At 45.8% G+C, this 140925-nt stretch overlaps 6 protein-coding genes, 1 non-coding gene and 2 pseudogenes across 10 annotated transcripts in view; 5 read left to right on the top strand and 4 right to left on the bottom strand.

Annotated features, from left to right (window-relative positions):
• BRMS1 (BRMS1 transcriptional repressor and anoikis regulator) overlaps positions 1 to 7005 on the bottom strand; it is a 7485-nt gene extending 480 nt beyond the window's left edge. The window contains exons 1-10 of one of the 3 annotated variants that reach the window (XM_077115639.1): positions 6856 to 7004; positions 3751 to 3896; positions 3578 to 3668; positions 3243 to 3370; positions 3047 to 3126; positions 2862 to 2958; positions 2193 to 2285; positions 979 to 1043; positions 498 to 537; positions 1 to 85 (exon numbers count right to left, since the gene is read on the bottom strand). The exon at positions 1 to 85 is cut by the window's left edge and continues 234 nt beyond it. In XM_077115639.1, the coding sequence (XP_076971754.1) occupies positions 78 to 85; positions 498 to 537; positions 979 to 1043; positions 2193 to 2285; positions 2862 to 2958; positions 3047 to 3126; positions 3243 to 3370; positions 3578 to 3668; positions 3751 to 3889 (741 nt within the window). In that variant the 5' untranslated portion in view covers positions 3890 to 3896; positions 6856 to 7004 and the 3' untranslated portion in view covers positions 1 to 77. Of the gene's footprint in view, positions 86 to 497; positions 538 to 978; positions 1044 to 2192; positions 2286 to 2861; positions 2959 to 3046; positions 3127 to 3242; positions 3371 to 3577; positions 3669 to 3750; positions 3897 to 6855 lie in introns of all 3 variants that reach the window. The other 2 variants (XM_077115637.1, XM_077115638.1) reach the window with 2 other exon arrangements.
• On the top strand, positions 5064 to 32265 carry LOC143645511 (uncharacterized). The gene is made up of 4 exons (XM_077114829.1): positions 5064 to 5174; positions 6587 to 7309; positions 31778 to 31811; positions 31949 to 32265. Exons 1-4 carry the CDS (start codon positions 5064 to 5066, stop codon positions 32263 to 32265), a joined length of 1185 nt encoding a protein of 394 aa, XP_076970944.1.
• Positions 7240 to 9538, bottom strand: B4GAT1 (beta-1,4-glucuronyltransferase 1). Its single transcript, XM_077115636.1, has 2 exons — positions 8368 to 9538; positions 7240 to 8125 (listed from the first exon to the last, which is right to left on the bottom strand). The coding sequence occupies exons 1-2, from the start codon at positions 9421 to 9423 to the stop codon at positions 7934 to 7936; spliced, it is 1248 nt and encodes a 415-aa protein (XP_076971751.1). The 5' UTR covers positions 9424 to 9538; the 3' UTR covers positions 7240 to 7933.
• Positions 10016 to 10097, top strand: TRNAS-GCU (transfer RNA serine (anticodon GCU)). Its single transcript has one exon. It is a non-coding gene; the product is annotated as a tRNA-Ser (tRNA).
• Positions 32252 to 40187, bottom strand: SLC29A2 (solute carrier family 29 member 2). 2 transcript variants are annotated; one of them, XM_077115634.1, is made up of 12 exons: positions 40038 to 40187; positions 39698 to 39779; positions 38143 to 38309; positions 37768 to 37910; positions 37227 to 37361; positions 36530 to 36627; positions 36241 to 36325; positions 35576 to 35718; positions 35237 to 35342; positions 35044 to 35129; positions 33986 to 34185; positions 32252 to 33309 (listed from the first exon to the last, which is right to left on the bottom strand). In XM_077115634.1, exons 1-12 carry the CDS (start codon positions 40064 to 40066, stop codon positions 33198 to 33200), a joined length of 1386 nt encoding a protein of 461 aa, XP_076971749.1. In that variant the 5' UTR covers positions 40067 to 40187; the 3' UTR covers positions 32252 to 33197. The 2 variants fall into 2 exon arrangements, with proteins under 2 accessions (XP_076971749.1, XP_076971750.1); XM_077115635.1 differs by having other exon boundaries at positions 37768 to 37907; positions 40038 to 40185.
• A 51092-nt stretch (positions 40188 to 91279) lies between these two features.
• NPAS4 (neuronal PAS domain protein 4) lies at positions 91280 to 96087 on the top strand. Its single transcript, XM_077114954.1, has 8 exons — positions 91280 to 91487; positions 92226 to 92377; positions 92538 to 92640; positions 92740 to 93013; positions 93197 to 93306; positions 93653 to 93788; positions 93913 to 95348; positions 96059 to 96087. The coding sequence occupies exons 1-8, from the start codon at positions 91313 to 91315 to the stop codon at positions 96085 to 96087; spliced, it is 2415 nt and encodes an 804-aa protein (XP_076971069.1). The 5' UTR covers positions 91280 to 91312.
• Positions 96088 to 115621: 19534 nt separating this feature from the next.
• On the top strand, positions 115622 to 117533 carry LOC143645510 (histone-binding protein RBBP4 pseudogene; annotated as a pseudogene).
• A 1720-nt stretch (positions 117534 to 119253) lies between these two features.
• Positions 119254 to 122381, bottom strand: MRPL11 (mitochondrial ribosomal protein L11). The gene is made up of 6 exons (XM_077114953.1): positions 122336 to 122381; positions 121965 to 122242; positions 121494 to 121589; positions 120991 to 121084; positions 120750 to 120909; positions 119254 to 119559 (listed from the first exon to the last, which is right to left on the bottom strand). Exons 2-6 carry the CDS (start codon positions 122085 to 122087, stop codon positions 119454 to 119456), a joined length of 579 nt encoding a protein of 192 aa, XP_076971068.1. The 5' UTR covers positions 122088 to 122242; positions 122336 to 122381; the 3' UTR covers positions 119254 to 119453.
• Positions 122382 to 128416: 6035 nt separating this feature from the next.
• On the top strand, positions 128417 to 133757 carry LOC143645509 (suppressor of cytokine signaling 5-like; annotated as a pseudogene).
• The last annotated feature ends 7168 nt before the right edge of the window (positions 133758 to 140925 follow it).

Here is a 140925-nt window from a genome sequence, read left to right as displayed (position 1 = left end):
TCAGCCCACCCTTCCGCAGGGGAATCTTGGGTTTGGTGCTGGCCACGCCGAGGGACCCCGTGGTGGTGAACAGAGGGTCACGGTCCTGGGGGCATATGGGAAGGGGACAGTCACTGTGGGGAGCCACCAGGGAGGGCCACCTCACATGCGGGCTCGGGGTATGGCTTTGGCTCTGGGGCTGCTCCCCAGCCTGAGCTGCACCGGGGCTCTGGATTCAGCCCTCTGCCCAGGAACTCCCCCCAGCCTTCAGGCCCACACTGACCCAACCTCGCTGGTCAGCCTCCCCCGCCCCAGCAACCCAAAGCTCCCACCCCAGGTTCCTGCAGCCCAAATGCTCACTCCACCCCCAGGTCTAGATCATTCTTTCTGTCTTGGGCCATGATGATTCTGACAGGTCCACTGCTTCTCTCAGGACTCCCTTCTGGAGGTGGGGCTAGAAGAGGTGACAGTAAGGGGACAAGGGGGACGGGAGGAAGTGTAGCCTCCATGGTTCTTACCATCCGATTTTCTCTTCTGAGGGGACACAGCTGCCCTAGCCTGGATGAGCAAGAAGAAAAGCCCCTCTGAGAGCCTGCCTCCAGCTTGGCAAGGACCGTCCCCCCATATCAACCTCCATGGAAGTGGGGGGCTGCTGGATCAGCTGTGCTTTGAGAGGGGTGGGGAGCTTAAGACCCTTTCCAAGCAAAGCCCTGATGTCTGTTTTCAGATACCCAGCCAGCCCAGACGCCCTCCAGGAGCCTGCCACCCTTCCCTCCCTGTCCCCCCACCCCATCGGAACCTGCCCTGCAACCAGAAGGGGCTGGCAGGCTAAAAAGACCGTCTCAGGCAAAGGGAGAACGTCTGTCTGCCAAGGATGATAAGAAACCTGGGTGGCAGAGAACCCTGTCTCTACAGAGACAAGCCCAACTTTGGTATCTGAGAGAGGTCTCACACTGCCCTGTGATGGGGCTGGGGTGGGGGACAGTAGGGACCCCCTACCTTTTTGATAGCAGTCCAGTCCTCTAGAATGTCGATTTCCTGCAGCATATACACGATGTAAGGGCCTGCGACAGGAGTCAAGGAAGCAGGAGCCGAGCGGGGTTGCAGGGGATGGGTGGGGGGGTGGGGCGGGGGGACTGGGGCACCAACCCAGTGCTTGAGAGAGGGCAGCGTGAGACCGGACAGTTGTGAACCTGGGTTTGTGGTCAGGTCTCACCTCCCACCATGAGACCCCACCCCTGGCCCTCACAAGGACCTCACTGCCTACCTCCCCTCGGCTCACCCTCACCTTCATCCAGTCTCAAGGCCTGAGTCCAAGGTGCACCCCACCCCCCTTGCTCCTTCTATTCCCTCCCTTCCTGTGGCATAAACTGTTCCCTCTCCTGGCCCTTTCTCTACCAAGAACAGATGTGGAGGTCTCCCAACCCTGGGCATCACATTTCCCTCTGGGGACTGTCCACTACCCACACCTTACCCCCCGCCCCGTGACCACCTGTGCTCTGCATTTGACATCCCCATGCCCTCACAGTCCATTCATGCCTTAGTGTGCTCCCAGCTGCCTGCATCTGCTCTCCATCACCAAAGTGACCAGGACCCAAGAATCTAGTTCCTTCAGAAATGCCCTCAGAGGTGGCAAAGATAATTCAACATAATTCTGCTGGGATATACCAGGAGGGTCCCGGGGGTGGAGACAGGGCAGGCCTTGGATTGGAGGGGCTCAGGCCCAAGGCAGGGAAGGCAGAGACAACTCCTCCCATGTGGGAGGTGGGCAGCCCAGTTGGCTCACGGAAGAGGTGACACTTGAGATAAGCACCGAACAGGTAGGGACAGCTGTGAAGGCACAGTCGGAGGGTGGAGCACAAGCAAAGGCACAGACGCGGGAGAGCCTGGAACATGCTCTGGGGCAACTGAGTGGCTTGGGAGAAATCATGGAAAGCACAGATGGGCCCAGAGGCCAAACCTCACCCAGAAGTCATGGGGCGTCATTAAACTGATGTTTCTATCTATGGTCCACAGAGCCTAGGAGAGACCCACGGCCCCACAATAAATTTCTGACAGCTGGATCTGCTGGGATATGGTCACATGACACCCAACGACCGCGAATGTCTCTAGTCCAACCCTGCCCTTCGTGTCACCTCCATCCCCCCACCCCTGGGGTCTGGTGCTGACACTGATCCCCCACCCAGTCTCAGGCCACCTTGGGGGAAGGATACCAGAGACGAGAGGTGCCTTCTTCCTCTTGCTGGGTGGCAGGGAGTCCCAGGTCCTTGAGCTGCCCCTGGCGTGCAGCTTGTCATCCCACCACTCTGAGCCCCCAGACCCAGGATCAGTCACAGGTGTTGGCCCTCACAGGCCGTCCCCACGCTTGTAGAGCCAGCCCAGCCTCTCCTCCCTTCCCCACCCACCATCACCCAGGGCCATGCGTGGAAGCCTGGGCTTGGGGTCGGAAGCCTGAGTTCAGGCCCCAACTGCACAGCTGTGCAGCCCTGGGAGAGGTCACTGCACTTTCGTGAGCTTTGGTTTCTTCACTTGCTCCGTGGACAGTGGGGCAATGACAATTCCTGCCTCCTCAGGAGTCCCCCACCCCCAAGAAGCCTACTGGCAGAGCAATGGACATGAAGTGCGAATGTGGAAGTGGGGGAACTGTGGTTACCATACATGTGGGCATGTCCAACCAACACCTCGTTCCTGCAGGAGAACAGGGCGCAGGAGGGCAAAGGAACCCTGTTCCTGGGCCCTGCTGCGTGGCAGGCACAGAATCAAGCCCTCTGCATGCCAGGTCTCAGTCAGTCAGTCCTCACTATGACTCCAAGCAGCAGCTCTGTCCTCATCCCCACAAGCAGTCAGGAAAGCTGAGGTCCAGAGCTGGGTGAGACACTCACCGGAGCTGATGTCCAGACTCTGGCGGTCCTCCTCCAGCCTCTGGATCCGCTCCTGCAGCTCCCCCTGAAGGGTGTCATAGAGCAGAAGCTTCTCACTCTGGGAGAGGCAAGGGCAGCTCAGTCGGGGGGTGGGGGTGGGGGGCAATCCCTGGCCTCACCTACCACCCTGCACCCAGTGCCCTCACCTCCAGGTGCTGTTTGGCTCCCTGCAGCTCACACTCATACTTATTCCTGATCACGTCCAAACAGAAGCCCTTATAGATCCCTGCACAGGGAAGGAGAAAGGGGGTCCTGCTTGATCAGGACCCTGGGTGCCCGAGGAGAAGGGCTGGGAGCACAGAGCTGGGAGGAGGGAGGAGGGGCACAGGATGGCCCACGGACCTGCCACCTGAATGCGAATCTTGAGGCTCCGCTGCAGCCCCCCAAGAGGCTCTGTGTACTCGGGGGCTCTCTCGGCCCCCACTTCTTCCAGCCGCAACCGTAGCTGGCTCAGTCGTTCCCTGAACAACCTGGGAGGTAAAAAGAAAAAAGAAAGGCAGCCATGTAGCTATCTGTCTACCACTCTTGGGCAAACACGTGCCAAGCACCCGCTCCCGGAGGGCCTGGTGTTAGGAGCTCACGCACTCTGGACCCCGGACACCCTGCCCAGCACCAGGCCCACTGCCTCCTCAGCCCAGGGGCCCCCAAGACCCAGCCCCAGGTGTTTCCGGACTCACTTCTCCTTTAGCTCTGAGAACTGCTTCTCCAGGTCTAGCATCTCGTTCACACACTCGCTCCGGCGGCGTTCGCAGTCCTCGTCGTCCATCTCTGAGGACAAGAGGCTGGGCAGGGTTGGCTCTGAAGAGCAGCAAGGAGGGGTGCGCATGTGGTGGGGGAAAGTGGGACTCACCGGAGCTCTCCTCCTCTGACTCCGTCTGGCTGCCGCTCCTTTCCTCCTCACTCTCTTCCTCCTCCCCGTTCATCTCGGCGGCCGAGTCGCCCTCTGCTTCCATCTCCTCTGTGTCTTTGCTCGGAGGCTGGACGGGCATCTGGACTCTGGGGGAAGGAGCGGAGCCATCACTTACTACTGCCCGCAGCTTGGAGTGGTAGAGTGGCCTGACACTTAATCAGAAGGGACAGCCAGGGAGTCCCAGCAGGCAGGAAGGGTACCGCCTGGCCCTATGTCCCAAAAGCCCGGAAGCCATGGATACACTTATGCCCTTGGGCATTGTTGGTGATCCCAATCCTGGGAATACCATCCAAGGAAATGATCTGTGAGATGGGAAAGGCCAAGGGCATGACAGTGCTCAGGGCAGCCTTATTGGTATTTGCAGCCATTGGGGGAAAGCTGGGTAGGCTGGGAGGTAGCCTGAAAAAAAGCAGACATGACAACACAGAAAAACACCTCCGTTACAATGTTAAGGGTGACCCTGGGATACTAAGTTGTCCTTCCTGGGATCCTTATGAGGATGTAGATACATAGTACCCAGCAGGATGTCAGACAAGTTGCCTTTTCCTTTCAAAAAAGTTTGAGGGCTCCCCACTGCCTATGGGACTGGGACCAAACTTCTGATTGGGGCTTTCTTGAAAGCCCTTCAGGCTGGATTTGAGCCAACCATCCAGCTCTCTCGCCCCAAATGTCTACTGACCAGTCCTCAAACTTCCCATGTACTTCTTCCCTGCCTGAGCTGTTCCTTCTGCCCCTAATGCCCTCCTTTTCCTGATAACCTTCTACAGTTTTCTTGTCTTTTCACTGTGCTCTGGGTCAACTCCCACCTCCTTTGCTTCCTCCAGGACCTCATGTCATCGCTGTCCCTTTCTCTCCTGTATCTTCCACTGTTCCCTGGTGGCCGGCTCCTTCCCATAAAACTTTAGCTATGCTCGGTATTTTCCACCATTGGAAAAAAGCAAAAACATAAAAACTTTCCTCATCCCATTTAACCGGTCTTTGTCTTCCACTACCCTACAGCTATGTTTTTCAGGGCCTTAAGTGCACTTGCTATTCCTACTCTCTCATGCTCCATTTATTCCCATCAGTCTCTGTACCTCCTGCTCTCTGCTGAAACGGAGTTAACCAACGACCTACCTTGTGGCTAATGCCAACATTTTTCAGTGCTTATCTTGATTGTCTTCTAGGCAACGTTGCACATTGACAAGCATTTCATCTTTTAGTCACTCATCTAATATTTACTTAGCACCTATACCTAATATACGCCAGGTACCATGAGACACTATGGCAGGTGCGAGGGCCCAACTGTGAAAGATACAATCTTTGACCCTGAGGCACTTATGAGTTCCTGGGAGACAGAGGCAAAGAAGCACCCAAGTACTATGGTGTGAGAAGACCAAAGGCAAATGGAGGAGCATCTAATGGGGATCTGGAGCTTGGCACAGCAGTACAGGCTTCCTGGGGAAGACTGACTTGGATGAGCTGAGCTGGTGGAAGGAGGGAACATTCCAGATAGACTGAGGATTATGTGCAGAGACCCAGCAATGAGAGGAGGGGCAGGGATGGGGGTACATGGTCAAAACCCTAGAGAGAAAACTGAGCTGCAAAGAGATCTGGCCACCAGCGTATTAGTGTATTCTTCAGGCCATGGGAGATAGTGCCAGAGAAGATTCTGTGGAGTGAGAAGGGACCTATGTGGAACTCCCAGGATTGCCAAAGGGGAAGATGAGAAGATCCCTGCAAAGAAGAAGGCAATTAGACAGAGACAGTGGAGAAAAACCCAAAGTCAAAGAGAGAGAGAGAATTTCAGGAGTGGTTGACAAAGTAACAAATCCAGCCTGAAGATTACTGAAGAGGACTTAGTCCTCTGAGCAGATAATCTCATTGCCTCCTGGAGGTTTCTATTTCACTATGATGTTTTTCTAACTTCTCTCCATACTGCTTGTAATCGTTTAGATCAGCATAGATGCCACTCCCTCCAGGAAGACTTCTTTGCTTGCATGTCCTCTGTTTGCCCATTCTCATGTCTGCCTCCCCAGTCTGTGAGCCTCACCAGGGCTGGGGCTGCACGTGCAGCTTACTCACCTAGCATAATACTAGTTCACCTGATGAATGGAGGATTAACAAAAAAAGAATTAAACAAACCAACTTTTGCGGGGCAAAGATTGGTTTCACATCTCAGTAGATCCGGGCCCTTGCAGTGTCAACAAATCTAAAGTGTTCTGTTACCTTCTGTTGACACTGATTCAAGTAGTGTAAAATGCCTGGCCTAAGGAAGAGTTTAGTCACTCTCTTCAGTGATTTCACCAATGATCTGAACAGGACCTGAAAACCACCTTAGCAGAAAGGGAATCTTCGTTTTTTGTCTACCTCGACCAGCCTCACCTTTCCCATTCCCGAGCTTCAGTTCCTGCAGTCTTGTCCATCTACAATTCATTTTAATTGTATATATCAAATTAATGTCAAAAATATGTCAAATATATTTACTCTCAGTGTAAATCTACCTCTTGCACACCGGTGGGGACGGGAATGAGGTGTGTAGGGTAGGGTGGGGTGAAGTAGGGTGGGGTAGGGTGGTGTGGGTTGGGCAGGGCGTCTCTCCTTCAGCTGTCTCTGACCGTGAATGGACTAAATTATGACCTCCCCTCCTTGCCCCTTTGGCAAAAAGGGGATTCCTACTGAGTGTATGCAGATACTAAGAGGGTAAGGGATGAAGACAAAGTGATGGCAAAGCAAACTGTAACACTCCTGTGCACAAGCAATTTATCTTTGCAGACCATGAGCTCCCCGAGAGCAGACAGCCCTGGAAGGCAAGCCCCTCCCCACCCTCGCAGAAGCCAACCCAGCACCTCCGCAGAGGCCCGGGAGCCTCGGGCCCCGGCCCTCCGCAGAAAGCGCGGGTGCGAGCCGGAGAAGCGCGAGCTGCCCAGCAGCCGGCCTCGTCCCCGCGGCCCCTCACGCGTCCGGCCGGTTAAGTCTCTGCTTCGGGCGGGAGGAGGAGATTGGGTCGGTTCCACCCGACGGGCCGGAGAGGCCGAACCAGGCGCCGAGGGCAGCGATACGCACCGCAGTGGCTGCGGCCTTCGGCCTCAAGTCCGACACTCCCCGAGAGGCGCCGGAGGCCGTTGGTACCGACCGCCGCCGCGAGGCCCCCGGAAGCACTGCGCCGGTCTCTCTCCTCCGGGAGGCGGGGTCTGTCGGCGCTTCCGTGTGCGTCATCGGGAGGCGCCCACCAAGGGAGCTCACAATTGGACAGCTGCGGGGCAAGGCACGCTGGGATACTGCGGGCCGGTCACCAAGGCAACCGGCGGAGGTTCACAGGGTCCCTGTGCTGGTGAACAAGGCCTTTTGTGGTTTCCCTGGCTTTGCAGCCGGCGCCCCTCAATCCGCGGCCTCCGCCCCGGCGAACCCGGGACCCCTTCCAGCTCAGGAGAGTAACGGAGCCAGCTGTGGGTGTGAACACTCATTTATTTACAAATTGTCATCGGTAGGCAAATACCCAGCACCAGCTTATTCGAAGGTACAGCTCTCCCCAGAATATCGCCCCCAAACCGCCAGACTGTTCCCTCCTCTAAAGTCCCGAGGGCGCAGGCCTAGGACAACCAGGGAGTTTGGGCTTCGATCCAAAAGCTTGAAACCAGATTCAGTGCCTTCATCTGATTTCTTTCCCCAAAGCCCATTTCGTTAAGTACTGTTCTCCTCATGTCAGCTCTGTCCCATTCCTACTTTTTGCTCTCCTCCCACCCACATCCGCCCCCCAGATTGTTAATAATAACAATAGCGATAACAATAATAATACTGTAATATTAATAATACTTCACATTTGTACGAAGCTTACAGAATGTTTTCACATGTAGCGTCTCATCTGAGCCTCCCAACAGTTCTGTGAGGTAGGTATTCTCACCTCCCTTTTTACAGACGGGGTAACTGAGGCTCAGAGAGAGATAATGGGATCTGCTCAAGGCCACACAGCTAGTTAGTGGTAAAGCTAGGACTCGATCCCAGCACCCCATATTCAAGTCCAGTGTTCCAATACCACAGCTACCTCTGTAAGGTTGAGTGCCATTTCTTACCCCAGTCAGGCCTAAGGGGTGGCCTGAGGAGCCAGGAGGCTAAGACTTCTCAGACTAGGGGAGGGAAGGGCTCAGCAGCGACGGGGGGAGCTGGGGTACTTGGCCTTCAACTCCTGTTTGAACTGGCGGTAAAGGATCTTATTGTGCTGATTTTCGACCTCCTTCTGGGGATGGAATTTCAAAGCTTGTTTGAAGCCCTTATGAACCAGGAAACCTTCGTTCAGCACCTCGAAATCGAACCCTGCCACGTGCAGCTCGCAGGCCTGTGGGAGTGGGGGAAGAGACAGGTCAGCAAGGTTTGGAGACATTCCTGGGGCCACGACTGACGTCCCTACAGCCACACTCAGGCCTTCGGGGACATCCTAATCTTTCACATCATCAACCACTTTCTGACCTGTGACCCTTTTACTTCGTTGCCGCCTTTCCACCCAGAGCTACACCTCCCACCTCTCCTACTCCACCACTCCTGCTGCCCCATCTCCACCACCCTCTCCCTCTTGAGCACCTGGCTGATCCGATTGAAGCCGTACTGCCGAAAACGCTCGTCGAATGTGGGCACCTTGCCTCCGGCCACATAGAATGGCTCCCAGGGGTCCTGCCAGGGCACCACGTAGGCAGGCCTCAGCAGACTCTCCTCGGGCAGGTTGACCCAGCGGGAGTAGTTGGTGGGCGCCTGGCAGGGTGTGCACAGCCCATAATAGAAGGGCCGCACCTCGCCCACCTGGTAGAGCTGCAGCAGTTCGTTTTTGCTAGTGGGCATGCGGCGGGCTCGGCGGATCTCAAAGGCAGGCACCACCAGTGCCGTGCCTGCCCACTGCTTGCTCTGATCCAGCAGTTCCCGCAGGCCTCTCCACAGCCCCTCGCTGGGCACCATGTCCACGTCGATCACCAGGGCATAGTTGGCTCCCTCGCGGGCCAGATTTCTCAGCAGGTTATTGGGGTATGAGACGTTCGTGCCCAGCGCATAATTGATCCCGGGCTGAGCCACCCTAGCTAGCTTGTCAAAGACCTCCTGGCAGGATCGCAGCAGAGCAAACTCCCCGGGCTCCCGGGGGTCGGGCACGGCGGCCTCGTAGCGCGAGGGGCATACGAGGTGCATGGCCACCCTGGCACGCATGTCGGGACAGTGGCTGCTCAGCGCGTAGGCCAGCACCGTGGCCAGCTGCGCCTCCTCCTTGGTGGCCGCGAACACCGACACGGACAGCGGGCCCTCCCAGCGCTCCAGCAGGCCCGACAAGTGCAGCAGGTTGTCCACACTGGCGTGCGTGGCCAGGATCACATCGTTGGGGTCCATGGTGGTCTTCAGCAAGCCCCTGTAGACGCGGTAGTCGCCGCTAGCGTCCAGGACGCCTCCAGAGGCCAGGGCGACGCGAAGCTGCGCCTTGACCTGATCCACAGACCGTGGGGATGGGGGAAAGAACTCGAAATATTGGTCTTGCTCCTCCTGCCCGTGTAGCCCGGACAGCAGCGACAGGTAGAGCAGCTGCAGCATCGCCACCAGCATGAGCGCGGCCAGCAGCAGCTGGTAGAAGGCACACCGGATGGCGTAGGACATCTGCATGGCTCTCGGGGCTCTGGGCGCGCAGCAGGGACCACCCGGCCGCAGCCTCAGCCAGCCGCCGCAAGCCCGGATTTACCGCAGCCTGCCGAGCGCAGCCGAGGCGAGCCGAGGCGAGCCGAGCCCTTTCGCAGCCCCGCCCGCCCACCCGCCCGCGCCGGCCTCGGGGCGCGCCAGCTCGCCCTCTGCGAGAGAGGAGGAGCTACTGCAGGGCCGCCCGAGCCGCGCGCTTTGCAAATGCCGTCCCGGCCCCACAGCGCCCGCCGCGCCGGCCACCGGGTTCTCGGGAGCTCGCGCTCCTCCCCGCGGTCAGCGCGAGACCCCCCTGGACCAAGCGCGTCCTGAAACCCAGGCGCGCTCTCCTGGGGAGTCCCGGAGAGCAAACCGTGACAGAGCTCGGCTGCGGCTTGGTGAAAACTGCCCGGCTTCCCGGCTGCGGCAGGTGGACAGGAAAACCAAAAAGCCCAGTCTTTCCGCCGTTTACCTCCCCTGGGGGGCTGTGAACACGTCCTTGGGAGTGTGGTGGGTAAGGTCGGAAGTTGTGGGAGCAGATGAAAGATAGATAAGGAAATGTGGAGAGAGGTACCCTGTGTGGGACGAGGTGGCCGAGTGGTTAAGGCGATGGACTGCTAATCCATTGTGCTTTGCACGCGTGGGTTCGAATCCCATCCTCGTCGGTCCCGTTTTACACGGTAAATGCCTGTTAATTTTCTATGGCCCGCGGGTGTGGGGCCGGAAATTACAGAGAACTGGGAGCGGGGGGCGCCATCCAGCTCAGCCCTGGGCGCCCTCTCCCCGTTGTCCGCAGTACCTCTTCCACCTCATCAGACTTAAGGTCTCTGAACATCCTGGCCGAGAAGCCAGTGTGTTTTCCTTTTTCCCTAGAAAGAGGGCCGCGGAGGTCGGTGGCTCCTAAAAGAACAGAACCAGGATTCTAGCCAGTGCCAAGCAGGGACCACTATATTTTCTGCAAGAAAATTAGAGAAGCCGCCCTCTCCAACTGAAGTTGTGGAACTTGGGTCGGGGTATTCAGCCATTTAAGTTATTATTCAGTTCAATCCATTTCTCCCAACATACACACACTTAGGGAGGAGGCCTCGAACATTCCAACATACCAGCGACTGCACTCAGAAGGTGCTTAATGTGTGTGGATTAACTGATCCATGAAATCTTTAGAGGGTTGCTGTGGGGAGGACAGGCTCTTCCACTGCCCAATCAAGTTAGATGACAAATGCATGGCCTGTTAGGCCTGAGCCAGTGGAACCCCTAGAGGGCAGAGCACCGCGACTCTTGGGAAAGTGCTTTGGGACTGGATGGGGGACGGCCTTGAATACCAGGATAAGATGCTTGCCTGGTATTCCACAGGCAGTAGGGAGCCAGTGAAGGTTGTTGAGCTGAGGAGTGACCAAGAGACCTTTATTCTGCAGCCTGGTGGATTACTTGATGCAGGTACTTTTTTTTTTTTCTCAAATTTTCTCTTAACTTTTTATTGTGGATAACAGACAACATAAATCTTCGCATTTTAATCACTTTCAAGGATGTAATTCAGTAATGTTACTGCATTCACAGTGTTGTGGTACCAACACCACCCTCCGTTACCAGAACTTTCCCATCACCCCACACAGAAACCTTATGCCCATTACGCATTAATGCCCCTTCCCCACTTGCATTCTATACTCTGCCTCTCTGAAGTTACGTCTTTTTTTGATATTTTGGATAAGTGGAATCATATAATAACTATTTGTATCTGGCTTATTCCACTGTATGTCCATGAAGCAGCACGTATCAGGACTCTCCTCCTTTTTAAGGTTAACATCCCATTGCATGTATCTATCACATTTCATTCATCCATTTGTATGTTAACAGACACTTGGGCTGTTTCACCTTTTGGCTATTGTGGATAATGGACATCCATGTACAGGCATCTGTGTGAGTCCTTTCTTCCAGTTCTTTTGGATATATATCTCGAAAAGGGATTGCCGGCTCATATGATAATCTGTATTTTCCTTTCTGGGTAACTGCCTGAGACAATGTCGTTCTCACCATCAATCCTGGAGGGTTCAGATTACTCCAGATCCTCCCAACACTTGTTATTTTCTGTCTTTGTTTGCTTGACTAGCTATTCTGCAGGGTGCAAAGCGGTATCTCATGTTTTCTTTGTTTTTTAATTTTTATTAGAGAAATTGTGGGTTTACAGAAAAATCATGCCTAAAATACAGGATTCCCATATAGCACCCTATTATTACCACCTTGCATTGGTGTGGTACATTTGTTACAATTGGTGAAAGCTCATTTTTATAATTGTACTATTAACTATATTAGGGTTCAGTGTTTGTATAGTGCAGTTTCATGAATTTTTAAAAATTAAAAAAATTATTTATTTTTTATTAATTTTTAAATTAAAAAAGATGACAAGAAAAACACAAACATTCTTAACATACAAGCATTCTGTTCTGCATATATAATCAGTAATTCACAATGTCATCACATGGTTACATAGTTACATAGTTACATATTCATCATCATGATCATTTCTTAGAACATTTGTATCAATTCAGAAAAAAAAAAAGACAACAGAAAAAGAAAACAAAAACAAAAAAAATTATACATACCATACCCCTTACCCCTCCCTTTCATTGATCACTAGCATTTCAAACCAAATTTATTTTAACATTTGTTTCTCCTATTATTTTTATTCCATATGTTCTACTCATCTGTTGACAAAGTAGATAAAAGGAGCATCAGACACAAGGTTTTCACAATCACACAGTCACGTTGAGAAAGCTATATCATTATACAATCATCTTCAAGAAACATGGCTACTGGAACACAGCTCTACATTTTCAGGCAGTTCCCTCCAGCCTCTCCATTACATCTTGAATAACCAGGTGATATCTACTTAATGTGTAAGAATAACCTCCAGGGTAACCTCTTCACTCTGTTTTGAATTTCTCAGCCATTGACACTTTGTCTTATTTCACTCTTTCCCCTTTCAGTCGAGAAGGTTTTCTCAATCCCTTGATGCTGAGTCTCAGCTCATTCCAGGATTTCTGTCCCACGTTGCCAGGAAGGTCCACACCCCTGGGAGTCGTGTCCCACGCAGACAGAGGGAGAGTGGTGAGTTTGCTTGTTGTGTTGGCTGGAGAGAGAGGCCACATCTGAGCAACAAAAGAGGCTCTCCTGGGGGTGACTCTTAGGCCTAATTTTTTTTTTTTATTAATTAAAAAAAATTAACAACAAAAATATTAACAAATCATTCCATTCTACATATACAATCAGCAATTCTCAATATCATCACATAGTTGCATATTTATCATTTCTTAGAACATTTGCATCAATTTAGAAAAAGAAATAAAAAGACAACAGAAAAAGAAATAAAACGATAACAGAAAAAAAAAGGATTATACATACCATACCCCTTACCTCTCGCTTTCATTGATCACTAGCATTTCAAACTAAATTTAACATTTGTTCCCCCTATTATTTATTTTTATTCCATATGTTCTACTCGTCTGTTGATATGGTAGATAAAAGGAGCATCAGACACAAGGTTTTCACAATCACAGAGTCACATTGTGAAAGCTATATCATTGTTCAATCATCATCAACAAACATGGCTACTGGAACACAGCTCTATGTTTTCAGGCAGTTCCCTCCAGCCTCTCCATGTCCTCTTAGATAACAAGGTGATATCTACTTAATGCATAAGAATAACCTCCAGGATAACCTCTGGACTCTGGTTGGAATCTCTCAGCCATTGACACTTTGTCTCATTTCCCTCTTCCCCCTTTTGGTCAAGAAGGTTTTCTCAATCCCTTGATGTTAATTCTCAACTCATTCTAGGGTTTTTCTCAATCCCTTGATACTGAGTCTCAGCTCATTCCAGGATCTCTGTCCCATGTTGCCAGGAAGGTCCACACCCCTGGGAGTCATGTCCCACACAGAGAGGGGGAGGATGGTGAGACTGCTCTTCGTGTTGGCTGGAGAGGGAGGCCACATCTGAGCAACAAAAGAGGCTCTCTTGGGGGTGACTCTTAGGTCTTAGGCCTAATTTTAAGTAGACTTGACCTATCCTTTGTTTTAAAATTTTTTTATCCTATGACCATATATACAACATAACATCTCCCCTTTTAACAACATTCAGATATTCAGATATATATTCCCGTGCTGCTAAATATGTGCACAGTGTTGTGCTGTTATCACCCCATCCATTACCAAAACATTTACATCATTCCAAATAGGAGCTCTGCACTTTTTTTATTTATTTTTTATTTTTATTTTACATGGGCAGGTACCAGGAATCGAACCCGGGTCCTCGGGCATGGCAGGCAAGCATTCTTACCTGCTGAGCCACCGTGGCCTGCCCTCTGCATTTTTTTTAAAAGGAAATAAAAATAAAAGTAAAAAAGATGCTCAAAACACCCCAACCCCCCATCCCCCATTGTGCATTTCGTTTTTGTCTTTTTTTTTTGTTACTCATCTGTCCTTACACTGGATAAAGGAAGTGTCAGTCAGAGGGTTTCCGTAATCACACGGACAGACCTTAAAAGTTCTATAGTTATTCAATTGTCCTCAAGAATCAAGGCTATTGGATTATAGTTCAATAGTTTCAGATATTTCCCTCTAGCTACTTCAAAACACCAAAAACTGAGAAAGGATATCTGTATATTACATAGGAATAACCTCCAGAATGAGCTCTTGAATCTATTTTAAATCTCTCAGCCACTGAAACCTTATTTTGTTTCATTTATCTTCGTCCTTTTGGCCAACAAGGCTTTCTCCCACGTTGCCAGGGCCAGACTCATCCCCACCCCCCGGGAGTCCTGTCCCACGATTTACACCCCTGGGAGTCATGTCCCATCTGTGTGTGGGGGGGCGGGAGGCAGGCAGTGAGTTCACCTGCCGAGCTGGCTTAGAGAGAGAGAGAGACCACAGCTAAGCAACAAAAGAGGTTCTCTGGGGGGTGACTTTTAGGCCTAATCATAAATAGCCTTAGCTTCTCTTCTGCTGGAATAATTTCATGAAGGCCAGCCCTAAAATCAAGGGCCCTGGCCCATCACCTCAGCATTCCCCAATGCTTACAAGAAAATCAGGTCTTCCCCAGGTGGGGAAGCTTCGTATTTCCACCTTTTGCCCCAGTCCCTCAACGGGACTTTGTAAATACTTTTTAATCTTCTGCTCAGATTACTCTGGGATGTATCGGGACATCACACTATCCTGTACAAACCAACAAGATCTCACTCGCTATTCATGGTTCCATGTTATTATGGTGTTCGGATAAGCTAACCGTATGCATTAAATTAGATAATGCGCTACCAAAAATATAAATTTTGCACCAAATAAGCATCTCTCCCTTTGGTCTCCCTCAGAAGATGAACTTTTAAAATACAGTCAATATCGTCACCTTTTAGTCTGATTTACCTTAGTCCTACCCATATCAGCTTCATTCATGTCTCTAATTGAAATGCGATCACTTTTTCAGTGTTTGTAACAGTTACTGTATGGGGTAATGCTGATTTTCATAGCTGCAGAGTTCTAGGTTTGAGTCTCAGCTGTCACACAAATACCCAAAGTTCTGTAATCGGACAAAGGCGATGGATCCTTTTGCCCAATGCATTCAATGACCAATTCCTGAGATACTGGGCTTTCAATGAGAGAAAGAGTTTATTACTAGGTGTGTAATAGGAGAACAGATGGTCTTGCGGCCCAAAATCTGTCTCCTCTAGTTTAGGGGATCCAAGGTTTTTATGGATTTTAGCAAGGCAAGATGAGGTCATTACAATTTCAAACAGCAAGTTGTAAACAGAAAAGGAGACAGTATTATCATTTCAGTAGGAAAACATAAGTGGAAAGGAGGAGAGGCAGAGTTATTTCAGTACTAAAGGTGTAAGCGGAAAGGAAGGGAGACAGTTATCTTTTCAATAGCAGGGTCTAAAGCTGATACAATTTACAAATGGAAGAGGCTGAAACTAATTAATAGCTGATTTCAAATTCTTCATTAGCATTAGAGCCTTTGCCCTAAAAGTTACTTTAAGAAAACTTTAAGAAAGTTTAAGAAAAGTTACTTTAAGAAAATTGGATAAAGGGAGTAACGGGTCTTATCATCACAAAGGCACAAGAAAAAGGCTTTTACAATCATTTCAGATATCAGGGCAGCTGAATTATTGTTACGGGATTTCAGGCATTCCCCTCTGTCTACTCCAATATACCAGAAAGCAAAACGAAATATCTGTATAATAATGCAGCAATCAAAATCATCCCTTAAATCCTAATGTTTTGGTTACTGTTCCAGGGAACGACCAGATTATATACAAGGAAGTCAGTATCTCAAAATTTAGTAATCACAGTAACAACTCTGGAATAGATGGGACTGCTGTAAGAGCTTACGAACTAGGAAACTTTACAACCATCCCCAACCTGATAACGCAAGCTCTCGACTTCAGTTCTCAGAGTTTGTTACATTATGGTTAGTCCATATTAGTGCAGTGTTATAATAGTTATCTTTTCATATCTGGTTTATTTCACTCAACATTCTGTCCTCAGGGTTCATTCACCTAGTTGCATGCCTCACGCCTTCATTCCTCGTTGCAGCTGCTCAGTAGTCCTTGTATGCAAACACCACAGTTCCCCCTTCCATTCCTCAATGGATGTACCCATAGGCCACCTCCATCCATTGCAAATCACGAACACTGCCACCATAAACACCAGAGTGCAAATGTCCATTCCTATTCACTCTCAGTGTCCCCGCTCTCAGTTCCTCCAGATATATCCCTAGCAACGGGGTTGCAGGATCATATGGCAACCCCACCCCTTGCCTCCTGTGGAACCATCAAGCTGCACCCCAGAGGGACTGCATCTGTCAGCTTCCGTACCAACAGTGCTTCTCTTTCTCCACATTTTCTGCAGCACTTTTATCTCTCTGTTAATATTTAAACAGTTTTACTCACACATCGTATAATCCAGCCTAAGCCAAAAATCAATGGTTCCCAGTACAATCATATAGCCGTGCCTTCGCCACCACAGTTGATACGAGCCCATTTCCTTTTCTTCCACAAAGCGCCCCATACACCCCTCCAAATCCCCGGCTTTTTGACATTTAGGTTTGACATAATGCCTTTGTTACATTCAGTGGAAGCATATTACAATGTTACTGTTGACTAGAGACCCTAGCTTGCATTGATTGTATTTTCCCTCTTTATATCATCCCATTTTCAACACCTGGCAGTGTTGACATTCATTTGTTCTCCCTCATGCAAAAACAATGTTATATTTGTACCTTTAATCACCACCCTTGTCCACGCTAGGCATTCCTAAGTTATACCGTCTCAGGCTTTCTCCTTTATCTTTTCTTCTGGTGTCATATGGGCCCCCAGCCCCTCAGCTGCGCTCACGCTCAGCGTCATTCAGTGTGGTGCTGACGCAGGTTAGGTACCGAAGGAGGGAGGGGGAAGTGACCCTAAAACCATAACAGAAGTTCCTGTGGGTGTGCACACACCTAGCGCCATCCCCCCACCCCCACCCGGACCTAGTCCTTACTCACTGGTGCCTAAAAAGAACCAATGAAAAAATGCATTTCATCAATCCCTTATTAGCATAGCTAATGGGTGGGCCGGTAGGGGAGGACCCTCCAAGTCCTTATAACGCAAGGATCCTGGCCTCAGAGCGCTTCTCCTCCTTAGGAGAATGCCCGCACACAGCCCTTTTCGAGCGTGCGCTTGCACTAGGCATTAAAGTTTTGAGCTGTACACAGTACACAATCGGTTCGTCTTTGGATTCTTTGGCTGCACGCATTGACTGGTCCCTGAGTCCTTTCCTGCCACTGAGTCAAGCACCTTCACAGCCCCTGATCAAGGTCTGAATTTCTCCAAGATCTGGGGCTCTCCATCATCGAGCTTATTCCACTACTTGGCTGTACGCACTGACTAGTCCTTGGATTCTTTCCTGAGACCGAGTCAAGAACTCTCACGGCACCAGCCCTTGGTTGAGGTCGCGATTTCTCCGAGACTTTCCGGGGATGTGCAGCTTCCATACTATTCTGGAAGGTTCTCACTGGTGACCTGGGCCAAGAAGCATGGACCCTGTCACACGGCCTTGCCAACTGGAGGCACAGAGGCTGTAACAAAATACATCAGGCTGCGTAAAAGAAAAGAAATTTGGGTTTTAGGAAATGGAGAAAAAGACATGCACGTGGGATCTGCGGCATCATAAGGGCATGCTTTTCGGGATTGGAACAAGTTCCCTCCGAGTCCAAGGCATTGCTCAATTGTAGCACCGCCAACTGCGTGGTCTACTTGGAGAAGCCCAGATACCACTGTCCGTCCTATCCCATGCCCTTCTGCTCGCTGATCTGCTTCCGGAAGCACAAAGAACAGTGCGACCCCAAAACTTGTCCTGGGAAAAAAATCAGTTCATCTGTTTGTGCAAGAAGTATAATGTCTATGGAGAACAGAGATGATGACGCATCTATTGCTGAGTTTCTCAATAGAGATGAAGAAGAGTGTTCTAGTTTGCTAGCTGCCGGAATGCAACATACCAGAGACGGATTGGCTTTTAATAAAAGGGGATTTATTTCATTAGTTCTTCAGAGGAAAGGCAGCTAACTTTCAACTGAAGTTCTTTCTTATGTGGGAAGGCACAGGGTGATCTCTGCTGGCCTTCTCTCCAGGCCTCTGGGTTCCAACAGCTTTCCCCAGGGTGATTCCTTTCTGCATCTCCAAAGGCCTGGGCTGAGCTGTGAGTGCTGAGATGAGGTATGCTGAGCTGCTTGGGCTGTGCTACGTTGCGCTCTCTCATTTAAGCACCAGCCAATTAAGTCAAACATCACTCATTGCAGCAGGTGTGCCTCCTAGCCAACTGCAGAGGTAGTGAACAACAGATGAGGTTCATTGGCTCATGTCCACAGCAGCAGAACAAGGTGCCTTCACCTGGCCAAGTTGACAACCGAATCTTACTACCACAAGGAGGATCGAGTTTCCCTTCAAAATTTGAAGACTCTAGGGGGACCTGCAACATTCAGCTTATTGCTCAATCCACACCTTAGGCAGTTGATAATCAGCTTAGATCAGGAGGACAACTAAAGCAAAGCTCATGAGACCTTCCGTGCAAGAGCTCTTGTTTGTGGAGATTGCGGACTGCTATTTAAGTATTGTGGACCTGGCCCCAGAGTGAGTCTTCCTAAGATCGATGATTGAGCTACTTGCTGGAGCATGTGCTTGACTCCCAAAGCCTGTCCCCTCCTTCTCTCAAGAGACCAGCTAGTGTGGAAAGAGGCCCTGCTGGACTTCCTGGAAGATGGCGGCTTAGTAAGACGCGCGGATCTTAGTTTCTTCTCCAGGACACCTACTAGGGGAGTAGAAACGATACAGAAAGCGCCCAAAGCCACAACAGAGATAAAAAAGACAGCGTACCCCATCCTGGAATGGCTGGCTGGCTGAGAGAAGCAGCTCGGGTGAGATCGCCGAGGCGCGCGGGCCTTACCGGGCGGGGTGGCAAGCGGCCGGGCTGGAGTTACTCCCTTCCCCCTTCCCGGGCCGGCTGGGAGAATTGGAGAGGCGGTCCCCTGAAACCAAGGCGGCTGGCGCCCACACCACGCGCAGCCCCCGGACCAACTGAGAGAATTGGATCGGAAACCCCCAGGCCGCGGAGAACGGTGACGGGTGCGGGAGGCCCCTTCCAAACCCGTGACTCCCGGGGAACGTGCACTCTCTCGGGCAGGCCGCTGCCGCTGGCGCCCTCCCGCCACGCTCGTTGCCCAGGGCCGATTGGAAATTCGGACGGGCTCTTTCCCTGGCTGCAGCGACCAGCAACCCTCCCTGCGTTCGGACCGCGGGCCGGCTCAAGCTGCTTCGGCTAGCGAACCCCCAGGACGGCGAGAGTTTTCCAAAGTTTAAGGTCCCACAGCACCTTTTCCTGGTGGGACCCGCAGACAAATGTGTGCCACGAGCGCCACCTACTGGGCAGGATAAGAAAAACAGAACCCAGAGATTTCACAGAAAAATCTTCCAAACTTTTGGATCCAATACCCAGGGAAATCTGTCTAAATGCGCAGACGCCAACAGAAGATAACGGATCACGCTCAAATAATTGAAAATATGGCCCAGTCAAAGGAACAAACCAATAGTTCAAATGAGATACAGGAGCTGAGACAACTAATGCTAAATATACGAACAGAAATGGAAAACCTCTTCAAAAAAGAAATCGATAAATTGAGGGAGGACATGAAGAAGACATGGGCTGAACATAAAGAAGAAATAGAAAAACTGAAAAAGCAAATCACAGAACTTATGGAAGTGAAGGACAAAGTAGAAAAGATAGAAAAAACAATGGATACCTACAATGATAGATTCAAAGAGACAGAAGATAGAATTAGTGATTTGGAGGATGGAACATCTGAATTCCAAAAAGAAACAGAAACTATCGGGAAAAGAATGGAAAAATTTGAACAGGGTATCAGGGAACTCAAGGACAATATGAACCGCACAAATATACGTGTTGTGGGTGTCCCAGAAGGAGAAGAGAAGGGAAAAGGAGGAGAAAAACTAATGGAAGAAATTTTCACTGAAAATTTCCCAACTCTTATGAAAGACCTAAAATTACAGATCCAAGAAGTGCAGCGCACCCCAAAGAGATTAGACCCAAATAGGCGTTCTCCAAGACACTTACTAGTTAGAATGTCAGAGGTCAAAGAGAAAGAGAGGATCTTGAAAGCAGCAAGAGAAAAACAATCCATCACATACAAGGGAAACCCAATAAGACTATGTGTAGATTTCTCAGCAGAAACCATGGAGGCTAGAAGACAGTGGGATGATATATTTAAATTACTAAAAGAGAAAAACTGCCAACCAAGACTCCTATATCCAGCAAAATTGTCCTTCAAAAATGAGGGAGAAATTAAAACATTCTCAGACAAAAAGTCACTGAGAGAATTTGTGACCAAGAGACCAGCTCTGCAAGAAATACTAAAGGGAGCACTAGAGTCAGAACCAAAAAGACAGAAGAGAGAGGTATGGAGAAGAGTGTAGAAAGAAGGAAAGTCAGATATGATATATATATAATATAAAAGGCAAAATGGCAGAGGAAAATATTATCCAAACAGTAATAACACTAAATGTTAATGGACTGAATTCCCCAATCAAAAGACATAGATTGGCAGAATGGATTAAAAAACAGGATCCTTCTATATGCTGTCTACAGGAAACACATCTTAGACCCAAAGATAAACATAGGTTGAAAGTGAAAGGTTGGGAAAAGATATTTCATGCAAATAACAACCAGAAAATAGCAGGAGTGGCTATACTAATATCCAACAAGTTAGACTTCAAATGTAAAACAGTTAAAAGAGACAAAGAAGGACACTATATACTAATAAAAGGAACAATTAAACAAGAAGACATAACAATCATAAATATTTATGCACCGAACCAGAATGCCCCAAAATACGTGAGGAATACACTGCAAACACTGAAAAGGGAAATAGACACAAATACCATAATAGTTGGAGACTTCAATTCCCCACTCTCATCAATGGACAGAACATCTAGACAGAGGATCAATAAAGAAATAGAGAATCTGAATATTACTATAAATGAGCTAGACTTAACAGACATTTATAGGACATTACATCCCACAACAGCAGGATACACCTTTTTCTCAAGTGCTCATGGATCATTCTCAAAGATAGACCATATGCTGGGTCACAAAGCAAGTCTTAACAAATTTAAAAAGATTGAAATCATACACAACACTTTCTCGGATCATAAAGGAATGAAGTTGGAAATCAACAATAGGCAGAATGCCAGAAAATTCACAAATACCTGGAGGCTCAACAACACACTCTTAAACAACGAGTGGGTCAAGGAAGAAATTGCAAGAGAAATTAGTAAATACCTCGAGGCAAATGAAAATGAAAACACAACATATCAAAACTTATGGGATGCAGCAAAGGCAGTGCTAAGAGGGAAATTTATTGCCCTAAATGCCTATATCAGAAAAGAAGAAAAGGCAAAAATGCAGGAATTAATTGTTCAATTGGAAGAACTGGAGAAAGAACAGCAAACTAATCCCAAAGCAAGCAAAAGGAAAGAAATAACAAAGATCAGAGCAGAAATAAATGAAATTGAAAATATGAAAACAGTAGAGAAAATCAATAAGACCAGAAGTTGGTTCTATGAGAAAATCAATAAGATTGATGGGCCCTTAGCAAGATTGACAAAAAGAAGAAGAGAGAGGATGCAAATAAATAAGATCAGAAATGGAAGAGGAGACATAACTACTGACCTCACAGAAATAAAGGAGGTAATAACAGGATACTATGAACAACTTTACGCTAATAAATACAACAATTTAGAGGAAATGGACGGGTTCCTGGAAAGACATGAACAACCAACTTTGACTCAAGAAGACATAGATGACCTCAACAAACCAATCACAAGTAAAGAAATTGAATTAGTCATTCAAAAGCTTCCTAAAAAGAAAAGTCCAGGACCAGATGGCTTCACATGTGAATTCTACCAAACGTTCCAGAAAGAATTAGTACCAATTCTCTTCAAACTCTTCAAAATAATCGAAGTGGAGGGAAAACTACCTAATTCATTCTATGAAGCCAACATCACCCTCATACCAAAACCAGGCAAAGATATTACAAAAAAAGAAAGCTACAGACCAATCTCTCTAATGAATACAGATGCAAAAATCCTCAATAAAATTCTAGCAAATCGTATCCAACAACACATTAAAAGAATTATACATCATGACCAAGTAGGATTCATCCCAGGTATGCAAGGATGGTTCAACATAAGAAAATCAATTAATGTAATACACCATATCAACAAATCAAAGCAGAAAAATCACATGATCATCTCAATTGATGCAGAGAAGGCATTCGACAAGATTCAACATCCTTTCCTGTTGAAAACACTTCAAAAGGTAGGAATACAAGGGAACTTCCTTAAAATGATAGAGGGAATATATGAAAAACCCACAGCTAATATCATCCTCAATGGGGAAAAATTGAAAACTTTCCCCCTAAGATCAGGAACAAGACAAGGATGTCCACTATCACCACTATTATTCAACATTGTGTTGGAGGTTCTAGCCAGAGCAATTAGACAAGAAAAAGAAATACAAGGCATCAAAATTGGAAAGGAAGAAGTAAAACTATCACTGTTTGCAGACGATATGATACTATACGTCGAAAACCCGGAAAAATCCACAACAAAACTACTAGAGCTAATAAATGAGTACAGCAAAGTAGCAGGTTACAAGATCAACATTCAAAAATCTGTAGCATTTCTATACACTAGTAATGAACAAGCTGAGGGGGAAATCAAGAAACGAATCCCATTTACAATTGCAACTAAAAGAATAAAATACCTAGGAATAAATTTAACTAAAGAGACAAAAAACCTATATAAAGAAAACTACAAAAAACTGCTAAAAGAAATCACAGAAGACCTAAATAGATGGAAGGGCATACCGTGTTCATGGATTGGAAGACTAAATATAGTTAAGATGTCAATCCTACCTAAATTGATTTACAGATTCAATGCAATACCAATCAAAATCCCAACAACTTATTTTTCAGAAATAGAAAAACCAATAAGCAAATTTATCTGGAAGGGCAGGGTGCCCCGAATTGCTAAAAACATCTTGAGGAAAAAAAACGAAGCTGGAGGTCTCGCGCTGCCTGACTTTAAGGCATATTATGAAGCCACAGTGGTCAAAACAGCATGGTATTGGCATAAAGATAGATATATCGACCAATGGAATCGAATAGAGTGCTCAGATATAGACCCTCTCATCTATGGACATTTGATCTTTGATAAGGCAGTCAAGCCAACTCACCTGGGACAGAGCAGTCTCTTCAATAAATGGTGCCTAGAGAACTGGATATCCATATGCAAAAGAATGAAAGAAGACCCATCTCTCACACCCCATACAAAAGTTAACTCAAAATGGATCAAAGATCTAAACATTAGGTCTAAGACCATAAAACAGTTAGAGGAAAATGTTGGGAGATATCTTATGGATCTTACAACTGGAGGCGGTTTTATGGACCTTAAACCTAAAGCAAGAGCACTGAAGAAGGAAATAAATAAATGGGAACTCCTCAAAATTAAACACTTTTGTGCATCAAAGAACTTCATCAAGAAAGTAGAAAGACAGCCTTCACAATGGGAGACAATATTTGGAAATGATATATCAGATAAAGGTCTAGTATCCAGAATTTATAAAGAGATTGTTCATCTCAACAACAAAAAGACAGCCAACCCAATTACAAAATGGGAAAAAGACTTGAACAGACACCTCTCAGAAGAGGAAATACGGATGGCCAAGAGGCACATGAAGAGATGCTCAATGTCCCTGGCCATTAGAGAAATGCAAATCAAAACCACAATGAGATATCATCTCACACCCACCAGAATGGCCATTATCAACAAAACAGAAAAAATGACAAGTGCTGGAGAGGATGCGGAGAAAGAGGCACACTTATCCACTGTTGGTGGGAATGTCAAAGGGTGCAACCACTGTGGAAGGCAGTTTGGCGGTTCCTCAAAAAGCTGAATATACAATTGCCATACGACCCAGCAATACCATTGCTAGGTATCTACTCAAAGGACTTAAGGGCAAAGACACAAACGGACATTTGCACACCAATGTTTATAGCAGCATTATTTACAATTGCAAAGAGATGGAAACAGCCAAAATCTCCATCAACAGAAGAGTGGCTAAACAAACTGTGGTATATACATACGATGGAATATTATGCAGCTTTAAGACAAGATAAACTTATGAACCATGTAATAACATGGATGGACCTAGAGAATATTATGCTGAGTGAATCCAGCCAAAAACTAAAGGACAAATACTGTATGGTCCCACTGATGTGAACGGACATTCGAGAATAAACTTGAAATATGTCATTGGTAACAGAGTTCAGCAGGAGTTAGAAACAGGGTAAGACAATGGGTAATTGAAGCTGAAGGAATACAGACTGTGCAACAGGACTAGATACAAAAACTCAAAAATGGACAGCACAATAATACCTAATTGTAAAGTAATCATGTTAAAACACTGAATGAAGCTGCATCTGAGCTATAGGTTTTTGTTTTGTTTTGTTTTGTTTTGATTTTACTATTATTACTTTTATTTTTTTCTCTATATTAACATTCTATATCTTTTTCAGTTATGTTGCTAGTTCTTCTAAACCAATGCAAATGTACTAAGAAATGATGATCATGCATCTATGTGATGATGTTAAGAATTAATGATTGCATGTGTAGAATGGTATGATCTCTAAATGTTGGGTTAATTTCTTTTTTTCCGTTAATTAAAAAAAAAAAAAAAAGAGAAGGGATAATTGGAGATGAAGGGATACAGACTGTACAACGGGACTGGATATAAAAACTCAGAAATGGACAGCACAATACTACCCAATTGTAATGCAATTATGTTAAAACACTGAATGAAGCTGCATGTGAGGTATAGGTTTTTTGTTTTTGTTTTTTTTTGTTTTTTTTTCTTTCTATTATTGTTTTAATTCTTATTCTGTTGTCTTTTTATTTCTTTTTCTAAATCGATGCAAATGTACTAAGAAATGATGAATATGCAACTATGTGATGTTATTAAGAATTACTGATTGTACATGTAGATTGGAATGATTTCTAATTGTTTTGTTAATTGTTTTTTTAATTAATAAAAGAATAAAAAAATAAAAAAAAAATTCACATAACATGAAATTAACCATTTAAAAAAAAAAAAAATGGACAGCACAATAATACCTAATTGTGAAGTAATCATGTTAAAACACTGAATGAAGCTGCATCTGAGCTATAGGTTTTTGTTTTGTTTTGTTTTGATTTTACTATTATTACTTTTATTTTTTTCTCTATATTAACATTCTATATCTTTTTCGGTTATGTTGCTAGTTCTTCTAAACCAATGCAAATGTACTAAGAAATGAGGATCATGCATCTATGTGATGATGTTAAGAATTAATGATTGCATATGTAGAATGGTATGATCTCTAAATGTTGGGTTAATTTCTTTTTTTCCGTTAATTAAAAAAAAAAAAAAAAAGAGAAGGGATAATTGGAGCTGAAGGGATACAGACTGTACAACGGGACTGGATATAAAAACTCAGAAATGGACAGCACAATACTACCCAATTGTAATGCAATTATGTTAAAACACTGAATGAAGCTGCATGTGAGGTATAGGTTTTTTGTTTTTGTTTTTTTTGTTTTTTTTCTTTCTATTATTGTTTTAATTCTTATTCTGTTGTCTTTTTATTTCTTTTTCTAAATCGATGCAAATGTACTAAGAAATGATGAATATGCAACTGTGATGTTATTAAGAATTACTGATTGTACATGTAGATTGGAATGATTTCTAATTGTTTTGTTAATTCTTTTTTTAATTAATAAAAAAAAAATAATGAAAAAAAAAAAAAAAAAGAGGCCCTGCTGGAGCCCTAAGCAAGGGCAGGTGACGTTTAGGATGTACAGAGGCTGACGTGCATTATGCAAGCCAGTCTTCACCTTCATCAATGAAGGGCCTCAAAGTGGCAAACCCTTTAGGGAGAGAACACGTGAAATTCATGTGGTTGTGTTTAAGTGTTGTTTTTTAAGAACAGTTAAGATAGCATTTATGTCTGATATTTACCAACTTTGTACACCCATTTGAGTTAAAAAAAAACTTTCTTATTAAATAAAATCAAGTTATGATGATTCTCGTAAAAAAAAAAGAAATTTTTTTTTGTCACAGTTCTGGAGACTAGAAATGTGAAATGGAAGCATTACAGGATCACACTCTTTCAGAAACCTGTAGGGGGGAATCCCTCCTTTTGCATTCCAGCTTCTGGTGTTGGTGATCGTCCTTGGTGTTCCTTGGCTTGTGGCAGCATCCTCTCTGCCTCTGCCCCTGTCCTCATATGGCCTTCTCCCCAGTGTCTGCCTGTGCCCCGCTTCCAGTACACCACCCTAACCCAGTTTAGCCCCATCTGAATGACTCACATCTTCAAGGACCCCATTTCCAAATAAGGTCACATCTGTGGGACTAAAGGGTTAGGACTTCAACATTTCCATAATATTCCATCCATAGCAGTGCCCGCCTGGGCTTTCTTTGACCTGCTCAGTGTTTCAAATAGCAATTTGAATGCCCCTACCCCCACCTCACGCCCCAGGTTTGGGCAGCCTCCTCCCAGCTTGGCTCTTCTCACCAGGGAAGCTGGGCTAGGCCACCTCAAGGCTGCCCTGGCTCAGCACCCAGCCCTGGTCCAACCAGCTGTGGCCAGACAGAGGTGTCACTCCCAGCCAAGGCAGTGTGACCATTGTGGGGCTGAGGCTGGGGGGCCACTGGGCCCCCCCCAAATTGGTGGGACATTGACAACATCTAGCATGCCCAGGGCTGCGGTGAGGTGGGTGTGGGGGAAGCAGGGGATGACACATGTCACATGCTCTGCATGCAGGAGAATTCTAGCCAGTGCTAACAGCCTCCTACCCATAGGAGGGTCACCAACTTGAGGGTCACGACTGGGCTTCCATCTCCAAGTGTTTGCTAATGGAAACTGGCTGCTTCAGTAGAAATCAGGGTCTGCTGGCAGAGTGGCGTGAAAACTGGAGAGGTGTCAGTGGCTGGAGATAGTGTCAGCGGAGGGACAGGCAGGTGCAACCCAAGAGCTCCAGTGTGTGTTTCCAACATCAAAAGCCAGGTGCCTCCTCATCTGATGGGAAATTTGGGCTGGGAAGGAGTCCCATCATAAGGACATCTGAGGGATGTGTCCTCTCTCTGCACAATATCATCCACTGCTTAGCCCAGCCCTGACCTTGCTCTAGAAGATGGGTGCACCAGCACCCTGCCCTGTGGGGGTGTATGCCTTCTTGGCCCCAGATGGGGCTGATAGGTCTAGAGAGCTTTTGGGGTGCAACTGACAACAGTCTTTGTAGATGGAGAAGGAGAAGGGACCCAGCAAGTGTTGGGCCCCCCTCATCCTGTTCTTGGGGGATTTTCCCCACCTGTCCCAGCCAAAGGGTGCAGCTGGGTCTAGTGGTCTGTGCAAAATCCTCCCACGACCTCAGTTACCACTTTCCCCAGTGTTTGAGTTTCCCAGCTGCTAAAACAAATACCGTGCAATGGGGTGGCTTAAACAACAAAAATACATTGGCGCATGATTTTGAGGCTAGAAATCCAGAATTGAGATGTCAGCAAAGCAATGCTCTCTTCCCAAAGACTGGCATTCTGGGTGTTCTAGTTTGCTAGCTGCTGGAATGCAATATACCAGGAACGGAATGACTCTTTAAAAGGGGAACTTAGTAAGTTGCTTGTTTACAGTTCTAAGGCCAAGAAAATGTCTCAATTAAAACAAGTCTATAGAAATGTCCAATTTAAGGCATCCGGAGAAAGATACCTTGGTTCAAGAAGGCCGACGACGTTCAACGTTTCTCTCTCAGCTGGAAGGGCACATGGAGAACATGGCGGCGTCTGCTGGCTTTCACGTGGCTCTACCAAAAAAAGGGACTCTCTCCAAAATGTTTCCTCTTTTAAAGGATTCCAGTAAGCAACTCCACCTTCAGTGGGTGGAGACACACCTCCATGGAAATCATCTAATCAAAAGTTACCACCCACAATTGAGTGGGTCACATCTTCATGGAAACAATCAAAATGCTCCCACCCAGCAATACTGAATGAGGATCAAAGGGCATGGCTTTTCTGGGGTCCCCCACAGATTCAAACCAGCACACTGGGCTAGCCGTTGGCAGTCCTTGGCCTTGGCTTTTCTATCATATGCTGATGTCTTCTCCTTTTTCCTCCATTGACTTCCACTGATTTCCAATTTCCTGCTCTCCCCATGGCTTCCCTCTGTGGCCTTCTCTATCAGCTCTCCAGTGATAGGTTTAAGACCCATCCTGACTCAGTTGGCCACACTGTAACTAAAGTTAACCTTATCATAGGATCCTCTTTACAATGGGTTTGGGTTCATGCCCACAGGAATGGATTAAGAACATGTTTTTTTCTGGGGTACATAATTCAACCCCCGATACCCAGGAACATCCAAGTCTGGACTCTAGGCCTGATCTCTTTCCAAGACCCCAGACTTAGGCACATTGGGTATTTCACCCAGATCCCTCCTGAGGCACCTCAACTCCCAATTCCAGATGCCCCCCTCCCATCTGCCTCATTTAGTGAGAGCAGCATTCTTCCCGCAAGGCAGGCACAGTTGCTATCCCTGTTTCCAGGTGAGGAAGCAGCACAGAGAACTTAGATGACCTGCACAGCTTGTAAGGGAGGGTTTGAACCTAGGACTCGGGCCTCAGCACACACTCTCTTAGGTGCTAACTTATATGGCCCCTGTAGAATGAAACCAGAAGGAAAGACAGACGATAAAGACTGAGATGGTATAATCTAGGAATGCCTAGCGTGTACAAGGATAATGACTGTATTAGTTAAGGTTCTCTAGAGAAACAGAATCAACAGGGAACACTTGCAAATATAAAATTTATAGAAGTGTCACATGTGACCGCAGGAATGCAGAGTCCAAAATCCACAGGGCAGGCTGTGAAGCCAACGATTCCGATGGAGGGTGTGGACAGACTCCACAGGAGAGGCTCGCCAGCCGAAGCAGGAATGGAACCTGTCTCCTCTGAGTCCTCCTTAAAAGGCTTCCCGTGATTAGATTAAGCATCACTCATTGCAGAAGACACTCCCCTTTGGCTGATTACAAATGGAATCAGCTGTGGATGCAGCTGACATGATCATGATCTAATTCTATAAAATGCCCTCATTGCAACAGACAGGCCAGCACTTGTCCAACCAGATAAACAGGTACCACAACTTGGCCAAGTTGACACATGTCCCTGACCATGACAGTGACTAAATGTACAATTTAAAAAATGTTTTTGCATGAGGAAGAACAAAGGAAAATCAATATTGCGGGGTGCTAAAAATAGTTGGTAATTCATATTTTAAAACTTTAACTTATGTGTGAGACAAAAGCAAAAAAATGTTTATTTGGTACAAAATTTGTATTTTGACTAGTGAATTTCCTAATATATGTGGACAGTTTAATTGAACTGGAATCTTGACTAGGGCATGAGATTTTGTAGGTTTGTCGAGAGTGATGCCCCCATAAATTCCAGAGTGATTTGAATAGTGAATAAAAAAGTATTTGCAAAGTCCCCTTGGGGGAATGGCAAGAAAGGGGGAAAATTCAACTTCCCCATGTGGAGAATTCCTGATATTCTCACAAGCAGTGTGGACAAACAAAGCAAGAGGCCAAGCCCTCAATCTTGGGATTTGTTCATATGAAACATCCCCACAAAGGATAGGCTAAGCCTACTTAAAATTAGGCCTAAGAGTCACCCCTAAGAGAACCTCTTTTGTTGCTCAGATGTGGCCTCTCTCTCTCAGCCTACTCCACAAGCAAACTCACCACCCTCCCCTTCTCTACGTGGGACATGACTCCCAGGGGTGTAAACCTTCCTGGCAACATGGGACAGAAATCCTAGAATGAGCTGAGACTCAGCATCAAGGGATTGAGAAAACCTCAACTGAAAGGGGAAAGAGAGAAATGAGACCAAGTAAAGTGTCAATGGCTGAGAGATTTCAAACAGAGTTGAGAGGTTATCCTGGAGGTTATTCTTAAGCATTATACAGATATCACCTTTTTAGTTAAGGTATATTGGGGAGGCTGGAGGGAAGTGCCTGAAAATGTAGAGCTGTGTTCCCGTAGCCATGTTTCTTGAAGATGATTGGATAATGATACAGCTTTCACAACGTGACTGTGTGATTGTGAAAACCTTGTGTCTGATGCTCCTTTTATCTATGGTATGGACAGATGAGTAAAACACGGATTAAAGATAAATAAATAATGGGGGGAACAAATGTTAAATTTAGTAGATTGAAATGCTAGTGATCAATGAAAGGAGTGGTAAGGGGTATAGAAGAAAATGGGGGAAACAAAGGCTAAAATAAATTGGGTAGATGGAAATCCTAGTAGTCAGTGAGAGGGAGGGGCAGAGAGTATGGTATGTATAAGTTTTTTTCCTTTTTCTTTTTCTGAATTGATGCAAATGTTCTAAGAAATGATCATGGTGATGAATATACAACTATGTGATGATATTGTGAGTTATTGATTATATACCAAGAATGGAATGATCATATGGTAAGAATGTTCATGTTTGTGTTATGTTTAAAAAATTTTTTTTAATTATTAAAAAAAAAAAGGCCCCTGTAGGCTGCCATTCTCCTATCTCCTGCATCCCTCTTCCTCTGTCTAAGCCTCTGTTAGAGTGCATCACCTCCTTTCCATCTCTACTTCAGCCAGCCAGCTTCTCCGGGGAATTCATTGAAAACCTTTATTGGAGTCTCAGCTTGCAGCCTACCCTGTGGAATTTGGATTTGTCCATCCCTACAGTTGTGCAAGACCATTCTTATAGAAATCTCATATTTACAGATTAATATAGCTTTGGTACTGAGAGTGGGGTAAAAGCCCTCCATCCTCTGTTCCAAACCTCTTCTCCAGCCTCCCACTCTCCACCACCTCCACTCCCTAAGCCCCAGAGGCTGCCCACGGCAGAAGTCCCCACTGTCCCCTGAAAAGTCCATGTTCATGCCTTCTACACTCTCTGGTACCTCTGCCTGGGATGCCACTCCCAAGATCAGACCAGCAAGCTCATACATATCCCTCAAGGCCCAGCTAGGGAAACACCTCCTCCAGAGTGCCTTCCTGGGCTTCTTCTCAGCTGGGACCAGTGACTCCTTCTTTTGGAGGCCTTTCACACCCTCTGTGGAGCCCTCATCAAGCCACGTCACAATTTACGTTCTGCTGCTCCTGACCTTGGGAGCAGGGGTCACATATTCTTTGCTTCAGGGTCTCAAGACCCAGCCAGGGCAGGTGTCTTACAAATGGTGGCCAAAGGAATGAATCCCCGCTTAGGGTCTGCCCTGTGGCTTATCTCAGTTATCAGTCATATCTTGAGTCAGCTTCTTCTTTGTTATCTGTATTAGGGCTCTCCAAAAAAACACCCGATGGCAATGTTGAGCTCCCCAGAAGCTGTCTGCCTGAAGTAGAGATAGAAATTCTTTCTGACTGCTGAAATCACCAGTTCTCCTGATTGCATAAGATCCCTCTCATTGCTGAAGGCAGCCTCCTTTGTTGACTGTAGATGCAATCAACCACTGATGCAAATCAACTGCCTGATGACGTCAATTCACCAAAGGCCTTTATAGTAACCATCAGGCCTGTGTTTACTTGACCAAACAACTGGGCACCATAACCCAGCCAAGCTGACCTGTGAACTTAATCATCCCGGTAGCAAAATCACCTTCGGCTTCTTAGCAGCTGCCTTGTTCCCAGCAGGAAGGAAAGGAGATGGGCAGCAAGGAGACAGGAGGTAGGAGGGCCGGTGCCTATAAAGCTAGATGACCCCTGCTCTTCTCTGTGCTGGGCAGGATGGAACAAGTATGTGGGGAGGCAGAATTGGCCAAGATGTCACAGCCCTGCTCAGGCTGCTTCCGTCTCCAAGCCTAGATTTCCGAGGAGCCACCCCAGAGAGGCAGAGGAGGCCACGAGAGTCCAGGGGCAGATGGAGGCCGGACAGCGGCGTTTGTCCCTTCAGCCAGATGTCTTCCCAGGAGCATGGGGCTCCCTGCGGGTCAGTACGCCCCAGCCACGGTGTGGCCCAGGGGGCCTGGACAGGGCTGCCCATCAGACCCTGCCCTTCTCGGGCCCGTGTCATCCCACCTGTCAAACGGGATCAATCGTGCCCAGCCCTCCCAGCTCAGGGAGGCCCACAGAGGTCAAAGCACTTTGGAAATAAAGACTCGGCAAACGTATCATACAAATGAACGGGCTTGTTATTGGACCCCAGAGCGGGGTCAGAGGAACCAAAAAGGGGGAGTAAATGCTTAGGGCTCCTGCCCTGCACCCTGAGAAGCAGGCAGTGGGCAGGAGGAACAGCACCAACAGTGAGGGGGGAGGGGAACTGGGTCCTGGCTGCATCACTGGTGACTTGCCCTCCCCCCTGCCCCGGTCTCCCTTTCCTCACCTACACAGTGAGGGAGCATAAGACCTGCCCGGCTCCTTCCAAGGGTCCCAGTGAGGCTCACGTGAGAGAGGGCGTGTGGTAGAGCTTTGTAAACTGTAAAGTGAAGTGCACACATGCAGGCTAACTGGGGTACTGGGACCCAGACCCACCCAATGGGGGCTTTGGGGAGGGGATGCGGTGGAGTGTTGGCAATGAAAACACTATTGGAGGCCGAGAGGGGGATCCTTTGAGCAGCCTCAGCCTCGGATCCCCAGTGCCTTGTTCCTCGTTCCCTTACTGCCCCTGGTACCCTCTTCCCGAGGTCAGAGACTCAACTGCAGAGCCCCTGAGGCGGGCAGGGGGCTGGGGGTGAACCTGTGGCTGGGACCCCAGCAGCCAAGCCCTCTGCAAGGTCCACAATGACCAGCAAGCGTATTTCTTATGATTATAACAGATGCCATCCTGCTGGGGAGGCAAAGGCACCGGCCAGGGCCCTCTCTTCCCTGGCTGCCTTCCAGCCAATGAGCTTTTCTGCTCGTCCAAATAAAGTCCGTCCCGCTGCCGTGCCAGCTCTGTTTCTGAGGGAGGCTGAGCATGACCCATGGTGAACCAACTCTTCCTCTCGACAACTCGCGTGGTCGCTGCCTCCTGGCATCCCCCAGCCGAGGGACCCCAGCTCCGCAGAGGCCTGAGCCCCGCCGGCCACTCCTCCTGGCTGGATCGCAGCTGCAGGGAGAACCCCGGAGGGGCTGTTCAGAGCAGAGCCTTGAAGAGGAAGGAGAGGGAAGCCCCGCAGGAGAGTCCCAGGGCCAGGAAGAAGGTCATAAGGGCACCGGCCACCTCCTTCTCATGCGGCAGCACCTGCCTAAACACACGGGAAGAGGCGCTGTCAGGAGCCGCCGCGTTTGGCCCAGCCCCGGCCCGCCGCCCCCTGCCCCTCCTCGCGACAGGACACCCACCCCAAGTTCTAGTCCAGCCTCTGACCCAACTTCCTGGACCACCACCAACAGGTCCTGCTTCTCTCTGGGCTTCAGTGCCCCGGGCCACAAAATGAGGCCACCGGATCAGGACAACTCCTTGGGGCCTTTGGGGTCTAACGTTATCAGGTTATGGATCCCATCGTCCTCCCTTTTGGCAAAATGTCCACAGCTTGGTCCTCCCTGCCACTTTTACCCTTTCTGGGTTCTCAGTTCCATTCTCCCATGAACCCCGTTTTTTGACCGAAACCTTAGTTCCCTTTGGGTTGAGAGGCACAGAACTAGATGGGCCCTAAGGGATGACAGGACGAGCCCATTTATTTACAGATGGGGAAACTGAGGCCCAGAGAGGCACCGACCTGCCCCAGGTGGATCAAGGCCTCAGAACCAGTGCCTGGACTCTCAGCTGCTGGCCCGGGATGTGCCCAGCAGTTAAGGCCTGACCTGACCCGACCGGGTGGCGCCGGCGGGGTCCGAGGCAGCCGGGAGCTGGCCTGGCGGGCAGGAGCCAGCCCACCCCACACCCGCACCTCCTAGCCCCAAGCCAACCCTCCCCGCCCAGACCTGGGCGCCAGGCACATGGTGAGGGACACCAGGTAGCCGTTGGACACAGCAAAGAGAAGCATGAAGGTGATGAAGTAGGCGTCCTGGGGGAAGAGGATGGGCAGCCGCGATCTCCTGGGCACGTGGCACAGCATGAACAGCGGGACAAACAGGAAACGCAGGCACACCAGCAGTGGCAGCAGCCGGCTGTCCTCGTCCGGCTGCGGCAGAGGTTGGAGTGAGCGGGGCAGGGGGTGGGGTCCCCTGGGAGCCGGGTCTCTGCTCTGGGGGAGGGGGAGACCCTTGGGACACCCACAGAATAGAGCCCTAGATCACTTGGACCCGCTCTGACCCACGTGAGCCACTGAGGACCCAGCGCTGGGGCTTCTAGAGAACAAGGGGCTGGGGGCCAGGCCACCCAGCCATCAGGGATGGGCCTGGGGCTGCTCGGTGCCCCTCCTGGTCTCTAGTCTGTGTCTCTGCGTGGCAGAACCGGAAGACGCCTTGGGCTGCATCTGCGGTTTTCAAACTCCGCTCCTCAGAGCACCCCTGGGGGTTCCAAAGACTCTTCTGGGGGCAGATGGGGTCGCTGTGTGGCACTGGAAGGAGGGGATCGAGGCCCCATTCCGGCTGGGACCAGAGAAGCGTCTCTTTGGTCTGCTTTACTTATTGTGGCTGCTTAGAAGATTTCATTTAAAGAAATACCACCTTGGTTAAATAAAAGCAATGCGGGGCAGAGTTCCTGCCTGCCATACTGGAGACCCAGGTTCAATTCCCGGTGCCTGCCCGTGCAAAAAAAAAGCAATGCAAACGCTAGGAATTTTGCCTAATCCCTCACGTGGTGCAGGAACCTCTGAGGGCTGAGGGCTGGACACTGGGGAGGCAAAAGTCAAGTGGACATGGCTTCTGCTTTCAGGGTGCTTACAGTCTAAGCCCCGGTTTGCACACATCTTGCAGCCAGTGTCCTATTCCAAGACCACTTGGACTGTTGGAAAATTACCCTTCTATGCTCTTCTGTGCCATCAGATCCCTACCTGCTCTCTGGAACCCGCCCATCAGCCCAGGGCAGGTGTGCTCACCCACAGAAAGTAAGAGGTCAGGCTCCGTCCCAGACAATCCATGATGTTGAAGAGAAGGAAGCAGCAGATGGGGTTGAAGAACCGACCTGGGAGAGACAGAAGGCTGGGCGCCTTCATCCCGGCCCCCAGTCCTCGCTCCTGCTCCCTTTCACTCCCCCTTCTCCTCTGCCCCCTTCTGCACCCGAACACTCACTCCACTTCCCGGGACTGGTGGAGCTGGTCACCATCGCCGTGATAGCAGGGAACACCGAAAGCGTGACCGTGAAGACCAACACAAGGCAAAGTGCCATCAGCCAGATCTGGGAGCCAGAGGCAGGGCCGTGGTGAGACAGAGCCGGCCCCGGGGCCCTGCACGCAGACCCCACCTTCCCGCCTGAGCCCCGGTCTAGCAGAAGGGTCCCTGGCCCATTCGCACCCCGTGATCTCAGAGTGGACAATGGGAAAACTTAGGCACGGTGCCCTTCTAAGATTCTCTAGGGAGCAGCTCTCTGTTCCCCAGAAGGGTGGTGGGAGCTATGTATCCAAGGCCAACCTTTCGGAGGACAACTAAAATGGAAGGTTTTCCTGGCTTCTGGGGCTCCTCTGGCTCCAGCTCTGGCTCCTTCTCTTTCTCAGAGTCAAGATTCAGAGTCAGGGCTGCCTTCTGGGGGCTGTTGGGAATCCCATTCTTCTCATCTGGGGGAAGAGGGGAGGGCAGGGTCACGGCCTGTGACCCAAATTTCCCAACACCCAGGGCTGATGGAGGGGAATTCCCAGCAGTTAAAACAAGTGATCCTCTTCCAGGCCAGAGAGCAATAGAAGAGAGAATAATAAATACCAGATATAGTCACAGCCACTATTTCATAAGCACCTTAGATCTCAATGCCATGACTCTCTGAATGAAGGTTCAGAGGGGTTAAGCAATTTGCCTGAGGCCACACAGCTTGGATGTTATGAAGCCAGGACTCAAACCGAGATGCATCTGGATCCAGAGCTTGCATGCGTGAAGCTCTACTGCCTCCCCATTTTACAGAGGAGGAAACTGAGGTCCAAAGGGCAGCAGGACAACTTTAATCCCAATGACTTCCCTTTATGACCTTCTGCCTCTGCTCCCTTGAGCCTATGAGGAGCGGGGCTGCGGTTGGGGACGGAAGGGAAAGGCTTCCCAGAAGAGGTGGCTCTACCTTCCTCTTCCCCAGTCGGGACCCCAGAGCTCACCAGCCGGGAGGAGCTCAATTTTGGTCTCCAGCTCATGAGCTTGGGCTTGGGATGGTTTCTTGGCCAGGTAGTAGCGGGCAAACTCCTGCAGAAGGAGGGACAGCGTTGGCCTGGCCTGGCTTGGGCCCAGGTGTTTGGATCTCTCCCCATACCACTGGCTTAGAGGCTGGGATTCCCCAATGGCTGAGACCTTTAGGGTCTCAGTTCCCCTCCATCTCCCCTGGCCTCTCTCAGGGCCCGAGATTTCAGGGCTCTATCTCCCCAACTGCAAGGGCCCAGACAGGCTCACCAGGTGGGGCAGGCTCAGGTAACACACGATGGACATGAGGATGCCCATACAGGGCGTGATGAAGTAGCCCAGGGCAGAAGTCTGGGCATCCACGCCACCTGCGACAGAAATTCCAGCTGCAGAGGAGAGATGGCCTGGACCCACCAGCGCCCCGGGGCCTCCAACTCTGGTACCACTTCTCACAAGGCATTTCTCAAATACACCTCCCAGGCTATTCCACTCCTTCCTCCACTGAAAACCTCAGGGATCTTCTGCTAGGCCCAGACCAGTCCTACACTCTTCCCTCTTTTCTGGTCCTTTCTGTTGAGTACCTATCATGAGCCAAGAGCCTTCTCTTATGGAATGTTCTTTGCAATCTAAGGAGGGAGCTGCGATGCAATCTCATGGGTAGGGAAACTGGAGCACAGGAAGGTTAAGTGCCTTGTCCAATGCCCCCAGCTACTGAGCAGCAAAACTAGGATTCAAATCAAACCGACCTGAATCCCAAACCCATCCTCCATCCCCAACCTCAACCTGCTACCTCACAGCAGGGCTGAGCACAGGAATCCTGTCCCTGGTGCCAAGTTAGCCCAATCCTCGCCCCTCACTGCACCCACCTCCCGACCCCGGAGCCCAGACATGTCGCTCCCGGCAGCCGCCTCCCCTCCTCTAAGCCCAAGGACCTACCCCTGCCCTCCAGCTACCCAAGTCCACTCACTGGCCATGGACAGGAGCATGGCAAGGGCAGCGGAGATCCCCGCCAGGCCCTGGCCGCTGAGGAAGAGCGTGCTGTAGGTGGAGGGCATGGTGCCCAGCTGCCCGAAGAGACTGCCTTGCAGAACTGCACCGAAGGCTGTGGAGGGATGGGGGTGGGGCCGCGGCTCAGCGAGTCAGGCCTCAGAGGCTTCCTGGAGGAGGTGTCGCCAGGGTGCCGTGGGGACTCTGGGACTAGGTCGGGTGGTGTGAGTTTCCTGGGGACTGTGCCACTCTGCTGCCACCTCCCCTCTCCCCACCCCATTCATTGTTCTTCTGAGGTGCAGCCAAATGGGTCTCTGGGGCTGGGGTCTAAGAGCCTGTCTTAGGTCATTATGGGAGCTGGGCAAGTAACTTCCTCCCACTGGAACTCAGATTCATCATCAGGGACATGGGTGATAATGACACTGTCTTCCCTTCTTAGCTCTGTGGGGCCCTTCCATTTACAAGGAAGAGGCTGGGCTGAGGCACTGGGGTGGCTGGGGGTGGGGGACCGAGGTCCTCACAATTGATGAACCAGATGGAAGCCATGGTGATGGAGAAGAAGGTCCCAGGGCTCATGTCCACCTTGACCAGCGCTGCCGTCAGGGCAAAGAGAAGCAGGATGGCCAGCAGGCTGCCCAGAATCCGCACGGTCTCAGGGATGCTGCTTGGAAGGGAGCGGAAGGAGCCTAAAGTGGGGCCCAGATCAGAGAGGGGGAAGGCGGGCTCGAGGTCCAGCCAGGGGCTGGGTGGTGGCAGCTGGGGGGACATGCAGGGGGAACGGAGGGAGAATGGGAGGTCTCCCCTGAACCCAGAAGAAACCTGCCTCTGCAGGGGGGGGGGGGCAAAATGATGGGGGATGGGCCCAGGAGGGAGGCCGAGGGGGCTGGGCCTCTCACCACTGGTACAGGAAGGAGTTGAGGAGAGTGAAGAGAAGCAGGGGCAGCTGGGACAGCAGTGTCACCCAGTTGTTAAAATTGAAGGCATCTGCAGGGGCCGTGCCTGTGTGGTTGGTGCTGAGATTCTCAGCTGTGCTGTTGTCCTCCGCCAGCCGTCCCTGGAAGTACTGTCAGGATGGGAGAGGGATGCAGGGTAACCCCAAGCCCACCCTCAGGGAATCCCCCCTCCACCCCAGCCTTTCTTCTCTGTATCCCTAGCCCTATGCTTGTGATTGCTCGATTCATGTCTGAGGGGACTCTTGTCCTGGCACTGTGGCCAGTATCTGGGGACACAGGTGGAACCTCACGGATGTGCACTGAATTGAACAGCTTGAGTGTGGGATGGAGCCCAAAGTCTAAGAAACCCTAGTCTGGTCCTTGCTCCATCTTTGGGTCACTTCTCTTCAGCGCCCCAGTGCCAGCTGGCCGCCCCACTCCTGCAGCTTCTAGATTCATTTGTGCCATGAGTATGTATTGAGCTGAGCATCTACTTCCTGCCAGGCTCTGGTCTAGATGCTGACCACTGCGTTTTCTCTCTCTGCAGCACGTATCCTGTTACTCCTGTTCGGTAAATGCCCCAATGCTCCCTACTGCCCACAGGGTAAAGCTCTGTCTTTGGAACAACAATCAGCTCCCAGCCTCCTTTTTTGGGTGCCCCATGCTCCGCTCCATCCCCGCTAAGCTTCAGGTCCCCAGTCCCAGTTCTCTCAACAGAGCAGTGCTCTCCTGCCTCTGTGCCTTTGCTATGGCCTCCCTACCATTCCCTGCACCCACCCCCCAGCGCCCACTGCCTACCCTACTCCCAAGTCACAAATCACTGCAGCTATGAAGCAGAAGGAATTTCTCACCCCTCCCCCAGGGACCAACAGGACTTGGCTCCAAACCTGGGACGGCACTTATCTTGTTACAGTATTAATAGCTCCTTGGCACCCAGCTTGCTCCCAGACCAGGCTCTGATCCACCTTTGGGTCTCCAAGCCCTGGCACAGAGTCAGGCATTGCAGAGGCAACTGAAAAGCTGTCGCACTGAATATGCCCATAACCCTGGCCCAGAGAGAACGCAAACCTCACGTTTCTGCCTCCTCCTAAGAGAACGTAAGCTCGTAAGGACCGGGCCACCTTTCTGTTTTGTTTCCTGCGGTGTACCCCGTGCCAGGAAGGGTGCCTGGTCCACAGGAGCTCTTGTTAAACGTTTGCTGACTGAATGAACGTAATTCATGCTCTTTCAAAGAAAGCCCAGGGCTTGCAAAGCAACTGGCCAGGAACAATGAATGGAAAGCAGGGGAAGCGGGTGGGAGGCTCCTTTGCTGGTTCCACAAGACCCCCAGAGCCGACGGCCTTGCTCCTCTAGAAACTGGGCATCCCTGAACGTGTAGCTTCCCTCTCCTAGCCGAGTGAGGAGGCACTTCTCGTCCCTCGCCGAGCCGAGAGATGTCAAAAGCGGGGCGGTGGGGAAAGCGCCTGGAGGGACGGCCGCCTGTGGCCCTGGCGCCGGCGCTCCGGCCCGCGGGTCTCACCGGTATGGCGGTGATGAAGAAGTTCCAGGGAAGGAGGGTGCCCAGGCCCAGGATAAAGAAGCTGATCCCGACCAGGTGGTACCTGCGAGGATCAGTCCAAAGGTCACCCCGAGGACACGGCAGCCGGAGCCGCGCGTCCCGCCCCCCAGGCCGCCCCCACCCCCCGGGAGAGCGCACTACAACCCCCAGCCACCCCGCGCAAGCCGCCGAGGGAGGTGGCTGATGGGAGTTGTAGTTCAGCCGGGTCCCGGCGCCCCAGAGCGCAGACGGGAACCGGTCCGCACAGCCCACCGCGCCGCACCCCGGGTCCCCGCGCGCACCCTACTTGCTCCCAACTCACCTGTCCTGCGGGGCGGCTCCTCGCGCCATGGTCGCCGCCCTGGGATGCGCTCCCAGGAAGGGAGAGGGGTGGGGAAGCCGCGCCCTCGCCTGCGCCGGGCCGGAGGGCCGGACGACCCGGGAAGCTGGAGCGCGTGGGCCGCGCGGGTAGGGGAGAGGGCGGCGGGGGTCCAGTTTCCGGGTGCCGGGCGCGGGGAGGCGGCGGCGGCCGGGGGGTGGGGAGGGAGCCGCGGGCGGGTCTCCGCCCGGCGCGCGCTCCGCAGGCTCGGACCTCGGCTCCGCCCCCGGGGCGGGGACCGAGGGGGGCTGCGCTCACCCCCCCGCCCTCCCCCTCCCCCGACTCCGGAGGCGCCCCAGACATCCAGCGTCGCAGACTCGGACCCTCCCGGGCGAGGCCCGGGGACCGTTAGTCCCGGCAGGTCGCGGGGAGGGGACGCGGTCTGTCCCCGACCACCCGCGGCCGGGGGAGGGGCGCTCCGGAGCCGTCCCGGCGCCGGCTGCTTCTTGCCCTTGGCCGACTTGGACGCGGCGACGCCTGGCCGATCGTTCAGCGCCTGGGGGACCGGGGCGCGGTCAGTCGCCGGCGGTCCAGGAGGGCTGCGCCGGCATGGGCCCCCCCGGGGAGACCGAGGAGCGGGCCAGGGGCCCATGCTGGCCGAGCCCGCAGGGGGACAGACGGATCCTTCCCCGCCCCCGGGTGCCTGGACGAGCGCGCGGTCTTTGGGGCGCACAGCCGAGGCGCGGGCCCTGCCCAGGCGTGCAGCGGGGGCTCCCGGGGGGCGGAGAAGCTGAGCCGCGGCCCCGACCGCGAGGAGTTAGTTAAGCAAAGGCTCGGGAGGAAACGGCGACCGCCGACAGGAGCCAGCTGCCTCCCCAGCCTGGTCTCGCGCCCTTCCGTCTCCCTCTGAGTCTTTTATGAGAAAAATAAAGGCGGTTCCACACCACATCATAGCAAACATATTAAGGTGCATGCACCTCCCACTTGTAATTTTTTTTCTGTAAAAAAATTTCAAAAGAGGATCACTGTTGCACTTTTTTTTTCCCTTAAATTTTCTATTGTGAAATCGTTTCAAACCTACAGGACAGTTGCGAAAAGAATACAAATCTAAACAGAGAACTCCAACATACCCTCCACCAAATACCCAGATCCAGCAATTTTAACATTTTTGTCACGTTTGCCTATAATTCTATCTATCTGTATCTTTAATCCATATTTATCAATATTTAGCCATCCCTCTGTCTCGCATTTATATCTATCTATGGATTGATCTGATCTGGGTTTTTTGTTGTTGTTTGTTTGTACATTTAGTCACTATCCTTGTACACTCTAGGCATTCCTAGATTATACCATCTCAGTCTTTATCATCTGTCTTTCCTTCTGATTTCATTTGTACCCCCAGCCCTCCTCCCTCTATCGTTCTCACATTCAGCTTCATTCAGTGTTCTAACATAATTGTATTACAGTTAAGTAGTATTGTGCTTTCCATTTCTGAATTTTTACAATCAGTCCCGTTGCACAATCTGTATCCCTTCAGCTCCAATTACCCAATATCTACCCTATTTCTATCTCCTGATGGTCTCTGTTACCAACAGTTTTCCAAGTTCATTCACTAATGTCAGTTCATATCAGGGAGACCATACAATATTTGTCCTTTTGTCTCTGTCTAATCTCACTCAGCATAACGTCCTCAGGTCCATCCATGTTGTTATATACTTTATTAACTTTATTTCACAGCTGCATAATATTCCATCATATGTCTATACCACAGCTTGTTTAGCCACTCGTCTGTTGGTTGACATTTGGGCTGTTTCCATCTCTGGGCAATTGTAAATAATGCTGTTATAAACACTGGAGTGCAGATGTCCATTTGTGTCCTTGCCCTCATGTCCTCCGAGTAGATACCTAGCAATGGTATTGCCGGATCTTATGGCAATTCTATACTTAGGTTCCTGAGGAACCACCACGCTGCCTGCCACAGCGGTTGTGGATCTGTTTCCTAAACATTTGAGAGTAAGTTATATATCTCCTGTTCCTTAAACGCATCTGTTCTAGTCTGCTAGCTGCCGGAATGCAATATACCAGAGATAGAATGGCTCTTAGAAAGGGGAATTTAATAAATTGCTAGTTTCTAAATAAATTGCAAGTTCTAAGGCCGAGAAAATGTCCCAATTACAAGTCTATAGAAATGTCCAATCTAAGGCATCTAGGGAAAGATACCTTGGTTCAAGAAGGCCAGCGAAGTTCAGGGTTTCTCTCTCAAGTGGGAGGGCACATGGCAAGCATAGTCAGAGTTTCTCTCTCATCTGGAAGGGCACATGGCAAACACAGCGTCATCTGCTAGCTTCTCCTCTCCTGGCTTCCTGTTTCATGAAGCTCCCCTGGAGGGGGTTTCCTTCTTCATCTCCAAAGGTCACTGGCTTGTGGACTCTCTGCTCCGTGGTGCTGCAGCATTCTCTGTTCTCTCTGAATCACTTTCATTCTCCAAAATGTTTCCTCTTTTTTTAGGACTCCAGAAATTTATCAAGATCCGCCCAAATGGATGGAGACATGTCGTCACCTAATCCAGTTTAACAACCACGCTTGATTAAATCACATCAACCAGGGAGATGATCTGATTACAGTTTCAAACATACAGTATTGAATAGGGATTATTCTACCTTCATGAAATGGGATTTAGATTGAAACATGGCTTTTCTAGGGGACATACATCCTTTCAAACCAGCACAACATAGTACTTTCATGTACATTTCTTAAGAATAAGGATATTCACTTATGTAACCACTTTAAGTACAGTTATCAAGTTCAAGAAGTTTAGCACTGATATAAAGCTTACAGTTTATGTTCCAGTTTTTCCATATGTCCCAATGATGTCCTTTTGAGTCTTTTCTCCTGCATTATTAAATCCAACCCAGGATGGGATTAATCACTTTCAGTTGTTGTGCTAGCCTCACCCCCATCCATTACCAGAACTTTCCCATCACCCTAGACAGAAATCCTATATCCATTTTTCATTAAATCCCCATTCCCTCTATCCACCCCCCCCCCAACTCCTGGTAACCTGTATTCTACTTTCTGTTGCTATGAGTTTGCATGTTCTTGCTGTTTCATATAAATGGAATTTTACAACACCTGCCTCTTTGTGTCTGACATTTCAATTCAGCATGTCTTCAAGATTCACCTGAGGTAGTGCAGTGACATGTATCAGAACTTCACTCCTTTTCAGGGCTGAGTAATATTGCATTGCATTCGGATATACCATGTTTCATTAGCCATTCATCTGCTGATGGACGTTTGAGTTGCTTCCACCCTTTTAACCATTGTCCATTTGAAATTCATTTGCTCCAACTAACATGTAATTTATGAGTATGGTTACTGTGCCATCACTGTGCATATCTGGGATGCCAGAGAAGTGAGAATTTGCAAGTAATAAAATTTCATGGCACACAGGGCCTTCTCTGCCATGCTAAGGCTTTTGATCTTTATTCCACAGGTCAGGTGGAGGCATGCTCAGATTTGCATTTTGAACGGTTCCCTCTGGCTGCACTGTGGAGAATGGAATGGGTGAGTCTGCAAAGGAAGAGAAGGAATGAGTCATGCCAGCAAAGGGTGCTGATGGCCAGACTCGGGTGGAGAGAAGTGGCACTTTGGGGGAGCCCTCCCTGCCTCTCTGAACCCTTAAAGGCGAGCCTGCTTGGAGCCCTTGCCACACCTGTCTCACCGCCATTGCCATCCAGGTGGTCATTGCCAGGTTACTTGTGTTTTTTCTCCAGCATACTGTGGGTCTGTAGGGCAAAACTGTGCTTGTGTGGTTCATTGTTTAATTGCCAGCATCTAAAACCAATGTCTGGTCATAGCAAATGCTTAACAAATGTTTGGTGAATGAATGGATTGCAATGCTTATACAGAGTGATTTTAGGGAGAACAAGGATAGCATTAGATTACCCTGAAAGAGAAGTTCTTCTCTTTTCAATTTTCTTTCAAGCCTTCAGAATATATGAGCGGAAAAAGCTCAATTCAGTACTAACAGATTTTGAAGACCTCACACCTGTCACTCTCTCCTCTCCCTCTCTCTCTCACGAAGAGCTGGCTTTAGGGTTTCTGCTGACAACTTTATCTATATAGAAGTTAGTCCCTTTTGTTTTTTGCATATATTTGTATTTTCTTTTGTTTCTCTTTATATTTATGTATTTTATTTTTATTTTTATTTTTTCTTATGTGTTTATAGTGTTTTTTAGGGCTCAGGATACTGGTTTCCTATTTTTGATAGGGATATAAAACTTTTGTTTCTTTATATATTTATACATTTTAATTTTTAGAGCAGTTGTACATTTGCAGAAAAATGTAGAAAGTACAGAGTTCCTGTAACCCCCCATGCATTCACCCACACACACAGTTTTCCCTATTATTAATATTTTGCGTGAGTGTGGTATATTTGTTGCAATTGATGAACCAGTGTTATTATAATTATTTTATTACCTACAGTTCATAGTCTACATTGGGGTTACGTCTTTTGGTTGTACAGTTATATGACCTTTCTTTTTTAAAAAATTTATTGTTATAACATATATATACAACATAAAATTTCTCATTTTAACCACTTTCAAGTATATACTTCTTTGGGGTTGATTACATCACAGTGTTGTGCTACCACCCCCACTATCCATTACCAAAATTTGTCCATCACCCCAAGCAGAAACTCTGCACCCATTAAGCGTTAACCCCCCCCCCGACTTCCCACCCCTTCCCCTGGTAACCTGTTTTCTAATTTCTGACTCTATGTAAATGGTTTTTTTCGAAAACAAATTTATTTATGAAAAATGAGTAATTTAAGGAAAGTAGAGAAGTGAGACCACAGGTGAGCACAGACCTGGCACAGGTTGTCAAGGACACAGAGAACCAAAGTTTGAGAAGCAGGAAATTTGCCCAGGAGTGGATGAGAGGGCACATCAGGGAGAGAACAACCTGTACCTGGCAGGGGCATGAGTACACTGACACAATCTGGACAGATGAATAGTCGGGCTGGTTGTGACAGGCTTGGAGGGCTGAGTCAAGAGGGTGGTTTCAACTTGAAGTGCTAGTTCTCAACTCCATCACACCCATTCATCCCTTTAATAATGAATATTCTATAATTATCCCAGAAGGAAATCCACACATAATAAAACCTACCTATATGCAACATTTTTAAAATGTCAATGTGAAATCCTAATTGTACTGCAGGGGAATAAATAAAAGGAAAGCATTTAATAATAAAATAATCTGACCCAGGTACAATGAAGGGTCACATGCTATCCCCCCTTTGTAAAACCACAATGACTGTAGCAGCTGCAAAGGCAAATCTAGGACACGCTGTGCAGTGAAAACAGGCACTCAAATACTGCTCGCTTGCTCTCGGTGATGGGATTTTTCTGAAATGGTGACCGTTTTGGCAAAGTTCCAAACACAACAGAGTGCAGCTGTCCTTCTACGTAGATAGTAATAGCTGCCTAACGGGGCGGGGGTGGGGTGGGGGGGAGCCGTGTATATTTAAACCCTGCAACTATTTCTTGTGTTCACATGTAAAATGGTGTGATATTTTCACAAATGTCCTGATTTTTATCTGATAAGCTTAGCCTCAGAATAATTCCTGATGAGCTGAGACTCAGCATCAAGGGATTGAGAAAATTTCTCGACCAAAAGGGGAAAGAGCTAAATGAGACAAAATAAGTGTCAATGGCTGAGTGATTCCAAACAGAGTCAAGAGGTTATCCTGGAGGTTATTCTTATGCATTAAGTAGATATCACCTTGTTATTCAAGATGTAATGGAGAGGCTGGAGGGAACTGCCTGAAAATGTAGAGCTGTGTTCCAGTAGCCATGTTTCTTGAGGATGATTGAATAATGATATAGCTTTCACAATGTGACTGTGTGATTGTGAAAACCGTGTGTCTGATGCTCCTTTTATCTACCTTGTCAACAGACGAGTAGAACATATGAAATTAAAATAAATAATAGGGGGAACAAATGTTAAAATAAATTTAGATTGAAATGCTAGTGATCAATGAAAGGGAGGGGTAAGGGGTATGGTATGTATGATTTTTTTTTCTGTTGTCTTTTTATTTCTTTTTCTGAATTGATGCAAATGTTCTAAGAAATGATCATGATGATGAATATGCAACTATGTGATGATACTGTGAATTACTGATTATATATGTAGAACGGAATGATCATATGTTAAGAATGTTTGTGTTTCTTTTTTGTAATATATTTTTTTCACATCTCAATTGAAATAACTAATCAAAAGGTCCCACCTAAAATAAACCCACAGGAATGGATTAAAAGAACGTGGCCTCTTCTGGGGTACATAAGAATTTCAAACGAACACAATACTTCTAATATATGCTGCTAAACCAACCTTCACAAGAATATTATCAGTTTACACTTTTCTATCAACTTCATAAATTGGTTTCTGTTATCCCCATTCCAGCCAATAGAATATCATCAACCTTTTTGTTCTTAAACTGTCGGCAAAAAATGGTATCTTCATACAGTTTTAATTGACATTATCTTGTCGTGGTTGGGTGTCTTTTTTTTTTTATTGTGGTAGAATGTTCGCAACATAACATTTACCTTTTAAACCATTTTTAAGTGTAACATTTGGTGGCAGTATGTACATTCATAATATTGTGCAACCATTTCCAGAACTTCTTCATCATCCCAAATAAAACTCTAAACCCATTAAGTGGTAACTCACCATTCCCTCCTTCCCCCAGCCCGTGATAACCTTGGTTCTACTTTCTCTCTCTATGAATCTGCTATTCTATATACTTCATGTAAGTGGAATCATAAAATACTTGTCCTTTTGTGTCTGGCTTACTTCACTGAGTGTAACATCTTCAAGATTCATCCCTGTTGTGGCATGTATCAGAATTCATTTCTTTTTATTTCTGAATATTTTCCCATTGTATGTATATGCCATGTTTTGTTTCTCCATTCATCTGTTGGTGGACACTTGGATTGTTTCCAACTTTTGGCTGTTGTGAATATGCTGCAGAGAACATTGGTGTATGTTCTAGTTTGCAAGCTGCTGGAATGCGATACGCTAGAAATGAAACAGCTTTTAAAAAGGGGAATGTATTAAGTTGCAATTTGCATGTTCTAAGGCTGTGAGAAAATGTCCAAATTAAAGCAAGGCTATAGAAATGTCTAATCTAAGGCATCCAAGGTAAGATACCTTGGTTCAAAAGGCTAATGACATTCAAGGTTTCTCTCTCAGCTGGAAAAGCACATGGTGAACACGGCGACATCTGCTAGCTTTCTCTCCAAGCTTCTTGTTTTATGAAGCTCTCCCAGGGGCATTTTCCTTCTTCATCTTCAAAAGTCTCTGGTTGCGTGGGCTCTCTTGGCTCTGAAGCTCCTTCCAAAATGTTCCCCCTTTCAAAGGATACCAGTAAACTAATCAAGACCCACCTGGGATGGGTGGAGTCACATCTTCCTCTAATCAAAGGCTAATATTCACAATAGGGTGTGTCACAGCTTCCTGGAGATAATCTAATCAAGTTTCCAACCTACAGTGCTGAATAGGGATTAAGAGAAACGGCTGCCTCCACCAAATGGATCAGGATTAAAACATGGCTTTTCTAGGGTACATAATCCTTTCAAACTGGCACAGTGTATAAGTATCTGCTTGAGTCCGTTTTCAATTCTTTGGGCTGTATACCTAGAAGTAGGATTGACAGGTCATATGGTGCATTAGTCAGGGTTCTCCAGGAAAACAGAACCAACAGGATATATATTTATAATAAACTTAGAATATTTACATACATAAATATGTATGAGATTTATTACAGGAATTGGCTCATGTGACTGTTAGGATTAGCAAGTCCGGATTCCATTAGGGCAGATTGCAAGTTGGGAATGCTGATGAAGCTTTCTATGAATTCTCTAGGAGAGCAGGCTGGCTGAAGTAGAGATAGAAATTCTTCTTTCTGATTGCTGAAGTCATCAGTTCCTCCTCTAAAGCCTTCAATGTATTGCTGAAGACATTCTCCTTTGGTGATTGCCAGGCACAGATGCAATCAACTTACTAATGATTTAAGTCTATGAAATATCATCGTGGCAAGTCAGGCCAATGTTTGTTTGACCAAGCAACTGGACACCAAAACCTAGCGAAGTTGAATATGAACTTAATTATTACACGTGGTAACATTCTATATTTAACTTTCTGAGGATCAGAAACTATTTCTACAGTGGCTGCACCATTTTACATTTCTACCTGCATTATGTGGGGATTCCCTATGTTTCCACCTCCTTGCTGTTTCTTTTTTTTTTTTAACATTTAAAAATTATGAAATATAGCACATATACAAAAAGGCAATAAATTTTGAAGTACATTGTAACAAATAATTATAGAAAAGATTTCAATGTTTGGTATAGTTACACTTATACAACTTCCAACTTCAGGCTTTTCCTTCTATCTGCTCCATGACACTGGAGACAAAAAAAAAAGTACCAATATAAGGATTCAGCAGTCATTTGTTAAATCCTATCTTCTCTTCCTTCTCCTTTGATGCTTCTCCCAATCTTTAAGGGTATTTGGGCTATGCCCATTCTCACTATTTTATGTTGGAAGGGGCTGTCAATAATGTGGGATAAGGGGATGGAACTAGTTGATGTTCTTGGAGAGGCTGGCCCCTCTAGGTTTCAGGACTTATCTGGCTTAGGATCCATTTGAATGTTGTAGGTTTCTGGAAAGTAATCTTAGGAGCAGTTGTTATTTCTGTTTCTTAAAAATAGTAGCCACCAGGCGGGCCACGGTGGCTCAGTGGCAGAATTCTCGCCTGCTGTGCCGGAGACCCGGGTTCACTTCTTGGTGTCTGCCCATGAGGAAAAAAAAAAGGAACACTTAGTGGATATGAGGTGGTGTCTGAGCATGATTTTCATTTTCATTTCCTAAAAGCCATTTTCATTTCCTCAAAGCTAAGGATGATGAGCATCTTTTCATGTGCTTATTGGCACGTGGGTTTGTTCCTAAGCATTCGATTATTTTTGTTGCTATTGTAAATCGAACTGTTTTCCTAATTTCCTTTTGATATTGTATGTAGACATACTACTGATTTTTTTTTAACTTTTTAAAAATAATTTTTTATTAATTAAAAAGAAATTACAAGAAAGAAACACAAACATCCATAATATATGCTCATTCCGTTCTACATATATAATCAGTAATTCACAATATCATCACATAGTTGCATATTCATCATCATGATCATTTCTGAGAACATTTGCATCAATTTAGAAAAAGAAATAAAAAGACAACAGAAAAATAAAACAAAAACAGAAAAAGAAAAAAAATTTTTACATACCATATTCCTTATCCCTCCCTTTCATTGATCACTAGTATTTCAAACTGACTTTATTTTAACATTTTTTCCTCTATTATTTATTTATTTATTTATTTATTTTTCCTGAATCTACTATGTGCTTTTATTTTTTTATCCAATTTTTTAAAATTTTTTTTAATTAATCAAAAAAAAGAAAAGAAATTAACACAACATTTAGAAATCATTCCATTCTAAACATGCACTCAGTAATTCTTAGTATCATCACATAGATGTATGATCATCATTTCTTAGTACATTTGCATCGATTTAGGAAAAGAACTAGCAAAACAGCAGAAAAAGATATAGAATGTTAATACAGAGAAGAGAATTAAAATAATAATACTAATAAAATATATATATATATATAAAGGAAAAAGAAAAAAACAAAAACAGAAGATACAAACAAACAAACAAACAAACAAAAAACCATATTTCAGGTGCAGCTTCATTCAGTGTTCCAACATAGTTACATTACACTTAGGTATTATTGTGCTGTCCATTTTTGAGTTTTTGTATCTAGTCCTGTTGCACAGTCTGTATCCCTTCAGCTCCAATTACCCATTATCTTACCCTGTTTCTAACTCTTACCAATGATATATTCCAAGCTGATTCTCGAATGTCGGTTCACATCAGTGGGACCATACAGTATTTGTCCTTTAGTTTTTGGCTAGACTCACTCAGCATAATGTTCTCTAGGTCCATCCATGTTATTACATGCTTCATAAGTTTAGTCTGTCTTAAAGCTGCATAATATTCCATCGTAGGTATACGCCACAGTTTGTTTAGCCACTCGTCTGTTGATGGACACTTTGGCTGTTTCCATCTCTTTGCAATTGTAGATAATGCTGCTATAAACACTGGTGTGCAAATGTCCGTCTGTGTCTTTGCCCTTAAGTCCTTTGAGTAGATACCTAGCAGTGGTATTGCTGGGTCGTAATCCATTCTGCCATTCTATGTCTTTTGATTGGGAAATTCAGTCCATTACCTTTTAGTGTTATTACTGTATGGATAATATTTTCCTCTACCATTTTGGCTTTTGTATTATATATATCATATCTGATTTTCCTTCTTTCTACACTTTACTCCATACCTCTCTCTTCCGTCTTTTCGTATCTGACTCTAGTGCTCCCTTTAGTATTTCTTGCAGAGCTGGTCTCTTGGTCACAAATTCTCTCAGTGACTTTTTGTCTATAAATGTTTTAATTTCTCCTTCATTTTTGAAGGACAATTTTGCTGGATATAGAAGTCTTGGTTGGAAGTTTTTCTCTTTTAGTAATTTAAATATATCATCCCACTGTCTTCTAGCTTCCATGGTTTCTGCTGAGAAATCTACACATAGTCTTATTCGGTTTCCCTTGTATGTGACAGATTGTTTTTCTCTTGCTGCTTTCAAGATCCTCTCTTTCTCTTTGACCTCTGATATTCTAACTAGTAAGTGTCTTGGAGAACGCCTATTAGGGTCTATTCTCTTTGGGGTGCGCTGCACTTCTTGGATCTGTAAATTTAGGTCTTTCATAAGAGTTGGGAAATTTTCAGTGATAATTTCTTCCATTAGTTTTTCTCCTCCTTTTCCCTTCTCTTCTCCTTCTGGGACACCCACAACATGTATATTTGTGCGCCTCATATTGTCATTCAGTTCCCTGATCCCCTGCTCAAGTTTTTCCATTCTTTTCCCTATAGTTTCTGTTTCTTTTTGGGATTCAGATGTTCCATCCTCCAGTTCACTAATTGTAACTTCTGTCTCTTTAGATCTACCATTGTAGGTATCCATTGTTTTTTCCATTTTTTCTTCTTTGTCCTTCACTCCCATAAGTTCTGTGATTTGTTTTTTCAGACTTTCTATTTCTTCTTTTTGTTCAGCCCATGTCTTCTTCATGTCCTCCCTCAATTTATTGATTTGGTTTTTGAAGAGTTTTTCCATTTCTGTTCGTATATTCAGCATTAGTTGTCTCAGCTCCTGTATCTCATTTGAACTATTGGTTTGTTCCTTTGACTGGGCCATATCTTTAATTTTCCGAGCGTCATCCATTATTTTTTGCTGGTGTCTGGGCATTTGATCAGATTTCCCTGGGTGTGGGACCCGGCTGGTTGAAAGGTTTTTCTGTGAAATCTCTGGGCTGTTTTTCTTTTCCTGCCCAGTAGGTGGCACTTGTGGTGCTCGTCTGTCTGTGGGGCCCACCAGTACAAGATGCCGTGGCTCCAATCCGAATCTCGCAGTCGGCCAGGGAAACTGCGCGTGGGGGCGGGGGGGTCGCCTGCCGCCGCAGCTTGGGGGAGTGCCGGTCCTAATTGCCCAGCTGGCCCGAAACGCCAAGCGTGACGGGAGGGCCCCGCTATCCAACGTTCCCAGTCAGACCGGGGAGCCACGTGTGTGGAGGGGACCCCAGTCGCCAGCCGCCCCGGCCGGGAAAACGTGCGCCCCTCGGGTATCTCACCGCAGCAGATTCTCCCTGCCTGTTCAGCCGCCCCAGAATGGGGTACGCTGTCTTTTTGGTTTCTGTCGTGACTCCGGGAGCTGTTCCGTATTGTTTCTGTTTCTTCAGTTGCTTTTCTGGAGGAGGAACTAAGACCCGCGCGTCTTACTAAGCCGCCATCTTCTCCGGAAGTCATACTACTGATTTTTACATGTTGATTTTATATCGTGCAATTTTGCTGAATTCATTTACTGGCTCTAACTTTTCTGCATGGATTATTTAGGATTTTAAACATATAATAGTATGTCATCTCTGAACAGAGATAATTTTACTTATTCCTTTATAATTTGGGTCGCCTTTTATTTCCTTTTCTTGCCTAATTGGTATGGCTTGAATTTCCAGTACTATGTTCAACAGAAGTGGTGACAGCGAGCATCCTTGCCTTGTTTCTAATCTTAGAGGAAAAGCTCTCACCATTGAGCATGAAGTTATCTGTGGGGTTTTCATACATGTCCTTTATCATACTGAGGAAATTCACTTCTCTTCCTAGTTTAGTGAGGGTTTTTTTCATGGAAAGGTGCTGGATTTTGTCAGATGCTTTTCTCTGCATCAATTGATATGATTAGATGGCTTTTTCCTTCATCCTATTAACATAGTATGTTACACTGATTAATTTTCATATATTGAACCAACCTTAGATTCTGAGGATAAATCCCGTTTGGTCTTGGTGTATAATACTTTTAATGTGCTACTGAATTCAGTTTGCTAGTATTTTGTTGAGGTTTTTGCTTCTGTATTTACATGGGATATATGGGCAGCATTTTTCTTGAAGTGTCTCTGTCTTTGGTATCAGAGTAATGCTGGCCTCAGAATGAGTTGGAAAGTATTCCCTCCTCTAATTTTTTTTTTTTGAAGAACCATTTCATGTAAGTTATCTAATTTGTTGTTGTATAATTTTTCATAGTATTACTTTACAGGCCTTTTTACTTCTGTAAATTAGGAGTGACCAGATGTGGCCTCTCTCTCTAAGCCAACCTCTGCAGATATACTCGGTACCTTCTCCCCTTTGTGGGGTATGACTTTCAAGGGTGTAAGTCTCCCTGGCAATGAGGGACATGACTCCTAGAATAAGCCAGGTCCTGGCGTTATGGGATTGAGATAGCCTTCTTGATCAAAAGTGGCTCAGATCTCAAATGGAGATGAGAGTTCTTTCTGGAGCTTATTCATACAAGCTTCAGCCAGGTATTGCAAACTGCCACAGTACAACAAGCCCCAATCAACAGTATTCCTGAAAACCCTAAAGAATACTGTGGGCTCTGTCTAAGATTTTATCAAAGTTTTAGCTACTAAGTGTGTTTTTTTTTTCAGAAACTAAAAGATTCCAGATGACTTCTCTATCAGCTAAGCCCTGAAATCCAGAGGTATCAGGAAGGCATTGTCAATCCGATGGTGCCAGGGCCAGGCTCATCCCTGGGGGTCATCTCCCACATTGCCAGGGAGACTTTCACCCCTGGATGTCATGTCCCACGTAGAGGGGAGGGCAATGATTTTACTTTATGCCTAGTCATTTTATCTTTTGTTGCCTTGGTATCCCAAAGTGACTTTTAAAAAACAAAACCAAACAAAACCCTTTTATTTAAAAATAGTATAGAGAGTTCTTGAATACCCCTAATAATCTAATGCTATCATCTCACATCATCTTAATATATTTCTCAAAACTAAGACCCTGACATTGGTGCATTACTATAACCAAACTCCTCAGTTTCTTCTGGTCTGACCATTTCTAAGTCTTTTATAACTTTGACGATTTTGAGTACTGCTTAGGAATTTCGTAGAATGCCCCCGAAGTTGAATTATTCTGTTTTCACTCTGATTAGTCTAGTATTTTTTTGAATGCCTTTCTATTAAGACACTGGGGAAGAAGCAACGCCTTGCTGACACTTTGATTCTGGACATCTTCTAAGACTCAAAACCATGAACCAATAAATTCCTGTTATTTAAGCCAACCCGTAGCGTGGTATTCATTGTGACATCTGGAAAACCAAGACAGTGGCATTTACCACTTCTCCAATCTAAAGCTACTGTATTTCTCTTTCCTTACTCTATTCTTTGAAAGTGAGTCACTATATCCAGTCTACACTCTAAGGGAGTTGGAGGAACTAAGCTCTACTTCCTAGAGGGGACAGTATTTACATGTATTATTTGGAATTCTATAAGGAAGACTTTTCTCATTTTCCAATTTATTTATTCAATCATTTATTTCTATCTGTATGGACTCGTGTATATTTATTTTATACTTTGGATTGTAATGCAATACTGTGCTATTTATTTTGTCCTCACATTGTTCCATATTTGGCTACTGGGGGCTCTTTCAAGTTGGCTCCTGTGTCCCTTTGATTGGCCTCCATCCTTTTGAATTTTTGAGCCCTTCCTTGCTTTCTGGTACTGCAAGATGCTCCAGGCTCATCCCCTGTTCCCCCAGCCCCAGCCCTAGAATTAGCCATTCCTCCAAGGATCCCTGCTTCTGTCATTTGGAGAATGGTATTTAGAAACCAATATTTGCGCAATGGGGAGCCAAGGTGAGCTTTGGAAAATGAAAACTGGATTATACCAATTCCCTCTTACATCTTTGAATGGCTTCCCACTGTTGTCAGAATTAGAGCTGGAGCTGGGCCCAGCCTACAAGGTCCTGTCTGAGTGGCCCCTGCACTCCCAGCCTCATCCCTGGCTCTTGTCCCTCTAAACCCTTTAATCTCTAGCCACACGGCCCCTTTACCTTCCCAGGATATTCCTAGGCCAACGTGAGGGTCCTCATACTGATATTTTCGGCACCAATGTGAGTGTTCCAGCCTCTGTCTGAGTAAGTCCTGGAATGCTACTTCCTGAGAAAGGCCCTTTCTAATGATCTCCTCCTGCCCCATTCCCCAAATCTAATCAGGTCTCCTATTGTGCAGGACCCCGTAGTTTTGCTCCTGTGACAGAGATGGCTGGTTATCCACAAAGATCCTGTCTTCTCTTTCAGAGTAATAGACTTGTGTAGCTGGTCATATGGCAGCCATCCATGCTTCATTCACTCCCACACCATGTGCTAAGTTCTCTCTAGTGGAATTTGACTGGGCACAACAGGTGCCACTTTCTGGACGGGCTCATAGAAGCTCCATGCATCCCCTCCATGCCCTTTTCCCCATCCCGAAGGCTGCAGTGGCAACAGCTGGAGGCCCATGGAGACTTAGGGTAGAAGATGGTTGCTCCAATGCCAGCCTGGATGCTTGCATTTACAGTGTTGGACAGAGCTCCCCACCAACCTGGAACTGCTACCCTATGCTGTTACATGAAAAAGAATAAAAAATTTCTGGGACTTATTTGTTTCAGCAGTTTAGCCTATCCTAAATTCAGATACTTTCAGTAGCATGTGACAGAAAGGCTTAAGAAATGAAGGCAGGGCTTCCAGCTTGAATGGAAGATTAGCCCAGTGTTGAGTATTCTCAATAATAAGGTTTAGCAATGTGCAATAAAATATCTGACTCCAAAAATTTAATGCAAGGCCAAGCTTGCAAGGAGGGAAGGGAAATCTCCAAGTACCAGAAGCACAGAGGGAAGCAAGAGCCAGAGAAGCAACTTGTGAGCTTGGAGGTTGGCAGCCTAGGGCACTGCTGGGGCTGGCAAAGGTTAAAAAGTTGGTGGATTTTTATTTGCTTTTGTTTAGAGACTTAAGCATATCAATTGAGCACTTAACTACTTGCAGTTACTATTCCAAGCTCTTTACATGCATTATGTGAATCACATATGATTCACATAAATCACATGTGATTTAAGCATCACAACCTTATAAGGAAAGGGCTGTCTACTTACCCATTTTACTCATGATGAAACTGGAGCACAGAGAAATTAGGTTATTGGTCTTTGAGCTCACAGATGGAAAGTGTCAGATTCAGGCCTTGTGCTCGGGATGTGTTGCGTCTAAGTCTGGGCTCTCAAGCTGCATACATTGCTATAATAGGCTAGTGGGAGAAAGATGAGTAGAAATTAAATTTAGGGCCAGATTTATCTTGGAAGTGATGGTCTTGGTGGAGCATCCATCAGAGCTCATGATCTCCTGCATCCGTGGTCCACAGCATCTAAGGGAGCTGACGCTTCTACTGCCTTCCAGGCTGTCTGCAACCCAGACACGCAATTCTCCTTGGGGTCGGGAGCTGAGGTTGGAGCCCTCCAAATTGTTTTTCTCTCTATGCTCTTTCCTTTGAAGAACCAGATCCCGTGAGAATAATGAGGTTCAGCCAAAGGCGACAGAGCTGCAGTCCCCTGTGTGTCACGGATCGCTCTCATTTGGGGATCAGCGCATCTGAGCTGCGGTTAGGATATGCGCAAGTCTCCCCTTCCGACTCCCCTGCAGTTGTCAATTAACAGAGATGGACCAGGAACAGCACATTATTTCACATCCCAGGGGTCCTTCAGTCGTGAGTCACTCTCATGCCACTCAGCACAGAAATGCCCCCTTACGCATTGGAAGGAGCGCTCTCAGATGATTATCATTAGATGAATGTGTCTTCATCATTTTGTGGCATTGTAAAGACCATCTCTGCCTTGCCTGGGGTTCTCCTCAAGGGGGCAGTCTAACATTTGCTGGCAGATTCCCCAAGGGCAAGAGGCTTGGTTTCTCACCATCCTTCAGGAATGACAAATGCAATCTCCCACCTGAAGAGGGGCTATGTTAGAAATGAGTTTCCTGCACAAAACTAGGACCTTCCTTCAAAGGACTGCAACCACTTTGAGTGGAGCACTAATAAACTTTTGACAGGCCGAGGAGGCCAACAGGAAGCTTGCTTCTGTTGTGGCTCTGACTGGAAAAAAAACAACGTTTCAAGATCTTCCAGGAGATGTGCAGCCTGAACCCGCCCATTGTGTGAGAAACTCAAACTGAGAAATTATCATAATAATCCCAGGCTGTCTCCATGCCCTGGATGCAGAAGCAACCAGGAGACCGCTCTGATGGAACACAATCCCTTGCTAACGTGCTCACAGTAAAATGAAGAGACAATTCTCCCCCAGCAAGGATTAGCAGACACAACATTCGGGAATCAGTCAACTGCTCAGCAGCTAACTCATGTTTCTAGATAGGAAGCCTCAGTATTATACAGATGCACATTCCCTCCAATTTAACATGCTATTTCCATGTTATACTAATCAAAATCTTAAGGGTTATATTATAGCACTTGAAAGCTGGTTTTGAAATTCATCTTGGAAAAAAAATGAAGGAGAATAAATACTGAGTTTGAAAAAGAACTATAAAGCAGGACTCGCCCTATAGGATTTCAAAGGATATTGTAACATTATTGCATCAGTTAGTGTCTGCTTGGGATTATATTATGTACCCCAGGAAGATATGTTTCTTAATCTTAATCCATTTCTGTGGGTGTGAACCCATTGTAAATAGGTCTTTTGAAGATGTTAGTTTAGTTAAGGTGTGGCCAAATGAATCAGTTTGGGTTTTAATTCAAATTACTGGAGTTCCTTATAATTCAGATGTATAGAGAGAAAGTCACGAGAAGATGCCAGAAGTAAACAGAGCCCAAAGGAGAAAACATTAGCATATGCATTGCCATGTGACAGAAAACTCAAGGATCAAAAACTGAGGCTGCCAGTCCTAGAATGCCACAGCGTTCAGGGAGAGAGCATTATTTTGCTGATGCCTCAATGCTGGACTTGCTCTAGCTGCGAAAACATGAGCCAATGAATTCCCGTTATTTAGGCCAATCCACTCTAGGGCATTTGTTTCAGCAACGGGGAAACTAAGACAGTATCCGATCTGGAGGCAGAAGCCACACAGTAATTTGAACACCAAAAAAATTCTATAGGAAGGATTTACTACCAGGGATTGAAATGATGGGGTATTGTTTTGGTTTGCTAAAGCTGCTGGCATGCTATATGCCTGAAATGGAACGGCTTTTAAAAAGGGAATTTATTAAGTTGCAAGTTTATAGTTCTAAGGTGATAAAATGTCCAAACTAAGGCATCCAGAGAAAGATACCTTAACTCTGAAGAAAAGGCTTATGGTGTTCGTGGTTTCTCTGTCACATGGGAAGGCAATGGTGGCATCTGCTGGCTTACTCTCCCAGCTTCTGGTTTCATATGGCTTCCTGGGGAATGTTTTCTTTCTGCATCTCCAAACGTCTCTGTCTGTGTTCGCTCTGAGCTTTTTCTAAAATGGTTCTCTCTTAAAGAACTCCAGTAAACGGATTAAGACCCACTTTGAATGGAAACCACTTAATCAAAAGATCTCGCCCACATTATATGGGTCACATCCCCATGAAAACAACCTAATCAAAAGGTCCCTCCGTAAACAATAGGTCTGCACCCACAAATTGGAATGGGATTAAAAGAATACGGATTTTCTGGGGGTACACAACAGATTCAAACCAGCACACCAGGTATCTCACCTCTTAGAAGCAGTTGGCCATATAGAAGGAACGTTCAATGACGACTTAAGGCAAGAGTCAATATAGTGTATCGGGCTTATTTCTCACGGCCAGATCACAAGGGGGTGAGCGCTGGAGTGGCTTCTTCAATACTTCACTAAATAACCCAAATTTTGGTTCTACTCTTTAAAAGCTGTCCATGAGTTAGCCCCACCAGCTCATAGTTTTTGAAAACATGAAGCGTGATGGCTTGAAGCTGTATGTACCCCAGAAAATATTGTGTTCTTTAAACCAACCCATTCCTGCGGGTGCGGATCCATTGTAAGTAGGACATTTGGTGAGTAGAATCTTAACTTAAATTGCGATGAGACCCGTCTCATTCAGAGTGGGTCTTAATCCTCTTACCGGAGTCCTTCAACAAGAGGCGAAAAAACAGAAAGCACGGGAAAAAAAAGCTTCGGAGAAGCGGAGAGAGAAAAGCCAGAGAAGTTAAGAGAGGACGCACAGAAGACAGAGAAAAACCACAGAAACAGAGAGGAAGCCACTGACACCAGAAGCTGGAAACAATGAAACCCAGGAGACAAGGGAGAGACCAGCTGATGTTGCCACGTGCCTGGACATGTGACAAAGAAGCTGAAGATTGCCTGTAGCTAGTCTTGAGGGAGACAGCATCACCTGTTGATGCCTCAATTTGGACATTTTCATGGCCTAAGAATTGTAAGCTTGTAAGCTAATAAATCCTCACTATAAAAGTTAATCCATTTCTGGTATATTGCATTTCATCAGCTTTAGCAAACTAAAACATCTAGTTAGATAGTTTTTGAAGAAAGTGCTTTTAGGCCTTTAGAACCATCTACAAATCCCATTTAAACTATTATAGAACAATGCAAAAATGGAATAAAATTCTGCAAAAGTTGCTGTGCTGTTTTGAATCTTGCGTACCTCAGTAAACCCATGTCCTTTAAACCTCATTCAATATTGCTGGCTGGGAGTTTTTTGATTATCCATGGAGATGTGACCCACCCAATTGTGGGTGGTAACTTTTGGTTAGATGGTTTCCATGGGGGTGTGTCTCCACCCATTCAAGGTGGGGTTGCTTACTGGAGTCATTTAAGAGGGAACCATTTAGGAGAGAGCCGTGATGGAGCCACGAGAACCACAGAGCCCACAGAGCTGGAGACCTTTGAATATGAAGAAGGAAAACGCCCCCCGGGGAGCTTCATGAAACAAGAAGCCTGGAGAGAAAGCTAGCAGATGTCACCGTGTTCGCCATGTGCCTTTCCAGCTGAGAGAGAAACCCTGAACGTCACCGACCTTCTTTGAACCAAGGTATTTTTCCCTGGATGCCTTAGATTGGACATTTCTATAGACTTGCTTTAATTTGGACATTTCCATGGCCTTAGAACATGTAAACTTGCAACTTAATAATTTCCCCTTTTTAAAAGCTGTTCTGTTTCTGGTATATTGCATTCTGGCAGCTTGAAAATCTCTGCAGAACTAATCTGTTTGTGGGCATGCTGCACTTCTTGGATCTGTAATTTTTATGTCTTTAATAAGAATTAGAAAATTTTCAGTGATTATTTCCCTTTCCTTTCTTTTCTCCTAGACAGCCATAATATATATTTGTGTGTTTCAATTCCCTGAGGTCCTGCTCATAGTTGTCCATTTTTTCCCTTATCTGTTCCTTTGTGCGTAGGATTTCAGATGTCCTGCCCACTAGTATACTAATCCTTTCTTTTGCCTCTTCAGATCTGCTTTTGTGCATCTCCATTGTGTTTTCCCTCTCTTTTATTGTGCCTTTCGTTCCCATAAGTTCTACCATTTTGTTTTTTCAAGCTTTCACATCCTTCTGTAAGGTCACACAGTGTCTTCTTTATATCCTTCATCTCTTTTGCCGTATTTTCCTTCACCTCGTTGATTTGATTTAGATTTGTTTGAAGATCTTTATTCGTTGCTTCAATTCCTGTATCTCATTTGAAGTTTAGTTTGTTCCTTTGATTGGGCCATATTTTCGTTCTTCCTAGTATGAGTTATGATTATTTGCTGATGCCTAGGCATCTAGTTTCCTTGATTAGTTTATTCTGGAGATTGTTTTCTCTTTTACCTAAGGTTTTCTTGCTGGTTGGTTTTGTTCTCCATCTGCTCTTTGACAATCAGTTCAACCTATTCTAGACCTTTAGCATAGCTTCTGTTTAATGGATCAGAAATTTTCAGCTTTTGTTTTTCTGGTTCTTTCCCTACCAGACAGTATCAACCCCAATCAGATTTTCTCAGACAGGCCCATGTCTCAGCAGGAGGATGAAATCTAGCCATGTGCCACTGATACCCATGAAGCCTCTTGACTGTGTGCTTTTCCTATCCTGCCCAGCACATGGTACTCGTCAACCCACAGCTTCCCACTGGCCTAAAGTGGTGTGGTATCTTTAATTCTCAGCAGACTCTGTCCCTACCAGGGGCGTGGTTGAGACTGAGGCTGAGGTAGAAGGTGGATTCAAGCTGTCTCTGCTTTCCAGCCCCAGGGGTCTGAATTCTCTGAATAAGAGAGGTCTCCCCTGCTTTGCACTGGACCCTGTCTCCCCCTTTTCCTTGGGGGAAGATATGCCCTTTAGGGAATTATCTCCTTCATCTGATAGTTACTTTGACTCTCAGATACACCTTAATTTGCCCTTGCCTGGGTCACTGCTAACAACTAAAAATGCCTGAGGCTTTGTTTAATGGGCTGCTAAAAATGTAAAAAAGAAAAAAATCCTTCCAGAGCTAGCCACCAGCACCCCAGGTTTAGTTCTAGTCAAGAACTAGAGCTGGTACCTGGCTCTTTTTGCCCCTTTTCTAGGCACACATCACTTTTCCAGTATTCTGAGTTCAGCCAACTCCAAAAGTCTCTGTTTTGCTTTGTTTTTCTTCTGTCAGCCTCACCTCCATTCTGCCAGGGGAGACCCCAGGGCTCCTTTTGTGCTTACTCCAAGTTGATCTGCGCTCGGAGCTTATATTCAACAGGGCAAATTTGTTTATTAAATCCGCAGTTGGAGCTTGCTTGATCTCCCTTCACCTTGCTCTTTTTCTAAAAAATATTTTTATTGAGAAATATCCACACACATACAGTCCACCCATATTATACAATCAGTGGCTCACAATGTCATCACATTGTTGTGTATTCTTCACCGTGATAAGTTTTGAACATTTTCATCACTCCAGAAATAAATGAAAAAAAAAGAACTCATGCATCCCATACCCCTTACCCTTCCCTCTCATTGACCCATAGTATTTCAATCTACCTCATTTGTACCCTTTATCTCCCCCTATTATTTATGTGTCCTTTTTTTTTTTCACTCATCTGTCCATACCCTAGTTATGAAGAGCGTCAGACACAGGGTTTTCACAATCACAGTCACATTGTCAAAGCTATATAGTTATACAGTCTTTTCCAAGAATCCAGGCTACTGGAACAAGGTTCAACGGTTTCAGGTACTTCCCTCCAGCCACTCCAATACACCATAAACTAAAACTGGATATCTGTATAATGCATAAGAATAACCTCCAGGATAACCTCTCAGCTCAGTTTGAAATCTCTCAGCCACGGACACTTTCTTGTCTTATTTCTCTCTTCACCTGGCTCATCCCTGGGAGTCAGGACCCACATTGCCAGGGAGATTTCCACCCCTGGGAGTCATGTCCTCCTTGCCTTGCTCTTAGTAGAGACTGCTTCTTTTTCCCATGGGGAAGTGGCTCCCAAACTGCCTGTCATGCCAGGGGACAGGGGCACCAACCTTCACAGTTCAGGAGATTTTACTTACAGTTCTGCACTGTGACCTCAACCCTTCCACCCATTCCAGACTGGTGTATGAAATGTATCTGGACATGGAATTCCCCCAAACAGATAGTTCCTGACTATTTACTAGTTTCCCTAGAAGACTAACTAAATTCCACACCTCCCTACGCCGCCATCTTGCTTTGCCTCTTGACTATTGCTATTTTTCTTTTTATTGTATAACATATATACAAAGCAAAGAAAGAAAAAAGCAACATTTTTCGCAGCACATTTCAACAAGTAGTTATAGAACAGAACCCAGAGTTTGTCACCGTCTCAGATTTTTCCTTCTTGCTGCTCCAAAACACTGTAGGCTGGAAGGAATATTAATATGGTAAGTCAACAGCCATTTGGTACATCCCATTTCGTCTATTCATTCTACCTCTTCCTTCTCCTTTGATCTTTCTCCCAATCTATAGGGATCTTTGAGAAATGCCCCTTCTGACTTTTTCATGTTGAGAAGGGGTGTCCACAGTAAAGGATAGAGGGATGTAATTAATTGATTATCCTGGGGAGACTGGTCCCTCTGCATTTCAGGATGTATCTGACCTAGGAACCCTCTGGGAATTATAGGTTCCAGGAAGGCAAACCTAGTGCATGAAACCTTTATAGAATCTCAGTTCAAGCTCTAGGTGTTCTTAAGAGTCAACAGGAGTGATGTAGGTTGGTGTTCAGCAAACCATGGCAATTAGCACTATCTAACTGAAGCTTGCATAAGAATAGCCTTCAGAATAGCTTCTGGACTCCTTTTGATCTCTCTTGGCCACTGATGCCTTATTATGTTACATTTCTTTTCCCCCTTTTGGTCAGGAAGGTTTTGTCAATCCCCACAGTGCCAGGGCCTTAACTATTATTATTACCAGAAAAATACTCCATGACCAAGTGGGGTTTATATAAATACTTTTTATTAAGAAAAAATATACATCCAGTGTAATTGTTCAAATCAGGACAAAATATATGTGTCAATTACTGTAATGATTCATTTAATATTTTATGAATAAAGTGAGGCTGGCTTTGGGGAAAAAGTAGAGATTTTTGAAGTTTTGAGAAAATCACAAAGAGAATTTTTATTGAGCCAGCCAATTAACCCTGCAAACATCTGCCCCCAAGGTGGCAGGGCATCATACTAAGGAGCTTGAGATAAATCATTGAATACATTTAGTTTCAGTGCCATTTTAAAAGAAATTCAAAATCAGTGATGGAGTAACCATCTTCTTGGTAGAGAATTAGAAAACATGAAAGAAATGCCTAAAAAATGAGAGGAAATCATCAACCTCTGGCTTGGCAGTGTGAGGGCTCCTGCCCAGTAAAACCGATGAAAGTTACATATATTAAACACACATACAGACAAAATCTCTGGGAATGGTCCTAAGGGCATACAGCAAATGAAGAAACACCCAATCAAGAAGATCTACTAAAAAAAGAAAAAGAAAAAGAAAATCTACTAAAATTCAGGAAGAACGGTGAGTCTGTGGTTTTGAACAAGAGCACTTCCCTCCCTCCCCCACCCCAGCCGGGACAGGCAACAGAGGACCTGAGGCTGCTGTACAACCCCACCTAGCACTCAGCCCCTAAGGCAGGGGTGTCACTCAGAGACACGCGGGCCACTGGCCCAGCCCCCAGCTCCAGAGCCTTGGCTCAGAGATTCTGCATGGGGTGGGGGAGGAAGAATCAGGCTATAAAGTAGATAACTCCTAATCTCTTCCCCAAAGAACTGACCTCACTTACAACAGAGCAGGGAGCAGTTTGAACCTAAGGGTGCTCTCAAAAACAGTGGCATGGTGGAGAAGGGAATTGGAAGGTAATTCGTGGATCTAATGATGAATCTAGACGGCAGGCTGACTAGCTGGTAGGAGAGAAACTGGAAATAAGACAGCTGGGAGGACCCCTCCTGGGATCCAGGTCTTGGAATGATTCCTTCAAGAGCCTGCAATTGATTGGATCAGTCTGTGGAGTAATTTATGATCCAAGGCATTGTTGAACGCAATGGAGCAATCAGTTGGCAGCTAATGGAGCTTAATAGCTGGGTGTGATTATGGACAGAGACAGTCCAAGAGACCCCTACCCAAACCACTGTCACCCCAGGGTGATGGGCACATGCCCAAGGCACAGCCCCTCCCGGAGAAGAACATGGGAAGTTTCACACGGCAGAGGAGGAATAGAATTCATGGAAAGAATCCAGCCAGTCACTAAACAAATAAATAAGCAAATAAAAAAAACAAGCAGGGGAGGGGGGAGGGCCAGTACGCAGGGTTGCTGCAATGAATGATCTCAAATGTCCAATTTCCAACAAAAAAAGTACAAGTCATGCAAAGAAAACAGGCGAGTATGACCCATGCACCGCCCCCCCCCCCAAAAAAAGGAGGCAACAGAAACTAAATGGCAGATAGCCATTGTCAATATGAACTAAAGAAAACCGTGATTAAAGAACTCAGGAGGGGACTGGGGACAGTTCTCAAAGAGATGCAGCTTGAGCGATCGCAATGGAGACCGGAAAGCCCCTGCCTGCAGGCTTGGTCCTTTTGACGACTCTTGGGTTGTCTGCATGTCCTTTGGCTCAAAACCGAGTAGCTTCAGGATTGTGTCTTCTTTTCAGAGCCAGAACTTCAGGGCCGTTGCCAGCCGTGTCGCTCTGCTTGGGCGCCGGAATTAGCAACACGTCCGTGCGCGAGGACCTCTGTACTGCCTGCGCGGGTCCCTGCGACCCGGGCTGGCAGAGCGCGGCGCGCTTGGAGGAGACCCGGAGGAGGGCCGGGCCGAGGGGCGACCCTGCCCGGGCGCGGGGAGCCAGAGCCGCATCCTGGGTTTGCGGAGAGCCAGACCCACCACTTTGTCCGGGGAAACAGGGGGCGCCGCCTCTTCGGGCTCGGGGTCCCCGCAGTCCGGGCGCCCCGAGGCTTGCAACAGCGCCACGCAGTGGCCGGCCAGCCCCAGGATGCCCTCCAGCGCCTGGACCTCATCAGCGCTCAGGCCCGCCGGAACGTGCTGCACCTGCGGTGAAGGGGGCGGGTCCGGGTTGACTCCGCCCCCTCCCGGTGGGCGGGGTTTAAGCGAAATGTTAGAGCCCTCGTGATGCCGAAGGCACTCACCTGCGGGAGCTCCTGGATCCTCCCTTGGAAGGGGTTCGGGTCCTGAGCTGGCCGTGTAGACGGGCGTCCCGGATGGACGCAGAGGTGACCTGCTGGGGGTTCCGGGAAAGGGACGAGAGGAGGCGTGAGAACCTGGCGGGAGGGCTCTCTCTGGCTGGCCCCGGCTGGTGGGAGCAGGCAGGGGGGGAGGGGGCTGGCCCAGCGCCTTTGGGTGAGGCTGGGAAGTTGGATGGTGGTGGGGGGGAGTGAACTCACCTGGGCTCGGGGGCGCCTGGGGGCACCTTGATGTCAGGGATCCGTCCATCTGCTCTGCAGGAGGAACCAGGCAGATCGGTCTGGCGCCACCCCCCACCCCGAGACCCGTCCTCTCTGCAGGACCCCTCCCCGCCAGCCTCCACCCCCGCAGTTGGCCTAATGGTGGGCGCATGGGAAGGGGATTCTGGAATCATTCAGATTCTGAGTTTGCCACGCTGTAGCTGAGTGTAAATCAACTTGCCTCTTTTATTTTTTAGTATTTTTTTTTTTTTGTAAAATAGGTATCCTAGACTCTCTCAAGCAGTTTGATAGATGTTGGCTACAGTGGAAAGTGAAGCGATGCTGCTAAGATTTGGCCCCCTTGCTCGGGTCGGCGAGAGTCTGCAGGAGGGGGCCTAAAGGCGACCCTCCTCCCTTGGGAGGGAAGATGTGCCCCAAATACACACCTGGAATCCGGGCCAGCAGACCCCTGGCTCCTCCGGTGCGCACAGACACGATCCGAATTGCTGGTTGCCAGAGGCGAAGCTAGAAGTCAGAGGGGAGCCGCGCAGGGGGGATCCCCAGCTCCCCCTCCTCAGTCCGCACACCCCAAGCCCACTTTGTTCGGGTACTTGGCGGCCGCCTCTGCTCTGCTCTCCCTGCTTCGGCCTTGGTGAGTGTGGAGAAATGAGGCCGCCAGCGTGCTCCGCCCAATAAGTAGCCCTGAAAGGGACCCTCAGGGCAGGGCCTCAAATCGAATCATCCACTCCCGGTTAATGCCGTCAGGACTGCCCCAGGGCCTGGCAGGAAAGAAGGCTCCCTTAACTGAGTCTGAGAGAGGCCACGCGATTCCCCGTCCCCTCTCCTTTGCTCACTCCACCTTCCATCCCAGAGCTCTGCTGGGACTGCTGGGACTTTCCTTTGGATGTTAAGATCTGTGTTCACGAATGAAATTGACCTGTAGTCCTTTTTTTTTTTGGGGGGGGGGGGCGTGGTGCATGGGCTGGGAATCGAACCTGGGTCTCCTGCATGAAAGGCGAGTGCTCTACCACTGAACTACCCCTGCCCCCAGCGTCTTTTTTTTTTTTTTTTTTTTAAGTGTTTAGTTTCAAAATTATGCCTACAGGGTAGAATGAATTGGATTTTTTTTTTAACCTGTAAGAATGATATCAAGGTTCAATAAAATTGACCTGTAAAATAGTATCAGCCTAGTACCTTTTCCAGGGGAGATATTTTAGTTCCTTTCTCCCTTTTTCTGGGTTTATTATTCTGTCAATGTTTTCTACTCCTTATGGAGACAATTTTGTTTTGTTTTGTTTAATCTCGTCTTAGAAAAAAAAATCCATTTCATCAAGATAGGTCTCTCTGTTGGTCTGGAGTTTCCCATAGTAATCTCTTATCATCAGAAAAAAAAGAATCTCTTCCTTATATGTCTTCTGGGCGAAACCAAACTCCTGTTCTTTCACTCCACTTAAATCTTTCCAACTCAGTCCTTGCCACTAGTTTTTGCCTCACGGCCCACATCAAGTCGAGCACCAAGTTGTTTTACTTTTTTTCTTTTTTTTGGCATGGGCAGGCTCCAGGAATCGAACCCAGGTCTCTGGCACGGCAGGTGAGAACTCTGCCACCGAGCCACTGTCACCCACATAAGTGTGAAGTTTTTTTTTATTGCATCTTCACACTGCTCAGAACCCAACCAATTGCCGTCGCCCCTGTCCTCAGCTTTACCCACGCCACACCACCGTGGCCTCTCTGGATTATTGGAATAGATGTCCAAGGACCTCACTGCTTCAAGTTTTCCATTGTGGCCTATTCTTTTTTTTTTTAATTTTTATTGCTACAACATACAAGCACATATATTCTCAGCATAAAACATTCCATATATGGTATACAGTCAGTGCCTCACAATATCATTGCATATTTGTGTATTCATCACCATGATCACTTTTCTTTAATTAATTAATTTATTTTTTATTTATGATACATAACCACATACAAACCCTACAAACATTCTTATCATATGATCATTCCATTCCTGTTATATAATCAACACACTATCATCGCATAGTTGTACATTCATCATCATGATCATTTCTTAGAACATCTGCATCAAATTCAGAAAAAGCAATAAAAAGAAAACAGAAAAAAATTTGTACATACTATAACTCTTACCCCTCCCCTTCACCGATCACCAGCATTTCAATCTACTAAATTTATTTTAACATTTGCTCAGGATGGGATTGTTGATCCCACGGAGCCAGGGCCAGACTCATCCCTGGGAGTCATCTCCTGTGCCGCCAGGGAGATTTTCACCCCTGGATGTCATGTCCCACAAAGGGGTGAAGGAAATGATTTCCCTTGCAGAGTTGGGCTTAGAGAGAGAGGCCACATCTGAGCAACAACAGAGGTCCTCCGGAAGTGACTCTTAGGCATGCCTATAGGTAGGCTAAAATTCTCTGCTATATACGTAAACTTCACAAGATGTGTGCTCCCATCCACATAAGGTTCAAAAGCTGGCAAAACTAAGCAATATATATATATATATTTAAGGTACATGCATATGTGAAAAAAAAACTATAAAGAAAAGCAAGAGAATGAATAACAATAAATTCAGGGTAGTGAATGCCTCTGAGTAGAATGCGAGGTGATACAACTGGGAAAGGACAAGAGGGAGGTTTAAAAGATACCAGGAGCATTCCATTTCTTAAATTAGATTGTGGGTATGCAGGAATCTACTTTATTATTATTGTTTGAACTGCTCAGATCATTATATTTCTGCATGATATATCTTGCAATAAGAACTGTAAAAAAATAATAAAATTCTAAGAGCTATTTTACGCCAATATTCTCACAATTAACAGGTGGTTCAAATGATTTTACAGGCGAGTCACACCACATTTAAGAAGCAGATCAATTATTGTGAATTGCTGAGTGTATGTGTTGGGAATGTTTGTTTCTCGTAATTTTTTTTAATTAATAAAATTAAAAAAAAAAAAAGAAGCAGATCATTCACCTCTTCAACCATTCGAAAACATACAATGTTAGCAAGTGTTCTTCAACTCATTTTGAATCTAGTATGAAACTAGTCAAGAAATTACAAGGAAGGGAGATTACAAGCCAGTCTCACTCATGAACATAAAGGCTGCATTTCTAAACAATATATCAATAAATGAAATGCATAAGTGTCCGAAAAACCTAATACATTTGTCCCGAGAATGTGTTTTGTGGTTGAAAGTGGCCAAAAATCCTTCAACACCCTTACCACCAAGAGGTGAGGATTTCTGTGCCCTACCCTTGAATCTGTGGACTCCAACTTTTATTTTTAACTCATAGGACAGTTGCAAAGAAAATACAATTCAAACGTCATATAAAGAACTCCGACACACTCCTGCCTCTTGCCCCAATACCCAGATCCACCAATTTTAACATATTGCCACCTTTGCTACATCTAGCTATCTATCCATCTATTTTCTGAATAAAGTCTGAACTTTTGAGAGCAGACTGTACACATCATACCCCTTGAATACATAATAAATACTTCCACATATATTTCTACTGAACAAGGAGATTCACATGTGTAAGCACTTTAAGTGCAGTTAGCAAATTCAAGAAATTTAATGTTTATATAAAGCTTATATTTTATATTCCAATTTTTCTTAGGTCCCAATATATATATATATTTTTTGCATGGGTAGGCACCGGGAATCGAACCTGGGTCTCCGGGATGACAGGCGAGAACTCTGCCTGCTGGGTCACCGTGGCCCGCCCAATAATGTCCTTTGGAACCTTTCTCCTCCATTCTTGGATCACATCCAGTGTCATGGATGACATTAAAATATCATTATTTGTGCTAAACACATAACAGTAGACTTCAAGAGGCAGGAGAAAGAACATGCAAATTAAAAGACAGGACAATTGAACTTGAATGTTCAAAAGAACAAATGGTAAGCAAAATGGTAAAAATGCAACTTGATCTCAGGGAAATAACAACCACCAAGAAGCATGCAAATATAAGAATTATTGGTGTCCCGGAAGGAAAAGTGTAAAGGGATAGGAAGCTTTTGGAAGATGTAATGGGGGAAAACTTCCCAACCCTTATAAAAGACATAAACATCCAAACCAAACAAGCCCAGTGAATCTCAAATAAAATAAACCCAAATAGGCTTACTCCAAGACATATACTTATAAGAATATCAAGTCTTTTTTTTTTTTTTTTTAACATGGGCAGGCACGGGGAATCGAACCTGGGACTTCTGGAATGGCAGGCAAGCATTCTTGCCTGCTGAGCCACCATGGCCCAGAATGTCAAATCTTGAAGAAAAGCAAAAAGCACTGAAAGCAGCAAGAGAAGAGAGATTCATTGCATACAAGGGAAAACATACAAGACTGAGCTCAGACTACTCAACAGGTACAAGGAAGGTGAGAACACAGTGATATGACATATTTAAGATTTTGAATGAGAGAGGCTTCCAGCCAAGAATTCTTTATCCTGCCAAGTTGTCCTGCAAAACTGAGGGAAAAATTAAAATCTTCGCAGATAAACAATGGCTGCAAAAAATTGTCAACAAGAGACGTGCCCTACAAGAAATATTATAGGGAGCGCTTGTGAATGGAAAAAGAAAGAGAGGCCTGGAGGAGGGTGCAGGATATAAAGTGAAAAAGGGAAAAGGATATATAGATCTGACAAATAAAAACTATAGGCAGCTATAGTAATATTAGATAAAATAGCTCCCGAAATAAAAACTTGAAAATCTTTAGCAACATAGGTCATTACTATAGCAAAGTTGATATTTGTAATAATTTTCTACTTGATATTTTACCTGTACACAGTTTTGGCAGTGAATCAATGGTATTTAAGAGAGTGTTTCATATTTAGAATTTAAGAAATCTCTAATATCTATATTTATAGGTTTTTTCCTTGCTTGCTTTAACTTTAAATTGGCTTATGAAACATATTGTGCAAGCACAGACTTTATAAATGATTATTTAGATATTTTATTTAAATATGTCTATGGATAATCTACTAAGATACTCCTTTTTGCTGGTTAACTTTAAAACATTTTTCTCTTCATATTTTCCTGAAATCAAAAACTGGCAAATGTTCAATAACATAGGTCATTACTATAGCAACGTTGATATTTGTAATAACATTCCACTTGATATTTTGAGAATGTTCACAGTTTTGTAGCTAATCAAATGGTATTTAAGTTAGTGTTTGATATTGAGAATTTAAGAAACTCTGATATCTGTATTTCTGGATTTTTCCTTGTTTGCCTTAATTTTAAATTGACTTATGAAACTTACTGTATAAACAAAGCCTTTATATTACGTATTTGGAAAACTTTATTTAAGTATGCCTATGGATAAATGTGCCAGTTTGAATCTGTTGTGTACCCCAGAAAAAAACCAAATTCTTTAATTCTCATGTAAGATTGCTGGGAGGGATCTTTTTGATTGTTCCCATGGAGAAGTGTCTCCACTTACTCAAGGTGGGATTGCTTACTGGAGCCTTTTAAGAGGGAACCATTTCAGAAAACGCAAAGCCACCAGATCCAACAGAGCCCACGAATAGTCAGAGACCTTCAGAGATGAAGAAAGAAAATATCCCCAGGAAAGCTGTTGAAGAAGCCTAGAAAGAAAGAAAGCAGATGTCACCATGTGCCTTCCCAGCTGAGAGGGAAACCCCAAACATCACTGGCCTTCTTGAACCAAGGTGTCTTTTCCTGGATGCCTTAATTTGGACATTTTTATAGTCATGCCTTAATGTGAACATTTTCACAGCCTTAGAACTGTAAACTTGCAATTTAATAAATTCCCCTTCTTAAAAGTTAAAAAAAAATCATTATTTGTGCTAAAGCTAATTATCATTATTTCTTTAGTTTCTCTCTTTTTTAAATGTGGAAAAATATATACAACATACATCTTCTCTTTTCAGATCCTCCCAAGCACACCACTTAGTGAGATTAATTGTGTTTACAAGTTGCATTACCCTCACCACTAGTCAGTACTATAACTTTCCTTTACCCTAAACAGAAACCCTGCATTCATTTTGCATTAACTCTCCATTGATGCTGATCCTACCCCTTGGTGACCTGTACTCTACTTTCTATATTAGTTAGCATTTTCTCTGCTGTTTCCTTTGTGGTTACCACGGCTTAAATATTACATCTAAACCTATAACATTCTCCTTTGCTGTGGAACCAACTTAACTTCAATAGCACACGACTATTCTCTTATACCTCGCTGACCATCCTCACTTTATGTAGCCCTTATCACCTGTTCTAGTTTCCTAGCTGCCAGAATGCAATGCACCAGAGACGGATTGGCTTTCAATAAAAGGAGATTTATTTTTGTTAGTTCTTCAGAGGAAAGGCAGCTAGCTTTCAACTGAGGTTCTTTCTTACATGGGAAGGCACAGGGTGATCTCTGCTGTCTCTCCAGGCCTCTGGGTTCCAACAACTTTCTCCGGGGTGATTCCCTTCTGCATCTCCAAAGGCCCGGGCTGAGCTGCGAGTGCTGAGACGAGGTATGCTGAGCTGCTTGGGCTGTGCTACATTGAACTCTCTCATTTAAGCACCAGCCAATTAAACCAAACATCATTCATTGCAGCAGGCACGCCTCCTAGCAAACTGCAGATGTAATCAGCAACAGATGAGGTTCACATGCCGTTGGCTCATGTCCACAGTGACAGAACTAAGTGCCTTCACCTGGCCAAGTTGACAACTGAATCTAATTACCACATACCAAATACATATTCATACATTGAGTCCAAAACTATTGATTTATCCTTGCATTTTATGCATTTTATGTAAGGATTTACATTTTATGGTCTCTATAAAGCAATCACCACACTAATATAAAAACCAGATTAAGATATTACAAGGATATTACAGTAACAATGAACAAGCTGAGGGAGAAATCAAGAAACGAATTCCATTTACAATTGCAACTAAAAGAATAAAATACTTAGGAATAAATTTAACTAAAGAGACAAAAGACCTAAGCAAAGAAAACTATAAAAAACTGTTAGAAGAAATTACAGAAGACCTAAATAGATGGAAGGGCATACCGTGTTCATGGATTGGAAGACTAAATATAGTTAAGAAGTCAATTCTACCTAAATTGATTTACAGATTCAATGCAATACCAATCAAAATCCGAACAACTTATTTTTCAGAAATAGAAAAACCAATAAGCAAACTTATCTGGAAGGGCAGGGTGCCCCGAATTACTAAAAGTATCTTGAGGAAAAAAAACGAAGCTGGAGGTCTCACGCCGCCGGACTTTAAGGCATATTATGAAGCCACAGTGGCCAAAACAGCATGATACTGGCATAAGGATAGATATATCGACCAATGGAATCGAATAGAGTGCTCAGATATAGACCCTCTCATCTATGGACATTTGATCTTTGATAAGGCAGTCAAGCCAACTCACCTGGGACAGAACAGTTTCTTCAATAAATGGTGCCTAGAGAACTGGATATCCATATGCAAAAGAATGAAAGAGGACCCATATCTCACACCCTATACAAAAGTTAACTCAAAATGGATCAAAGATCTAAACATTAGGTCTAAGACCATAAAACAGTTAAAGGAAAATGTAGGGAGATATCTTATGAGTCTAACAATTGGAGGCGATTTTATGGACCTTAAACCTAAAGCAAGAGCACTGAAGAAGGAAATAAATAAATGGGAGCTCCTCAAAATTAAACACTGTTGTGCATCAAAGAACTTCATCAAGAAAGTAGAAAGACAGCCTACACAATGGGAGACAATATTTGGAAACGACATATCAGATAAAGGTCTAGTATCCAGAATTTATAAAGAGATTGTTCAACTCAACAACAAAAAGACAGCCAATCCAATTACAAAATGGGAAAAAGACTTGAACAGACACCTCTCAGAAGAGGAAATACAAATGGCTAAAAGGCACATGAAGAGATGCTCAATGTCCCTGGCCATTAGAGAAATGCAAATCAAAATCACAATGAGATATCATCTCACACCCCCCAGAATGGCCATTATCAACAAAACAGAAAATGACAAGTGCTGGAGAGGATGCGGAGAAAGAGGCACACTTACCCACTGTTGGTGGGAATGTCAAATGGTGCAACCACTGTGGAAGGCAGTTTGGCAGTTCCTCAAAAAGCTGAATATAGGATTGCCATACGACCCAGCAATACCATTGCTAGGTATCTACTCGGAGGACTTAAGGGCAAAGATACAAACGGACATTTGCACACCAATGTTTATAGCAGCGTTATTTACAATTGCAAAGAGATGGAAACAGCCAAAATGTCCATCAACAGACGAGTGGCTAAACAAACTGTGGTATATACATACGATGGAATATTATGCAGCTTTAAGACAGAATAAACTTATGAAGCATGTAATAACATGGATGGACCTAGAGAACATTATGCTGAGTGAGTCTAGCCAAAAACTAAAGGACAAATACTGTATGGTCCCACTGATGTGAACCGACATTAGAGAATAAACTTGGAATATGTCATTGGTAACAGAGACCATCAGGAGATAGAAATAGGGTAAGATAATGGGTAATTGGAGCTGAAGGGATACAGACTGTACAACAAGATTGGATACAAAAACTCAGAAATGGACAGCACAATACTACCTAATTGTAATGTAATTATGTTAAAACACTGAATGAAGCTGCATCTGAGGTATAGTTTTATTTTATTTTTTTAATTTTTAAAATTAAAAAAAATTTTTCTCTCTATTATCGTTTCATTTCTTTTTCTGTTGTCTTTCTATTTCTTTTTCTAAATCGATGCAAATGTACTAAGAAATGATGAATATGCATCTATGTGATGATATTAAGAATTACTGATTGTATATGTAGAACGGAATGATTTCTAAATTTTGTGTTAGTTAATTTTTTTAACTAATAAAAAAAATTTTTAAAAAGATATTACATGGAAGAAAATTACAGTACAATATCCTTTATGAATATAGAAGCAAAAATCCTCAATACTGGAAAACTGAATCCAACCATATATTAAAAGGATTATACACCATGACCAAATGGGATTTATTTCATGAATGCAAGGACATTCAGCATTAATATCAATCAGTCTAATACACCACATTAATATAATCAAGAGGATAAAAAGCACATGATCATCTCAATTGCCATAGAAAAGGCATTTGGCAAAAGCAACACCATTTTATGATAAAAGCACTCAAAAAACTAGAAATAGTGGAAAACTTTCTCAATATAAGCAACATTTATGAAGAACTCACAGAAAATATACTCAATGGTGAAAGACTAAATGCTTTCCCCTAAGATCAGGAACAAGAGAAGGATGCCCACTGTTAACACTGCTATTCAACACTGTACTAGAAGTGCTAGCCAGAACAATCAGGTAAGAAAAAGAAATAAAAGGACTTCAAACTGAACTGGAAGATGCCATATTATCCCTATTGTCAGATGACATGATCTTATATATAGAAAATCCCAAAGAATCCACAAGGAAGCTACTAGAACTAATAAGCAAATTCAGTGAAGCTGCAAGATACAAGATAAACACGCAGAAGTCAGTTTGGTTTCCTATGCACCAATAATGAACCACCTGAAAAGGAAATCAAGTAAACAATTACGCTTATGATAGCATCTAAAAGAATAAAATACCCAAGAATAAATTTAACCAAGGAGGTGAAAGATGTATACACTGAAAACTAAAATAATGTTGCTGAAAGAAATTAAGAAGACCCAATTAAATGAATCCCCTGTTCAAGGATTAGAAGATGATACTGTTAAGATGTCAATACTACCTAAAGCAATCTACAAATTCAACGCAATCCCTATCAAAATTCCAGAAGCCTTTTTTTTTTTTAAGCAGAAATGGAAAAACTTATCCTCAAATTCATATGTAATAGCAAGGGACCCCGAACAGCCAAAAAGTCTTGACAAAGAACAAAGTTTGAGGACTCATATTTCCTATCTTCAAAACTTACCACAAAGCTACAGTAATTAAAACAGTGTGGTATTGGCATAAAGATAGACATATAGACCAATGGAATAGAATTGAGGGTCCAGAGAAAATTCCATACATCTAAAGCTAGTTGTTTCTCAACAAGACTGCCACTTCTACTCAGTGGGGAAAAATAGTCTCTTCAATAAATGGTGCTGGGCCAACATAAATCCAAATGAAAAAGAATGAATGTTAGCCCCTATACAAAAATCAGCTCAAAAATTAACACTATATGCAAAAATTAACTCAAAATGGATTAACAACCTAAGTATAAGATCTAGCATTATGAAACTCTTACAAGAATATATAGGGAAATATTTTCAGGTCTTGTAGTAGGCAATGGACTTTTAGATTTTTACATCCCTAAAGCAGATGCAACAAAAGAAAAATGGACTTCATCAAAATTAAAAACCTTTGTGCATCTCAGGACATTATCAAGAAAGGGAAACAACCTAAAGAATGGGAGAAAATAGTTGGAAATCATATATCTGATAAAGGTTTAATATCCAGAATATATAAAGAAATACAACTCAACAACAAAAAGACAACACAATTAAAGACTGTGCCAAGAATTTGAGTAGATATGTTGTGGTAATTAGATTCAGTTGTCACCTTGGCCAGGTGAAGGCACCTAGTTCTGTCGCTGTGGACATGAGCCAATGGTACGTGAACCTCATCTGTTGCTATTACATCTGCAGTCGGCTAGGAGGCGTGCCTGCTGCAATGAATGACGTTTGACTTAATTGGCTGGTGCTTAAACGAGAGAGCGCAACGTGGCACAGCCCAAGCAGCTCAGCATGCCTCGTCTCAGCACTCGCAGCTCAGCCCAGGCCTTTGGACATGCAGAAGGAAATCACCCTGGGGAAAGTTGTTGGAACCCAGAGGCCTGGAGAGAAGGCCAGCAGAGATCACCCTGTGCCTTCCCATGTAAGAAAGAACCTAAGTGGAAAGTTAGCTGCCTTTCCTCTGAAGAACTAACAAAATAAATCCCCTTTTATTAAAAGTCAATCCGTTTCTGGCATGTTGCATTCCGGCAGCTAGCAAACTAGAACATAGGTCTTTAAAGAAGATATTCAAATGGGCAATAAGTTTACAAAAAGATGCTCAACATCATTAGCCATTAGAGAAATGAAAATTAAAACTACAATGAGATATCACTTCACACCCACAAGAGTGACAACTATTAAAAAAAAAGGAAATTAAAAGTGTTGGAGAGGATATAGAGAAATAGGAATGCTCATTCACTGTTCGTGGAAATGTCAAAACAGTATACAGCCACTGGGAAAAACCAGTTCCTCAGAGCATTATATCTTAATTATTAGGTATTAATTAATTGTCTCAATTAATTATTAAGTAGTAATTATCTTAATTACCTCTTAGTTATTAAGTATAGAATTATCATGTGGCAGTCTCACTCTTAGGTATAAACTCAAAAAAACTTGAAAGCGGGGACTAGGACAGCTATTTCGACACCAATGTTCATTTCAGCATTATTCACAACACCCAAAAGCTGTGTATTAGTTAGGGTTCTCTAGAGAAACAGAACCAACAGGAGATACCTGTAAATATGAGATTTTATTAAAATATCTCATCCGACTTTATTGCATGAGTCCCAATTCCATAGGTGAGACCGCGAGCTGGCAACTTCGATGAAGGTCGTGGATAAATTCCCCAGGAAATGCTGGCTGGCTGAAGAATAAATGAAAGCTCTCTCTTCTCCCTTAAAAGTCATCAATTGATTAGATTAAATCCAACTGGTTGGATTCTCTCATTGTGGAAGATATTTCCTTAGTTGATCATAGACGTAATCAGCCACAGATGCAATCAACAGACTGATGATTTAATAAACCAATCTTCCGGTTTATTAATTTGCCATAAAATGTCCTGGCAATAATGGTTAGACCAGTGTTTGCCTGACAAACAATTGGGCATCATCATGTGGCCGGGTTGACACCTGAACCCAACCGTCACTGGGTGGAAGCAACCCAAATGACTCTCAACAGATGAATGGATAAACAAAATGTGGTCCAGCCATACAATGGAATATTATTCAGTCATAAAAGGAAATGAAGTGCTGGCATATCTTACGGAGGAATCTTGAGCACATTATGTTGAGTAAAATAAGCCAGACACAAAGGGACAAATATTATAAAATTTCTCTTATATGAAATGCTTAGAATTAGCAAATTCATGGTGACAGAAAGCAGGATAGTCATTACAGGCACTGGAAAGGGGGACATTATTGCAAAATGAGTATGAGATTTGGTTTGGGATGATGAGAATAATCTGGAAACATAGTATAAAAGTTACACAATATTGTCAGTGTACTTAATGTCAGATAATTGTCCACTTAAAATAGTGAAAGTGGTTTTTATGTTACGGTTATTTACCACAATTAAAAATAAATTATTTTTTTAAAAAAACAATACAACTAGATAATAAAACCAAAACCACATGGACAAGATTTATAACAAAAGTGGGGGACAAAGTCTACCCACCACCCCCAAAATACAAGCTGGTGTAGACATGCCACCAACAGCCCCCCTTGCACCGAATCAGCATCTTTGAAGGAAAAATAGAAGAAAGCAATGAACCTAACAGCAGTTTTTCTCTGGAAAACATGACATGCCAATTTGAAAGCAGCAATTGAAACTTAGGAGGCATTTTTCTCACTCCAATAGCAGGGATTCGCCCTAAGCAAGAAGATGCATTGTACAACAACAATTATAAAATGTGTGCACGGTATACATTAAAATATCTATATCATCTGTCTTATCTATCCATCCACGTATTTATCTGAATGTCTGATGGACTATAAGGCATCTGGTCCCCAAGACTCTTAAGCCCCTTGAGGGTAGAGAGGATCCCTGCCCCTCTCCTGACCTTGGGCTGCAAGTTGCTGATGGAAGAATACCAGCGATGCTAAGGGGTAAGGCATGGCAGGAGTGCTGGATTTTCCTTTATCCCTCTGCCTAATCATAACAAAAATTCAAAGGTCACGAGTCTAGAGACCTGGGTTCCCTCCATGAAACCTCAGGCAAACCATTTCTCTGAGTCTCAGTTTCCTTATCTGTAAAATAAGAATAATTATAATGAACTCTATCCTGCTCCTCTCATGGGTATGAAAGTGAGGGGGTCAGAAGCGCCGGCTTTGGGGTCACACGGTCGGGAATTTTGGTGGCAGCTCTGCCCTTTACCACCTGTGGGGTCTTAGAAAGACAAGTTGCAATCTCTTTGAGCCTGTTTTTCTCACCTATGTATTATAAAATTATAATAGTATTTTGCATTACAGGATTGCTATGAGAATGAAACGAAGTGATATGGGGGAAAAAAACGCTTAGTCCTGTGCGGGACACATCGGGAGCGCTCACTAAATGTTAGCTACTCACGTGATAATTTTGTTAATCAGAGTTCTATAGTGAAGTCCGCGGTATTCTTTTCTGCTCTTCTCACTCGCGATCGGCAGAGGGCGACACAGACGGCGGGACGCCAGCCACTTGCCCGCCCGTCACAGAGCCACTGTCGGCCACGCGGTGGCGCTAGTCAACACAATGCCTGGTTTTCTGCAGATTTGGGGGAACGGGGAGAGCAGACGGAGTGAGAAGGAAGTTGGGGGCAATGGGGCTCCCTGCGATTCGAGGAGCCCTAAATCAAAGGCTCGGGGAGACCTGGACAGAGTAGCTCCGGGGTTCCCGGGACACAATAGGATCAGCTAGATATGAATGGGTCCTGGGTGCTTTCTGAACGTGAGGGCGCCCCCTTCCTTCTAGCGCCGGGATTGCATCCCCTTCCCCAGGGAGTTTCGCGCCTGGATGCCTGAAAGAGGGCGCGCGCATCTCTGCGCGCTCCTCCCCTCCTCTCTGTGTCTCATTCATCTGCAGCCTCGGTACGCCGTTGCCATGGGGATGTGATGCAGGCTTGGGGGAGGGAGGCCCCCGGTGACGTCCGCGCTCGTCGCAGCTCGTCTCCCGCGGCCTCCCAATTCTTGCCTATTTTGGAAGAGAGCCGCAGCCCTTCTGCTGATGCGCGCGCGCTGGCGCCTTTTAAAGGCAACCGGCGGGGTGGCGGCTCCACCAGAGCCTGGGAGCTGCCCCCGCCCCCGAGCCGCGAGCTTCGCGCTGGCTCTGGGACCGGGAAGGCCCCGGCGCCAGAGGACCCCACCCCTATCTTAGCGCCCTCCACCCTTTAAGGGGAAATTTCAACCGTGGAGAAAGGAGGCCCTGCCCTTGCCCCCTCGACCCCCAGCCCCTCTCCCAAGAGAGGGAGACTTTTCTTCTATACGAGCCTTGGAAGGAAGCAAGATGCCAGGCCTTGTGCGTTTGGGGATCCTCTCTGGACAAGGTCACAGAGTGAAAACTCAGGTGAGGTCTTCTTAATCGCGGGGTCATCCGGGTCTCAAGAGACCTGCACCCCCACCTCTCCACCCTCCTACCTTGCCCTTTTTCTTTCTGGGCTCAGCCTGGGGCCACGGTTAGAATCCCAGCTGGGAGATCTCTTAGCAGTTGCTCCAATTTCGTCATTAAATTGAAAGGGAGACTGAGGCCAAGAGTAGCACTTGGCCAGGGTCACAAGGCAAGTTCTTAGAAGAGCATGGCCCAGAGCCCAGAGATGCTAACTTCCTGGCCAGTCCAACATTAACTTTGGCCTCTGCCCCACACCCGGCAGAAGGGCCAGACAGCTCTTTGTGGTTCCAGCAGCTGACTTCCCAGATCTATGATGCACTGCCTTCTCTCCACCAGCATGGTCCAGACCCAGTGGACTTTCTGTACCCATGGTCACTCCGGACAAACTTCTGGATTGCATCGACTCCACAACCAACCTACTAGGTTGCTGCTTGCAAGTATCTGCTTCCACTGAAGGCTTCCTGCTTCACCACCTCACTGGAACTTTCTGGAACCAAACCTTTCCCAGGCTGTTTGCATGTGCCAGGTGGCTTCTCCTGCTCTTCTGGATAGAGGTGGGGACATGTTGGGCTCTGGCATGTGGATCCAGAGCCATGTGGACCCAGCTCTTTGGATCCTTCTGCTCCAACCTGCTGTGCCCTGCAGCACTCATGGGAGGTGGTTGGCCAGGACTCACTGAGGTCAGCTACAAAGTACTTGACTATGCCCAAGGAGCTGTGTAGGTTGCAGACATCCATGGACCCCTGCTCTGGACCAGAGTTGGGGTTCCAGAGATGGATCAGACCTAGCCCAACTTTCCAAGTCTAGCAAAGGAGAGAGGTGCAGGCTTTGCAGCGGTTAACCCTGGAGACTTCAGTGGGCCTTCCAAGGGGCATCCATTACCAAGGCCAAGCCTCCAATGCACAGAAGGGGAAACCAGGGCAGCCCTTGGAGATAAGTGATTTGCCAAGGTCACATGCAACTCAATGCATTGCTGAGACCAAGACCCAGAAACCTGCCTCCTGCCCAGGCTCTTGCTCTGCACCTTGACCCCAGAGAGCAGACTTTGAGAAGAGCCTGGAAAGCACAGTGCTGTGAGCCAGGGGCCTGGCTTGGGTCCATCTCCACCAAGTGTTGGCTGGGTCATTTGGGCCACCCTGTTCTCTGTGCTGGGCCTCAGTCACCCAAGGCGGATGATCTCAAAGGGGTCCCCACCCCAATCGTGAGCCAGGATGTTCTGAAATAGGGTATTCTGGCCAGGCCTTGGGATCCCTCTCTGGATGCCCGTGGGATGCTGCTGAGGGTGTTGACCTCCCACCAGACTGAAGCTAAGGAATGCTGGAGGCAGTAGTTGCTTCAGCCACGAGCTGGGTTGGACCACTCAGGATGGCCTGGGGGTCTGTTTGCACACCTTGGAACTCATTGGATCCCACCAATGGTGAGTCCCCTGGAGCCCTTAGCACAGACCTATAAGAAAGGCCCCTGATGCATTTGAGGGAAGAAACCCAGGGTCAGTACCTGTACTTGCTTCCTCCCATTTCCACATAAACCAGGTCTCCAGGAGCCCAAGCTGGTCTTACTCATCCATGGGTGAGAACTTGAGCCTCCAGGAGACTTCAGACCCTTTTGGACCCTAATACTGGGCACATGGGCCCATCCCCACCTGAAACCAGCTCTCGGGGCTGCAGAATTCAACCCCTCGAAGCCTGGGAGCCACTGGACCAGGTGGGACCTAGGCCCAGAGATGCTCAGAGTACCAGAGATGGGAGGGTCCTTTGAGGCCAAGTGATCCAACCCACTGCCGCTGACATTTTGCATATAGGGAAATTGAGGCTCGGAGAAGGGAAGGGGCTTGGTTAATAACCCCAGCAGGTCGGTGGCAGAGCTGGTACAAAAATCCACATCTCCTGATCTTTCTGTCCAGGGCTCTTTTCCCTACCAAACATAATCCACTGACATCTAGCCTGAAGTCACCGCCTCTTCTTCCTTGACCTTGCAAGTTTTGAACCACCCCCCTATCTGGGCTGGATAATGCAGGAGCAACCATTCAGCCAGTTATATCTTTCTACTCACTCTTCCTGGTATGACACTCCCTTCCTGATTCACCCACTGCTCACCTCTTCTTGGTTCGAGAATATGCTCCATCATCAGGCCATCACTACCACTCTCTCCTCCTTGCCGTGGCTCAACCAACTCCCTGCAGTTCCAGCATTCTCAGGGGTGGGGCGTCCTCTCTGGACCCACCAAGCCTACTACTTGCCCCTAAATACCCAAGAGTTTAACCCCATCACTCTCTCTTGGGATTCAGTGGACCAGGTCCTGTAGACCCTTCCTCCACCGGGTAGAGCCAGTGGGGTTAACAATAGCCCACGCGTCACAGAGTTGCTGTGAGGTTTGAATGAGTCAGTACGTGTAAGGCACAGGTGAGTGCTGCTTCTATAAATTTTGATGTTGCAAGGTGTATTTGGAGAATAACAAGGAGACCCTTGCAGCTGGAGCCTGTGATGACTTAGACATACGTGGATGGAAGGGCCAGGAGAAGTTCTGGTAATGGGGAGTAATGAAGCCATGAACTGGGAAAGAGTACAGTCAGGTTTGCTGCTAGAAAAATGGCCAGGGGAGCATTGGAAGAGCACGTTCAAGCTAGAGTCAGTCTCCATCCCTGGGCATGGTGATTGTTGGCGCCAGCTGTGATGCCCAGGGAAGGCGCACTGGCATGACAAAGCCAGAGCCCTTGAAATAACTTGAAGCCTTTGGTGGTCCTTGACTTCCAAAACCCCCACCCCAACCTCCGGCTGCCATTTTTGTCATTCTCTTCTCTTTGGAATTGCAGCAGCCCGTAGTCTGGCTCATCTGGTGTTCTCAAGCCAAGGCTAGACCAAAGCTGGAGAAAGCCTAGCCAGTGGAGCCGAGGTTCTGCTTACATTCTTCTAGCAATGAGATGCTCACTACCTCCCAAACCAGCCCACTCCATCTCTGCATAGCTTTATTCAAAATTCTATTTTTCACAAAGCTACAATAATGATGACTAACATTCATTTATTCAACATTTATAGTTTTCTTTTTGTGTGCCAGGCATTGTTCTAAGTGCTTTAATGATTGAACGAATCAAATTCTCCCAACCATCCCTTGATGTCAGTGCTATTATTCCCCTCACATCTCTATTTAGCAGATGGGGAAACTGAGGCACTTGCCCAATGTCAAAAGGTCAGCAAGGAGCCATGACTCAGCTGTGAGCACTCTTACCCTGGAGCCCCCCCCCCGCCCCAGGCTTCACCACCTCCCGCTTCTCCCTTCAGGCTCCATCCTGCCATCCTGTGTTACCCACAGGACATATCTGTTCCCCTCTCCTCATGATGACCCTTCAGATATCTGAAGACTCTAAACCCTTTTAAGCCTTCTTGGAATAAAATATCTCCATTCCTTCTCTCTTGTAGATACTTCTTACAAATATTTGTGGGTGCCTGACTCCATAGTGAAGAGCCAATGGTGAATAAAGCAGATACGTCCCCACTGTGGCGCCCACGTCTAGTGGAGCACGGTTCTCAAGAACCTTTAACTGGGGATTTGACCTAATCAGGAGAGTCAGGGAAGACTTTCCTGTGAGGGCTGTTTTAACTTAGGTCTGAAGGAAACATGGGGAAACTCAGGAGAGAGAAGAGGAGAACAGTCTCCAGGCAGAGGGAAGCGCATGTGCAAAGGCACTGTGGCAGGCAGCAGAATAACCAGGCCAGGGACCGAAATGAAAGGTAAATGTAGCTGGAAGAGAGAGCAAAAGACATGACGCAAGGCGGGGCTGGAGAGGACAGTAGGGGCAAGGCCAGTCTGGGACCTTGTAGCCTGTTGGATCTCGATCATCCTTCACAAGTCCAGGCATCTACCCTTTGCCCACTGGTCACTCTGCTGAAGGCTGGGACACTTTATCTCAGTCCCACTCATAGCAAAGCTCCCAGAACCAAGCCCCCCGGCTGAGATGGAGGCTCAGCCATGCAGAGCAGCGGTCACCCTCTTTCCATCTTCTTTCTGCTCTTCCTTTGACACTCGGGCTGTGACAGCTTCTTTTGTGGCTTCTTGTTTCTGTGTGGAGTCTCATTTATGATGCTGCTTTACTCTGTCCACACACCGCAACCACCCAGCCCAGCACAGCATAGCTCGATGAGCCAGTTGCTTGACACTTAGCAACTTAGCTCAAACATGCTACCTCAGGGAGTCTTTCCCTGCCTTTCCAGACCAGGTCGCCCCTGCATTTGGCTCTCCCAAGGAGGCCCCATGTGCCTCCTTTACTGCAATCTACTTAGGATGGCTTTGTCAAGTTCTCACTTTCTCACCAGGCTGTGTTATTGAACCATCAAACCTCTAGTGCCCAGCACAGAGGCTGGAACAGACTCAACATCAGATGTTAGTTTCATAAATGAATTACATATCTGAGCCCCTGCTCTGAGCTGGGCCCTATGCTGGATGCTGGGAATATAGAGACCAGACACAGATGCTGGTGGGGAGACAGACAAGTGGACAAGCAGGGGCAATGCAGGATGAGAAGTGCATTGAGGGCAAAGCACAGAAGGCTGTGTTGGCCTTGGGGATGACTGTCGGACCCAACTGGGGGACCAGCAGGGCAAGAAGACATTCACCATCAGATGGTGAGGGGACCCCAAAACTGGGCTGAAGTAATAAAGGCAGGCAGGGAGGGTCTGTCCCCTCCTCCAAGCTCCTTGAGGACAGGGCCTGCGTCCTGCACACCTGCTTTCCCACCTAGAACTGAACTGAGTTCCTGCTGTTCTAGGTGTTTATGGTTGATTGATTCTTTTTTCTTCCCTCCTTGAATTCCAGATCTCCATATTGCATTGCTTGTCTCCTCTTCCCATCCTTGCCTCCGGGCCTTTGCCTGGAGAAGCTTCATCTTTCCCACCCTGTGGTTCCATGTCCCTCACCTTCTCCGCTCAGCCCACTCACCTAGCCCTGACCCTCTCAGTGCGCGAGTGCCAGCATGTACCCTCTTCACATGAGATTTGTTGATTTCATAACCATAAATAGATAAAATGTTCTGAATGCTTCCCTGTGCAAGTAGAGCCGGGGGAGTGATAACATAATGAAAAAGCCTTAGGAGAGAGAAAACAGCCTGCTAGTTGCAGCTGAACCCAACACAGTCATTGCGCAAACCAGCTCTACATGAAGATTTGTTTTCACTTCACAGATTGGTGAGCCATAGACACAGGACCAGGGAGGTGCTTGGGAATCTGTGCAGACATTTACATGTTTCCAAACCCATCAGTTCAAGACAACAATCTAGTAAAAAAAAAAATGAAAACAAGTGGAAGTCAGGAAATCTGGGCTCTAATTCTAGCTTTCACTGTATTGTAGTTGTGTGAATCTGAACAAGCCACTCAACCTCTGAGAAGGTGTAGAGAGATTCTTCTCCTGGGTTAAATTGGAGGCTCCAATTTCCCCTCATTTTCCACCCACCAGGAAATTTTGTATTCCCGACAATACCTTAATCACCATCTTCCCAAAATGCAGTTCTAAAGACTGGGGTTAGGGTGGAGATGGGATGGGTTATACTCCCTCCTCATTGCCAATCTCAACTCATGTTGCCATGACAACAGGATGTGAAGCATCTCTCCTCCATAGGAGGCTACATACACACAGCTACAAAGTGGGCTAGAAGCTAGCAAGGAGGCTGGCCCTTAGAGCTTCCCAACTTGTCCTCCTTTAAGGTGTGCTCCATGGCATTTGGGAGAGTTAAAGAAAGACGAAGTGACAGCTTGGTCTTCCCTGGGCTCAGAGAGCCTTCGGATGAGAAAGAGAGAGACAAGTGATCTTCCTAGCAGAAACACATCATCTAATCTAAAGATCCTCTAGCTTTTTCTGTAAGGGGTCAATTGGCAAGTATTTACACTTTGCAGGCCATGTGGTTCCTGTTGTAACTACTCAATTTTACATTTTCATAGACAGTGCATAAATGAATGGCTATGGCCGTGTGCCAATGAAACTTCAACTATAAAAACAGTTAGTGGGTCAGATTTGGCTCATAGACAATAGTTTGTTTGTTTGTTTGTTTTGCATGGGCAGGCACTGGAAATTGAACCCAGGTCTCTGGCATGGCGGGTGAGAATTATGCCACTGAGCCACTGCCATACCACACTAGATGATAGTGTTTTCACTCTTGCTCTATCCCCATGGTGCAAGAGAACAAATCTGAGCAGGAAGATAAGAACTGGGCTTAAGGTCCAGCATCGCCACTGACGTGCGTTGTGACTTTGCAAAAGTCATTGGCCATCTTTGAGCTTCAATTTCACCATCTATCAAATGAGCATAATATTATCAGCCAGATTTGTCACGAGAACATGTCTAGCAGGCCACCACAAATCTGAAGTCCTTTCGTCTCTTTGCTTCATCCCTTTGAGCATTGCTAGAAGTGCATTGCTAGAGAGGTAGCAACCTCTAAGACTTTTGTATCTCTCTCCAGAGTAAGATTCTTGGTCTGGCTTTCCAACCTCTAGCCCAAAGTCACCTCATTTCCGTAGCAAGCCAAGCACAGGAGAAAATGAGGAATTCCCTCCTTTCTACCATACAGTCATTTGGCAGGAGGCTATGGTTCACTCCAGAAAGTGATGTGGCTGCAATGGCTGGTGGCCAGGATTTGGAAGAGTCTTTGAGACTCAGGCTGGGACTAGAATTAGGGAAAGTGAGCCTCAATGCTTTCCTAGAGCATTCATCCATGGCCCCAGCCTTCTTGGGGCTCAAGCCAAGTGGCCACAGCTGCAGCCTAGTGTTTACTTGTGGCACCACTGATTGCATCAATGGATCTTCCTTGCATTGTCTTGACCACCTATCTGGGCTGATCGCCTTGAGAGCTTGGCTCTTTTGGCATCTTTTCATCTTCTCTGAAGACCCATCATGTGCCCTTTCTTCCCTCCCTACTTTCTTCCCTTCCTTCCCCTTGCATTCGTTCACGGATGGGCATATTTGTCAGAGCAAGACAAGACACACTTTGACAGTCCTCTGTCAAGGTCTTTGCCCCAAATCTCAAAAAAAGGCAGCCCTACTGAGGGATCTCCATGCTATTCTGGAGAACTAGACTTCCCACCCACCTTACAGTCCCCTCCCAGGAGTTGATGCTCTCCCAAGAACTCTGGAAAAGATCCACCTCCTCTTCCTTAACAGCGGTTGAAGAGTGGTGTCCTCCAGGTCCCCGATAAAGCTATGCAAGAAAGGGTAAGGGATCTCGCGGTCTGTTCTTGCTATCAAAAGCCCTTTTTCGGAAAAATAATAAAGAAAGAAATCAGCCAATCCCTTCTCGATGCCATCACCTCTTCTTGGTGATTTTTCGGGGAAGGAGTGGGCGGGTTGCCATGGCAACAGAAGCGAGAGCTCAACTCCGTAAAGAAGGGACCTTGATATTTTTTCTCTCTCATTCTCTCTCTCAGTTGTGTATGTGTGTGTGCTGCACACACCCGTGCCCACATGAGAAATTTTTTTTTAAGAACTAAAGAAAGCCCTTCTTTTCTCTCAACTCCCCAAATATGGAGCGATGGAAAAGCGATTATTTTGGCAGGCCAGGTTGGATTCAGGATGGCTCAAGGCAGTATGTGTGTGGGGGGGTGAGGTTAGATTTGTTCCTTCCTCCATCTTTTTACCTAGAGATTGCATGCAACGGAAATACCTTCTGAATGGCTGAGGGCCAGGGCCATGGGCTGGAAAGAGGGGAATATCCTGGGTAGAGATAGGCAACCAGGGGACAGAGGTGCAAGAGCCCTACAAGTGACATCAGGGTGAACAACAGAAGGGTCACTGAAGCTGGGAATGCATACAAAGCCACACACGGTCAGATCCTGACAGACAAAGGCACAGAGAGAGACTCAGAAATGGACACATGCACACAGAAAGACACACAGTTGCAGGCGTGTGCAACATACAGGGAGTTTTAGGCTTTAGAAAGACGGGAATAGATGTGGGCATAGGAAAATCCACGGATATACAGGTTTACAGACACACAGTTACAAGACATACAGACAGATACACAGATACAGACATACAAACAGACAGTCACATGCTCATACGAACACTGGCTCAGACACACTGAGACATACAAAAACAATCACAGTCAAATAGACAGACAGACACAAACCCTCAAAGTCTGGCTACCTCCCTTCAATTGCTCAAGCATCCCTGCACAGTAGTGCATAGCAGAGAACTTTACAGGCTCACACAGTGGGTTTAGCTGGGTAGCTCCTTCCCCCCTCCCCTTTCCCTCTATACACTCAATCCAAAGCCCCTCACCCAATTCATTCCCTTGCCCACTTTCCCATAACCAATGGGCTCTGATGCTTCCCCCATCTCAGGCTTCCAATTTTTTAGCCTGTTCTGCTGCTGCCTCCTGCCGCTGGGAAGGAGGAGGGGGAATGGGGTGACTCAGCCAGGCCAGGATGACTCACACTGCCAGTATTTTTAGTAGCGGCCAGGAGCTCTCTAGCGTGCCAGCCGCCCCCCTCCTCCTGCTTGCTATTTCGGAACCATCACTGGTGATATAAATAGCTCCTCTCCCACGGCCTGAAGCTGCTGCCAAGCTATTTTTGGTTCTGTGCAGTTAAAAATAGCTTCACGGAGGTGGGCGGCTAGGAAGGTGGGAGCTGGCCTGGGGAGAGGAGACTTTGGGGCATACAGATTTTCTGAACTTGAATAAGAGTGGGCTAGCTAGGATGAGCCCTTCTCTACATCTTTCCATCCCCTTCTAGACCCTTCTCTCCACCCACAGTGACATCTCCCCAGTCCCATTCTACTGGAAAAATCCAAAGGCTCTTTCTCTGAGCCCAATTCTCCTCTCACACTTACTTCACTCTTATACCCCAGGAATATTGTCTCCTTGAAAGCCCCTCCTCATATTCAGCCTCAGAGGAGAAGGAGATAGTCAAAGGGGCATCACCCTATGGCTTGGTGGACCCAAGCCTCACTTTGATGTCTCAGGCAGACCTTGGCCAACCTGACTTCTCTGGTGAATCTTTCAGGACCACGGACAGCGTCAGCGCTCTTTCACTAAGGGTCTTCTCAGCTCGCTGGAGACCAGCTGGACCCAGCCAATAGACACATCTTCATATGAAGAGGGAAACTAAGACTGTCTCCTAACCAAGATATAAAGCAGCAGTGGGTGATGAAGACAGGAACACTTCCCTATATTTTCGTACAGGGATGGGGGTCCAAAGACCAAGGATTGTCCAAACAAAGACTTAGGGATGGCAGATGGGTCCTTAGGAGGTCAGATAGAGATGAGAGTGGCAACAGAAATGTCCTTCCCGAAGGACATTCTCTGTGACCAGGGTTAACAGGGTTGGAGACAGTGGCAGATGAGTGGGTAGACAGACCCTCCCCACCCCACCCCCTGCCTCAGTTGAGTCACTGAGCCAGGACAGTAAATGTGAATGGTCCCAACCTCAGCCCAAATGGCACAAGAGGCCTGGGTAGGACCCCACAGCCACATACCCTCCCTCCCCAACACTCTTCTCATCAGTCGCATCATCCTACTCTGCCTCTCTTGCTACCACCCCTCTCCATGACAAGTGGGGAGTTCCTTGAGCCCATGTTTTTCTTCTTGGTATCACAGTTCATCTCCACCCTTCCCAGGTGACTTTCTACAATCAGTCCAATTTCCCTTCTTCCATTTGACTTATTTTCATTTTCTTATTTAGCTTTTTGTTTGTTTGTTTGTGCTTCTTCAATTTTAAGGTGATCTTGCTTCAGCCCCTCAAGTGATCTCATTCCCCACCTATGCCCCCACCATCAAATGAGGTTTAGATAAAATACTCTCCCATCACAACTTTTTCTTCCCTTTATGGGATACTGAGGAAAGAAAGATATCCCCCAGCCCCTGTAGAGAGCAACCATCTGTGGTGAAGAAACAAAGAAGAAGTGGGGTGGGGTGGGGGGTAGGATAGGGCAACGGTGGTACAATGTGGAAGCAAAACTGAAAAAAAAAAAGGAAAGACGGTAGGAAGAGCGACAGACAGAACAAAAGGGGAACCTGTGGGGGGCTAGGTGGTGCACAAAGTTCAGACAGACCACCAAGCAAACAATGCGAGACAGGAACTAGGGGGAAACTTAGAGGGCTGAAGATTGAGAGAAGGAGGGAGGAGGGCTTCCCCAGCGCTGAGGACGGGGAGAAGGGCTGTGAGCGGAGGGTCTTTGGTAGGCGCAGGGGTTGCAGAGGGCCCAGCACGGCCCCCTCGCTTCTCTGCGGCGTCCCCATCCTCCCCGCCAGAGGCGCGCGCGCGCGTGTGTGTGTGTGTGTGTGTGTCGGGAGGGTGTGATGGTGGGGAGCCCTTCGGAGTGCTGCGGAGGCAGCCAGGCCCCGCCCGCCTCCCGCCGCCGGCGCGGCAGCCGCTGAGGATTCCTGCCCTAATATGGAGCTGGGATTCCCCCGGCCCCGCCCCCGGCCCCGGCCCGCGAGGCGCTGGAGACTTGCAAACGGGTGTGTGGGGGTGGGGTGGGGGTGGGGGAAGCGTTTGCTTTGGGGACTGGCAACAGAGGAAAGGGATGCCTACGTTGCAAACTCAGATCCTCACCGTGCCCTGAGGCCCTGCCTCAGTTTCCCCCATGAGTGATTAAGGTTAATTAATTGACAGGGAAACGGAGAATCACTGCAGAACTTCTACGTGGGTGTTCTTACTCTTGGCTCCAGGAAAATAGGGCCAAGGCCAAATTCAGTCAGTCCCTCTCCCTCAGTCCTCTCTTTCCACTCTACCCAAAGGGACCCAGCCCCCCAGGTAACGGCCCCTGCTAAATCGCCAAGACCCGGGTTTGGGAAGAGGGGGGTGCTGGTTTATTCTCTGAAAGCAATCAAGGGAATCCCAGATTGAGTAGTCCCCAGAGAGAACCCCCAATGTGACCTATCCCATGGAGGCGAAGGCAGACACTTCCTCCCCCTGTGTGAACGCTATTTATGTCTGCCAAAAAAGCGAGGGAGGGGGATGTGAGGGCCACCTGCTCCTCCCCATTCCCTTATCTCTTCAGAAAAATGGATGTCAGAACCAGCCCCCGCCCTGCCCTGTCCAGGCTCTAATGTCAGAGGTTGCAGACCGCCCTTAGCACTTGCCCTGTCGCTTCCCTCAGCTGAACACATTCGGACGCCTGGGTTCCTGAACCCCACTTGCAGGCTTTCCTAATGCAGCGCCCGCCTCTTCTCTCAGCTCCCTCCAGGCGCAGCCCCCTCCGCAGCCTCCGATTTCGCCCTCCCCTCGGCGCCCCTCCCGCTCTCGTTCTACGTCATCGGATGACGTCGGAAGCCGGGGAGGGAGGAGGAGCTCCCCCCCCACTCCCAAGCCAACGGCTCCCGCTGCAGCTTGCTTAGCCCAGCCTCCCGCCTTCCCGCCCCCCCGTCTCTAAAGCGAGCCCCCCACGCTCGGCAGGAGCTATATAAGGCGGAACAAGGCAGGCTAGGGGGGCAGCGCAGCCGAGCACAGCCCAGGAGAGGAGAGAGAGCAAGCCTGAGCAAGAGACGGGGGAGCAAGGAGGAAGCCACCGGCGCGTCGGGACAGGAACGCAGGTGTTCGGGGCGCCCGAGCTGGAGCTCCGCAGCCTCCAGTCATGTACCGCTCCACCAAGGGCGCCTCCAAGGCGCGCCGCGACCAGATCAACGCTGAGATCCGGAATCTCAAGGAGCTGCTGCCGCTGGCCGAGGCAGACAAGGTCCGACTGTCCTACCTGCACATTATGAGTCTTGCCTGCATCTACACTCGCAAGGGAGTCTTCTTCTCTGGAGGTGAGCAAGCTGGGGCTGCCAGAGAGCCGAGCTGGCGGGCACTGGGGACCTTAGATCTGAGGGAGCCGGCTAGGACTGCCGCATGTCTAGGGCAGCGTTTTGGGAAGCTAGGGCTAGAAGAGACCCGGGGGCTCGGATTCTTACTTTTCCTCTTGAGTTCTTTCCACTGCTCACCTTAGTTCTGCACGAGGGTTAGAGAGGCGGGATGCTGTCCGTGGTGCCAGACTTCTGGGACGCGAAGCATCGGGACCGAATGGCCCCAGTCCCCATGAGCGCGGAAGCGCTCCGGGAGCCCGGGCAGGGAAGCTCTGGAAGTTGCAGGGATGGAGCCGCCGAAGCCCGAGGAAGGGCTGCGGGTATTGGCGATCCTGAAAGGGCTTTTTGGCCGCCCGGGGAGTGCTATCCGCGGTGCTGAAATCTCAGTTGTGCGTTCCCGGCGCTGTTCGTGGTGCTGACCATTCGGCCGGCGCTTTTAGGGCGCTCTCCGCGGTACTGAAAACCAGGGCTTCTGAGGCGCTGGCCATGGTGTAGAATATGAACCATAAGGGTTCGCTAGCAGGAGCGATCTAGCTAGCAACAGGTTTCCCGGCCAAGAGCTGCGGGCAGTGGGTCAACAGGTGTGCGCAGAGGCAGTTCCGTGAGAAATTCCTTCGGAGTCTCTGACTCTCAGTCCGTGCCTTCCCAACCTCTGCTTTGCCTCCCAATCTAATTCCTGACTCTCCGCTTCTTGCCCTGCAGGCACGCCTCTGGCGGGCCCCATGGGGCTTCTCTCTGCTCAAGAGCTTGAAGACATCGTGGCGGCGCTGCCTGGCTTTCTGCTTGTGTTCACGGCTGAGGGGAAGCTGCTGTACCTGTCCGAGAGCGTGAGCGAGCATCTGGGGCACTCCATGGTGAGCGCTGGGTCTTCCCATCCCAGGCAGGGGCACAGATAGGGCATAAAGAGCTTCCCATTCTGAGAATCTGAGAATTACTGGGGAGAGCGGGAAGGGGGACAAATATTGGCTCTTGCTGCCCTCACTAATGGTCATTCCCTCCCTTCCTGCCCCCCAGGTGGACCTGGTCGCCCAGGGTGACAGTATCTACGACATCATTGACCCAGCTGATCACCTCACGGTGCGCCAGCAGCTCACCCTACCCTCTGCCCTGGACACTGGTGAGGATTCCCTCCCTTCTCCACCCCAGTCTCTATCTGCTGCCTGCTGCCTCACTCAGCCAGCCACCCTCTTACCAATTTTTCTTTTCATCTACCTAGATCGCCTCTTCCGCTGTCGCTTCAACACTTCTAAGTCCCTCAGGCGCCAGAGTGCAGGCAACAAGCTGGTGCTTATTCGAGGCCGATTCCATCCACATCCACCTGGGGCCTACTGGGCAGGAAACCCTGTGTTCACAGCATTCTGTGCCCCACTGGAACCAAGACCCCGCCCTGGCCCTGGCCCTGGCCCTGGCCCCGGCCCGGCCTCACTCTTCCTGGCCATGTTCCAGAGCCATCATGCCAAGGACTTGGCCCTACTGGACATCTCTGAGAGGTAAGCCTAGAGTTCTCAGACCCGAGAAGGAAGGCATGCCAGAGAGGAGGGGACACTAGATTCTGGAGAGTCAGGGGCAGGGAGAATGGGGTCTAGTGGGACAGAGGATCTGGGAGGGAGTGAGATGCCTGGGTACCAAAGAGAGAAAACAGAAAGTTGACCTCACCCTTTCCACTTTCCCAGTGTCCTAATCTACCTGGGCTTTGAGCGCAGTGAACTGCTTTGTAAATCATGGTATGGACTGCTGCACCCTGAGGACCTGGCCCACGCTTCTGCTCAACACTACCGCCTGTGTGAGTGTCCAGAGAGGCTGGGGGGCAAGACAGGGAGCTGGGAAAGGGCATGGGAGACCAGGCCAGGAATGGGCTGGGGTCAAGACTGACTTTGGGGAGAGTCCGGAGGTCAGCAGTTTTGGATACTATAAGGTGAACTTTAGGGTGAGGAGTCAAAGTGAGAATCGAATTGGAATTGGGGCACATTGAGTGGTGAGGTCAAGGTGAGGAGCTGAATGCTGCAGGTTAGTGTAGTCAGAGAAGAAGATGCCTTGTCTACTTCAATCAGTGGAGCGATAAGCAAGGGGGAAGTTTAGGAGGTGTTGCCTGATGAGATCCTAACTCTGCATGTCTTCTTTCTCTCCAGTGGCTGAGAATGGAGATATTCAGGCAGAGATGGTAGTGAGACTGCAAGCCAAGCCTGGAGGCTGGGCGTGGATTTATTGCCTTTTGTACTCAGAAGGTCTGGAGGGTCCCATCACTGCAAACAACTACCCAATCAGGTGAGCTGCAGGATACGGACCTGGGCTGGCAGACCAGGTTGGCATGGAGGAGATATAATGCAGGGCACTGCTCTGGCAATGGACACCAAGCCCTTACTAGATGCCTTCTCTCTCTCCTCTCCAGTGACACGGAAGCCTGGAGCCTCCGCCAGCAGCTGAACTCTGAAGACACCCAGGTAGCCTATGTCCTGGGTACTTCCACCATGCTTCCCTCATTCTCTGAGAATATCCTCTCCCAGGAGCAGTGCTCCAGCCCGAACCCACTCTTCACCCCAGCCCTGACGGCTGCCAGAAGCACCAATTTCCCCAGCGCTCCTGAACTTGGCATTGTCTCAGCATCAGGAGAACTTCCTCGACCCCCTAAAGAGCTGGATTTCAGTTACCTGACATTTCCTGCTGGGCCTGAACCTTCTGTCCAAGCTGACATGAGCAAGGACCTTGTGTGCACCCCACCCTACACGCCCCACCAGCCAGGAGGCTGTACCTTCCTCTTCAGTCTCCATGAACCTTTCCATACACACCTGCCCACCCCATCCAGCTCTCTCCAAGAACAACTGACTCCAAGCACCGCAACCTTCTCTGATCAGTTGACACCCAGCAGTGCAACCTTCCCAGAGCCACTAACTAGCCCACTACAAGGCCAGTTGACCGAAGCCTCGGCCAGAAGCTATGAAGACCAGTTGAATCCTTGCACCTCTACCTTCCCAGAACCACTGCTGCCCAGCACTGCCACCTTCCCAGAGTCTCTGGGCAGCCCTTCCAATGAGCAGCTGACTCCTCCCAGCACAGCATTCCAAGCACACCTGAGGAGCCCCAGCCAAACTTTCCCAGAACAGCTGAGTCCCAATCCTACCAAGACTTACTTCGCCCAGGAGGGATGCAGTTTTCTCTATGAGAAGTTGCCCCCAAGTCCTAGCAGCCCTGGTAATGGGGACTGCACACTCTTGGCCCTGGCTCAACTCCGGGGCCCCCTCTCTGTGGATGTCCCCCTGGTGCCCGAAGGCCTGCTCACACCAGAGGCCTCTCCGGTTAAGCAGAGTTTCTTCCACTATTCTGAGAAGGAGCAGAATGAAATAGACCGTCTCATTCAGCAGATCAGTCAGTTGGCCCAAGGCATGGACAGGCCTTTCTCGGCTGAAGCTGCCACTGGTGGGCTGGAGCCACTGGGAGGGCTGGAGCCCCTGGACTCCAACCTGTCCTTGTCGGGGGCTGGCCCCCCTGTGCTCAGCCTGGACCTGAAACCCTGGAAATGCCAGGAGCTGGACTTCCTGGCTGACCCTGATAACATATTCCTGGAAGAGACGCCCGTGGAAGACATCTTCATGGATCTCTCCACCCCAGCCCCCAATGGGGAATGGGGTTCGGAGGATCCTGAGGCAGCGGGCCCCACAGAGGCCCCATCGCCTTGCAACAACCTGTCCCCAGAAGACCACAGCTTCCTGGAGGACCTGGCCACATACGAAACCGCCTTTGAGACAGGTGTCTCAGCATTCCCCTACGATGGGTTCACTGATGAGTTGCATCAACTCCAGAGCCAAGTTCAAGACAGCTTCCATGAAGGTGAGAGTGGGCAAAATGCCCAAGAACTCAAGTCCCTGTCCTGCCAATGAGAATCTGGGCAGCATTAGGCAAGTCGATTCCTCTCTTGGTACCTTGATTTTATTAATGGGATGACATCACCTGCTGCCCAGAACAGCTGTGAGGATAAGAACAGTAATAATAAAAAAAACTATGTTAAAGTTCTGGACAAGTAGGCATGGAAAACAGGGGAGATGGGATAGAATGCTAGAGAATCCTTAGGTAATGATTTGTGCTTCTTAACCCTATGAGGAACCTAAATCAGTCATCATCACCCCATTTTATAGATGAAGACAATCGAGGTACCTGAGATAAAGAAACTTGCCTAATGGTCACAGACCAAATTGATGGAAGAAGGGTTAGAGCTCTCTTCCAGTATTACTCCCTCGAGGGGATAGAGAGCAAGAATTGATAGGGGTTGGGAAAGAAGCGGGGGGGGGGGAGGACTCAGCCCCTGGCCCCATCATAGAATCCCTGCTTTCAGCCTAAGCTCTTCTAAAAGCACAGTCATATTTTCACTTCATCCATCCAAATTACTCCCTTATCTGCTGAGCCTCTATAATCATTCAGTCACTGGGCCAACATATTTGAGGTCCATTCCACGTGCCAAGTCTGCACCGTTTCCTCAACCCATGAGCCCCTCTTTTCCTCATAGGCCTTCCTGACCATCCTCTCTCTCTATCTCTCTGCAGATGGAAGTGGAGGGGAACCAACGTTTTGAATAAGTCTGTGACTTAACGTCGTCAAGTATGGCATATTGTCATCAAGACGTGGAGCCGCTCTCCACCCCGCCCGGGACTGTTGGGGAGATTCTGGGGGCCAGAGGGGGACGTATCTGATTTCCCCAGGCCCCGCAGGATTTGGGAGGGGAGGTGGGAGGGCAAGGGAGGGAGCTTCTTTTTAAAATCAAGAGACTTCGAGCGATCCCAGTTTCCATTTCAATCTGTATTCACTCGTAGTGAGTTTCCTTGAATGGGATTTCAAGCGGAGAACGGGGGAGTCTCACTCCCCCCAACCCCCGCGCTGCCCCATGGGCCTGGACCACTTCTCCACTCCTGGGGGCCAAGTCACCCCTGGGCCTTGGTGGGGGAAAGGCAGGGCCCACCCAGGCCAGCCTGTGCCCTGAGGGGCTCTTGACACCCACGTAGAATTCTCTACATACACCAGTAACGGGATTTCAATTCCGACGGACTCTGCCACCCTGGCAGCACTTCCTGTGACTTTTGCGCCCCGCGCCTGAGGCGAGGGGCGCGAAGACATGCTACGTTCCTTTCCGATGGAGGAAGGCAGACCTGCCGTCACACATGTGCTTGCACGAGTGCATGTACCTGGTGCGGGACTCACGGCCGCCAGACCGACCGCCTGGGCCTGCCCAGACGGCCATCTCGTGGTGCTGCGGTGACTTTGTAGCCAACTTTATAATAAAGTCCAGTTTGCCTTTTTGGTATCTCTGTGTCCTGCACTGTTGGGAAAAGGGAAGGGCTGGGGGACGAAGGCTGTCGGGAAGCCCAGGTGGGAGACTGGGGTTTAAGAGGTAAAGGCTGGATCTGCTTATGGCCCTGATACTTCATTCCTTCAATCATTCATTTGCTCACCCAACATCTGAGTGTAGGTCGTGTGGCCCACCCTGTGCTCGAAGTGGGGGGTTCGGAGTTGAAACGGACGCTACATCTTGCCTTCAAGGTTCTCAGCGTCCAACACTAGAGGATGCTCCAGGTGTCTCCTCCTTGCTCCGGGCTTGTGGAGTTCACAGTGTGAGAGGGAGGATAAGATTCTGGGGATGGATTTAAAGCTTCTGACATATTTCTTTCTTGGGCCTGATCCTGAAGGGAAGGAAATTCCCTTTGCACCTCTGGATCTTTCTATTGGAAATTGTAACCACCTCTGATATCCCACATGGGGCTTCCAGCGGGCAGCCACTCTTTCATTCCTTATTCCCTGCAATGAAGCCTATGGCTCAGATGTATTAGCCCCATTTAACTGATGAAGAAACCGAGGCCCACACACAAAAGGTATTTAGCCTCCACAGTTGGTGAGAAGCTCAGGTGGGAAACACGCCACATCACCTGCATCCAAGCCCTGAGCCATCTCTTTGTCCCAAAAGCCGGTGAACCAGACACTTCAAATCATCTCGGGGCTTTCCCCCAAGCAAGGGTTGAGGAACTCCCTTCTTTTTGGCCTCTTCAAGTCTGTTTTGAGCTAAAGAAGACCCTAAAACTTATGAGCTGAATATAATTTAATGGGTCAGGACAAAAAATTTCCAAGTTTGAGGACCCAATAATCACAATAATCACAGGATAGGGTGTGTGTATGCATGGGGGATGGGTAATGAAAATTAGGATAGAGAGACCTGAATTCAAATCTTGCCTCCACCAATTATTTGCTGATTGTGACCTGAGCTTCAATTTCCTCACAGTTGAAATGGAGCTGGCAATAAAGGCACTTATCTCCCAAAGATGCTGTTAGGATCTGATGGGGTCTCTTTATAAGCTGAGAAGCACTGAACAGACCTAAGTTATTAAATTGAATTAGAAGGTGATGGTGACCACAAAATGCTAGAGGAAGTTCCCTTCCCTACCCTAGGCCCCAGTTTTCACCTGTTGAGTACAGGGGCTGGATTGCAGGAGCCGAGAGAACACTGAAAAGTCTCCTCAACCTCTCATTCCAAACCCTCACGCTCTGGGACTGTGACCTCCAGAGGGTCCTACAGGAGGAAGATGTTTCCATGGACCTGGCACCTTTTGCCCCCCTTGGATGGGTCCTTGGGTGAAACAAGAGAGTGAAATCTTGCCCTTTGTATTCCTTGTGCGTGTTTTCCAACCAGGATCAAAGAGCAGGATGGAGAACCCCAAGAGAGCACGGTCTGAGCTTGGCTCCATCCCTAGCATGGAGCCCATGGCTGGTCCTGTCAGCATTTGATGGAGAGGGTCTTCGGAGAGGATCAGCTCAAGGATTTGAGTGGAAAGTCACCAATTTCTACTGCAAAAATTTTTTCCTAAGCTATCCAGACGGCAAAGGGCTGGAAATTTTTGTTTTGAATTTTAAGTGACCATGAGCTCGAGACAGAAATTGGAGTGCCCTCTAAAAAGATCACTGGTGGTCATCAAAACCAGGGAAAGCCTAGAAACCATCACAGCCAAGGGGAACTTCAGGAGACATGACAACAAAATATAATGTGGGATCTTGGATATGTTGGGTGGGGTCTTGCAATTTTAAAAGGCAAAAACTAAAGAATCCTGAGTAAAGTATGGGCTTTAGATAATAACAATGTATCAATATTGACTCATTAATGGTGGCAAATGTATCACACTAATGCAAGATGGCAATAAAAGGGAAAACTGGGTGTGGAGTAGATGGAAACTTCATCTGTACTGTTGTTGCAATTTTGTTTTTCTCAACCTAAATTTATTCTGAGACTAAAAGTTTATTTTAAAAAGTGAAATATATGTATATATATTTAGATACATGAAAAAAGAAATGCCCCGGTGTTTGGTGGTGGAGGGTGATAGTACAGTCTAAGAAACTGTTTCATTTTCTAGATTGCCAGGAACTCTTTTCCCGAGGAACATCACAGTATTAATTTGTGAGACTACTGGCCTGGCTTTCAGTTGCCTCTTTGTTTTAAACCTGTAGGATTTTTTTTTTTTTTTAGAAATTACCTATGCATTTGCAAACTACTGTTATTACTTTTTTCAAAAGTTTCCTTAAAAAATAAAATAAATTTACAAACACCCCTCCCCTTCCCTCTACTTCCCTCCTCCCTTACCCTCTAATCTACTTTATATCTCTGGGAATTTGCTCTTTCTAGTCATCTAGACATAACTTTTTTTTTTTTTAACTTATGTGTCTTGCTTATTTAACTAAGCATAATATGTTCAAGGTTCTTCCCTGTTAGCTGTGTGTGTGATTTGATGAGAAGACATTCAGAACCAGCTCTCCAGGCTGCCTTGTCCAGTGGAAAGTGAAAATTTAGTAGAGCTAATGTCGCCACCTGCTGCACAGAGAAGTATCTGCTTCTTTTCCTCTCCTGGTGGCTTAGAGCATCATAGCTTAGAACAAATAGGTACACTGAAGCCCAGAGAAAGGGAAAACACTTGCCCAATGGCACTCCTAGAGTCAGCTGCAGAAGCTAGGTCTCCTGACTGTCAGCCAGAACCCTTCCTACTGACATCAGATCGCTCCCTGGGAGCAGGATGTAAAGAGAAAGGGTTCAAGTTTTGGAGTCATAGATACTGGGCTCAAGTACTGGTTCTGCCACCTCATTTTTCACGTGAAAAATAATTACAACACCTACATGTGCCAGGAGCTAGGCTGAGTGCTGGGATAACAGCAATGAAAAAGACAGACAAGTACCCTGCACTCATACAGCTTACATCCTAGTTGTGGGAAGACATGACAAAAAGTAAATAAGCAATTTAATTGGAGAGTTCAGTACTTGCAACAAAGGAAAGAACTATGAGGCTGGCATGGTGAAGATTACCTGTGGGGGGGCATCTAATTTAGAGTGAGCTGTCAGAAAGCCCTTTCTAAGGCGATGACACTGAGATAAGACCTGGGAGACAAGAAACAGGGAGAATATTCCTAGGTAAAAGAAGGTGTTCTAGTTTGCTAGCTGCCAGAATACAACACACTAGAGACGGATTGGCTTTTAATAAAAGGGAATTTATTTTGGAAAGGCAGCTAACTTTCCACTGAGGTTCTTTCTTACATGGGAAGGCACAAGATGGTCTCTGCTGGCCTTCTCTCCAGGCCCCTGGGTTCCAACAACTTTCCCCGGGGTGACTTCTTTCTGCATCTCCAAAGGCCTGGGCTGAGCTGCCTGTGCTAAAATGAGGTACGCTGAGCTGCTTGGGCTCTGTGCTACATTGAGCTCTCTCATTTAAGCACCAGCCAATTAAATCAAACATTATTCATTGCAGCAGGCATGCCTCTTAGCTGACTGCAGATGTAATGAGCAACAAACAGATGAGGTTCACGTACCATTGGCTCATGTCCACAGCGACAGAACTAGGTACCTTCACCTGGCCAAGTTGATAACTGAATCTAAGTACTACAGAAGGCAAGTGTAAAGGGATTCAAATGGGAAAGGGTTTGACCTGCTCAAGAAATAGAAAGAAGTCAGCGTGACTGGATCAAGGCAAACAAGAGGGAGGAGCAAATGGAGAGGAAAAAGATTTCCCAGGTACTTTGGACCATGATAAGGCATTTAGGTTTTATCCCATGTGCAAAGGGAGCCCACTGAAGGGGGTTTAGTCAGGGGAATGACATGCTATCATTCACATTTGAAAACCATCTCTCTGACAACTGGGTGGAGAATGGATTGGAGGAGGCAGGAGTGGAATAAAGACCACTGAGGCTTCTGCAGTGAGTCCAGGCAAGACGGGATGAGAGTTTTCACCACAGTGGCAATGGATTTGGTAAATTTTGGAGACAGAAGTGATGAGATTTGCTGATGGATTTAAAGCGAGATTGAGGAAAAGAGAGAAGTCTTGGGTTCTGTGTTAGTTAGATTCAGTTGTCAACTTGGCCAGGTGAGCATACCTAGTCTTGTTGCTGCGGACATAAGCCAACAGTGCATGAACCTCATCTGTTGCCAATTACATCTGCAGTCAGCTAGGAGGCGTGTCTGCTGCAATGAGTGACGTTTGACTTAATTGGCTGGTGCTTAAATGGGAGATCACAACGTAGCACAGCCTAGCAGCTTGGCATTCCTCATCTCAGCACTAGCAGCTCAGCCCAGGCCTTTGGAGATGCAGAAAGAAGTCACCCCGGGTAAAGTTGTTGGAACCCAGGGGCCTGGAGAGAAGGCCAGCAGAGACCACCCTGTGCCTTCCCATGTAAGAAAGAACCTCAGTGGAAAGTTAGCTGCCTTTCCTCTGAAGAACCAACAAAATAAATCCCCTTTTATTAAAAGCCAATCCGTCTCTGGTGTGTTGCATTCCAGCAGCTAGCAAAGTAGAACAGGTTCCTTTTTAGTAACCAGATGAAAGGTTCCGGTTTATGTAGATGGGAAAGACTGAGACAGGAATTTAATAGTGTCCTGTGGTGCCTGGCAGGATGAATTCAAAGTCTTTCTGGAGAAGGGCACATCCATCCTGGGCCTCAAGGAGCTTCTACAAATAATTTGTCTAAGGCAGTGAGTAGTACACAAAGATAACCAGGCATACAAAGAAATGAGGCAACACGAGCAAGAATTAGCAAAAACAGCCTTGTGCAGACTTCATATATTGGAATGACCAGTCACTGTCTTGGTTTATCAGCTGCTAAAACAAATACCATACACGGTATTGGGTTCATAATAGGGATTTATTGGCTCATGGCTTTGAGGTTATGAAAATTCCAAAATTGAGGAGTCAGCAAGCTGATGCTTCTTCCCCAAAGACTGTGGCATCCTGGGGCTGACTGATGGTGATCCTTGGCTTTTCTCTCAAATGACAGTGTACATGGTGATGTCTTTTCTCCCTTCCAAGCTCCATTGATTTCCAGTTTCTTCCCATGACTTTCTCTATAAATACATGAATTGCCTTCCGCTTATAAGGGACTTCGGTAAAACAGATTAAAGCCCAACCTGATTCATTTGGACAGATAATAAAATGACATATTTAAAATTCTAAACCTGGTGAATGTATTCTTCAAAAGTGAAGGTTACTCGGGGGTGCGAGGGTAGTTCAGGTAGAATTTTTGCCTGCCATGCAGGAGACCTGAGTTTGATTCCTGGTTCATGCACTTCCCAAACAAACAAAGAAATCAACAAAAACAAACAAGCAAAAAGTCAACAAATGGCGCTGCAATAATGGGATATTCACATGGAAAAAGAATGAAATGGGACCCCACCATACAGCATACAAAAAAAGTGAAGATTACTCCCCGCTACACGGGACATGACACCGAGGGATGAAAGTCTCCCTGGTGGCATGGGAGGCGACTCCCAGGGATGAGCCTGGCCCTGGCACTGTGGGATCAACAATTCCATCCTGACCAAAAAGGGGGAAAAGAAGTGTAATAAGGTATCTGTGGCTGAGAGAGTTCAAACAGAGTTGAGAGGCTACTCTGGAGGTTGCTCTTATGCAAGCTTCAGCTATACATTGTTGCCTATCATAGCTTGCCAAATCCCAACCAAAATCATTCCTATCAATCCTAAAGGACATCCAGGGCATTATATAAGATTATACAAAGGTTTCATGCACTAAGGTAACTTTCCAGAAAACTATAAGCTCCAGGTGGGTTCCCTGGACTAGATAAGTCCTGAAACAGCTTCTCCAGAACATCAACTAGTTCCATTTCCCTATCTCATATTATCGACAGCCCCTTCCAACACGAAAAAGTCAGAATGGCCATAGCCCAAATACCCCTGAACAGTGGGAGAAAGATCAAAGGTGACGGTGGAGTTATACAGAGAAGGTAGTTTTTAACAAATGAGTATGATTGCTGAATATTGACATTTCTTTTAGTCTCTAGTATCTTAAAAACCTAAAATGATGGAATTGTAACCCATACCAAACTCTGAAATCTATTCTACAACTAATTGTTGTGATGTGCTTTGAAATTTATCGATTTTTTCGTATATGTTATTTTTCACACACACACACACACACAAAGTCGATTGTGACAGTAAAAAAAGAATAAAATGTACTTTGATTTCTATGCAAAAAAAAAGAAAAAAGTGAAGGTTAAGCTTTCTGCACTATCCAGAGAGGGCTCCATATGGCGTTGTCCTGCAGGCCCATTGTAATTTAAAGGGAAGCTTTCAGTGTCTGGAGCCCTTGATGTCCTGCAGATAAAGGAGATGTCCTCAAATGCCCTGCAGGGAGATCCTGCCTAGGGGTCACCAACCTTGACTTCCAAATGGAACATTACATCCGCAAGGGGAAAAGGGATGGCGTCGATGTCATACATCTGAAGAGGACCTGGGAGAACTTTCTGCTGGTGGCTCATGCCATTGTCGCCATTGAGACGCCAGCTGATAGCAGTGTTGTAACCTCCAGTGGGTCTGCTGCTACCGCTGGAGCCACTCGTGTTGCTGGGGGTTTCTCTCCTGGAACCTTCACTAACCAGATCCGGGCAGCCTTCTGAAGAGCTCTATCTGCTGGTGGCGATTGATCCCAGGACTAACTAGCAGCCTTTCACAGAGGTGTTTTATGTTAACTGTTTTATGCAGATTTTCCTCTGCGCTGTGCGGCATTTCCATCCCATGCCAAAAAGAGACCTTGCTTAGTGGGTGAGATGGGCTGGATGCTGGACCAGGAAGTTCTGTGTTGGGGTGGCATGAGCCCCTGTGAGCACCCACGGAGGAACGGGGCATTGTGCCTGGTCGCTGCCTCTACAGAGATCCTGAAGAGTTTGAAAATAGCAGGCCACTGCCACGTAGGCTGTGACCAAGGAGGAAATTCAGGGTGAATGGACTGTGCCAGCTTCTGAATTTACAGCTATGGAACCAGGAGTTGCAGACTGGTCTGAAGGCATACAGGTGCCCTTCGTGCCCATCCAGCAGTTCTCGATTGAAGTATGGAGCAATGAACCTGCAGTGAAGACGGGTCTGCAGCTCTCACGGCACAGGCCAGTCAATGGGCAGGAACGATGCAGTGGTCTTAAGCTGTCCTTCCATGGATTCTGATACAGAAAATGGAACTAAGTGGACAGAAAATAAACATCCATTCTCTATTTTTTTTCAAAGAGAGAGTTTATTAGTAGGCACAGAGTAAGAGAGCCGATGGCCCAGTAGCCCACCTTCGTCTCCCCGAGTTTAGGGGGTTCAAGGCTTTTAAGGATTTTAGAAAGGGGAGATGAGGTGATTTCAAATAGCAAGTTCAAAGCAGAAAAAGAGGCAGTGTTATTGTGATCATTTCAATAGAACATAAGCTGAAAGGAGGGGAGGCAGAGCCATCACTTCAGTACTAAAGGTGTAAGCCAAAAGGAAGATGAGTTATCTTTCAATAGCAGAATCTAGCTGATGTGATTTACAAATGTCCAGGGCTGAGGGTAGTTAATGGCTGAGTTCATTAGCATAAGGGCCTTTGCCCTGCAAGAAAATGACCAGATAAAGGGTATAATGGCTCTTACAGTTGCAAATAGTTCCTATTTTTTAAAAAGTAAAGGTTAAATAAAGCAAAAATAAGCTAAGAGAATTTGTTACCAGAAGATCTTCACTATAAGAGATAATAAACGAGTGAAGGAAAATGATCCCAAGTGAAAACACAGAACTACTGGAAGGAATGAAAAGTACCAGAAAATGTAAATATGTGGGAAAATATAGAATAGTAGCTACTTAAATCAACTATAATTCCATTTATCCTCCTGCTGCCCTTTGTGCTGTTACCATATATTTTATTTCTCTAAATGTTATAAAGTCCACAGGAATTAAAATATAGGACATTAGCACAAAGTAGGAGATGGGTAAGTGGAATGTGACTGCTGTTTCTTTTATTGTTCAGACAGTGGTAAAAGTATAACATAAGATAGATGTTAACAAATCAAGCACACATACTGAAATCTTCTCTAAACACTTGAAAAATAAAAAAGAAACTAAAAATTATTAGAGGGGAGAAAATGGGATAATAAAAAAAATACTTGATTAATCTAAAAGGAGGCAGGAAAGAGAAAGAAAGAATAATGAATGGATAGGACACATAGAAAACAGATAGGTAGAATCTCATGGTTGATTAGTGAAATGTCAGAAACAAAAGACTATACACTGTATTTCATTCATATGAAGTTTAAAAACAAGCAAAACTGGGAGGCCAGGCATATTGGCAGTGTAGTTAGATGTGGAATTTAGTTTGTCCTCCAGAACAGCTAGTAAATAGCCAGAAATTGTATGGATCAACTGCTGGGGGTACATCAGTGACTGGACACATATCGTGTACTAGTCTGAAATGGGTGGAATGGCTGAGACCCCACACAGAACTGTAAGCCCCCCAAGCCATGGAGACACTTCCCCACAGCACGGCAGGCTGGTTTCCCAAGGGGAAAGGAAACAAACTTTATTTGTAGCAAGGGCTTAGCTCAACCAAGCTTCAATTTCAGAATTAATTAACAAATTCTGACCACTGAAAACAGGTCCCAAGCACAGATAAACCTGAAGTAAGCTCTAAAGAAACCAGGAGTTTAGCCCAAGAAGAGGCAAGGGGTTGGGGGGCTGACAGAGGCAAACAAACAAACAGAGGCTTTTTGATTTGGACAGCACAAAATACTGGAAAAGGGCTGGACTCCAAGAAAAGGAGCACATGGAGCTGGGGAACACATGAGCCACATACCAACTCCAACTCTCGATTGACAAACCAACCCAGGGAGCAGGAATACAACTCTGGAAAGGCTTTTTTACTTTTTAACAGCTCATTAGATAGACCTGTGAGCATCCTCATGCTTCAGCACTGTCCCAGGCAAGGGTGGAATTAAAGCATGTTTGAGAGACAAAGTAAATACGTGAATGGGGACAATTCCCTAAAGGGTGTAACTTCTCCAAGAAAAGGGGGCACAGGGCCCAGTTCAAGCGGGGGCCTCCTTCAGGAATTCCAGAGGCTGGAAAACAGAAGCAACCTAAGCCCACCCTCTATCTCAGCCTCTGTCTCAACCACACCACTGGCAGGGAGAGGCTGCTGAGAATTAAAGGCACTGCATCCCTTTATGCTTCTGGGAAGTTGCAGGCAGACAAGTGCCACATGCTGGGCAGGATAGGAAAAGCAGAGTCTAGAGGTTTCATTGGAAAGTCTGACAATCTTCTCACTCTCAGGGAAACTTGATACAGGTTTTTCCTCCTGAGACATGGACCTGTCTTGTCTGGGACAATCTGACTGGGGTTGATCATATCTGAGGAGACCCTCCTCAAAAAAAAGGTACATAGCCAAGGCAAGAAACAGAAAAACAAGAGCCGAACAATTCTTATTAGTTAAACAGAGCTTACGCTAGAGGTCTAGAATAAGTTGAAATGAATGCCAAAGAGTACTTAGAGAACAAAGCTATCCAACAAGAAAACCCTACGTAAACGAGTGAAAAAAACTTCCAGAAAAGAAGTAATTTAAGGAAATCAAATGCCCAGATGCCAGCAAAATACAATGAGTCATACTAGGAAAATCAGAGACATGGCCCAGACAAAGGATCAAACCAACATTTCAACTGAGATTCAGGAGTTGAAACAACTAATTCAAGATGTTTGAACAGACACGCAAAATCTCATCAAAAATCAAATCAGCGTTCCGGGTCAAGATGGCGGCTTAACAACGTGCGTGTTTTAGTTCGTCCTCCAGAACAACTACTAAATAACCAGAAACAGTACAGAACAGCTCCCGGAGCCACGATAGTGACCGGACACACAGCGTACCCCAGTCTGGACCAGCTGGACCGGCTGCGAGCACCCCCCAGAACTGTGAGTTCCCAAAGCTGCGGCGGTCAGTGCCCCTCCCCCACAGGCCACTTCCCAGAGGGGAAAGGAAAGGACTTTACCAGCAGCAGGGACTGGGCACAATCAAACACCAACTGTGGAACTAATTAACAAATTCTGACTACTAAAAATAGGCCCCCAGCTTAGGTGAACCTGATCTAAGCGGAGGTTGCTCATTTTTTCCCCAGCGCCAAGGGGGCAGAAGTGACAGAAAAAGGGGGAAAAAAAAAAAAGAAGGAAACAGAGGTTTTTGTGGCTGTGTATCTACAAATGCTTGACTGCCTCTGGATACAGAGGCAGAACTTTTCAGGCTGCAACTGCTCCAGGCATAGGCAGAAGTGAGCTCTTCTGGGGGCTTATCTGGAGCCTGTGCCTTCCCCAGGGGAGGGGTGAAGCCCCACCCAGGTGGAATCCCACCATCAAGGAATTCAGACACCAGGGCTTGGTAATTTGAAGCCATTAAAACCAGCCTACAACCTCTCCTCTGTCTCCACCATGCCCCCAGCTGGGAGAGCCTTCCAAAGTTAAAGGAGCCACAATATCTTTTGCTGGTGGGACCTGCAGTCAGACAAGCACCACATACTGGGCAGGATAAGAAAAAACAGAGTCCAGAGACTTCACCAGAAAGTCTTTCAACCTGCTGGGTCTCACCCTCAGGGAAAACCGACGCAGGAGACTCTTTCCGCCTGATAGGAGGCCAGTTTGGTCTGGGAAAATCTGGCTGGGGTCTATAATATCTAAGTAGACCCTCCTAAGTGTGTGTGGGGGAAAGGCACCACACAAGCAGGGCAAGAAACAAGAAAACAAGAACTGAAAAATTCTCCTCTGTTAAACAAACTTAATCTAGAGGTCCAGATAAAACTGAACGGAATGTCAAAGAACAGATAGACAACAATTTCATCCAGCAAGAAAACCCTACATAAAAGTGAAAGCAATCTCCAGAATAAACTAATTAAGGTAATTAAATGCCTAGACGCCAGCAAAAAATAACAAATCACACTAGGAAAATTGAAGATATGGCCCAGTCAAAGAAACAAACCAACAATTCAAATGACATACAGCAGCTGAAACAATTAATTCAGAATGTACGAACAGACATGGAAAACCTCATCAAAAACCAAATCAATGAATTGAGGGAGGATATAAAGAAGGCAAGGAAAGAACAAAAAGAAGAAACTGAAAGTCTGAAAAAACAAATCAAAGAACTTATGGGAATGAAAGACACAGTAAAAGAGATGAAAAAAAAAGCAATGGAAACCTACAATGGTAGATTTTGAGAGACAGAACATAGGATTTCTGAACTGGAGGATGGAACATCTGAAATCCGACAAGAAACGGAAACTATAGGGAAAAAAATGGAAAAATACGAGCAGGGACTCAGGGAATTGAAAGACAATATGAAGCGCATGAATATACGTGTTGTGGGTGTCCCAGAAGGAGAAGAGAAGGGGAAAGGAGGAGAAAAACTAATGGAGGAAATTATCACTGAAAATTTCCCAACTCTTATGAAAGACTTAAAATTACAGATGCAAGAAGTGCAGCGTACCCCAAAGAGAATAGATCCAAATAGACATACTCCAAGACATTTAATAATCAGAATGTCAGAGGTCAAAGAGAAAGAGAGAATCTTGAAAGCAGCAAGAGAAAAGCAATCCATCACATACAAGGGAAGCCCAATAAGACTATGTGCAGATCTCTCAGCAGAAACCATGGAGGCAAGAAGACAGTGGGATAATATATTTAAATTATTAAAAGAGAAAAACTGCCAACCAAGAATTGTATATCCAGCAAAACTGATCTTCAAAAATGAGGGAGAAATTAAAATATTTTCAGACAAAAAATCATTGAGAGAATTTGTGACCAAGAGACCAGCTCTGCAAGAAATACTAAAGGGAACACTAGAGACAGATACGAAGACAGAAGAGAGAGGTGTGGAGAAGAGTGTTGAAAGGAAGACTGTGTGTAAAGGTAAAAAGAAGGAAAATTAGATATGACATATAAAATCCAGAAGGCAAAATAATAGAAGAAAGTACTACCCATGCAGTAATAACACTGAGTGTTAACAGATTAAACTCTCCAATCAAAAGACATAGTCTGGCAGAATGGATTAAAAAACAGGACCAATCTATATGCTGTCTCTACTCAAAGGACATGAGGCCAAGGACACAAATGGACATTTACACACCAATGTTTATAGCAGCATTATTAACAATTACCAAGAGATGGAAACAGCCAAAATGTCAATCAACAGACAGTTGGCTAAACAAACTATGACATTTACATAAGATGGAATATTATGCAGCTGTAAGACAGAATAAAGTTATGAAGTATGTAACAACATGGATGGACCTTAAGGACATTATGCTGAGTGTGATTAGCCAGAAACAAAAGGACAAATACTGTATGGTCTCACTGATATGAACTGACATTGGTGAATAAACTTGGACTATTTCCTTGGTAACAGAGACCATCAGGAGATAGAAATAGAGTGAGATATTGGGTAATTGGAGCTGAAGGAATACAGATTGTGCAACAGGACTGAATATAAAAACTCAGAAATGGACAGCACAATATTACCTAACTGTAATACAATTATGTTAAAACACTGAATGAAGCTGCATATGAGAATGATAGAGGGAGGAGGGCTGGGGCATAAATGAAATCACAAAGAAAGATAGACAATAAAGACTGAGATGGTGTAATCTAGGAATGCCTAGAGTGTATAATGATAGTGATTAAATGTACAAATTTAAAAAATGTTTTTGCATGAGGAAGAACAAAAGAATGTCATTACTGCAGTGTGCTGAAAATAGGTGGTACTTAATATTTTAAAATTTCAACTAATGTGTGAGACTAAAGCAAAAAATGTTTATTTGGTACAAATCTATACTTTGACTAGTGCATCTCCTAATATAACTTATATGGATAGTTGATTGAATACCTTAAGTACATGGAACTTTGTATAGGACATGAGATTTTGTTGGTTTGTCCAGAGTGATGCCCTGATGAATTCCAGAGTGATTCAATCAGCGAGTGGAAAAGCATTTGCAAAGCCCCCTTCGGAGAATGGTGAGAAGGGGGAGAAATTCAACTTCCCCAAGTTGAATTCTTGATATTCTCACAAGCAGTGTGGACAACCAAAGCTATAGGCTGAGCCCCCAGTCTTGGGGTTTGTTCATATGAAACTTAACCCCACAAAGGATTGGTCAAGTCTACTTAAAATTTAGGCCTAAGAGTCACCCCCAAGAGAGCCACTTTTGTTGCTCAGATGTGGCCTCTCTCTCCAGCCAACACAACAAGCAAACTCACCACCTACCCCCTGTCTACATGGGACATGACTTCCAGGGGTGTGGACCTTCCTGGAAACATGGGACAGAAATCCTAGAATGAGATGAGACTCAGCATCAAGGGACTGAGAAAAACCCTAGAATGAGCTGAGTCTCAGCATCAAGGGATTGAGAAAACCTTCTCGACCAAAAGGGGGAAAAGTGATAGGAGACAAAGTGTCAATGGCTGAGAGATTCCAAACAGAGTCGAGAGGTTATCCTGGAGGTTATTCTTACGCATTAAGTAGATATCACCTTGTTAGTCAAGACGTAATGGAGAGACTGGAGGGAACTGCCTGAAAATGTAGAGCTGTGTTCCAGTAGCCATGTTTCTAGATGATGATTGTATAATGATACAGCTTTCACAATGTGACTGTGTGATTGTGAAAACCTTGTGTCTGATGCTCCTTTTATCTACCTTGTCAACAGATGAGTAGAACATACAGAATAAAAATAAATAATAGGGGGAACAAATGTTAAAATAAATTTAGTTTGAAATGCTAGTGATCAATGAAAGTGAGGGGTAAGGGGTATGGTATGTATAATCTTTTTTTCTGATTTCGTTTTATTTCTTTTTCTGTTGTCTTTTTATTTCTTTTTCTGAATTGATGCAAATGTTGTAAGAAATGATGACTATGCAACTATGTGATGATATTGTGAATTACTGATTATATATGTAGAACGGAATGATCATATGTTAATGTTTTTGTTCGTTTGTTGTTAAATTTTTTAAATAAATAAATTAATTAATTAAAAAAAATAAAACACAACACAATAAAACAAAAAAAGTCCTAAGTATGCTCAAAGTGCTAAAAGAAAACATGCAAAAAGAACAAAGGGACATCAGTAAAAGAACAAGCGAACAGAAGATAATATCAAAAGAGACAGAAATCATGCAAAGAAACCAAAGAGAGCTGAATACCACAGTAACAGATATTTAAAATTTTCTGGAGGGTTTCAGCACCAGAATGGAGTTGGTAGAAGAAAGAATGAATGAAGTTGAAGATAAGATAAAGCATTCATTCTGAGGAAAAGAAAGAAAAATGATGAAAATTGAACAGAGCCAGAGCAGCCTGTGAGACACCATCAAGTGAACCAGTATTCACACTGTGCGTGGCTCAGAAGTTGAAGAAAGGGGCAGAGAAAATATTTGAAGAAATAATTGGTAAAATTTAGCAAGTGGTTTGCTATTTTGTATTCCACTAGAAATATCTGAGAGTTCAATTTACCCTGCAATATCATCAGCACTTGTCACCTTTTCCCTTTAATTTTAGCTATTCTAATAGGTGTGTGGCGGTATCTTGTTTGAAAGAGTCATGTTGATGTGAGTTTTTTCTTTCTTCTTTTTATTTCCTTTTCTGGAGTGATGCAAATGTTCTAAGAAATGATCATGGTGATGAATATATATAACTATGTGATAATGTGAGTCATTGATTATATACAAAGAATGGAATGCTCATATGTTAAGAACGTTCGTGTTTGTATGTTGTTATGTTTAAAAAAAATAATGAAAGAAAAGACATGTTGAGCATCTTTTCATATGCTTATTTGTCATCCATGTGTTTGGTGATGTGTCTGTTCAAATAACTTTACTATTACTGTTAGAATCTTTGTTTTGAGATTTTATTGTGGTTGGTTTTTTAATAAACAGATTTACTGAAGTATAATTTCCATACAATAAATATCCCATTTATAAGTGAAAAAATAAAAAAAGTACTGGCAAAGTCCCTTGAGGGATAGGAGGAAAAATATGGAACAATTAAGCTTTACCACTGGGGAAAACCCTGATACTGTCTCAAACATTAGGGATTCCAAAGTCAATAGGCCAAACCCTTGATCTTGAGGCTTGCCCTTGTGAAGCCTATTTCTGTAGTGAAGAGCTAAGTCCACCTCTAGTTATGCCTCAAAGTTACTTCTAAGAAACCTCTTTTGTTGCTTAGATGTCGCTTCTCTTTTTCTAAGCCCAACTCTGCAAGTAAAATCAATACCCTCCCCTTTACTTGGAACTTGATATCCAGGGGTGAAAGTCTCCCTGGCAGCATGGGAGATGACTCCCAGGGATGAGCCTCACTTTTTTCATCTATAAAATGGGTTAATGGTATCTATAGCACACAATTCTTGAAGAATTAAAAAATAGAGAGCCTCTTAGCAATTCCACTTCTCAGAATTTATCCTTAAGGAAATAATCAAGAGATCTACCATGCTGGGCTTCATTTGATTTTTCTAACTCACCACACTCTCCCTGAAACATCAGGTCAGGCTACATTTTGCTGAAGTAACAAACCTCAGAATATCAGTCTTTAACAAGTCTCATGTCTTGCCCACACAAAGACAACTATGGGTACAGGTGAGCTGTCCTCCCCATAATGGGCTCAGCATCGTATCTCCACATCAACATAAGATTCTGCTTGCTCCCCCTTCGGGGAATGGTGAGAGTGGGGAGAAATTCAACTTCCCCAAGTTGAATTCTTGATATTCTCACAAGCAATGTGGACAACCAAAGCTATAGGCTGAGTCCCCAGTCTTGGGGTTTGTTCACATGAAACTTAACCCCACAAAGGATAGGTCAAGTCTACTTAAAATTTAGGCCAAAGAGTCACCCCCAAGAGAGCCTCCTTTGTTGCTCAGATGTGGCCTCTCTCTCCAGCCAATATGATGAGCAGTCTCACCACCCTCCCCCTCTCTGCGTGGGACATGACTCCCAGGAGTGTGGACCTTCCTGGCAATGTGGGACAAAGATCCTGGAATGAGCTGAGACTCAGCATCAAAGGACTGAGAAAAACCCTAGAACGAGCTGAGAATTAACATCAAGAGACTGAGAGAAACTTCTCAACAAAAACGGGGAAGAGTAAAATGAGACAAAGTATCAATGGCTGAGAGATTCCAAACAGAGTCGAGAGGTTATCCTGGAGGTTATTCTTACGCATTAAGTAAATATCACCTTGTTGTTCAAGATGTAGTGGAGAGGCTGGAGGGAATTGCCTGAAAATGTAGTGCTGTGTTCCAGTAGCCATGTTTCTTGATGATGATTGAACAATGATATAGCTTTCACAATGAGACTCTGTGAATGTGAAAACCTTATGTCTGATGCTCCTTTTAGCTACTATATCAACAGAAGAGTAGAACATATGGAATAAAAATAAATAATAGGGGGAACAAATGTTAAAATAAATTCAGTTTGAAATGCTAGTGGTAAATGAAAGCGAGGGGTAAGGGGTATGGTACATATGGTTTTTTTTCTCTATTATCATTTTATTTATTTTTCTGTTGTCTTTTTATTTCTTTTTCTAAATCGATGCAAATGTACTAAGAAATGATGAATATGCAACTATATGATGATATTAAGAATTACTGATTATATACGTAGAATGGAATGATTTCTAAACGTTTTGTTTGTCAATTTTTTTTAATTAATAAAAAAAGTTAAAAAAAAAAAAAAGATTCTGCTTGCTGCAGCAGGTGGAAAAAGCCCTGGAAAGTCTCACACTGTTGAGTAAATAATCCACATACATTGCTTCTGCTGACATTTCACTGCCAAAGCAAGTAACATGGTGTCCCAGTTTGCTAGCTTCCGAAATGCAATATACCAGGAAACAGAATGGCTTTTTAAAAAGGGGAATTTAATAAGTTTTCATTTTATACTTCTAAGGTCATGGGAATGTTCAAATTAAAGCAAGTCTATAGAAATGGCTGAACTAAGATATCCAGGGAAAGATACCTTGGTTCAAGAAGGCTGATGAGGTTCAAGGTTTCTTTCCCAACCAGAAAGACCCACCCATGGCAAACAGGGTGACGTCTGCTAGCTTTCTCTCCAGGCTTCTTGTTTCATGGGGCTCTCCCAGGGGTGTTTTCCTTCTTTGTCTCCAAAGGTCTATGGTTGCATGGGCTCTGACTCTCATCATTTTGTGACTCTGCTCTGTTGCTCTCCCATCGTTTTGAAGCTTTCTCCAAAATCCTTCCTCTTTTAAAGGCTTCCAGTAAACTAATCAAGACCCACCTGGAATGGGTGGAGTCACATCTCCCTCTAATAAAAAGTTAATACCCACAAGTGGGTGAGTCCCACCTCCATGGAGATAACCTAATCAAGTTTCTAACCTACATTATTGAATAGGGATGAAAAGAAAGGGTTGCTCCCACAAGATTGATTAGGATTAAACCATGGCTTTTCTAGGGTACATAAATCCTTTTAAACCGACTTACATGGCCTCACTTAAGTTCAAAGAAGCAGAGAAGACCAATTCCCAACGTGAGAGGGAGAAGATCCAGAAATGTTGCGAACAGCACTCAATGTGTACCAGACACACGCTGTGCACAAGCTGCCAGCTCTTGGAGCGGACAGAATCTAAGGTGGCCCACATGATTCCACCTCCTGATATCCACGCCTTTGCATAATCCCTTCTTCTTGAAGATGGGCAGGATCTCAGGTTGCTTCTAACCAATAAAACATGGCAAAAGAATACAACAGGATGTACGTGAATCTGCGTATGTTACCTGAGATTGTCATGCCCGTCTTGTGAGGAGATGCTCTTCCTCACTGGCTTTGAGTGAACAGGCAGAGTAAGGAACTGAGGGCAGCCTCCAGCCAACAGCCAGCAACAACCCAAGACCCTCAGTCCCCCTGCCCAGAAGGAACTGAATGCTGCCAACCACTACATAAGCCTAGAAGCAGACCCTTCCCCGGCGAGCTTCAGATGAGACTGCAGCCCTGGATGACACCTTGATGGTTGCTTTATGAGACCCTGAAGCAGAAGACCCGGTTATGTCATGCCCAGACTCCTGACCCACAGAAACTGTGAGATACAACACGATATTGTTTTAAGCTGTTCAGTGTGGGGTGATGTTGTTATATAATACAGCTCTGCCTGAAATCATGTTCCCCTACACTCACCCCTAGCTAAGGCCTATTCATCCTGTGGTCTCGCTTTAAACACCCTTCAGGGGCTCAGCTTAAAAAATCATTTCCTCTGGGAAGACCTCGCTGAATCCCCAGGCCTGGCCATGCCCCTACTATCATAACCAGTCATCACAGTTCTCCTTTGTAGCCATAATCACAATTGTAACTAATTTTTTTGTGTAACTATCTGTTAAATGTCCATCTCTCCTGTTAAGCCCTGACGGTAAGAACTGTGTCCATGGCATTTGCTACCAATTACTCCTCACAAGAAGTAGCGTCCAACTCTGAAGCCGGTGCCTGATCCATAACAGTCACTTGAAAAATGTTTTCCAAACGATGCTCATCCAGGGTATCTGCAAAATACCCAAAAGTTGAAGACCGCATGGATAAAGTACAGTTCACCTATAACACAAAATACTTGGCAGTCATTAAAACTTGCTTTAAAAAGATAATGAAAAAATATTCTAAATAATTGCCAAGTTAAAAGCAGAATACAAAAGTATATAGAGTACAGCTCCAATTTGTTTTATTAAAAAGCATTATAAATACACACACATGCAAAAAAAAAAAATAGTATAAAAGATATACACTGGCCTTCATCCTCCCTGCCCCTCCTGCAATGCTCAACTCTGCAAACATTCCCACTTGCCTGTCCGCCATGGCTGACAAGAAAGCAGGCTTTGTCGATGCAGTGAAAGGGCATGTAATGAATGAGTACAAAATATGGAAAAACAACACTCCTTTTCTTTCTGATTTGGTCACGACCCATGCTCTGGAGTGGCCCAGCCTCACTGCACAGTGGCTTCCTGATGTAACCAGACCAGAAGGAAAAGATTTCAGCATTCATCGACTTGTCATGGGGACACACAGGTTGGATGAACAGAACCATCTTGTAATAGCCAGTGTGCAGCTCCCTAATGATGACACTCAGTTTGATGCATCACACCATGACAGTGAGAAAGAAGAATTTGGAGGTTTTGGCTCAGTTAGTGGAAAAATTGAAATAGAAATCAAGATCAACCATGGAGAAGTGAACAGGGCCCGTTATATGCCCAGAACCCTTGCATCATTGCCACAAAGACTACACGACCATCCAGTGATGGTCTTGTTTTTGACTACACGAAACATCCTTCTAAACTAGACCCTTCTGGAGAGTGCAACCCAGACTTGCATCTTTGTGGACATTAGAAGGAAGGCTATGGGCTTTCTTGGAACCTAAATCGCAGTGGGTACTTACTTGGTGTTTCAGATGACCATACCATCTGCTTCTGGGACATCAGTGCCATTCCAAAGGAAGGAAAAGTAGTGGATGCCGAGACCATCTTTACAGGACACAAAGCTGTAGTAGATGTTTCCTACAACTACTCATCTACTTCATGAGTCTATTTGAGTCAGTTGCTGATGAGCAGGAACTTATAATCTAGAATATTCATTCAAACAATACTTCTAAACCAAGCCACTCAGTTGATGCTCACACTGCCAAAGTGAACTGCCACTTTCAATCTTTATAGTGAGCTCATTCTTATTTTTTTTTCACAATTACACAGTCACACTGCGAAAGCTGTATCATTATACAATCATCTTCAAGAGACATGGCGACTGGAACACAGTCTACATTTTCAGGCAGTTCCCTCCAGCCCCTCTATTACACCTTAACTAAAAAGTTGATAGCTATATAATGCGTAAAAATAACCTCCAGGATAACCTCTTGACTGTTTGAAATCTCTCAGCCATTGACACTCTATTTTGTCTAATTTTGCTCTTCTCCTTTTGGTTGAGAAGATTTTCTCAATCCCTTGTTGCTGAGTCCAAGCTCATTTTAGGATTTCTGTTCCACATTGCCACATTTCCTGTCTGTGGACAGGAAAGTCCACACCCCTGGGAGTTATGTCCCACGTAGACAGGGGGAGGGCAGTGAGTTTGCTTGTCGTGTTGGCTGAGAGAGAGGCCACATCTGAGCAACAAAAGAGGTTCTCTTGGGGTTGACTCTTGGGTCTAATTTTAAGTAGGCTTGACCTATCCTTTGTGGGGTTAAGTTTCATATGAACAAACCCTGAGATTGAGGGCTCGGCCTCTTGCTTTGACTGTCCCCACTGCTTGTGAGAATATCAGGAATTCCTCACCTGGGGAAATTGAATTTTCCTCCTTTCTATAGTATGCTCATTCTTGCCACAGGATCAGCTAATTAGACTGTTGCCTTTTGGGATCTGAGAAATCTGAAACTCAAATTGCAGTCCTGCGAATCACATAAGGATGAGATATTCCAGATTTGGTGGACACCTCACAATGAAATTATTTTGGCTTCCAGTGGTACTGGTTGTTGACCGAATGTCTGAGATTTAAGTAAAACTGGAGAGGAACAATCTCCAAAGATGGGTCACAAGAGTTTATTCATGGTGGTCACACTGCCAAGACTTCTCTTCAAATCCCAAGGAAACTTGGGTGATTTGTTCTGTATCTGAAGACATCATGCAAGCGTGACAGATGCAGAGAACATTTATAAGAATGAAGACCCCAAAGGAACTGTGGATCCAGAAGGACAAAGACCCTATATATGTCTGCACTTGTGATTTTAAACTTCCCTTTTGTCCTCTCAACCCTGAGATTGATTTAACATTGGTTTTGAGACACAGACACAGACTTTGTTTGGCTATTCCTCTATTGTTTGCCATCAACAACGCTATTAGTCCTGACTTCGGGTGTTTTCTAAGTAGTAACTGGAGGACTTGATTTAGCAAAATTACAAACTTCTTTTTTTTTCTTCAGGAATTTTCTAGAATCAAATCCAGGTCTGAAGTAGGCACAGAAAAGGGAATATATGTGTGTGGTCATTTTTCTTTTTATGCTATATTCCCAAGTTTTTCAGGCTTAATTAAGGGTAGAGTGGGTAAGGAATAGAGTCACATTGGGTGGGCTTCTGAAGCATGAAGTGTAATACTGCAAGATGTGTTTATCCAAGTAATAGGAAAGATTCAAGTCATATAGATTGCTACTCTAAAATGGTCATACCTGACTTTCTAGGATACACATTTTCCTATGTACACCAGTCTTCTCTCAGTTTCTTCAGTTAAGTCAAAACTTTAGGGTAGGCCGTGGTGGCTCAGCAGGCAGAGTTCTCATCTGCCATGCCAATGACCCAGGTTCGAGTCCTGGTGCCTCTCCATGCAAAAAAAACCACTTTGTTTTACACGTTCCTCTTTCCCCATATATTTTGGCCCATCAGTATATTTCTTGAGCTTTTTCATATTATTTCTGTGAAATGATTGTTTCCTAAAACTTGGAACTACCAAATTGTAAAGATATATGCTTTTACCCGATAGTTATACCACAGGGAGACTGTCCAGTTAGGTTGAGAATGATGCAACAGCTGATATTTGTTTTTAATATTAATTAAAATTAATCCTGGATAACAGTTGGTTCTTTTCTTTTTTTTTTTAGGAGTTAGCCCTTGACCACTAGTTTCATACCATCTCCCTTTTGGGTGCCCTGTTTCACCAGCAGGCCTGTTGCTCTCCATGACTCACTGTGTAAGTGCTTATAATAGAATAAAATGTTTTTCTATATAAAAAAAAAGATATACACCAAAATATTAGCAGGAGTCTCATCTGAGTGACAGAGGATTACATGTGATTTCTATTTTCTTATAGGTGTTTTTCTTTATTTTCCGTATCACCTCAGGGCAAAACAAGCACCTAACATGTAATAGGCATTCATTAAATGCAAATCCCATTTCTTTCCCAACTTCTCCCCTCTTCTTTGATGTTCTGAATAATAGGGAAAACAAGGGCCCAGAGACCTTCCAGAGGAGCCGGAAGCAGTCCCTGGGATCTGAGGTGCTCTGATCTGAAGCCCCATAAGGATCTCTTTCTACTGAGATAGCAAGTCCATAAGAGACAAGAGATATTTCTGACAGAAGAAACAAGCAACGTCTGCTGCTTCTACATAGCCAAGCCCCAGCATCCATGGCGCCTGCCCACCCTGCCTCTTCCCTCAGTCCTTGGGAGAAGAGAACAACCAATCCAAAGGCCTGGGTTCTGGGTTCTAATCTTAGCTCTGCCAACAATTCAGAACATGGGTGAGCAGCAAGAAGACTCCCCAGGGCAGGCCACGGTGGCTCAGCAGGCAAGAATGCTTGCCTGCCATGCCAGAGGACCCGGGTTCGATTCCCGGTGCCTGCCCATGTTAAAAAAAAAAGAAGACTCCCCACTTCCCAGGGCAGCAAATGTCTGTCCATTTTGGCTACTATCAGTACTGGTTCCTTTCCCCTGGGGTTCCAAGAAAGACAGAAGGTCAGAGTGGATGACAAAGGATGTTTATTCAGTATTGATCCCCTGCCACATCCATATGTGTAAAAATATATAATTTAAAGTCAAAATAGTAATAATAGACTTAGTGTAACCTCCTACCCTCTGTCCCCTTTGATGCAGCATTCCCAATCAGCACCCTTTCCAGTGAGTCTTTTCAAAATTCTGGGATGTGGGAGGCAGGGGTCACTTTGTGTCAGCTTCTGCCTGGGCTGCCAAATCTGCCTCTTTCTGAGCAGCCAAAAAGTTGGCTCGCTCTTTTTGGAAAGCTGCCAGCTCCTCTGAACTGAGGCTGCAGAAAAAAACAGGCGGTAGGTGAGTAGCAAGCCACTGGTGAAGCACACAAATGTCTGTGCCACTGTCTCAGGACACAGCCTGACCAGCCCTTTCTTCTACCCTGATGTCCCAGCCTACACACACACACACACACACACACACACACCACACACACACACACACAGACACACCATCTCTACCAGGAATGTCACATCCACACCCACACCCCATCTATTTTCTTCTTATCAAAGCCCTATTCATCCTTTGAGGCCTCAACTATATTCCAGTCCAGATTAACAGGCCTCTCCTCTGTGCTCAAAACACTATGTACAAGGAGGTCACTGGGCTGTGCATGTGTGTCTCCTTACAGCAGGGATCAGACTTACTTTCTCTGTACTCCCAGTAAAAGGTTTGAGAAAAGCCAAGAGATCCCTGCTCTAGGCCTAACCCCACTCCTCTTGGGAAACAACCAACAGCCTTGATGTGGGGCATGACAGAATTAGCAAGAGGCCAGACACTCTCCCACCCCATTACCTTACCTCAAGGAAACAATTCTGAGATCACCCAAAGTCCCACAAGGAAGGCCTTCTGGTGCCCTCAGAATCGAGTCTGTACTTGAGGCAACTTGAAAGGTCCTTGCTGTCTGGTCCCTGTTTGCTTTGCTTCTTTGTACACTTCCCTCTCTACTCTGGTGCTATGTTCCCAGATCACACAGAGAGTTTGGCCTTACTTGCTCACTTTCCACCTTTCATAGGCATCTTTCCAGTTCTTGTCCTGGCTGATTTCCCTCCTTTTCCAGATTTCAGCCTAGATGTCCCTTCCCCCAGAAGTCCTCACTAATATATCAGACAAAATAAAAAACCCTCCTCTCTGCTCCCCACAAACCGTACTTCCTTTTATCCACACTGAACCTGTGGCAGTCTAATAATCCACTTATTTATCTGCACACCCCCTGGGCTGTGAGCTCCTGAATAGCAGAGCCAAGCATGATTGCCTCATTCCCAGCTGTATTCCACCGTTCAGAACTATGCCTAACATGCAACAGGTATTTAATTGTATTCTAAATGAACTAACCAGGCCTCCTTACCCCTACACCCTCTGACTCAAAAGCTGACTCTCCCATGGTAATAGACCTGCTCAGCTTTACCTCAGAATCAAGAGCTTTCTGGACCTGTCCCTCACAGCCTGCCTCCCCAGGACACTCACTCCTTCACCACACGAATGCCCAGAGAACGGGCAGAGCCGATGATGGAGCGGACAACAGAGGACAAGGGCACGTCCTGGAGGGCAAAGGCGTCGTCCTGAGCTTTGACGCGGGCAATCTCATACACGTGCTTCAAGGTCACCAGGCCTGCCACCTCCTTCCCTGGGAGGAAGAAACAAGCAGCTCCTCAGTTGTCACTGCTGCTTTCCAAGCTACCAAAATTCAGCTCACCCCAGCACTCACCTGTGTTCCGGGCCCCCTTCTCGATTCCAGCAGCTGCCTTCAGGAAGTAGGAAACAGTGGGCTGTCCAATTTTTATTTCAAATGTCCTGTCAGGCTTAACAGAAAGAAAAAGAAATGTAAGAACATTCCTCCCTGTTTCCTTCAGCCCCTGCTGCTCCAAATGCCCCAGGCCAGGGAATATCTATCCCACAACTCACTATTCTACCAACTAATCTTCCTAAATTGTTCCTTCAACAAATCACAAAGGCACAGACAGAAAAAACCTGAAGGAAACATCCCTGTCACCTCGACTCCAGGTCCAGATCTACTCTACAAGTCCAGGAAAATGAAGGAGCAAAAGAAAGTACTGCAACAGGGCCGAGCAGGCCCTCAGAAAGTACACGCCCTGGTCTTTTATTGTGTAAACAGCGTAAGTGTAACCCAGAAACAGGAAGGGATTAGCAAAATAGCAACCCCAGGGTCAAGGGTAACGGTGAATTGGAGGAAAATTGGGGATTCTGTACCTTCACAAAAATCTTAGTGGGCAGAGGAATGCCTTCTTTGATGTCCTTTGTCTTCTCGTTGAAGTCCTTGCAGAATTGGTTGATGGAAACGCCTCGCTGTGAGGGAACCATAGGGGATGGGTGTTGGGGCGTCCGGGGTCAGGACGGGATGAGGACCGGCTTCCTACCACCTGTTCATGCATGTCCCTTTCCTCCGTCTACGGTTCTCTAGGTTCCCTCCCCCTTTCTCAGCCGAGATTCGACTACCACTGTAAGTGCCAGAGGATTTGCATACATCATCTCACTTCATCCTCACAACAGGGTTGAGGACGCTGAGGCTCGGAGAGGCTATGTGACTCCCGCAAGGACATAAAGCGTGCGAAGCAGACCGAGCTTTGAGTCGAAGCCCTCTTGGCTCCAGAGCCCGCACTTTCTACCCGCCGCTCGCGGTTCTTGCCCCCAACCTCCCGCTCCTCCCTGCCTCAGCCGCACCTGACCCAAAGCGGGGCCTAGAGGGGGCCCGGGCAGGGCCTGGCCTGCCCGCACGATGGTCCGGATCACACCGCCGGCCTCCGGCTTCTTGAGGGCCCGAGAGGCCCGGCTTAGCTTCGACATGACGCGGAGCTCCCGGACTCAGTTCAGCTCACACTCGCAGCAAGAGCCCCGCACTGGGCGCCGCCATCTTGGGCCAAAGGTCAAGGGGCCTTATGTTAGTTTAGGGCAGGTGCGACCAACATATAGCAGCGTTACTTAGTCTTTCCGTTAGCCAACTGGTGAGAAAAGGGAAGAGAGAGGGAGATAAAAAAATCTTTACACTAGTTTTCTTTAGATAAGAGAAGGGCCCAAATGACCACAGTACCTACATTTCGACAGGAGCGAGCACAGGCAATACCTCGGACAGCTAAAAAGGGGCGGGGGCCGGAAAACTTTGATGCCTGCATAGCATTGTGGGTATGTAGTTTTGACGCTTTATGCAAGTTGTGCGGATTGATGTGCGCTAGGGCGCCATCTGCTGGTCATCGTGATAAGCCTTGGGCTGGAAATGACTCCAGATCGAGTTCAGCGGATGCAAGTCTGTATACGCTCGGAGCAGCAGTTTGCTCCTCTGTGGTTGCTGTGGTTGACAGGCAGTGTGGTTAAGAGAACAGACCCTGGAAGCAAACTGCCCGGTTGCCCCCTTTGCGAGCTTTGATCTCGATCAAGTTACTTGACTTCTGCGCTCAGTTTTCTCACCTCTACAATGGGGCTTATAATGTGTCGGCTGCACCTACCTCTCAGGATCCTTGTGAGGATTGAGTTAGCAGAGTGCTTTAGAACAGCGCCTAGCATCTAGAAAGCATTGCTATTATTGTCTGTATAATAGAGGCAAGGCCTAAACGGAGCTTTTGTGAGGCTTAACAGGCCCAGAACACATTTGATTCATAGTCTGGCCAATAAAATAAGCCAGCATTTTATTGTATCATTTAATTTTTTTTGACCACTCGGTATGTGCCAGACACTGGGCTTAGCACTTTGAGAGCATTATTGTCTCACTGAATGGCCCAAGACACCCCGCTTTTTAGTGAGAGGGCTGGGGATGTTTCTAGAGCTTGTACTGTTAATCACATCTCATCTAGTAAAATGAGATGACCCAGGTAAAGCCACACTATGGACTGAGGGACACAGTATAAATTTCTTATGAATTCTTGTTGGAGTCCCACTAATTACAGGTAATGGTTCCTGCCTCTGAGGTCTATAACCATCAGCCTTGTTAACCTTACCAGGACTCTGGGCTCAGATTTCCCAGCTGCAATACCTTAGGCAAGATAATTAGTCTCCTGCGCTTCAGTTTCCTGAGTAGTAAAACGGGGCTAAAAATAGTACCTACAGCATGGGAATTTAATGGATTTACTTAAAACATGTAGAGAATGGCCTGTCCCAGAGCATGCCACTCTGGGTCTGCCTTCTCTCTCTGTGCCCAGCACAGGCCAGCCTGAGGCCTCCTAGAAAATAGGGGCTTACTTAATTCTTTTACAAACAAAGAAGAAATCCTTCCTGAGTGAAGGAATCAGGGAGCTGAACAGTCTGGGACAAACTGGGCTCTTATCAATGGAAACACAATCTTGATTGCTCTGATGCTTACAGATTGTAAAGAAGCAAGTCCCCAGGCTACCTTTGGAATTGTGTAAGATCAGAGGGGTCAGTGGGTGGCAGTGACAAAAGAGAGGCTGGACAGGTGGGTGGGGGGTGGATCCTGTAGGCCTCATCAGCTCTGTAAGGAGTATAGGCTGTGCAACAGGAAGCCATCAAACGGTGTTAGCATTTGCACTGTATTTGCATTTTGTAAAGGTCACCCTGGCTTAGGGATAGAGGAGGGGCTGGAGGAGGCAGGGGGTGGAGATGATGGTGCCTCAGACCAGGGAAAAGGAGGGGACCAGTTCAAGAGATATTTCGAAGATGAAACATTTTTTTAATCAACAAATGCTGCAGCATGAGCTGTGTCAGGCTTTACTCACACCAATTCATTTAAACCTTGTCACAACTCTGTGAGGTACAGGTGCTATTATTTTCCCCATTTTTACAGATGAGGAGACAAAAGCACAGAGAAGTGGGGTCACTTGTCCAAACTCACACTGCTAGCAAGTGGCAAAACCAGCATTGGAACCCAGGCCACCTGGCTCTAGGATCTATGTGCTTAACTACTTCATAGGTTGCCTGGAAAATCAGCAGCACTTTGGGCTTGGTGGATAATTTGTTAGGGGAAGGGAGAGAGAGGCATCAGGGATGCACAGTTTGGGCAAAGGGATGGTAGGAACTTTCACTTTTAGTTATGGAAACCCGGAGTTGTAGATTTAGGTAGAAGATGGTGAGTGGCTTTGCGAGTGCCTGTATAATGCCCAGTCAGAGGACCTGGTCTGGACAGAAGCCTGAACCAGAGACAGACAGGAATGCAATCTTCTGTGGCCTAGAGACAGATCGTACCTGAACCCAGGGCTGTGAGTGAGATGGCCTGGGGTGGGGACAGGAGAAGAGAAGAGAACTCAGTATTTAAAAGAGAAAGAAAAACAGTGAATAAAGGAAGCCCAGAAGGAGCAGCCACAGAGTTAGAAGGAAAACCAGGAGAGTGGGATGTCCCTGAAGCTGAGGGAGAATGACTTGAGAACAAGAAAATGAAAGAGTGGAAATCAGGTTGACACTGAGCTTATGCCTTACAGAAAACAGAGAAGCCTGGACAAAATGTTTGCAAGAGTGGTTTGCAAACCCTAATATACACAGTATGCAAGACTGCCCTGGGCTACAGGAGAAAGAAGGAAGAGGGAGAACAAGGGATGAGAGGACAGAGGTAGGTGGTTTCAGCTAGAGAGGCTCAAAACCTGCTTCCCAGGTGGGTTAATGGATTTCAGAGAAGGGGATAAAGCCAGGGGTCAGGAATGTTTAGCCCCATTTCCCAGGGACTCAGCAAGTCCCCGGGGAGGGAACAGCTGTGGAGTAAGCATGGAAGACTTTACAGAGATGCCCGTGACCTTGTGTGGGGCAAGGAAGTAGCAGACAGACTTCTATGCTTAAAGTGAGATGGGGAGAGATCAGAGAAGCCACCAACCCTGAAGGGAAAAGCTAATGAATTAGAGGCTTCGCAGGGCACAGGTCCAGATGGGTCTTGAGCATTCTGATATGGGACCTCGGTGATAGACAGCCTCGGGTACCAGATGACCCCACAAGGGAAATGGGTACGAACTTCAAACTTCCACTCCATCCCCCTTATTGAAACAGAGGTGAAGTTGAGTTAGGGAAAGATAAAGTTCTCTAACATACGTGAATTACGGTCTGAGATTTGTCCTCATCACCCACAAATGAAGTTGGCCCCATGCCTGATAACCTGGGGACACCACAGAGCATCATGGAAAAGCAGACAGAGAAAGGGGAAGGCAGAGGGGAGACAGAGTAAGTTGGGCTTCCTTTGGTCTTCAGACGTGGGGAATTAGGAACCCAGGAACTGCCCACATGAGGTTCAGCCCTCTCCCTCACCAAACACATTCAACCTGTCACCATATCCTGCCTTATTTGTCCCCACAATTCCTGCCAATCTCACCATCCCCTCTGTGGCTGCCCAGGGAGCAAGCAGGCTTGAGATCCAGCTTCTACCTCTCCAGCACACACACAGACACACACACACACACCCATGTTCATACCTGCGTGACCTTGGGCAAGTCCCTTCACCTATGTGAGCCTCAGTTTTCTCAATTATTTGTTTTTATTTAACACATGGCTGTTGTGAGAACTCAATGAGATTACCCAGGCAGCAGTGTGTGGCGTATGGTAAACACTTTATACATGCGAACTCCAACTGTTGTTATCAGTTCAGACTTCCATCATGCTCAGGACAACTCCCTTTTTGGCTTCTCTGCCTCCATTCTTGCCCCCTCCACTCCATTCTCTATAACTCAGCCCCTACCTAATGCTTGTGGGTGGCAACTACAGGTTCCTTCCCAAAGTGTTTGTCTTGGTCCATCTGAGACACTAGGGAATATGCAGCCTTCTGGGAACCTCCCTCCAGATCCACAGTGGTGACCCTCAGGGACCTGCCCTTTTCACAGTGCCCAGATGGTCCTGCGGTTATTGACACTTGAGACTCGTCCCTCCACAAGGTAAAGTCTACACTTGTTGGTTTGGTGTTCAAGACTCGGAATCTGGGTGGGCCACGGTGGCTCAGCAGGCAAGGATGCTTGCCTGCCATGCCAGAGGACCCGGGTTCGATTCCCGGTGCCTGCCCATGTTAAAAAAAAAAAAAAAAAAAAAAAAAGACTCGGAATCTAGTTCCTGCCAATCTCTCCAGCCTGCTACTCCCTACCTCACACCATACCCTCCAGCCAGAGCAGAGCACACACACTGTCCTGCCATCCTGTCCTCTCCCGCAGCTCCCTTCCTGTGCATATGCATACCTGGGCGTTCTCTACCCCTCTTTTCCACAAGGCTAACTTTGACACACCATCAAGATTCATCTCAAGTGTCACCTCCTCTGAGAGCTTTCCTCCACCTCCCTCGTCCTCTCTGCAGTATCCCCGCAACTGTGCTTCCCTCTTACAAAGCCCTGAACACAATGTTCTGCAATACAGCTGTCTCTTTACCCATTCTACCTCTCCTGTTAGACCCATCTTCTTTCAAAATGGGATTGTGACCCACCCGTGGGCTATGAAGTTGATGTTGTGAGTCCCATTGGAATGGAATAGACTAGAAAATATCAGAGGACGTTCCATGAAGTAAGGATATGTATTGCCTTATGTAGCTTGTGTTTCAGGTATGTGTCTGTATGTGTGTTGAGTTATATTACTAATTGAATCATGTCCTCCAAAAATATAGGTTCGAGTCCTAACCCCAGGTCCAGTGAATGTGGGGTGCTATTTGGATATAGGATCTTTGAAGATGTTATTAGTTAAGATGAGGCCAAACTAGATTACAAGGGGTCCTAATCCAATATGTCTGTGCCCTTTGAAGAAGAGGAAATTGGACACTGAGACAGAGAGAAAAAAGGTGGCTACGTGACAGGGGCAGAGAGCACCAAAGATTGTGAGCAAGTTGCTGCTGGAAGCCCACAGGTTTGTTGTTGTTGTTAATATTTTTGTTTAAGAAAACAAACAATACACTTAAATCACCAAAAAAAATGGATGTCTTAGTTAGCTTCTCCATAGGCATATTTAAATTCCCTACAGGTTTTTGAGGAATCATGGCCCTGCCAACACCGTGATTTCAGACTTCAGGTCTCCAGAATTGTGAGACAATAAATTTCTGTAGTTTCAAGCCCCCCAGTTTTACTTTGTTAGGGCAGCCCTAGAAAACTAGGACAGGACACAGGTAAAATGTATTTCTTACTATTGCTCATGGTCAAAAAGGATAGAAAGCCACCGCTATAACCTGTGTGATCCTCAAGAAATGAGGTCACAGCTTACTCATTTCTTGATGTCCAGCAGCTGATCTAGGACCTCCACGTGGTGGGTCTTTGGGGATTATTTGTAGAGCAAATGCAGTGATCCTTGAGACTACTATCTTCTCTGCTTCTACCTCTGCTAACCAAAATCTCTCACCAGGATGGCAACAGCCTCCTAACAGGTCCCTGCTTCCACTTTGGCCCCTCTGCAGATCTTTGTTCAGCGATCAAGAGGGATCTTTCTAAAGCCTAAGCCAGATCGTGTCGCTCAAGTCCTGAAAACCATCCAATGGAACCAAAGGAAAGTTCTAGTTCCTGGCAATGCCTTGCGAAGTCTGCTGTGATCTGTACTCCTGTCTGACCTCTCCTACTGGTCTCTCTCTCCCTCATTCCACTCCGGCCACACTGACCTCCTTGTTATTCCTTAAGCGCACTAAGCCCATTCCTGACTCAGAGCTTTGGAAACACTATGGCTCCTCCTTGGGCGGCTCTTCCTCAAGAGCCTTCAGATCCTTGCCCACTTCCTTCTGGTCTCACATCCAATGTCAACCCCTCAATGAGGCCGTCACTAACCATCTAGCCATTAAAATCCTTTAAGGGTGGTTGGGGGGAAGGGTGAAGATGGGGAGGCGTCAGGGGAAGGTTGTGGGGGTCTGATGGGGGCATCTGGCGGATCTGGGGCTCCTGGACTCCATCTGAAGGAAGCAGGACTGTGCTCTCTTGGGTAGTCGGAGGGGCCAGGCTAGGGCAGATGCGTGGAGGTGCCCTCTTGGTGACTGTGCCAACGGGGCCCGTCCTGCCTGGCCACAGGTGCCCTGGATGAGGCCTCCCTGGGTGCCATGACCAAGTGAACAATGAACCTTGACTGGGATAACCCCTTTGGCCAATGGTTCTGTGACCCCTAAAATGAAAATAGCAGTGTCCAGGCCTCACTCCAGTTCAGCTAAATCAGAATCCCTTGAGAGGGAGCCTGTGCATCCTTTATATTTAAAAGCTCTCCAAGTGATTATAATATACAACCAGGGTTATGATATTATGATGGATGGATAAAATGGGGAAAATGTGGAATAACTTCAAATACAGGTGTCAGAATCTCTAATCATGAGGGAGGAAGCCGGAGTGTGCTGGTTTGAAAGGATGCATGTCCCCTAGAAAAGCCATGTTTTAATCAAAATCCCATTTCATAAGGCAGGATAATCCCTATTCAATACTGTATGTCTGAATCTGTAATTAGATCATCTCCCTGGAGATGTAACCCAGTCAAGAGCGGTTGTTAAACTGGATTAGGTGACAACATGTCTCCATCCATTTGGGTGGGCCTTGATGAGTTTCTGAAGTCTTATAAAAGAGGAAACATTTTGGAGAATGAGAGAGATTCGGAGAGAGCAGAGAATGCTGCAGCACCACAAAGCAGAGAGTCCACGAGCCAGTGACCTTTGGAGATGAAGAAGGAAAATGCCTCCTGGGGAGCTTCATGAAGCTGGAAGCCAGGAGAGAAACCTAGCAGATGATGCCGTGTTTGCCATGTGCCCTTCCAGCCAAGAGAGAAGCCCTGACTATGTTCACCATGTGTCTTTTCACTTGAGAGAGAAACCCTGGACTTCATTGGCCTCTTGAACCAAGGTATCTTTCCCTGGATGCCTTTGATTGGACATTTCTATAGACTTCTTTTAATTGGACATTTTCTCGGCCTTGGGACTGTAAACTAGCAACTTACTAAATTCCCCTTTTTAAAAGCCATTCTGTTTCTGGTATATTGCATTCTGGCAGCTAGCAAACTTGAAAACGTAGTGAAGAGTGTGGGCATGAACTCCAGCAGATGTTTGACTGTCAAGGAGAAGAACATCTGTATAGGAGACTCAACTTCTCAGCAGCAAAGCAGTCCCTTAAGAGAAAATGTTGCCTTAAAACTTGGATTAAGCCCTTCAAAGAGTTCTCCAAGGAGAAGCCAAAACTGTGCCGCTGAAGTCCCTCAGATTGTTGAAATAAGCCTTGAAAAGGATAATGATTCGTGTGTCACCCAGGAACAAGACTTGCAAGAAGCGACTCCTACTCTTTTTTTTCATTTATTAATTTAAAAAATTAAGAACAAAAACATTAACATATAATTCCGTTCAGTAATTCTCAATATCATCACATAGTTGCATATTCATTATTTCTTAGAACATTTGCATTAATTCAGAAAAAGAAATAAAAATACAATAGAAAAAGAAATAAAATGAACACAGGAAAGAAAAAAAAAAGATTATACCTACCACACCCCTTACCCCTTGCTTTCACTGATCACTAGCATTTCAAACTAAATTTATTTTAGCATTTGTTCCCCCTATTATTTATTTTTATTCCATATGTTCTACTCATTTGTTGACAAGGTAGATAAAAGGAGCATCAGACACAAGGTTTTCACAATCACAGTCACATTGTGAAAGCTGTATCATTATCCAATCATCTTCAAGAAACATGGCTACTGGAACACAGCTCTACATTTTCAGACAGTTCCCTCCAGCCTCTCCATTACTTCTTGGATAACAAGGCGATATCTACTTAATGAATAAGAATAACCTCCAGGATAACCTCTCAACTCTGTTTGGAATCTCTCAGCCATTGACACTTTATTTTGCCTCATTTTGCTCTTCCCCCTTTTGGTCGAGAAGGTTTTCTCAATCCCTTGATGCTGAGTCCCAGCTCATTCTAGGATTTCTGTCCCATGTTGCCAGGAAGGTCCACACCCCTGGGAGTCATGTCCCACGTAGACAGGGGGAGGGTGGTGAGACTGCTCGTCGTGTTGGCTGGAGAGAGAGTCCACATCTGAGCAACAAAAGAGGTTCTCTTGGGGTGACTCTTGGGCGTAATTTTAAGTAGGCTTGACCTATCCTTTGCAGGGTTAAGTTTCATATGAACAAACTGCATGATTGGGAGCTCAGCCTATTGCTTTGGTTGTTCCCACTGCTTGTAAGGATATCAAGAATTCTCCACTTGGGGAAGTTGAATTTTCCCCATTTCTCACCATTCCCCCAAGGGAACCTTACAAATACTTTTTTATTCACTGTTCAAATCCTTCTGGGATTTATCAAGGCATCAGAGAGTCTCTTAAAGCAACAAGAATGATGAGAGCCCATGCAACCAGAGACCTTTGGAGATGAAGAAGAAAAATGCCGCAGAGGGAGCTTCATGAAACAAAAAGCCTGGAGAGAAAGCTAACAGACACTACCATGTTCACCATGTGCCTTTCCAGTTGAGAGAGAAACCCAGAACCTCATCAGCCTTCTTAAACCAAGGTATCTTTCTCTGGATGCCTTAGATGGAAGATTTCTATAGAATTGCTTTAATTTGGACATTTTCATGGCCATAGAACTATAAACTAGCAACTTAATGAATTCCCCTTTTTAAAAGTCATTCCGTTTCTCGGGGAGAAATGCAACTTCCCCAAGTTGAATTCTTGATATTTTCACAAGCAGTGTGGACAACCAAAGCTATAGGCTGAGCCCCCAGTCTTGGGGTTTGTTCATATGAAACTTAAACCCACAAAGGATAGGTCAAGTCTACTTAAAATTTAGGCCTAAGAGTCACCCCCAAGAGAGCCTCCTTTGTTGCTCAGATGTGGCCTCTCTCTCCAGCCAACATGACGAGCAGTCTCACTACCCTCCCCCTCTTTGCGTGGGACATGAATCCCAGGGGTGTGGACCTTCCTGGCAACATGGGACAGAGATCCTGGAATGAGCTGAGACTCAGCATCAAGGGACTGAGAAAAACCCTAGAATGAGCTGAGAATTAACATCAAGGGATTGAGAGAAACTTCTCAACCAAAAGGGGACGAGTGAAATGGCTGAGAGATTCCAAACAGAGTTGAGAGGTTATCCTGGAGGTTATTCTTATGAATTAAGTAGATATCACCTTGTTGTTCAAGATGTAATGGAGAGGCTGGAGGGAACTGCCTGAAAATGTAGAGCTGTGTTCCAGTAGCCATGTTTTTTGAGGATGATTGAACAATGATATAGCTTTCACAATGAGACTCTGTGAATGTGAAAACCTTGTGTCTGATGCTCCTTTTAGCTACTATACCAACAGAAGAGTAGAACATATGGAATAAAAATAAATAATAGGGGGAACAAATGTTAAAATAAATTTAGTTTGAAATGCTAGTGGTAAATGAAAGCGAGGGGTAAGGGGTATGGTAGGTATAATCTTTTTTTCTCTGTTATTGTTTTATTTCTTTTTCTGTTGTCTTTTTTTTTTTTTTTTTAATACATGGGCAGGCACTGGGAATCAAACCTGGGCCCTCTGGCATTCCAGGCAAGCATTCTTGCCTGCTGAGCCACCATGGCCCACCCTCTGTTGTCTTTTTTTTTTTTTTTTTTTTTTTTTTTTAAAGGAAAGACAGAGAGAAGGAAGGAAGGATAGAAGGAAGGAAGAAAGGGAAACATTTTTAAACATTTTCTTGTTTTATTGTATTCTGTTTCTCCGTTTTTGTTACATGGGCTGGGGCCGGGAATCGAACCGAGGTCCTCCGGCATAGCAGGCAAGCACTTTGCCCGCTGAGCCACCGCGGCCCGCCCTCTCTGTTGTCTTTTTATTTCTTTTTCTAAATCGATGCAAATGTTCTAAGAAATGATGAATGTGCAACTATGTGATGATATTAAGAATTGCTGATTGTATATGTAGAATGGAATGATATCTTAATGTTTTGTTTGTTGTTAATTTTTTTAATTAATAAAAAAATGCTTAAAAAAAGCCAAAAAAAATAAATAAGAGGGGAAAAATGTTAAAATAAATTTAGTTTGAAATGCTAGTGATCAATTAAAGCGAGGGGTGAGGGGTATGGTATGTATAATCTTTTGTTTTCTATTATTGTTTTATTTCTTTTTCTGTTGTCTTTTTATTTCTTTTTCTGAATTGATGCAAATGTTCTAAGAAATGATGAATATGCACTATGTGATGATATTGAGAATTACTGAATATATATGTAGAACGGAATTATATGTTAATGTTTTTATTTGTTCTTAATTTTTTAAATTAATAAACAAATTTTTTTGAAAAAGCCATTCCGTTTCTGGTATATTGCATTCTGGCAGCTAGCAAACCAGAACACCACCCAATTGTGGGTGGGACTTTTTGATTAGGTGGTTTCCATGGAAATGTGTTTCCACCCATTCAAGGTGAGGTTGCTTACTGGAGTCCTTTAAGAGGGAACCATTTTGGAAAAAGCCTCAGAGCCAATATGGGACCCAGAGGTTTGGAGTCGAAGGACGAAAATGCACCCCCCCACCCCGACCAGGGAAGCTTTTTGAAACAAGAAGCCGGTAGAGAAAGCTAGGAGATGTCACTATCTCCCTTTCCTGCTGACAGAAGTGTTCCGGACCCACCAAACTTTCTTGACCCGAGGTATCTTTCCCTGGATGCCTTAGTTTGGACATTTTTATAGCCTTAGAACTGTAAACTTGCAGCTTATTAAATTCCCTTTTAAAAGCCATTTCAGGCACGGGTGGTTCAGTGGTAGAATGCTCGCCTTCCATGCAGGAGACCCAGGTTTGATTCCTGGACCATGCACCCCCCCCAAAAAAAAAATAAATAAAAATAAAAGCCATTTCATTTATGTTATTTTTGCATCCAGGCAGATTTAACAACAAAAACAGGTGGGAAGAAAAAATATTCTTGTTGTCCAAAGACAGAAAGTTCATTGGATACTGATAAAAAGTTTGGTGGAACTCAAAGTGCACTTCAAAGGAGAGAAAGACAATACAGCGTGAGCTCTCTACATGCTATGCATAGCGTTTCCAGCAGCACATTAGGAGGTCGCTGTCTAAGACAAAGGTTGCAGAATACTGTTGGGTTTTCTTTTCCCATGAGAACTTAAAACGAGCAGTCAAAACCCCTCTTTTCTAATAAAAGAAAAATACATCTTTCTGCATTAATGCTTGAAAGGTGCCTTTTCCCTGCTGGCTCAGATTTAGCCCAAAAAAGGCATTTGATTAAACAGCATACAGCTCCTGTGAGCCCTCATTCAACATTTTTAAATATACATTTGATTCAGCTTTGGTTTCTACAGAAGATGAAGAAGAGAGAGAGAGAAGATGGCTCAGTATTGAAGATGGGGTCAATCCCCTCCCACTGAACAAAAAGATATATTTGAAGCTATTGCACAGGTTAATTCTTTATATAAACTTGGACCAAAGTTGGCTCCTGGAATGATTGAAATAAGTGGAGACAATTCTGCAATTCCACAAGTTAATCGTGACTCAGACGAGGACACAACCACCCTATGTTTGCAGAAGCAATGCCGGGTATCTGGAGACAGCTATGCCCATGTTAGCAGACCAGGTGCTTGGAAAGTTCACACTTTAAAAAAGCATGTTCTTAAATCTAATCCATTCCTGTGGGTGTGAACTCACTGCAAGTAGGACCCTTTGATGAGGTTACTGCAGTTAAGGTGTGACCCACCTCAACAGGATGGGTCCTAATCCTATTACTGGAATTCTTTTATAAGAGAATGAAATTCAGAGAGAGAGAGAGAGAGAGCGCCATGGAAGCAAGAAGCTGAAATCAATGAAACTGGAAGAGAAGGGAGAGCCCATGTGCCACAGCAGAGAGCCCGAGGTCGACCATAGCCAGTCTTCAGAAATAAAGCATCACCTTGATGATGTCTTGATTTGGACATTTTCCCAGCCTCAAAACCATAAGCAAATTAATTCCCATTGTTTAGCTCAACATTTTTCATGGTATTTGCTTTGAACAGCCAAGGAAACTAACTCAGTTTTGTGGCATATTATTTGGAATTGGAGCCTAACAGTACATAAAAATTTCTTTAATTTCACTCCCTATTCTGCTTACTTGCTGTCCTCTCCCCCTCTTGTCGTAGACCGCGCATTTCCGTAGCCCACCACAAAACCACAAACCTCTCCTGTTATGTTCAAACTCTATCCCTAACCTAACTTCTGCCCAAAGCCTAGTAACTGCTTCTGAACTTGTGTGACTGGTTACCCTCCCCTGAAGCCCACGTCCCAACTCCACCCTCCCTTACACTGTATATAATCCGGGGCTCACCAAGCCTCGGGGTCCTTTAGCACTTGAGCAGCTATGGCCTAAGCTTCACCACTACAATAAAACAAGCTTTGTGCTACAATTGGTCTCTGCCTCAAGTCTTTGGGCCCCTCAGTGACTTCGGTCCTGAGAGCCGGCGCTCCTCGGGTCCATTAATCGAGCTCGAGCCTTTTCTTCGGCAGCAGAGAGGTCCCCAGCGGTCCTCCATCATAACGGAGGGAGGCCCGTCCCGCAGTCGGCAAGGTGTAGCCCCGAACCCCAAAAGCGGCCAGGACAGCCACACAGTTTGGCTTTCAAGGCTCATTAGATCTGAGGTTGAACTCATCTTCCTCATACCCTCTTTGACCTTACCCTCTTCTCCACCCTACTTCACCACCTTCAATGACTTTTTGTAGTGAACACCTCTGAATACAATCTATGCCTTAGTTTCCCCTTTTTCTGAATCCGCACCTGCAAACAGGGGTCCCAGCACATTTTGGTGCCTGTGTCTGAAGTTGACTGGCACCCAATCTGGGCAAGAGTTCCTTCCCCTAGAATTTAGAGTTAAAACAAAGAAATTCTACTCTCAATATAGACTAACTTATATGGTTTCTCCAGAAGAATGAATGGAGAAGATGCCAACATTTGAGAGATATGGGGTAGCCAGTTCCAACTTAGGCCAAATATGTTGGTCTGCAGAGAAAGAAGAATCATGTCAATTTTCAGAGAGGAAAGGGGTAGAAAAATAAGGAGAAACTTCTCCTTCCAGCTCCCCATTGTCAACTGCTGCTCCCCAGGAAGAAACCTGCGTTCAGGTTTCTAGGAGTGTCAGGACTCTTGATTTCAAGCACAGAAGCAAATTCTGGATAATCTAAGCAACCAAGGAATTTATTAAAGCATACTGGGTAATTCACAGACTGTCCAAGCCGCCCAGGGATCCAGGCTTAGCAGCTATTCACATTGCAGCACCACCCAAAATCATGCCACACAACCACTGCCCCGAATGGGCACAGACATTGTACCCGCGCCACCAGCTCCACCGATAGAAAGTTGCAGACTTAGTGGCTGTTTTTTTTTTTGAACCTTTAATTTCTTCCAACAATGTTTTCATAGTTTAAGCTTTGTGCTTCTTATGTTAAGTCTATTCCTATTTGGTGCTGTTGTAAATAGAATTGTTTTCTTAATTTCATTTCCAGAATGTTCAACGTGTATAGGAATACAATTGATTTCTGTTTATTGATCTTGTTTCTTGCATCCTATCCAAACTCATTTACTAGTTCTAATAGTTTTTTCTTTTTTAATTTTTTTATCACTTTCTCTAATGGTTTTTTTAAGTGGATTTCTTGGGATTTTCTATACACAAGATCACGTCATCTGCAAATAGCAATAGTTTTACTTCTTCCTTTCCAATCTGGATACTGTTTCTTTTGCTTACCTAATTGCTCTAGCACAGTGTTGAATAGAAGGAACAAATGAAGACATCATTGTCTTGTTCTTGATTTTATAGGGAAAGCATACAGTCTTTCACCATTAAGTATGATGTTAACTGTAAGTTTTTCATGGATGCCCTTTCTTTATCCGGTGTTCTGGTTTGCTAGCTGCTGGAAAGCAACACATCAGAGATGGACTGGCTTTTAATAAAAGGGGATTTATTTTTGTTAGTTCTTCAGAGGAAAGGCAGCTAACTTTCCACTGAGGCTCTTTCTTACGTGGAAGGCACAGGATGGTCTCTGCTGGTCTTCTCTCCAGGCCCCTGGGTTCCAACAACTTTCCCCGGGGTGACTTCTTTCTATATCTCCAAAGGCCTGGGCTGAGCTGCAAGTGCTGAGATGAGGAATGCCGAGCTGCTTAGGCTGTGCTACATTGCGTTCTCTCATTTAAGCACCAGCCAATTAAGTCAACTGTCACTCACTGCAGCAGACACGCCTCCTAGCTGACTGCAGGTGTAATTAGCAACAAATGAGGTTCATGTACCATTGGCTTATGTCCGCAGCAAACAAAACTAGGTATGCTCACCTGGCCAAGTTGACAACTGAATCTAACTAACACATCCGGTAAATGAAGTTCCCATCTATTCCTAATTTGTTGAGTGTTTTTATCGAGAAAGAACGTTGGAGAGGGCAGGGCAGGATAGCAGCATATTTAGGTGTGGAATTTAGCTCATCCTCTAAAGCAGCTAGTAAATAGCCAGGAACTGTATAAACAAATGCCGGGGGGATATCAGCGACTGGACATACAGCGTACACCAGTCTGGAATTGGTGGAATGGCTGAGATCCCATACAGAACTGTAAGGGGTCCCAAGCTGTGGGGGCCAGCATCCTCCCCCATGGGCAGGGCAGGCTGATCACCAAGGGGAAAAGAAACAAATTTTACTAGCAGCAAGGAATTAGCTCAACTGACCTTCAATTGCAGAATTAATTAACACATACAGACTGCTGAAATAGGCCCTGACCACAGATAAACCTGAAGTAAGCACTGAAGGAACCAGGAGTTTTCACCCAAGCCGAGAGGGAGTGGGGCTGATGAAACACACAACACACACACACACACACACACACACACACACACACACACCCCAAAAACAACAACAAAGGTTTTTTGAGTTGTATGAGCACAAAATACTGGAAAAAGCCTGAACCCCAAGAAAAGGGGGTATATAGAGCCTGGTTGACATAGAGCTGTGTACCAACTCCAGCTCTTGATTGAAGCACACGAGTATGTATGTTATGGGTGTCCCAGAAGGAGAAGAGAAGGGAAAAGGAGGAGAAAGATTAGTGGAGGAAATCGTCACTGAGCATTTCCCATCTCTTATGAAAGACATAAAATTATAGATCCAAGAAGTCAGCGTACCCCATACAGAATAGATTCAAGTAGACCTACTCCAAGACACTTGCTGAGCAGAATGTTAAATGTTAAAGACAAAGAGAAAATTTTGAAAGCAGCAAGAGAAAAGCGATTCATCACATACCAGGGAAGTTCAATAAGACTATGTGTGGATTCTTAGCTGAAACCATGGAGGTGAGAAGGCAGTGGTATAATATATTTAAGATTCTAAAGGAGAAAAACTGCCAACCAAGAATTCTATACCCAGCAAAACTGTCCTTCAAAAAATGAGGGGGAGATTAAAATATTTTAATTAAAAAGTCACTGCGAGGATGGAAGGGGCCAAGATGGAGGCTTAGCAATGTTTGTGTTTTAGTTCGTCCTCCAGAACAACTACTAAATAACCAGAAACAGTACAGAACAGCTCCCAGAGCCACGATAGTGACCAGACACACCGCATACCCCAGTCTGGACCAGCTGGACCGGCTGCAAGTCTCTGGAATCGTGAGTTCCCCACGCCACAGCGGCTGGTGCCCGGCGCCCCTCCCCAACAGGCGGCTTCCCGGAGGGAAAGGAAAGATACTCTAACAGTAGCAGGGACTGAGTCCAACCAAACACCAATTGTGGCATTAATAAACAAATTCTGACTACTAAAAATAGGCCCCCAGCTCAGGCGAAACTGGTCAAGGTGGAGGTCGCTTATTGGGCTAACCGAAAAATAGGAAAGGGGACGAAATGGAGGTTTTTGTGGCTGTTTCTACGGAGGCTTGGCTGCCTCTGGATTCAGCGGCGGGACTACTCAGGCTGCAACTGCCCCAGGCATAGGCAGAAATGGGCTGCTTTCAGGGCTGTCTCACGCCTGAGCCTTCCCCAGGGGAGGGGTGAAATGCAACTCAGGTGGAATCCCTCTCTCGAGGAATTCAGAACCCAGTGTTTGGCAATTTGAAGCCATTAAAACCAGCCTACAACCTCTCCACCATGCCCCCAGCAGGGAGAGCCTTCCAAAGTTAAAGGAGCCACAACATCTTTTGCTGGCGGGACCCACAGGCAGACAAGCGCCACATACTGGTCAGGATAAGAAAAACAGAGCCCAGAGACTTCACAGGAAAGTCTTTCAACCTACTGAGTCTCATCTTCAGGGAAAACTGACACAGATGACTCTTTCCCCCTGATAGGAGGCCAGTTTAGTCCAAGAAAACCCGGCTGGAGTCTGTAATACCTATGTAGACCCTCCTAAGTGTGGGGAGGGAAAAGGTACCTTACAAACAGGACAAGAAACAAGAAAACAAGAACTGAAAAATTACCCTCTGTTAAACAAAACTTAAGCTAGAGGCCCAGAAAAAGCTGAACTGAAGGTCAAAGAACAGATAGACAACAAACTCATCTAGCAAGAAAACCCTAGGTAAGAGAAGTGAAAGCAATCTCCAGAATAAACTAATTAAGGTAATTAAATGTCTAGATGCCAGCAAAAAAATAACAAATCACACCAGGAAAATTGAAGATATGGCCCAGTCAAAGGAACAAACCAATAATTCAAATGAGATACAGGAGCTGAAACAATTAATTCAGAATATACGAACAGAAATGGAAAACCTCATCAAAAACCAAATCAATGAATTGATGGAGGACATGAAGAAGGCAAGGAATGAACAAAAAGAAGAAATGGAAAGTCTGAAAAAACAAATCACAGAAGTTATGGGAATGAAAGATACAGTAGAAGAGATGAAAAAAACAATGGAAACCTACAATGGTAGATTTCAAGAGACAGAGGTTAGGATTAGTGAACTGGAGGATAGAATATCTGAAATACAAAAAGAAACAGAAACTATAGGGAAAAGAATGGAAAAATATGAGCAGGGACTCAGGGAATTGAATGATAATATGAAGCGCACAAATATACGTGTTGTGGGTGTCCTGGAAGGAGAAGAGAAGGAAAAATGAGGAGAAAAACTAATGGAAGAAATTATCACTGAAAATTTCCCAACTCTTATGAAAGACCTAAAATTACAGATCCAAGAAGTGCAGGACACCCCAAAGAGAATAGATCCAAATAGAAGTTTTCCAAGACACTTACTAGTCAGAATGTCAGAGGTCAAAGAGAAAGAGAGGATCTTGAAAGCAGCAAGAGAAAAGCAATCCATCAGATACAAGGGAAACCCAATACGACTATGTGTAGATTTCTCAGCAGAAACCATGGAGGCGAGAAGACAGTGGGATGATATATTTAAATCACTAAAAGAGAAAAACTGCCAACCAAGAATTCTAAATCCAGCAAATTTTTCCTTCAAAAATGAGGGAGAAATTAAAACATTTCCAGACAAAAAGTCTCTGAGAGAATTTGTAACCAAGAGACCAGCTCTGCAAGAAATACTAAAGGGAGCACTAGAGACAGATATGAAAGACAGAAGAGAGAGGGGTGGAGAAGAGTGTAGAAAGAAGGAAAATTAAATATGACATATAAAATACAAAAGGCAAAATGGTAAGGGAAAGTACTACCCAAACAGTAATAACACTAAATGTTAATGGACTGAATTCCCCAATCAAAAGACATAGACTGGCAGAATGGATTAAAAAACAGGATCCTTCTATATGCTGTCTACAGGAAACACATCTTAGACCAAAAGATAAATAGAGGTTGAAAGTGAAAGGTTGGGAAAAGATATTTCATGCAAATAACAACCAGAAAAGAGCAGGAGTAGCTATACTAATATCCAAAAAATTAGACTTCAAATGTAAAACAGTTAAAAGAGACAAAGAAGGACAATATCTACTAATAAAAGGAACAACTCAACAAGAAGACATAGCAATCATTAATATTTATGCACTGAACCAGAATGCCCCAAAATATGTGAGGCAAACACTGAAAAGGGAAATAGACACATCTACCATAATAGTTGGAGACTTCAATTCACCACTCTCATCAATGGACAGAACATCTAGACAGAGGATCAATAAAGAAACAGAGAATTTGAATATTACAATAAATAAGCTAGACTTAACAGACATTTATAGGACATTACACCCCACAACAGCAGGATACACCTTTTTCTCAAGTGCTCAGGGATCATTCTCAAAGATAGACCATGTACTGGGTCACAAAGCAAGTCTCAACAAATTTAAAAAGATTGAAATCATACACAACACTTTCTCAGATCATAAAGGAATGAAGTTGGAAATCAATAATAGGGAGAGCGCCAGAAAATTCACAAATATGTGGAGGTTCAACAGCACACTCTTAAACAACCAGTGGGTCAAGGAAGAAATTACAAGAGAAATCAGTAAATATCTCGAGGCGAATGAAAATGAAAACACAACATATCAAAATTTATGGGATGCAGCAAAGGCAGTGCTAAGAGGGAAATTTATTGCCCTAAATGCCTATATCAAAAAAGAAGAAAGGGGACTTCCGGAGAAGATGGCGGCTTAGTAAGACGCGCGGGTCTTAGTTCCTCCTCCAGAAAAGCAACTAAAGAAACAGAAACAGTACGAAACAGCTCCCGGAGTCACGACAGAGACCAAAAAGACAGCATACCCCATTCTGGAACAGCTGAACGGGCAGGGAGAATCTGCTGCGGTGAGATACCCGAGGGGCGCGCGTTTTCCCGGCCGGGGCGGCTGGTGACTGGGGTCCCCTCCACGCACATGGCTCCCCGGTCTGACTGGGAACGTTGGATAGCGGGGCCCTCCCGTCACGCTTGGCGTTTCGGGCC

The sequence above is a fragment of the Tamandua tetradactyla genome, chromosome 9, assembly GCF_023851605.1.
Source record: "Tamandua tetradactyla isolate mTamTet1 chromosome 9, mTamTet1.pri, whole genome shotgun sequence".
NCBI classification, from domain to species: Eukaryota; Metazoa; Chordata; class Mammalia; order Pilosa; family Myrmecophagidae; genus Tamandua; species Tamandua tetradactyla.
The sequence above is the reverse complement of the archived record's forward strand: the minus strand, read 5'-3'. Positions and strand labels throughout refer to the sequence as shown.

Excerpts from the sequence above, each read along its gene's own strand:
- NPAS4 (XM_077114954.1), top strand. The coding sequence starts at position 91,313 with ATGTACCGCTCCACCAAGGGCGCCTCCAAGGCGCGCCGCGACCAGATC. Across the intron at positions 92,641-92,739 it reads ACCCTCTGCCCTGGACACTG|ATCGCCTCTTCCGCTGTCGC; the intron begins GTGAGGATTCCC and ends TCATCTACCTAG. Across the intron at positions 93,307-93,652 it reads TGCTCAACACTACCGCCTGT|TGGCTGAGAATGGAGATATT; the intron begins GTGAGTGTCCAG and ends CTTTCTCTCCAG.
- SLC29A2 (XM_077115634.1), bottom strand. The coding sequence starts at position 40,066 with ATGGCGCGAGGAGCCGCCCCGCAGGACAG. Across the intron at positions 39,780-40,037 it reads GGAGCCGCCCCGCAGGACAG|GTACCACCTGGTCGGGATCA; the intron begins GTGAGTTGGGAG and ends TGATCCTCGCAG. Across the intron at positions 34,186-35,043 it reads TGACCTCTTACTTTCTGTGG|CCGGACGAGGACAGCCGGCT; the intron begins GTGAGCACACCT and ends CCTCTGCCGCAG.
- MRPL11 (XM_077114953.1), bottom strand. The coding sequence starts at position 122,087 with ATGTCGAAGCTAAGCCGGGCCTCTCGGGCCCTCAAGAAGCCGGAGGCC. Across the intron at positions 121,085-121,493 it reads CCACTAAGATTTTTGTGAAG|CCTGACAGGACATTTGAAAT; the intron begins GTACAGAATCCC and ends CTTTCTGTTAAG. Across the intron at positions 119,560-120,749 it reads GGCATTCGTGTGGTGAAGGA|CCTCAGTTCAGAGGAGCTGG; the intron begins GTGAGTGTCCTG and ends TTTTTTCTGCAG.
- B4GAT1 (XM_077115636.1), bottom strand. The coding sequence starts at position 9,423 with ATGCAGATGTCCTACGCCATCCGGTGTGCCTTCTACCAGCTGCTGCTG. Across the intron at positions 8,126-8,367 it reads GCTTCAATCGGATCAGCCAG|GCCTGCGAGCTGCACGTGGC; the intron begins GTGCTCAAGAGG and ends CCACTCCCACAG.
- LOC143645511 (XM_077114829.1), top strand. The coding sequence starts at position 5,064 with ATGAGACACTATGGCAGGTGCGAGGGCCCAACTGTGAAAGATACAATC. Across the intron at positions 5,175-6,586 it reads AGAAGCACCCAAGTACTATG|ACAGCCCTGGAAGGCAAGCC; the intron begins GTGTGAGAAGAC and ends CCCCGAGAGCAG. Across the intron at positions 7,310-31,777 it reads CAGCACCAGCTTATTCGAAG|GAAGGAAAGGAGATGGGCAG; the intron begins GTACAGCTCTCC and ends TGTTCCCAGCAG.